The sequence below is a fragment of the Ciconia boyciana genome, chromosome 1 (assembly GCF_034638445.1).
Source record: "Ciconia boyciana chromosome 1, ASM3463844v1, whole genome shotgun sequence".
Classification (NCBI taxonomy): domain Eukaryota; kingdom Metazoa; phylum Chordata; class Aves; order Ciconiiformes; family Ciconiidae; genus Ciconia; species Ciconia boyciana.
In genome coordinates, this window is record NC_132934.1 from 196,830,977 (window position 1) to 196,952,948 (window position 121,972).

General features: G+C 43.7%; 1 protein-coding gene across 1 annotated transcript; it reads left to right on the forward strand.

The window, feature by feature from the left end:
* The first annotated feature begins 7,822 nt into the window (after positions 1–7,822).
* Positions 7,823–120,772, forward strand: FLT1 (fms related receptor tyrosine kinase 1). The gene is made up of 30 exons (XM_072857314.1): positions 7,823–9,203; positions 23,812–23,908; positions 24,205–24,425; positions 34,351–34,475; positions 40,457–40,619; positions 40,707–40,843; positions 42,369–42,543; positions 44,486–44,603; positions 46,587–46,756; positions 47,158–47,317; positions 62,664–62,778; positions 71,697–71,805; positions 78,199–78,489; positions 83,596–83,742; positions 85,681–85,812; positions 91,708–91,814; positions 94,984–95,122; positions 101,742–101,846; positions 105,034–105,147; positions 105,909–105,997; positions 107,799–107,958; positions 108,377–108,474; positions 109,016–109,138; positions 110,272–110,383; positions 112,035–112,134; positions 113,518–113,623; positions 113,717–113,847; positions 114,265–114,349; positions 115,214–115,305; positions 120,568–120,772. Exons 1-30 carry the CDS (start codon positions 7,823–7,825, stop codon positions 120,770–120,772), a joined length of 5,307 nt encoding a protein of 1,768 aa, XP_072713415.1.
* Positions 120,773–121,972: the final 1,200 nt, after the last annotated feature.

A 121,972-nucleotide genomic window follows, 5' to 3' on the forward strand; every position in this document is an offset into this window, starting at 1 on the left:
TCTGCCCTTTGACAGCTCATGCTCCCTGTAAAGTCCAACTCCATGAAATAACTTTTAACCAGTTTCTTCTAATGACATTAGGTCTTGCACAATGCTTGTCCCAGAAAGGCCACGGACTTGTTAATAAAACATTAAAATGCTTTTCTAATCCAGCTCTCCCCAGGAGGTGCTCAACCCTTGTATCACACGGTTAAAAAAGGCGTAGTTAGTCCTGTATAGACATAGACCTTTGGGGCAAGTTTTACCTCAACAAAGTCTGTGTGTGTATAAAGTATAATACACATTCCACAATTGTTCTTCAAATGATGTTATGTTCTCCGTTGCCTTGTGGCATTCAGGCAAACGTAGGTTTGGATTCAGTGACTGCCGCCCAGTCCTGGCTTCTCCATCTTCCCTCTGTCTGCCCATTACTGGGACTGAGGAGAAGTCAGTGCAAACTCTGAGGATCTCAAGAGGAGCCCTGTCACCAAAATCTTCTGGTCTCCTCTTCTTGTCTTTCCCCTTTTGCCAACAACCTAAACCTCAGCTTCAGGAGATGAGTTGGTAGCTTTGCGAGGTAAGGGGACACATAAACTGTATCAGCAGCTCCTGGTACTTGTGAGATTAGTTTATGCACAGATCTGCAGGATCTGTGCTCGATCCTGTCTGCTGGACCTGGTGACAAGGGAGCGTTCCCACATGGGGTTTCAAAGCGCCAGCTGGGCAGCTCTGAGTCAGCAGGCAACCCTTTTCTACCCCCACGTTGTGCTGATCTGCCAGTTATGGCTTTCCTTCACCAAAGGAAGCAAAGATACTAATTTCGTAGTGTGGAAATGACACTGTTGCATCACTAAGGTAATAACTCCCCGCATCACTACAAGTATCTCGTGGAAGTGGAAATGAAACAGTCTTTTAACTATTCCTGTCAGCCAGTTTCATTTTTTTACTAGCTTGGGTTTTTTAAACACTTTTTTATGCTTTACTTTTTACTTATTTTCAAGGAAATGTGTTGTGGAAAAGAGCTATCTTAAAACTGTTGTCTTGAAAATCTCAGTCATGCCTGGAGACCAAAAGAAGAGCCAATTCTAGTGCATTTCAGAGGAAGCTCTTTTACTGCCCCCAGGCCAGCGCAGCTCTCCTTAGTCTTCCTCTGTAAAACATCATCCTTGCTACTTGCAGATGGAGCTGGAGATAGTTCTGACATGGTTCTGGGCAAACATTGCAGCTGCAGATAGCTCTGATGAGGTTCTGGGCAAACATTGCAGTGGGCCGTCTTTCTTTCCACCTGTCTGGTGGACTTGCATTGCTACTGATTTAGCCCAGTTGGACCTCCCTGGGCCCAGAGCTCCAAACTTGCACCCTGAATCCTCTCTCCTGAAAACGCTCTGCTTGCAGTCATGTAAGTGAACCAGGACGTGGGGCTGGGAGTACACCAACCCTACTATTTGGGGCACATGTGGTGTAACCATACGCATTACTCCAGTGCTGCAGGACCTTGACAGTGCTATACATATTCCACACTTCCCAGTACAGGTCCCAAGATACTCCTGTGAACATAATTTCTGTGGTCAGATAACTGTTTGCTTTTGTTCACATTTTGTATCTGATTTGTTCCAAAATAATCAGGACATAGGCATTCGTGCACATCACTGAGTCACCAGCTTCTCTGTGAGCAGCAGCTGCGCGGGCTCACGGCGTGGAGGCCTGGTTTGTATTATGGTGAGGGAAACAGTAAGCCTCTAGGGGCTAGTGTTTGGGGTGGTAAGAGGAAAAGAGCTTTTCACTGTAAGGCTGGTTTTCTTTTCATGGCTCAATATTTTCTTGGGTAGTTTTCCCTTTTTTACATGTTTTGATTTGGTTTTGTGGTTCTTTTGCTGACCTTCTGGTTGTCTTTCCCACTGAAATGCAGTGACCTTGGCCCGATTCCACAGGGAGGAGAAGCAATCAATCCTTTCATGTGGTCTTGTCTCTTTCTAAACACTTACCCTCGCACATTCATGTACTGATGGCTCCAGGAAAGGTGCATATATATCCTCCCGGGTAAAGGGAAGAAGCGATGGCTGAGGACTGGATTTCAGATGCCTGGGAGATGAAGCTGAGAGCACTACGTCACCACCACACCAACCCAGCTATGCCGAAAGTAGGTCATTCCCATATTGATGCAGGTGTGCATGCGTGCGAGTGGGATCCAGCCCGCACACGTGTGCATATAGTGGAAATGCTTACTAGCATTCTTCTGTTGCACTTGTGTTTTTCAGGGACAAAAAATTCTTGTTCCACTCTTTTTTTTCCCATTTAGTGAAATATTGCGGAATACACATATAAAATCAATTGTGTAGCATTTTGAAAGAAAATGTGTATTGTAATAGAGTTTGCTTTTAGTAAGGGAGATGAAATCACTGGCGTTCTGCTGTGTGGACCTGACAGGAAGAGGAGATGTGGGCAGAGCCAAAATCATGTTGGATATGCCAGGGACCAGCGAGGGCTGGCTGCTTCCCGAGTGAGCCAAGCACAGTAAAAAGGCAGGTGGGAGCAGTTGCCGCACCAGCAAGGAGCCAGGATGAGGAGTGGCAAGTCTGGGTCAGGATCAGGTCCAGATACAGTCTCGTGATCCCCCAGCAAGGCTACAGTGATGAGGCAGGTCTGAGGGCAAGCCACGCCAGCAGGTGTGGGTCAGAGTCAAAATGGCAGAGGTACGGGACTGGGTGCGGGTGTGGCTGCTGTGACACAACCATGGTGTAGCACCAGCAGGGACCAGTGGTACGGCCTCAGTTGCAAAGTAGCTCCCAAAGGACAGGAGGGGCAGACCCTCACCTCTAGCTTTCTCCGTAACAGCTACTGCCAGCGAAGGCACTGACCATGTACTCCGCCAGCTAAGCTCCTCAACTCAGCCACCTCAACTCAGCAAATTACATGCTTCCGTTGCTTCTACTTTCTTGCTGTGGTTAGACAGTTGCCTGCTTTGCCTGCCCTCAAAAGTGGACCCAGCTTTGATGTGGGTGGGAAGTTTGCATGAAGAGGTGACACAATCACTGCTCTGAGCTGTCGTACCGTTCTGTGAAGGATGGGCAGCAGTGCTGTGAGGTTGTCCTGCAAGGACTAATTCTTTGCTGCAACTTTTGGCTGTCATTGCCACACACACTGACTGGGTACAGACCCAAGAGTCTATATGACATAAGGTAAAGCTCAGCCTTGCTGAGGGAAAGCACAACCACAGCTGTAGTTTATGTCTCTGCATACACTTACCTATGCATGTGCCTGGTGGGCAGGTATAAGTAGCTGCCCCAGTAAATACCGTAGTACAGAGAAGATGTCTCAGATTTTTCTTCTCACAGTCCTGGAGAATACTAAGGAACTTTACTTTGGTTTACCTGCAGCTTTCAATGTGGTGGGCAAATCCAAATAACAGCACCGGCTAAAGTTATAATAATGACGGTAAATGGGATTTACTTGATAATGTGTTTCTTAAATTCTGTTCCTGCTGTAGGGAGATGGGACCAGAGGATGTCAAAATAATAGTGACTGAAAACACCTCATTGAAAAGAGAGAGGAAAAGAGAGTCAGAGGAAGGCCTTGAGTAGAGTAGACCCAGTCCATCTAGCCTAGGATCTTGCTCCAGGTTACAGTCTCCCAAGTAGCTAGATCAGTATAAAAAGCTCTAATACTCTTCCAGTTGTCACACTTCACTGTGTCTCTCGTTGTGCAGGTGTGCTGTGAGCTGTATCACTGAAATGACCCAGGTTATAAGTGGCCCTCCATAGAAAGCAGGCAAGTTACATCCTGAATTATTTCACCAAATTGTTTTACACGGAGTCCCAGAAACAGTTGTGAGCCCCAGAAATGGTTGTGCTAGTGCAACTGCCAAGGGACAAGGGACTATGGGGATGGAGAGGCTCCCACTGGTGGACAGGGAGCATCGGATCCTTTCCCACTGGCTCTGAAGAAATTGTAATGTTTTCTAGCGATCAACTGAAATATTGCTTTGCTTAAATTTTCAGTCCTGGGAGCACCCAGTCCTCAAAAGAAGTCAGTTGGCAGATGCAGATTCCGCAGAAGACCTGCAGAGGGAGATCCAATCTGCTTTGCTTTGACATCTTTCCTTCTCTCCCAACAGCTGGAGCTTGGGACCATCTCAACGGCAGTGTAGTCTGTTCCTGTGAGGTGTCTACCTCTCTGCTGTGAGTGCAGGGTTCGACAGATAATCATGAAGTCCCTCAGCTGTAACTCCAGCCCATGCAGTCTTCTTCTACGGGCAGGCACCTGCTGTGCAGGTGCTGGTGGCAACCTTTTGTGTAGTGCTCTGAACATTGGAACCAGTGCCACAAGGAGCTATTTTGAGCACCAGTGTAAATACAAAATTGCTTCCATGACTGCAAAGAGTCAAGTCAGGTTGGGAGGGTATCAGCTGCTGGTGTGAGTGGGATTTTCCAGGCTCTTTATTTTTGCCAGATCCACGGGAACTGTCCAAGCGATTCCTCCCAGGAGACTTGGCTAAAACCTTAACTCAGGATGTTCCAAGTGCCCTGCTTCCAACGGGGAGTAGAATCCACAACCTCAGGATGTGTTCCAGCAACTTGACTAAGTCATATCCGGGTTGAGAGGAGTCTCCACCCTACCTAACTCTTGAAGCCAGACAGGCAAGTCATAAAGACTGGCAGAGAGCAGATAAGAGCGAGTGCGCTGGTTAAGTGTTCAGCTATGAAAGGTCCAATGTGCTCAGGGTGGTGTCTGTGTTTGCAGCATGGTATCTGCTGCTCAAGGTGGACCCAGGAACTGAATGCCCTGATTACTCGTCCTTTCAATCAAATTTCTGTTGTTCATTTTCTGTTGTTCCAATGAGTCTTGTTGGCCAGGGAGGGGTAAGGGATACATATTGGAGAGCTGGTGCTTTTGCGGCCTCACAACTTGATGATGTTAGTGTCAGATATATGGGTTGTTCAAGCAAAAGGCTTGGTAGAAGCCATCTTCCTCCAGAGCAGGGTAAAATTCAACAATACAAGGTACTACTGGGCTGCAAGTGAACACTAAGAACAGATGTTGTCTACTGTGAAGGCTGTTTCTCCTCTCTCTTTTGCAGCTTCTGTAGTGCTGGAGATTGAGCAAGATGATCAGCCTTGCAGCAAGAATGTTTGCCTGATATGTTTCAAAGAGGGCTTACTCTCAGCTGATAAATTTGGCTGATTTTCTTTCTAGTGTTTAGTAGTAGTCTTTTTAACAAATGCTAGAAAAAGGAAATTTCCCACATTTCAGAACTGAAGGGAACATAACAACAGTTATGTATCCTTTATTCCAGGGATAAAAATTGTCCTCACATATGCCACCCACAACTTAGCATCAGACCAAGGCCTAAGATTCTGGCCTGAAGAGATCATATTGCTTGCAGGATGGTTATTTGCCTCGGACAGGTCTATGACAAGCTCCTTAGTGTTTGTTTGGCCATAGCACCTAAATCACTCTTCAAAATAAGTTCTCACTCTACTAGGTGTTGCCAGTTAAAAGGTAGTACACAAAAATAAGATCAAATAGGTTCCACGCAGCCCTCTCCTTCGCACACGCACTGTCCCTCTGTCCAGATGCTTCAGCCTATGTGTTTAGAGATGCCTTTCATCCAGTTCCAGGCACAGGCTTCCCACTGTACCTTCATTCTGCTTTATGGGAATGTCTGCTGCCTCTTTCTTCCCCGTATCTCACTACTGGGGTCTTTTCAGTCTTCATGCAAGCACCACATCTCTTCTCTCCCTGGCTTTAGTGTATGAAGAGTGATGAGGGGTTACGAGCAGATCTTCAGGTTTGCCCTCCCTGGTTCTCAGCTCCTTGGGTGGATCAGGAGCTGATGACATCTGTTGGAGAAGGAAGGAGGTATGTCTTGCCAAAGTGCTGTGGTCTTTGGAGGGCCATGACTGAATGCAGCTGTGATGTAGGAGGTGTGAAGAGGGTGGGGAGGAACTGGTGTGGCCATGGCTGCTGAGCTTGTGATGGGGCCTGCATCATCTCAGACTCAGCACGTACTCAGCACTGGGTAGGTCAAAGGCAGGGACATATAGTTCCCTTAGCTCCTTCCACAGGGAGCCGCTGCTCCTAGGGGGTCTGAGCTGTCAGGATGCCCAGTGTCCTCATTCTGGCTGGTCTATCTTCACTAGCCAACTGTTTTCCCAGCTGCTGTCCTCTCTACTGGAGGAGGTGATTTCTTATGAGTCATTCCCTTCGGGAAAGAAACCTCTGGGTTCTTCACCGCATGGTGCGAGCAGATGAGGGGGAAGGTATCCGTAACTATTTTATTTTCAAGGTCTCAGCTGGGAGCAGGAAGATTGGAAAATGCAGGCTTAAATTCTTAGCTTAAGGTGTCCCTTATGAATAGGAGTCGGGCAGAAGCATGCAGGAAATATTCTCACAGACTTTAAACTTGAAAGTTAAACAGTTCTCAAGTTAAAAACAACACCAACTTCTCATCTTTTTTCTTGCACAGGATGATCTGGTGGGACACAGGAGATCTGAGTTCTATTTCTGGCTCTTCTCACCAGCTTCCTATGACCTTGGACTAGCCGCTTAACCTCTCTATGTGCCTCCATTTCCTTCTCTGTAAAATGGGGGTGACCACATTTACCTGCCCCGTGCAGACACTTTTGCGACTTATTTCATAGCATAAAAATATAGGAAGGGCCATACTGGGTAAAACCAAAGACATGGTTCACCCAGTAGCCTTTCTCTGGCTACACAGCAGAAAAGTGGAAACACAGGGCTTCAGTTTTGCTGTCACCGGCTCTCTTCTGGTCTTTCACAAAATAAAACACGTATGGAAAAACATGAGGTAAGTGCATAGGAAGGAGAAATGTATTTCTAGGATGGTCCTGCATGTCACAGGGTCAGTGAAGGCCAGCAGCAGCGCGGGCCGGGCAGGCTCCTGGAGCATCCTCAGCCAGTGCTGCCCCTTCCTGGCTTCCCTGCGCTGAGCGCTCAGTGCTGCTGGCCGGGGACCCGTGCTGGACCGGGTCAGACCCCGCACAGGGCAGGCTGTCCCGCCGCTTGCCCTCCCCAGGGAAGGCGGGGAGAGGAGCCCCGGGCCCCCAGGGCCCGGGCAGCGCTTTGGGGCGCTCCGAGCACCGTGCCCGGCAGCCGGGGAAAGGCTGTGCGGCACCGGCCTGACCTGGCCCCCGGCGACGGGATCGTCGGCAGCCACCGACGGGCGCTGCCGGGGTCTTCTTGCGGAGCGGGAGAGGGGCTCTGCGGGGCGGGGACCCCCAGCGCTCAGCGCCTGGTCCGGGACTCGTAATCCGGTGCGCGCCTTCCCCGGAGGAGCCCGGCGGCGTGCGGGCGGCGAGCCCCGCTCCCCGCCCCGGCAGCGCTGCGGACGCGGCGGCTGGAAACTCCCCAGCGCCGGGCTCCGGCCGGAGGGCACGGCCGGGCTCCGCGGGGGACCGGGGGCGGCCGGGGCCGGGAAACCCGCGGGGGAGCAACGCCGTGCCCGCCGGCGGGCGGGCGGGGGATGCGTCCCGGGGAGGGCGTGCTCCCGGCGGAGGATGTGGGCTGGGGGGGCGGAGGGGTGCGCGGTGAGGGGTGGAGAAGTTATAAATCAGCGGGGCTGGGGCTGGCTGGTAATTGATGTCCGCGGGAGGTGAAGCTGGCAGGGCGGCTGGCTGCGGACACTCCCTTTCCGCGGGCCGGGGCGGGCGGGGAGGGCTCGAGGGCTGCTGGATGCGCATCCTGCGCCGCGCTGCGCCGTTATCTCCGCCGCCGCGGGAGGAGCCCGGGACCCAGGAGAGCCCGTCGGAGCCCAGCCGGCGCCTCTGCCTCCGCCTCGCTGCCGCCGGCAGGGGAAGAGACCTGCGCTCCCGCGGGCAGGACCATGCCCCGCCAGCTGCTCTCAGGGACCGTGCTGCTGGGAGCCGCCCTCCTGCTCGCAGGTAAGGGTCCGCCGGGACCCGCTGCCCCCTCCAGCCCCCGCTCCGCGCCGGGCTCTCCGCGACGTGCCCCCAGCGACGTGCCTCCTCGGCGGCGCCTGCCGTGCCCCTGCCCGGCCCCGCCGCTCCCCGCTGGTCGGCTGGTGCCACCTGCCTCCCCTGCGCCCCTCTCCCCTGGGCAGGGCCGGGGGAAGCGATCCCCGCTTTTCAGAGAGTGGCGGAACGCCGCATTCCGAGCGGTCGTTAGCCTCCGGATCCCCGGCGGTGTGTCCCGGGAGCAGCGCGCCGGGGGTGCCGGCGGTGCGGAGCCGCGGTGCCTCCCCTCCTCCGGGCAAGGCAGCGGTGTCGGCGGGGAGGCGAGTCTTTCCCGGGCACGGGGGACAGCCGTTCCGGGAGATGTCCGAACCGGTGCATCACGGAAAGAAAGCGTGTCTTGGCCGCAGGGCAGGCTTCTTTCCTCCCCGCTTTGTTTCCAAGTGTCAGCCCCTCCCAGTTCTGCCCGTGGAGGAAAAGGTGCCCGTCTCCTTCGCAAAAATCCAGGTCCTGCTGCCTCCCGCCCGGGCAGGTCGGCGGAGCATCGGTCGGGGCTGCCCGCGGGGGGTGGCCGCGCGGGTACCCGGCGTGGGTCTCTCTGGAGAGCGGGATGGAGCTGCTCGCCGGCGCCTGCATCCCGCAATGTTGCGTGTGCCGGGATGAATCAGTGCAAAGATTTGCTTTTCTTAATCGAGTTCAGTTTTACTTTGAGAGAGGAGCCGTCCCCCGCTGGGCCGGAGCGCCGTGGTGGGGAGCGCGTCCCTGCGTCGCCTTGCTGGTCACCTGGGAGCAGGGGTGCGTGGGGGCCGGGCACGGGCCGCTCCCGCGGGGGCTCATCGACCTGTGGGGCTGCCCCGCGGGGCGGACCGGCGGCCCCGCAGCCCTTCCGCGCTCGGGCTCCCCGTGTCCCGCACGGGGCTCCCAGGTGCGCCCCGGAGCGCAGCCGCGGGCAACTTCCGCGCAGCACCGCCGGACCTGGCGCCGGCTGGGAGCGGGAGCAAACCCCGGGCGGGCAAGGAAAAAACCGAGCTCTCCCCGGGGCGGGCGCCGAGGCCAGTGGCCGAGCAGCGCGGCCGTTCTGCGGCTGGCGGTGCGGCCGCCCGGCCCGCCGCGCTCCCCCGCGCAAGTGGCCAAGGGCTCCGGCCGCTCCGCGCCGCCGAGCCCCGGGAGCAGCCCTGGCGCGGCGCTCCCCGGGCGCTGCCCGTGCTGCCGGCCGGCGGCAGCCGCCTCCCGAGGCTGCCCGGGAGGAGAGCTGGCGGTGCCGCTCCGACGAGACGTTTTCCTGCTCGGGAAGTGCTGATTCATCAACTTTGATACAGATACATAGGTATTCTTTTTTTTCCTTTCTTTTCCCCAGGAAAGCGCTAATTTCCCCACATTATTTGTCTCTGCCAAGGAGGATCTTATGCCCAGGATGAAGTAGGCACAGGCAGGGGACACCCACCCTGGGTACAGGAAATGTGGGTTCGAATCCTTGCCAGGCTTCCTTCACAGCTTGAGCTTGAACTTCGGCGTCCCGCTCCTGCATGGGCTCCTGCAGTGACCAGCTATGCTAGGGGACTGGCTTCCTCTTTCCTGTCGCAAAGGTTTTCCATTGTGCAAATCATGGCAAACCCACTGCCCAGGGAGAAGGTGGACTCTGTGAGCCAGGGACTGTAAGACACCGTGGCTCACCTTCCTGTTACAGGGACTGCCAGGGACATGTGGGCCCTAGACCAGTTCCAGTGGGAAAAACTTGGCTTGTTTAGGGGAAAACCTGGTGCTCTGGGTTCCGGGGACGTAAATCCTGGGGTTGGCTCAGGTGCGGTAGGCACTGGAAAGATGCTTCTTTGTAGTTCGGCTGAGTGCCTTTACAACTGTTTTGCTGGAAATTTTTATCCCCCTTAAATGTACAAGAGATTGTGCCCCAAATCAAAATTTAGACTTTTTCAAACTCTTTGATTTTGTTCCATTTTCTTTTTTTTGGAAAGAAAAATCATGCTTGCACAGCTTCGCTTGGACATCCCAGATAGGTAGATCATGCTTTTTCTGGGTCGGTGGTAAAACTCTCCATACTTGCATTTGCATGGAGAGTTTACAACTTCTTGGTGAAGTGGTGGGATGTTTTGCACCATGCATCTCTATGCTTTTCTTCCCATTTCACACTCCTTCACTACCTATTTACCTAAAACTCTTACTCAGGCTGTCCAGCACTTCCCGTTTCAAGTGTTCTTGATGAAACTTGATTCATCACTGCCATATGGTCCACTCTTGTAATTCAGTCTCTGTGGGTGTCTGCTGAGCTTCCATTTACTGATAGGTACTAGAGGAGATTCACAGAAACAGTCAGTGGTTCAGGGGTGTCTAGAGAGAGCTTCATAAGTAAGTGACAGAAAGAGGTCTTTGAGCTTATATATGTGTATTTAATAATTTCAGTTTCCCCAAAGCAACATGCAAGCTACAAGCTGTGAAAGTCCCCATTTGAAAAATAAGTTTAAGGAAATTATGTTTCTTTGACATGTGAGCGTCAGGCACTTCAGCTCTCTTGTATTTCTATGTACATGCATATTTTTACTATAATGGGAAAGAACAATACTTTTGTCTGTGTCTTGCATAGTACTTGCATATGTTTCCTTTATAGCTTGTATATATTTATTCCACAAATTGTATTGCATACATTATGCTAAAGACTGTACACATAATGGTCAACATGAAAATTTTGTTGCCATATTAAGTTCAATCTCTCAATCCTAGACTTTGTATGACAATAATTTTAATCGGTAGCGTTTGGGAACGTGAAGGACTGGGTTTAAACCCTGAAAAGATGAGATTCTGCAGCCTGGATCAAGGACTATGTGGCCACATTACCAGAAACATAAGTTGATAATTTGGCTGTATTTCCAGCTTTCCACACAGAAGCAATACCTCACAATTAGCAGCTAGAAGATAAATAAACTCTATTACAATCTTATCTGTGAACAGTGCTATACGAATCTCAGTTATTCCAGTTGGAACTAGATCATCAAAATCCCCAGCAAATGATGGACTTTTCAATTTCATGGTCAGCTGGAAAAAATGAAGGAAGAAATTCCAGGTCAAATCTAATCAGTGCTGAGGTTAATTTCTTGCAATAACTAACCTGACTTAAGTGCTATTCAGATGGAAGTTCATACGTTAAGGTTTCAGTTTGATTTGAGTACTCAGCTGAAACAGCTGAGCAGGCTCACAGCTACAGCGGTCTAATTTGGGATTAGCACCGGAGATCTTAATGGAGTCCAGAAAAACTGGGTTTCCCACTTCTTCTCAATCTTCATGGAAACTGAGCTCCCTTAAAAATTCCAGACTACATTCACATAAGGCAGAAGAGTTAGACCCTGCTGTATAACACAGGTTTTAAAAAAATGTATATATGGGGTTTAAGTGTCAAACTTCCCAGCATTGTGAAAGAAAATCACTTACATCACTTACTGATGTTTTACCAGACAGGTGTTTTACTCATATGCTCTACACAAAGCTAGATTTCATTCTCTTATAGCTGGTGTAAATCTGGAGTAATTCCTTTGGGCTAGGCTAGCATCTTCTAGCTTTACAGTTCATGCTGGAGGAAATCAGGACTTGGTCTGTGCCCTAGTAAAGATCTTCATATCCAGAAGCACTCGATACATTTAAAACCCTAAAAATTTGCCACTGGGGATATTTGAGGATTTTTTTGGTGGTGTTGGGTTTTTTAACATGTAAACAATAACAAACAAGTTGAGCCTATTTTTTGTCAGATGCTTCAAAGACTAAAACAAGTAGCTCTTCGCATTGTGTGGGTGTATAGGACAAAAGGAAATTGTCCAGATTTTCAGGACAGTTGCTGAGTCCTTACACTTTAATGTGGTTTGGAAACTTCAAGCACAATGTTTATCAACTTGCTCATTTTCATGTCCGACTGAGATTGGGAAAGGAAGAAGCTCAGCAGATGAGGGTTAAGGTTCGGCATTTCAGAAGTCTGTGTCCAATGAGGCTGTGGTGGGGCTTCATCAGCAAAATTGTTCCTTTGAATCCCCCAAAGTTAGGAGTTGGGACTTCCTGCTGCAGCCCCAGAGGGAATGGGAAGTGAGACTGCTGCAAGAGTAGCTTTGCCATGAAGTGTGGGATGCTCAACCACAGTCATCTCTGCTCTTGGAGGCAAGCCTCTCCTATTGGTGTGAGACCTTCAAGAAGCAAACTGCACCCTCCACAGACATGCTTTACCTTTAGATCTCACTTCCCCCCCGGCAGTCCCTTTTTTGCCTCTATCAATATTTGTAAGAATGTTGGAAAACATTTCTGTGTATATTTGAGCATGAATTCCACCCATGGACAGCACCAGGCTTTTCTCTCTTTGCCCCTGTGATGCATCCTTACTACACATGTTCCTGCAACTGAGAAACAGCCGTTCCCAAGCATTCCCAGCTGGGAATGGCCTGACTTCTTAATCCACCACGTGGGAACCGCTCATCCTAAAATTGGCCCAGCGATTGTCAGGCAGGTGCCCACACAGTTTTTTCCTATCAAGATGCAGAAGTTCAGTTTCATTCCCCCACGGTTGGAGGTCAGCACTGCATAAATCCTGGTGGTTAAAAGAAAAAGATCTGCTGCAAGCAGCAGTTTGAAAAGTGAAAATACAGGCATTAGTGCTCTCTCCAAAGCCAAGCGTGGCACAGTATCATGCCTTTTGTGACTGGCAGAATGAATTAATGCTGGAAGTAAGCAAAGCGATAACAGATTGAGAAATACAAGGGTGGGGGGAAAGGGATTTGAAACTATACATTTCAGAGGTACTTTTGTCTGAAAATTAAGTCTTGAGCCATTGAGATGTATGGAGAAACTTGGACTGGGAGTGTGGATGACTATTTCTTCTGTATTAAGTCATGTTTGGTATTTGGGGTTTTTTTTGTGGCACAGTGAGTGGAAATGTGCCAGCCTAAAGATGAAGAGGAGGATGATTTTGCTTGTGACACATCTGTATTATTCAAGACTATTATAGATGCTTGTGAAACAGTTAACTGATGTATTCATCATCTTTCCCAGACTTTTGTTTGGTTTGTGTTAACAGAGAAGCAAAAGGTTCACATTCAAAATCACATTCTGATTTTACTCTCTGTTGTTTTTCCTTCAAATCCCAGTTGATTTTCAGTACCAAAATCAATTTGTCCATATCCACAATGTTAAGTCACCCCTGTAATATATTTAGACAGAGCACAATCCAGTGTGATGGGATTGACACTGATTGCTCTTTGCATGAGTCCAATACTTTTCTAGACAGTGGGGCTACTCTTCCAACATTCACTGATACATGGCACTAAGCACTCCTAAATGCAATCCCTTTTAAGTCATATTCCCTCTTCTGGAGCTACGGCCTTGAAACAAGGTGCCCTTTGCCATTCCAGCAGCTGGAGGATGGGGAGGTGGTTAGAAGGAAGCTGTTTCTAGGACTTCAGTGGGTTGAAGATGCTGTGGCAATGTGATGACATTATTTCCGTGCCCTGCCTGGAAGCGGGGGCTGAGCGGGCAGGGCACGGTGGCCCTTGCAGAGCCAGGGACCCGTGAGCAGATGTCTCTGCTCCTTGCAAGTTCCCTTGGGAAGCCTGTGCTCTGGGAACAGGACCCCCTGCTTAGTGCGTGGGGAGTGGCGAGGGATGAGCGTGAGGGCGTTTCATGAGAGGAATTTCACGATTTCACATAGTTCACTTAAGCGTCCTTCCTGTGGGATTCTTCCCTGCCACGGAATGAAGGAATTCGCCCCTTTTGTTCCCATTGTCATTCCTCTGTGGAAAAACCTCTCATCAGGATCACCATGGACTAATGTTAACAGAAGTGTGAGAGTTGCCATCCTGGATCAGACAAGGGCTCTATTTAGCTCTGTGTCATGTCTCCAGCAGTGTCCAACATATGATCTTCAGGGGAGGTTCAAGGAACCTTGCAGGAAGCAGTTATCTGATAAAATTCTCCAGAGAGGAAATTTTTTTGTAGTATGATCTAAAATCCACTATTATTTACTAAGAAACCGTGGGATTGAGGGTCAAGGAAACTAAAATTAGTGTCTGCCAAAATTTAGGTGTTGTCTATGTTTATGGCAAATGGATATAACAGAGTGGGATTAAATTGCATTATATTGTATAATACAATACAAATATAATATAAATTTTCTTCTTCTGTTGTGCTTTTGGGGTGAAAACCTACCTTTCTTTGTTTCATCCAGTGCTATAATTAACGTTCATCCTAATCTATTTTATAAGTGTTAATGATTATAATTTCCCAATGTAAATTGAGCCATAGGCAAGCTTGCCAGAAGCTTTCCGCATGTGCACCTACCGTAGACTTTGTGGTTTAGATGTCATTTAACTGCAGAATGGGTTCAGCCTCTTGTGCCGTTGCAAAGGAGTCCTCTGTGCAGACTGTTCTGGTTCTCACCTCTCTAGTTTAAATTGTTATGTCGCATTAGTTATTTTCCCTTGTTTTGAACCCAGGGCTTTTTATAGGTTAAAGTAGGGTGGATGGAAAGTCAGTTCCCATCTTTGTCTTTGTTTTTTTTTCTTGGAGCGTTACAGGACAGTTCAGCCGTAATGATGGAGTATCGGAAATAATAACCGGCAGCCTTCAGCAAAGTGGAAATCCTGCAACTTTGCTTTACGTTTTCTTTTATTTCGTTCGTAATTTATTTCTGTGTGCACAGCTTAATGAATAGTACAGCCCCAAATGGATTTGATAAGCCTGTGTTGCTGGCTGAGCTGGTAGGTTACTGGCAGGTAGGCAGTTTGTCTGCTTAGACATCTATAAGAAACAGTCTTCCAATTCAATCCTATTATATTGCTTAATTTGTCCTGCCAGGGAATCTGTAACAAAACTTAAGCATCAAGTTGGTAATAAAGTTAATTTAGTCAAGAAAATTTACCCCCTTAGTCTATATAGGAATTTTAAATTATTTTTGAGTCTGTTTTTAATGTGCATGCTTTGTCTTTGATACTGTATCAATACTTTCCTACTACACTAGTTAATGGGATAAACTTTTCTCAAAAAATATCAGACTGATGATTATGTGCTGGGATCTGTCACGGTGGAATTAGAGCAGAGGCGCAGTGGTTGCTGACACGCGTCAGTAAGTGATAGAGTAGATCTGATGGCTCACAGATGTAATATAGGTAGGGCTACCTACACTCCTGTAAGCACCAGCAGCTTAATCTTGTGCAGAGGTGTGAAACCATACTCCTGGGTGAATGCCAGTGGCCGACCACATGGCATCACTTTTGGATGGGCAGATGATGCAGTCACAGCCACCTCTCATCTGCAATGGCCTGAGCAGGGTCTCCCCAGAGGGCCCAGCACAGGCACGTCGAGGTGGAGGGGTATGTATGTGAGCCACACGGACCTATGCCAAATACGGCTGTGAAGTATCGCTACAGCCTAGCTCTGCTCTGTTCTCTGAGAACAGCCTCAGCAGACCTGTTTTTTTAAGCTGGGCATTCACGCTGTTGGAGAGAAGACCAGACTAAGGTGAACACAACTGTGATATTGCTCTTGCTTTTCTCAGTGCACACCATATATTTGTGCATTTTGCCCACTTGGTGTGGTTTACCAAAGTGATGATCCCATGAGGGTTCATAATGGAGGTGTTAGACTGTACATTTGGATTGCCATTTTCAATTCCATATGCTCAATGGGGAATAAAAAGTTTGTGATTATGGCTGATTTTAATTCTTCTCTGTAATTGCTTTCTCCTTATATAGCTAATGCAATGAGCACCTTTGCCAGGCTAGATGTTGGCAAAGGTGCTCATGTCAGATGCTAAGTTTCTAGACTTATTAAAATTGGATGAATAAAAGACGAAACTAAGATTTTTTTTTTTTCTCCCAGGTTCTCCAAATGTTAAATTTTGACATTTATTTTAAATGGCATTATGTAAAGCGCCTGTGCCCATGCTCAAAATCACCTGGTGACTTTAGGGCATACAGGACAGAGTGTTCTGACAAGTTGGTGAAGCTAGTGCCTTCAAGCAGGTATTGCCTGGGCACAGTGCACTAAACAGCATGGCCTTGGCTGTCTTTGCAGATTTCCAGCTGCCCAGGTATGATGGGAAATGGTAATACTTTCAATTGGTAGTACCTGGAGCCAGATGTATTTCAAATAACCAACTGTGATTTCAGCTTGTTAAATTTCTAGATCTGAATTTTTAAATGAACAACACCCCCCACTCTTTAATAAAATGGTTTTACCACAGGCTTCTGCAAGCACAGCCTTACTTAGCTAGGGCAAATACTGGTAAAATATTTGGTAATTATTGGGGAAATACATATTTGTTTACATTTACAGCTATTGACCATATTGGCATGATAATGTGTACTGCTCGGAAGTGTTAATGAAGTGCTATCAGAATTGTACTCGCTCTGTTTTTAGCTACAGGGTGTTTTGCCTTGCCTCTACAGCATCTAATCTCGTATCAGTGTGTATACACGTCTAGGGACAGCAAAAGCATACAGATAGTAAATAAACTCTTATCACTTGCTCTGAGATCCAGAACTGAGAGGGGAAGGACACACTTGCTCAAATAGTAGACATACACATCTTTCTGTGCCTGTGAAGACCTTTCGTGGGTGGTAGCGTATCCATTTGCCCTGCTGACTGATTTTTAATTCCAGGGCATGGAGTCAGGGTCAAGGCATTTTAGTCTGTCCAAGACTCTTCTGATCTACTGTGATAAACCTTATACTGTTCAGACTCTATTACAATCCTGTATCATACAGTAGCCCAGCTTTCTCATCCATTAACCTATCCATTTTCTTGTCTGACTGTTATGTCCTAATGGTACTTTAAATTCTTAAGTTATAGTTGAGATTAATTAGATTTAAGCATTTAATCCAGAAATCTACTGGGCATGTGTTGCAGAACATGAGACTGGGTAATCAGAATGTCCCTTCTGGACCCAGAAGGGACAAATCAATGAATGGATTATTTTTATGCATCAATGTGTACTTTGTAAGTAAATAGCTTCCAACAGTTTTCTTGATCTTGAAAGCAAACAAGAACACATTTCAGTCACAACAGAGGCATGTGTGAGTGATAGATCTGTTGAGGAGTGGACAGCTTGAACCTTGTCTTCTGCCCTGAGTGTGTTTCTGTTTGCCGGCTATGTACCAGCACACACAGTGCCTCTCTTTGCACAAGAGCAAACAGGAAACAGGGACAAAGCTACCTTAGAGTCCAAGAACCTATGTCTGTTAACCCTTGCAACTCCCCATGGCCTTTAGTTGCCCTGCAAAGTTCTGCTTTGGCAGAAATAGTGGTTACATTTTGCTGCTTCAGATCGTGAGCTTGCTCATCTGGACAATTGTCAATGTCAGCTTGGGACATAGGCATACCTCCATGCTACCTCACAGATAAGCTGTCTTAGTTTCTCTTCTGCAGATGTTAGGTGGGATGTTTGGATTTCCTTCAGAGAAGTGGTATGAAATTAGGTGTATGAAGGACTGTGATGTTTCCTTTAGGATGGGGACCTAGATGGCATCTGAAAGACCTGGAGATACTGCTTTGAACCTCAAGGTAGCTCATGGTTTGGCACTGTAGGTCTTCCCTGGAGCCTGTTTCTAAATACAGACAATGGAGATGGTGCTTTTACCTCTGGGTGCAGGAACCAGACTGCGCTGGCTGCTTTGCCTGTGCCTGAGCACTAGAAACCAAGGCAACATAGATGAAATAGGGGCTATTGCTGCCGAGGAGGGGGAAGAGTAGCTTCTTCCAGTAGCGGTTCTTCCCAGCCACCAGCAGTCACAGAAGTCGAAAACTTCATTATCCAGAGTGGTCCCTCTAGCCCTGTGGCAGGACCAGGCCAGACTTTTGCCCTTCAGGGAGGAAAAAAAATAATTTTTTTTTCCAATCGCTACTCAAATTTTGAGACAATTCTGCCTAGAAGTTTTCTTGTCTTATAAATGCAAGTATTGATGCTGATGAGAATTTGTGTTGATTAAACTAGGAGGACCTATTGGTCAACATTTCTCCTTATGGTCAGATGTAAATAACTTTAAATGGCTCTCAAGAGTTGACCACAAGTTCCTTTTTCTCTCTTTTTAAAACAGAGTGATTTGGAGTAATGATGTAATGGGAATTATTATGGGTAGGTGCAACTGTTTGGCCAAAAAAAAAGTTGTATTTACTCACAGAGTGGCCTGAAGTACCTTTAGAAGAGTTGGTAACACAATAGCTTGCCAAGGAGAGCTCTGAAATAAAGAAAACTACCAATAACACAGATTTCCTTATGAAATGAAGTAAAGCTGTATGCCCCATATGAGGTTAGCTGGTGGCCATGTTCTGGTTAAGATGCTGCAGATCAGAGTCAGCTCATTTTCACTGGAGATGCACCGAAGGTCAACCTACTGGGTATTACCATGCTCCTAAGCATTTCGGCTGGATTCTGCAATTGCTTATTAGTTGCACACGTGTGGGTATTCCCATTCCCTTCAATGGGATGACTCATGAGGAAGTGCTCATAAGCAAGAGTAAAGTCCTGGGCTGCATTTGAACTGAATGACCCGTGTTTTAAGGAGCACAGAGAGGCGAAGACACTAATACCGAATAGAAGTCATATGCGCTCTCTTTCCAGTTCAGGAGTGTCCTCCACAAAATACATCTTTGCTGAATGTGTTTGAATCAGGAGGAAATGATATTTGATGGTAAAAACCACAAAGAGTTGTTTATGTTTAACAAGCTTTAAAACATGTGCAAATCCAACAATGACTGAAACAATTACTTCGTGATGGATAACTTTATTGCCCACAGATGGCACTTTAAACCCAGAAGGTCAGATTCTTTGTATACACTGAAGTTGCAAAGATAAACTGATAGTTCTTCTTAACCTCTCGTGCAGGTGAAAAAAGATTAGTCAAATGTTCAGGATAACTGGAGTGGTTGGAAGACAGTCACACAGCCTCAAATTATAAAGAACATGTTAAAAGTAAAAGGCCACCAAATCTGTTAACTTCAAGGAAATGTCTAATAACTTCTAATATAATAATTTTTTTTAACTAAGCCATAAAGCTAGCTTTTGGGTTTACTTTCTTTGGTCAGAGGTAGCAGAAATTCAGTGTATAAAAGGAAATTTGAAAGTAAAAGCTGGAAAAATCAGAATGGGGATAATAATCCAGAACGTGGTCCCAATTTTAAGCTCAGCAGATCTATCCTTTTAAGAGAAACTGAGGTTTAGCTAAAATCAGTGGAAGGTTGATCATGTGTGCATGGTTACTCAGATGTCTATAGAACTGAACTCACATGTCATATTGGAAAAATATATGCATGTTCATTTATTTTATCTTTTTTTTAATTACTTGTAATCAGTGTCTAGTCCTGTGAGGAGCAGGGAGTTGGACTTGATGATCCTTATGGGTCCCTTCCAACTTGAGATATTCTATGATTCTATGAAATTTTTGTTTACTTCATTCAGGAAGAGCATTGCCTTTTTTGCAAGGCAGAAAATAATTGAAGAAAGTTTATTCTTCTCTTCCTTTGCAAATTACAGATTATACCCTCTGCTTTCTTAAAAAAGTTATTTCTCCTTCCCTTATTTTAGACAGAATGGCTAACTTTTGCAATCTAAATTAATGTTTGCTCATTAATTAAGCAACCCTGTTGACTGACTTTCACATGTATCTAATAAGCCTTCCGAAACAAATAGAATATGCCCCAAAAAATCACCCCTTTCCCTATGGGAGGAGATTCCTCAGTTATCAGGATTAATTAGTTCTCTTGTTGTCACATGAAAAGAAGTTGCACCCCCCAATGTAGGTCAGTGTGAGGGTAGGCTGCTGATGGTCGCTTAGTGACAGGCACAATGATAAGTGAACATGTCCTGTTGAGCCATGACCCTTCAGAAAAGACAGTGTCAAGTAAAATGCCCAGAGAAGGTACATAGAAGACATAATCCGCTTCTAAATATTGACAGTAGGAATTTCCCTGCTATTCTCCTTCCTTTTTCTTTTCTGGTAAACATGTCAAACTCTATTGCGTTTGTACTCTGCATCAGTTTTGAAGCATTTAAAAACGTAAGGAAGCTAATGACCCATGAATAGATAGGATGTCAAATAAAGCTATTTTTCTTCAAGATTTAGCATCTTGCTGGTAAAAGCATTGTCTCGCATACTTGCAAAAGCAACAATATTGGCTAGAAATAGGATGTTTTACTTCATCTTTTTGTGAGTGGAAAACTAAATGAATGAATATATAACAAATCTGATATATCATGCCAAATACATTGATTTTAGGTCTTGAATGTTAATATGATTAACTACTGGAGTTAAATGTCTAAAATGTACTTGAAATCAATTATGAAACTCTGCCTTATGTCAATGGGAGCAAAGTTAGACAAACACTAAGCACTCCTTAAGATCCCGCCCACAATATTTACAAATACTGCGGTGTCTTTTAGATACACATAATATGTGTAAAAGGGCAAAAGCTTGAGTATGCATCCAGCACATCTGGGTTTCTTTTTTGCATGCAGGATAAGGTGAAAAGATCTGTTTTGTTTTGGTTTTTTTATTTGATTTTAATAACTCTGAGACAGATCTTCTGACATACAGGCTTCCAGGCTGTCTTGTTTTGTACACTTGATTTAAGACAGATCTTGAGATTTTCATGTGGATGTCTTCCCTTATATCCCCATAGAGTTGCCAAGAGAAAAGTTTGTAACATTTATAATGTTTTCTTCTCCTTCAACTTCAGCAGACTTTGAAAACAACAGCAGCCCACATTCCCAGGGCTGGTCTCCTGGTGCCGGCGTGGGTCAAGCACGGGCATGGTGCTGCATGGCTGGCTTTGCTCCTGGGCAGGGTGCTGGTGCTGAGCAAAGCCAAGCACTCAGCACCACAGTCATGACCAGGCACTGCAGACTTGCTCTCCTGCCTCGCTCTCAGCAGCTGTCACTCACATGGATTTTCCACCTTTCCATCAGTTTTACACTGGAAGCAATCTACATGTTGCTCTCTAGCAACTGGGTTGAGTGTTGCAACTCTAGCACCTAGGCTTTGATCCTGATGGGTTCCTCTGGCAGACCATTACTGATGGTTTTTTCATACATACTGAGCTGTTTGCAAACAGCATTGCGTGCTTTCAGCTTTTCTAGAGCCCGAAAAAAGGAGCAGCTCAGGGAAGCTTGAGGCCAGGTTCCCCACTGAAGTAAGGAACAAGATTCATAAAGCTGGATATAAACGCTGCCTTCTTGGGAGAGCATCTGAGCCTCCAGTTCTGGGATGACAAGAGGAATACGAATGAAATATAGGAACATGGTGGTTTCATGAAACTGTCAGATTGTTTAGTTGGAGAACATTGACAAACTCTCAACCAAAGTGCCTGCATTGCTCTTCACAGAAGCTGCCTGAACTCTTGTAATGTCTTATCTCAAATTCTCAGTGTTTAGCTTCAGGGACATTATTTCAGAACTGCAAATGAGTAGACTCATAGATGGTAAGCATTTATGGGAGACTATCCCATAAAAGCACAGTGCGCTATTTGGCAGACCCAGCATTTCAGAGTTGAGATCCTTAAATGGTAGGTGAGAAAAATGTATGTTTGCAAGGTATCACATAACAAATTGCTTCTTCAAAGATTTGCTGCATCTTTTCTCCCCTCTTAACATTTCTAGTTAGAAGTATGATTGTCTAGACAAATTGCAGAGGAAGTCTGTATTTGTACAGTATCACCGTTCAAATTCCTGGTAATATTTATGGTGCAGTTCAGAGGACCTTTTTATTCTGAAAACTTGTTATGCCCTTGCTTGAAGCCTGTTTAAGTGAGCTATAATTTGGTTTCTGTCTATGTTTAAGTGTACCCTTTAAATCTTCTTTTGAAATAGGGATGGATGTTAGTATATACAGGAAAACTACTGGAGCCACAGCTTAAATAAGATATACAGGGCTAAAAAGAAAAATGCAGATCAATGTAACTTAGATGTCAAAGATTAGTTAAAAGTTAGTTAACCCCTACACTGTACATTTCCTATATTTTTAAGGAAGAGAAACAGGTCTCTGAAGACCTCTAGCAAACAGTTTTGAAGACCTCTAGCAAACAGTTTTGAAGACCTAATCTGCTATTTGCTGCTTTTCATGGATTGCGCTAGGTAGTCCCAGAAGGTGATTTAGGTGTCTTGTCTCCACTTATGTTATAAGAAATTAGTAGGAGGTACTTACTGACAAATGGAGCACAGCTGGCTTCTCAAAAAAGACCCCAAACCCAGCAGATGAGAGCAGTGCCTCTTTACCTTTTGTACAAAATCCCTGTACTTTTAGCATCTCTCTCCAGAAGTGGAGACTTGGCTTCTAGGCCTTGCTCAGACTGGAGGAGTTCAAGTCCACATCTCAGAACAAAGTTTTGCCATTCAGCCTCTAATCTGAGGCTGCATCTGCTGCTGGGTGAAAACTGCTGAATTTTTGGAGGGTTTATACAGCTGAAATTTAGTCGCTAATCTCAGCCAGAGTTGATTACAAAAAGTTCCTTCTATAGTCAATGAAAGAGGGAGGCCTTTCCAGTGGATGATCCGTAGCAGCCAAATAAGATTCACGTATTTCTCCTATGTTTGGTGCATACAGCTGTTCGTATTTGGCTGTGGCAGGGACCTCTTGGAAGGGCTTAAAATAGCTAAACTAAAACTGTACTTGACTGCATTGTAGTGGAAAATCCACATTACCCTTGTTTACGTGATGCTGCTTCTCTAGTACTTTGACAAACAAATACTTTCTCTTTAGAGTAACGTGATCTGGGGTACTCTCTGCTCTTCTCTCACAACATTGAAATCCTCATAAATTGAACTCGGGTCCAGATTTAGACTTAAACTGTTTTTCAACTTTAACTGTTTCAAAATATTTGCTTGTTATGTTCCTAGCTTCTGGAACACTTTGCTGTCAGTGCGAGGGCAATGGGATGGATCAAGGACTGTTTCTTCTCCAAGGCATGCATTTCTGTCTGCTTGCCATGAAAGCTTTTGTGGCCATAGGCTGTTATGGGGTAAAGATAAAACATTATGCCTTTCCAGCACTTGCTGGCTTGATGAGAGGGAAGGTCCAGTGTTCCTCTAGTCTTCTGACCACGGGGCTTTTTCATGGACTTCCTAAAAATTGCCTTCACATGCTTGTGAGAAGCCTGCCTGGATGTTTTCGAGTGTCCTAAGCCACCTCATGTTATACTGACACCGAGGGTTTCACCCACACCAGAATGGTCTGGCCATAACTGGGACCATGCTGGCATGCTTGCTTTCTCAATAAGCAGCAAATCTGGTCTGGAGAGTGCCTTGATCTTGTTCTCAAAATTTATTGTAGAGCTGTCCAGTTACCTTTTGACACCACTTCACTGGTAGGAAGCCTGCAGTGAGGGACCGTAGGGAACAGTGCTGTGACCTTCAGTCAGGAAGGGAAGATCCTTAATCCCCTATCACTCCTTCCAGAGCAGTTCCAGCTTTGCAGCAAGTTGTTGAGTCAGAGTTCGGTATCTTAGAGGTCATTATGTGGCTCTTGCCATGGAAGTGGCCGACTTCCCATTGAAGGGGCTGCCATGGTGGTGTTTCCTAAGGAAATGCAGCCAGCAGTGCTTGAGGGCACGCTTCCTTGGTTAGAAGTGTAGCCGCAAGGTCCTGAACTTTCTTCATGGTATGCTCAGTGAACAATCTGAGAGCAAAGTCATTGACCAAAACTTGCATAGCTTTCATTTCTACTTTCTTTCCTGTGTAATTCTCATGGAAGGTTGTGTGAGTCCTGAGTCAGGACAGCAGCATTATGCCCAGAGCAAAAGAGTATGTGTGGTAAGGCGGACATCCCCTTTTCTTTGCTTTCCCCTTCCAGTATAACATCATAAGTGTGAGTGGACTGGGAACAGGATGATTTGTCATTGTTAATGGTTTTTTTTTTCTTTGTTTTTCTAGGATCCAGTTCAGGATCAAAATTAAAAGTTCCTGAGCTGAGCATAAATGGCATACAGCACGTTGTTCAAGCAGGCCAGACTTTAAACCTCACCTGCAGGTAACCAGCTGAGTTGGATTCTGATAATTTGGCTGGGAGTTCATACACCTGACACTTTCTTTTTTTGTCACTGAAATTAGAAAAAAATGAAACCTTATGTTGTGGGGAAAGGTGGGGAGTGGACTTCAATGGCAATTGTTTAATAGTTCTTTGTTGTTTCTGTTGTTGTTTTTGGAAAACAAGATAAAAGAGAACCCCAGAAATAGCCTGATATAATAAAAAAGAAAGCTTGGGAACTGGAGCGATATAATTGCAGCCCAACATAATTGTTTCTGCTTCCTTATCTGTATTTGCAGGGGGGAAATGGTTCATTCATGGTCTTTGCCTGAAACTCTAAGTAAGGATAGCAAAAGGCTGAAAGTAATTAAATATGCCTGTGGAAGGAATGGGAAGCAGTCCTGCAGCAGTCTGACCTTGAGCAGAACTCAAGCAAGTGACACTGGAAACTATAGCTGCAAATACCCAACAAGTCCAGCAAAAAAGAGGAAGGAATCTACAGTCTATGTATTTATTAACGGTAAGACTATGTTTTTTAACACTTCTTGATACTTTCACTTCAATACAGCAAAATGGATAAATAAGGCAGTTCAGCTGTGGTTAAATAACAGGGTTTTGAATGAAATTTTAAGCCTTGCAAAATGTAATGATAATTACATAGATACCAATATAATGATAATTACATATATACCAATTAATGTATAAAATCTGCTTTCTCAGAACTTGAAAATACAAATGCTAGTGTTTTATCTGTTAGGAAAAAAAATGAAGAAAGAAAAAGACCCAATCCAACCAGTCTGCTAGAGTAAATAGAACTCCACATGGAAGTAGACTAGAAGTGAATCTGTGAAATGGGTATCAGAGAAATCATATCTTACAGAATCGGATGATGACTGATGAAAACCATGTGTCTGGTACAACATCCACTTTAACCTGTCTGTGTAAGATTATAGATTTCTAGGCAGCTGAAGGATGCCAAAGCTGTCTGTCCAGATCACTGAATTATCTCATGCTGTAGAAATTTACTATTTGCGTGTTAAGTCACATTCAAAAATATACTCTGTAGTCCACATTACACAGATTGTAAAAAATCTAGAATAAATGGAATCAAACTAAACACAGCATTGTGTTCAGCAAACAAGTATTGTGTAATGTATGGGAAATACTGGAATTAGGTCAGTTAGGCTATAACAGAAATTGCTTTCTGATCCTGTTTTCTTCTAGGATATTAATCAGACACTTCTCAGAACAGTTGAATTCAATAGACACAATAATACAAGAAGAAATTGTAAACACTTTAGGGATTTAATTTTATATTTTAGTTTTTCTTGATTTTTACAGAATAAAATTAATAGATTGCTGTAAGATATCAGGATTCACAGATTTTGAAAGCCCATATTACAGAGAATGTGCAACTGGAAGTTTTCCAACTTATGTGTCTGCTGCTTCTAATGAGTTCACATCAGAGTGAATTAGCCTTTGTTTTCATTTTGTGAGACAGAGAGAGGGACTGGTGCTGTGAAAAAGCAGAATGAAGTGGACCTCTCACTACAGTGATAGAAAATAAGATAGCTCCCCCCATTATTGTGTGTTACTTTATTGAGTATTATTGAATAATTCATGCTGTTCATCCTGCTTTCCTTCATCTGAAATATACCGCAGAGTGTTTTTCTCACCCAGCTATTTTAATATAATTCACTGGATATCCAACTACAGATGCATCCATGGAAGCATAACCAAAGTAGGTTATTCATTTAGTGATCAACATTTCCTGCTGCCTAGGAAAACTTAAAATTTTCTTGGATTACTTTTGCAAGTTTCCCATCATGGGACCTTCTCGAACCTCCCACCTTGGATGTCATCTCTACCTGAGATCTACCCACAATCATCTCCATTCACCACATGAGAAGAGCAAGGATGGTTGTGACTCTGAGTGAGAACCTCTCTGCTAAACCCACTTTATAAGAGATTCCTTTATGTTCTCTTGGTCTCTTTCCTGTTCAAAGTGTTAATTTTTCTGGATCCTGAATTTTTACAAATGGAAGGCACAACCAGTCTTTCTAACTCTTCACTGCTTCCCGAGTTGCATGTAGCTTGCTTGCATCTGAAAGAGATCGTCAGTTAGATGAATGTGAGCCAAGGTTATCTACGTCATTCACATGGTGATGGAAGAGAAACATATCATTGGAGAAACAGTTTTTGTATAGTCCTGTGCCGCCCACCCCCCCAAGGAAGACTGCTTGAGTGTCTTGGTTTTGTTGATTTTTCAAGGACATTCAGTCATTAAACATTGATGTCGCTCTTGAAGATAGGATTAGATTACATTTCTCCTCCTAACTTACTTGCCAAAATACTAAAATGTTTAAGGGACAAACCTGTGTCAAGCTTAGACCTCTTTAGCATCTTAATTTTTTTTAATTTAACAATCCTTTTTACTGAAAACCAATTTCTTACACTTAAGTGTTGATTGTGTGCTAGTAAGCACATATGAGAGTGTCGTGGTTTAACCCCAGCCAGCAACTAAGCCCCACACAGCCGCTCGCTCCCTCCCCTCTGGTGGGATGGGGGAGAGAATCGGAAGGGTAAAAGTGAGAAAACTCGTGGGTTGAGATAAAGACAGTTTAATAGGTAAAGCAAAAGCCGCACACACAAGCAAAGCAAAACAAGGAATTAATTCACTCTTTCCCATGGGCAGGCAGGTGTTCAGCCATCTCCAGGAAAGCAGGGCTCCATCACGTGTAACGGTTACTTGGGAAGACAAACGCCATCACTCCAAATGTACCCCCCTTCCTTCTTCTTCCCCAGCTTTCTGTGCTGGCATGATGCCATATGGTATGGGATAGCCCTTTGGTCAGTTGGGGTCAGCTGTCCCAGCTGTGTCCCCTCCCAGCTTCTTGTGCACCCCCAGCCTCCTCACTGGTGGGGTGGGGTGAGAAGCAGAAAAGGCCTTGACTCTGTGTAAGCACCGCTCAGCAACAGCTAAAACATCCCTGTGTTATCAACACTGTTTCCAGCACAAATCCAAACCATAGCCCCACACTAGCTACTATGAATAAAGTTAACTGTATCCCAGCCAAAACCAGCACAGAGAGTTAGGGCAAACTACAGATAACGATGGAGGCTGCAAGGTAACTGTTCATGTAATGCCTGTCGAAAGTGTCACTCTGCCCTAAGGTGGGGAAAGGTATATTAGTCCTCCAAAAATTTACAGTTGCAGGAAGAATTGTTGAGTAGGTTGAAAAGAAACAAGATACCAGGTGCCAAAACCCACCCTTTCTGATCAGTGTAGCGTTAGCATTTGGAAAGAAAATACTTAAGGAATGTCTTAATATAAGTCGTTGTTTCTGTGAACATGCATGAAATTCAATTATTTGGCTCAGATGGGGGTGAGATGGGGGTAATGAAACCTTCTATGAAGACTACCTTTCTTGAGTTTAGTTTTATTTTAAATTAATTTGTGGGCGCTTAGGAAATAAACATTTGTAAAATTTGGGTTCCTCCTAGTTTTGTATTGTTTCCTGTGGCAGGACGTTGTGTCAGTCCATTTCCCATATTAGCTCCATGTGGATCTCCGAGGTGCCTGTTTCCCATGTCTTAGCATGCTGCAGATGAGAACAAATAGTTGCTATTTACAAACACAGAATCCGAATCAGGAAAGTTGATATTGTTTGTACAGGAAGTCATCGCTTATTGTTTAAAAAATGTTATTCATTTCCGTAATTAGAGTGATACTGAATATGAACTGGATTTAAAAAAAAAAAACAATAAAGCCAGTAAGTCCTTTGGTTCAGTAATGAGTGTATGCTATGGCAGAAGATGAGCTTCTATAGACAAAACCAAGATGCAAGACGATGAGTAGGAGACTGCAAGTCCCGCATGCCCCAGTGAAGCATTTCTGAAGCCCTGTGTTTGGGTGATCAAGAACAGGCAGGCTGGTGACATTTCTTTCAGGAGCTAGTCCTGACACCACCCTTCTTTCAGCTGGAGAGGTCACTACTGAGTTGCACAAGGGAGTGAGTGCGCAGTGTGTGCCACCGCAGCTCTTGACCACACACAGCTCAGGAATTGAGACGTCAAGCGAGGGAAATGAATTCTCTTAAGAGCCTTGGACTTTGCTCTGAGAAAACTGATGGCCTGACTTCCACCACGAGCCACGGGAAAAATCTGAAATGAAGCAAAGTCTCTTTGCCAGTTTCTCCACTGTCTCGGACCAAAAGCTGCTCTGATCTTTGTTTTGTTATGCAACTGCAGCCTGGTAGTAAAATGGAAAGACTTGTAATGAACGATCACTGCATACATTGGAGTGAGGCACGGGGAATTTTCTGCTTGAAAAGAGATAATTATGGAATAAAGATGTTTAAGAAACACCAGGTTATCAGCAGGCTGTTTTGAAACCTATGTAGATTTCCCTGAGGACAGTGCTAAAGGCTTTTATTTCAGCCTGCCTTTGTTCTAGTATCTCCAAGACACTCTTTTCCAGTTGCTGGAGCTCACTCACTTTCTTCAAAAATGTGCAGTTCTCTTCATTCTCTACTCTCATCATCTCTCACCTTTGATCGATTGTTCCCATGGTATGACAGAGGAAAAGCACGCGAGTTCAATTATATTGATATATCAAGGTTAGATTTTTATAAGAATTTAAACAAACTTGATTCAAGTTAAAGTGCTGCTACTTCCTGTCATGAAGGTACCTTTCAGCTATTGATATACAAAAGTAATGTCTTAATTCTACTGCAACAGAGAATTTTTCTCCAAGTGAAGTTGTACATGGCTTCAGGGTATTAGCCCATTTCTTAGTCAAAGTTCTCCCTCTCCTTGTCTCTCCTTGCACTCCTTCTGTGCATGTCTTCTGCCCGCAATCTTTTCCTTGCAAAGCGAGACATGTACTGGTACTTCAATCAAGCACCATTCAAAATATTCTGTTTCAAAATCAGACCTCTAGGCTAAGTCAGTTGTCTGTTCTCTTTCTGTACTTAACAGAGAGAAAAAAGGACCTTCTGGTAAGTATTTCTCATCACTGACTTTACAAGGAATGTGGAGAACAAGCTTAGAATAGGTGTCTTGCTTTGAGGTTATTTAAGTCAGGTGAGATGAATCAGAACTGGGTAATTAAAGGTACAAGTCCTGAGAGTACTTGTACTCACCAATGCCTGGAATGTCAAACATATCCACCAGTTTTGGATATTTGGCTTGAGGTGTGTCTCAGGTTGGAAAGTCCAGAATGAAGAGCTTTAGCATTAGTGAATGGTTCAAAATGTAAGCCTTCAAAGTGCCAAAACATCTGGGGTTTTGAATGCATTTTCAAACTCTGGAGTTGTATTCTGCAAGTGCTGAGTGTATGGCATCTCCTTGGGAGGTCCACTTGTTGACAGATAACTGGATCCAGCCCCAGAACTGACGTGGATTTAACATTTAGCTTGAATGGATTGACTCCTGTAACCCTAAAGGTATTACGTTGCAGAACAAGGCGGGCATCAAAAGAGGTCCCCAAAAGGGTCTCTCAAGATCAGAAGTGTCAAAGTCAAAATAATTCAACAGGTGAAAAAAGCAGTAAGACAAAACACCCTGAAAGCTAACAAAAAGGGAGATTTTTGTCATCTTTTTCCTTTTTCTTCTTCTTATTCAGAAATAATGTACTGACAGAAGAGCCTGCTGAGGTCTGGGAAACTCTTCCTCCCCTGTGTCTTTTTTGTGTCTTTGCTTTTGGCACAGTTTTAACGTATGAGCAGTACGGTTTTGGCTTATGTCAGAGTCAATAATATGATAGCACTTCTGTTATGAAAAGGAAACTAGTTGAAATTAAACTATGTTCCAGCTGTAGCAAGTATGTAGACACATTTTTAGTGTCTAATGAGGTTCCTGTTACAAAACAGAGCCCTCTTGCTGACGTCAATTACCTATAATTGCTGTGCTTTTGTCATTGTGTGTACATGGACTTCACATTATAGTACACTGTGTTGAGCGGAGCATGTGTGGATGCCTTGGCAGCATCAAAGGCTGTGCACTAAGCCCTCTGAGGTCCTTCTTCCTCACCAAGGCTTATAGCTCCTACTGAAACAGAAATACATGTCCAAGATGAACCATCGTGAGGGAGGGATACATCTGAAAAAGTATTGCTAATGTCCATTAGCCTTTCTAGAGATCGCTTTCTGAACGTAGTAATTGCTCTAGGGTGGATTTCCTGGCTAATGTGGGTAAGAATATTTTTTCCTTAAGACTTTTAAGCATGTTTTATGTGTGTTATGGACCTACGTCGATGATAGCATAGTATAACTAGCCCCAAAGGAAAACAAACAAACCCTGCCTAAAAATCACTGTACAATTATGCTAGCAATGCTTTGTGTTTGAATGTGCTCCAGATATAAAGTATTCCCCTCCTTTTTGTTTTTTCTTTGTCTTGGACTTCTGTGATTATTAATTTATATCTCAAGTCTTCCTTCAAGGTTTAGAAATCATTTGAAGAGTACTATTTTAGAGGCTAAAAAGAGACAAGAGTGGAAAAGCCCTTCTTGCAGATAAGTGTTGTGTTTCCAGACACACAAACGGGATGTTTTTTTCTTAAAGAACATAGACACCTACATGTGAGCAGGTTGAATAGGTGCCTGTTCTAGGGCATGATTAATCTCGTCATAAAACAGATGTCTAAAACAAGTCAGATGAGCCCCATGGCAGAATTCCCCCTTTCTCCCCAGTGACAACACTAACAGTTTGGCCACCTAGCTCAGTGAGAAATGTCTATATTTTAGACATGTAAGTGAGATGAGAGCCACTCTTGGTGTGCAAGGTTCTCCTCGAATTACTGCTGAACAGCCCTACTAATTTAGCTGGGATAAATAAAGTTAGTTAGGGTGAATCCCTACAATGCAAAGGGGAATTTGGCAATTGGCCCATTAACTTTAATGAAGTTTGCATATCTGTACTTTAGTAAAGACTTTGGTCCTCTTCACGTGCATGAGGGAAAAGGGTGTTATGTGAATGTAAGGAAACTGTTTTGGCTCTTTCAGCCTGAAAAATATCTTAATGATGAGCCAAGTGTAAGTAGGTATTTTGGAAGAACTTCTGAGGACAAACTTTCAGAGATTTCAAGAAGCTCAGACCTTCCTGCAGAGACTTTTCTTCTTGCAAATGTATGTGTAAGTACTCTGACTTACATAGCTCAGATTATTAAAAACAAAACAAACCCAAGAACAGTAGCTGAAGCTTGTGGAAATAAAGAACCTCTCCATCTTTTCTGAACTTGGCATTTCAGTGTTGGCTAATTTAGTTGTTTGTGCAAATCCCATAAATAGCCTAGACAGGTTACTGATACCAGACATAATATTGCTTGTGCTAAGTCTCTTATCAAGTTTGTATCTGGCTGCAAACCAGCTTAATAAAAAGCTGCTATTTATGTTCTTTAACAATATAACAAGTGACCTTCATGGATTTTGTGATTTCATGAATGCTCTTTGTGGTTTCATGTTGATTGTAACTGAGAGATATTGTAAGGAACACAGTCAAACCAGCACACAGTCATTAATTCCAGGCACAATTTAAAAATACATTAAACTGACTTAAAGTAACGTTTAGTATATGCAAATAATTCTGGCTGTCCATCTTTCATTTTGCTACCATTGCAGGCAGCTCTGAAACAAAAAACCCAACAAACCCAAGCAAAAATTCAAAAAACAAGGTCAACCCTCTTAGATCTTCCATTCCAAATGCCGATGGAGCTGAATGTGTAACTTGGACGTGGTCTTCAAGATAGGTCAATCCATGATGTTCCTTTTATGTCTAGAGCTTTCTGAACATAAAAGTGAGTGAAGCTGGCCCAGAAGACCGCTGGTGGGAGGTTAGGTCATCCCAGACGTGCTGTCAGCCAGCTGTTCAGGGAAGGATGGCATTTACCTCCTCTCAGGAAGGAACAGGGAGGAAATGTAGCAGGAGCCACTGGCAATAGCTAGGGCTATGATGGGAGGGAAAGAGGAAAAAAGAAGCAAGGAGTGCTATTATTTGGGGGACAGAAGGATTCCATGTTGTTGGCACACTCTGCCAACGTGGCATAACCTGCCCTGGTGCTGCTGTGAGTTCGGCTTTGCCTGATTCAAGCTGGTAGAGCCTGCACCAGATTTTGGTCTTGAGGCACCAAGAGGATCGCCTTATGGCCATTAAGACAGAAGGAGAATAAAATCAAAGGGAATCAGGAAAAGCCTCCACACTCATTATGAAAACAAAACCGTGCTAGGAAACATGATGCGTATTTCTTTTAATCAAAAGCAGGAAGACATTTGGAGCACTTGGGGCCATCGATTGCCCTTTGGCCCATGGCGGAAGTCCCCAGTGATGTCAATGGGAGGTCTGCACGCGAATAGCGGGGGCACAGAGACGCCTTGGCGTACCACTGCAGGGAGTGTACCAAGAAAGGCTGTGACTGAGCTTTAAAGCCTACTGAGAGCAGCTAGGGCATTCAGTTGACTTTTATAGAGCACTTCATTGACTTCTCCAGGCGCGAATGTGCATTTCTATTGCAGAAGAAGAAAAAAAAGCCGAGTGTGGTGTTTTGTGCTTGTTTCCTATCCCTGCCTTTGGATGGGCAGGAATCCTGCAAGGTCTGAGCTGCACAGCCCCCACTGCCTCGATATTGGCATCAGTCAGTGGTGACACTGTGTCTGCAGACAGCACCGGTAGTCCCCAGAACATCTCTTCCTCACGCTTGTAATGATCTGGAGATTATGATACAGGAAACTACTTTGCAAAGCTTGCTGGTTTTGGGCAGGAGCTCTTAATTTTGTGACAAAGATGAACGAGTCTTTGGGGAGTAGTAAATCCGTTTGTCTGGTGATGTTAAGGGGCAGGTGACCTCTTCTGTGGTTGCAGCCCCTGAAAAACAAAAAGGGTTCTTTTCACCATGCTACAAACAGGTTCATTCTTGGTCTTTCCTTGAATCGTATTGCAGAGGAAACGTCAGCCTAACAAGTCCTTAGGGTATTTTTTATTACATATGCATCCTCTATTACTCATAAGTTCCTTTTGCGATCTCAGTGGACATTTAACACCTATTATTAAATAAAGCATTGTGGCAGTCTTTCAGAAAGTTTGGGTAACAGTTTCATTAAACCTCTTCAGGAAAACTTCTTCCATATCCTAGGGTACATTTGAGATACTCTACTTTAGGATTGTCCCCAGTATAAATTCAAGTAGAATTTGCTTCTCTTGCTGTTTGATGTCTCAAACAAAAATATTATTGCATATAATAAGAAAATAATATCTTAAGGACAGAACAGTTTTATGACACTAGGAAGTGCAGATCATACTTTTGAAAGAGAAGCAAAAGCAATGCATTTGAAGAACTACTTGAGTGAACATAGGTCAATATGCAGAAGTCTGGGACCGGAACACTTTAGTAAAGTATTGCAATTTAAGGTTTTATAAACAGTCAGTTCTTGCTAGCTTTACTCATTTATTTTCCAAGAAAGATTTCTATTGCTTTTTTAAGATTTTTGACTAAGTGAAAATAATAGGATTTGCCTGAAAAAACATTGGAGCTGTAGATAAGCACGGAATTAAGATCTGAATGTTCCACTTTTAAGAGTTAAAAGCCAAACCTTATGTGAATTTTTAGGTAGTCTATCTGCACTGGGAGTCAAACCGAACCTTCAGATCTGAACACCTGCAAAGAAGATTTGGAGCCAGAGCCTGTGGCTTGAACCCCTCTTTGTTAAGTGGTCCAAACAATAGCAGCAGCAATGTTCCCTGTTCCCAGCGCAAGCTATTTATGACAATGCCCTTTGTTAAAGGGATTGTTCAAGGGACGGTAAATTACTCTGCCAAGCTTTAGTTATTGAGTTGAACGGAATGAATGTTTTCCTGGCATTTTCATTTACCTTGTCGCTTACAAAAGAGACATATAGGAATTGTGATGGTGGGAAGGAGGAGAATAATTAACTCTTGCTAGTCCGTATTCTCAGAGTTGAAAATATGGCTGGATAATCACAGTAGATTCTTTGTCCTGGTGAAGTCAATGTGAGGTTTTCCCATCAATTTCCTTGCAGAGAGCAGGAACATGTCCTGTGTAGGGGTTTCCTGATAAGTGAATTTCAGCTCACTTCCCATATAATTACTTCTCCTGGTGATAATAAAATAGAAATGCCCTGAATAAGAAACACATATCTCAGCAGTAGAGATGATGCTGTAATGGGAAAAACGTACTTTAACTGTCCTGGATTTTAAAAGAGATACCAAAGTACTGCTATTGATATTGAGTGATAAACGTATTTTCAAATATTTAATAATATTTTGCTGAACTTGTTTAGATAAAAGTAAAGAGAATATTTATTTGAGGACTTTGTCTAGCTTTCATTATGGACAAGGCTAGTCTGTTCTTTCAAGGCTGTATGCTCCATTACAATTTCCATAAGCTGTCTTAAGATTTCAGGTATTAACCTTTTCTTTTTCTTCTCTTGCAGATACAGGCAATCCATTTGTAGAGATGCATAGTGATATACCTAAAATAATACATATGACTGTGGGAAGAGAAATGATCATTCCATGCAGAGTCACAGCACCAAACATTGCTGTTACTTTAAAAAAGGTACCTCAATCCAAGCATGCTCTGAAAGTCTTATTGGGGATTATGCTTTTTTGTTTGTTTGTTTACAACTATTGTAAAGCTTCTGAAATATTTCAACAAATTAGTATTTCTTAAACAAGGTTTCTGGGTGTCAGTGTGTTTAGAAATATTTAAACCCTGGAGGCTTCATCTTGTATCTCACAGAAGAGATTCATCAAATCTCTTACATTGGATGGGAGTTTTCTGAAGAAACTTAAACTTTTCATACCATTTTAATACATTTTCACTGACAAAGGTTTCTTAAGCCCAGGAAGGAATTTCTTGTTAGGAGAAGAGATTTCCTCCTACCTCTTCCCCTGCCCTTCCTCCCCTTTCCTCTTCTGTCCTGTGGAATGGCCAGTAAGTGCGGTCCCTGGAGACTTGCTGGGGCTGTATGAGGATCTCTGCAAGCTTTTGCCCTACCTCACTTTCACCAGCGACTTTGCTGCTTCTTTTTCCATATGAGTGCACTGATCAGACAGGAGATGGCTCCTCTTTGTAGGGAAGCTTGTGCAGAGTTTGAGATGGTAGGGGCAGTTTCAGAAAATCTAGACATTTTTCACGTTTTGGGGAAACTGTTTCTTTCCTAGGTTCCTTGAGAGTTGCATGGACAGCTAACGGACCTATATGTATGTAGTAAAGTACCTGGTATCAAGAAAATAAATAGAAAAATAAATTTTCGTTTTATATAATAATAATTATATAATAATTTTTCATTTATTAATTCCTAATAATTTTCATAGAAAAACATTGTTTGGTAATTGCCAAACAATACCACTGTAAGATGCTTATCTAGATCAATACAAGTCTTTGATTCCTCTTTGACTATAGAGTTTTACAACAGCCACAGATTTGATCCTGTGTTTTAACTTGACCTAGAGGTTTACAAATTCTATCCAGTGCTGCTTTGCTAATATTGATACTGATTTTGCCTCTTGGTTTCCACCTGTTAAATCACATAAAAGAAAGCAAAATGCAGAGAAAAGAAAGTAATCTGACCTAGGATGTTACCGTGTGTGTGTGTACACACGCAAACATGGTTCTCCTGCAAGAAGTGCGCCAGGGGTGGATGATGCACACGATTCTGTGGCTATAGAATCAAAAGTAGATGAGGCTTGGCTTTCCATAGGGTGGATTTTGTAAAGTGGGAACTTACTTGAGCACGGTATTGTCACATCTGAAATCTTAGCATATTAAATTCCTAACTGAGAAAATTCCTGTCAGGTTTCTCTCTTATTAAACAATATAAAAATACTTTTTCTTCTCCTTATTTGGAGAAGATTGAGACATATCTGCTCTCTTTTTTTCATATCAACTTGCCTTTAGCTTGGCGTTGTGGTGTAAGATGCATCTTTACACCATCAAAACCAGATGCAATATTCTGGGAAAGAGAAAGAGGAGGTGGAGCCAAGTCTTGAAAGAAAGGATTGGTTGCTTACATGTTTTGCATTCCAGGAAAAATAAATGTGTTCCCTAATTCACCCCAGAATTTCCTGAAGTATGTAAACTACAATGCATTACATCATATCTTACTTTATTTATAATCTGTGACACCCGTGTATGAAGATTCCAGCAAGTTTTTGCTCACATAGCAATTAAGAGGTGTGTTAAATGCATTTCACAGCTGCAGGCAAACTACTGGAGAGCTGGCAAAAGCTATTCTGTGTTTTCCATTTAGCAATAAAGGAAGAAGTCAGTGTCCCCATAATGCAGTCCTGTGGAGCTGGAAAGAAAATCCCAGCTTTAGAGTAATTAGATTCTGCATTCTATATTGCCAGGAAGTCAAAATATGGAACATTTTTTTGTAATCTCTCTCTTCTGAAAGGACTTGTCGGGACAGTTGTGTGAGCACTGCCTCCAGCATTTTGTTCCTGTGCAGTGCTACTTCTTAGTTTTAGTGGACCGATGCAAGGAACGTTTATTGTCCATCTTCAACACTACAAATTATTTTTTTACTAAAGCTGCATCTTCACCTTAGTCAACCCTTTTGAGATACTGTATTGCTCCATCTTCTAGGCTGCACATCTGTACAAATTGTATGCTATAGCATGGCAATCATATACAACATAGGAGTAGTCTTAAAAATCAAGAAGCCAATAAAACAGGGGTTGGGAAATGGGGATGGAGCTTTTCATTCCTATTTCAAATCCAGCCTTCAGGTCCTGTTATAACCTATATCTGCAACAGCTAATGGCCCTTTCTGTTCTTCATCATATGAAGACCTGTGAAATCAATTGATAGTTTTGATCTAATGCTTAATAGACAGATATCCAGAGCCTCTGAAACCATCATCCCTATCAATATGATTCTGGCAGCCTCATTCAAGATCCCTAAAATAAGATAAACCTTATTGCAACTAAGATATGCATTTCTCTTGCCTCTTCAGTTGCTCTCATCTTGCTAAACAGAGAAAACATCACCTTTTGGTACAATGGTTTGATCCCTCTGTTTACTCTCCTTTTGGATTCTCTGTCATAAAGTCAACAATGACATTCACAGGAATAGAGGTAAATAAGCTTCAGTATAAGGAACAAAAAGAGGAAAAAAACCCAAGGATGTTGAGAGTCACACACCTGGACAGTCTGAATTCTTAATAATGTCACCTCATCCTTCCCAAATTGATGGAAGGGGAAACATGAAAGAAAAGACAAGCATTCAAAACTCTAATGTACATTTTTACTATACTTTCAGCTGGCTCTTTCCAATACAATCTGCCTTTGGAGACGTGGGGAACCACAGCTTGACTATACACTCTTGACCATATGTATATACCCAAAACCTTGTGGCAGTACTATGTTAATGCCACTAGGTACCAAAAAGGTTCAGCGGTTGGTGCTGAGCAAAGAAGGAGGCACAGCCTGTACCAAAAGAAACTGAAGTCTAGTTTGAAACAAAGTACAAAGAAGGTAAAAGGCCAAGACTGCACTGGGAGCCACAGTGATGTGGTTCATGCAGATAAGTATGTAGACAGTAAATTCCATGTTTACTGCAGCTGTCGCAACAAATTGATTCTTTGAATGCCTCTGACTATCTGCTGGTACCCATCTGTAAGTTATTATTTTAGCTGGATTTATCCTCTGCTGCTTCAGTGGAAATCTCCCTGTTCTAGCACTGTGTTTCTTCATAGGTTTTCTACTTCTCTCTGTGATGACCAAATGGCCAATTTTTTTGACAAGGCCCTGAACTACATTGTCCCTGCTCTGCATGGGGGATGGACCAGGTGACCTCTAGAGGTCCCTTCCAACCTAAATTATTGTGTGATTCTGGGATCCTCTGTCCTGTACCATCCATGCAGTGATCATCATGGTGATGATGCCACGTGTCTAGGTGGTGGCCTGGAAGCTGGTTTAGGGCAGAGCAAAGCAACTGTGCTTCTCTGAGAGTGGGAAACAGGTCATCTGAACCAGGGGGGTTGGCAGAGGAGAACAGCATGGAGGAGAGCTGGGTAAGAAATGGAAGCAAGTAAGGAGAGAGGGTAGAGCTGTGAAGGGCCGTGAGGGAGAGCAACCAGCCACTGCCCTTGGTCTCTTCTGAGACAAAATCCTGGTATTTCCACTTTCTGAAAGGGACTTATGGCAGTATCTTGTTTCCCCAACTTAGCCAGAGACCAGCTGTGTCACAGTGGTCTTTTGGTAGTCATAGACTTCAGTCTTCTAAAGTATTCCATACAGTAAATTAAAAATGTCAATTTATGATTTCATGTGTGAGTGTGTGCAACTTTTTAGTCTCAAAGCTGCAAAAAACTACACAAAAAGGTGTAGCTTTAGCTGTTTTTGAGGGGTGTCAGATGACTAAACTGTGCAGGCAAAGATTTGCCTCCAGGGCAGGTGTGCCTGTTGGATATATAGACAACCAACAACATTCAGTGTTGCAAAACAGGATCATATTTATGAGCACTTTATTTCCAAGACCCGGACACTTCCTGGGTGTTTTAGTTACTTTCACATTCCTGGAGTAAGGCTAATACAAATTCAGTAAGCCATCAATTAACTAATTAATGTGAAGTGAATGCATTCCCTGGGAAATGTCAGTCTAGGGAGGCTCTGAAGCTCTGACTTGACTCTCTCTTCATGGTATATATGAAAACCTATAGAGGAATACGCTCAGAAATAGTTTGGTTTCCACCAAAGCAGCAAGAGGATAAATCCAGCTGAAGTCCTTGAAAGCATAACTCTGAACTAGTTAAACCAAAGCTTGAATATTTGTTTTATTTAGAACAGGAATGGCAACAGAGCTCTTGAAGTCCGAGATATTGTTGAATGGTAGCCAGCAGGCTACAATGTAATGGGCTTCACTTGTGTGTGTGTGTAATACACACTTCCCCCCTGATTTGCATGCTTATTAGAGCATCTTATCAGCTGTTGTAAAGATAAGGAAGTCTACCACAGCATTTTGTGCTCTGTAATTATTGTTCATTTGATTCACTGTGTGTTTCTGTTGGAGGAAATGGCATGAGATGAGTGGAGGTGATCTCAAGGGCAGCTTTCAGCATGCGCTGAGCAGGCAGCATCGAGGGTGCCATGTTTTGGAGAGACGCTCTACCATGCAGTAAGGCGCTGGGCAGCCACGCTTCCCCCAGCCTCTGGCAGCCACCCGTGCTGGCTTTGGCCATAGGAAGGAGAGGGCTGGCCAACACACAAGTCCTCTGCTCAAATAAAGGGGAAGAAAGAGATGAAGGGGACTTAGTGAGACTGAGTGCACAGTGAGAGGTGATGGGCTGCAAGATGCTTAGCTGACCCAGAGGTCTTTGCTTAGGGCACTAATTCACTCAAACTCTGCTATGTGCCATCTCTAAAAATATGTTATTTTTACCATAAAAGCAGGCTTTATAACAGTAGAGTCACATCCAGGCTTTGTATTCATGGCTAATCTCTGTGTTATCCAAACGGTGGTATTTATTCCATTGATAAGGCATAACAACAAAAGCATGATGTGAAAACAAGGGGTCTTGTCTGAGCTTTAATGCCTATGTAATGCTTTGCTTTTTCATGGTTTTCTTGATACCTTATTAAAATGGGGCTTAAAACTCAAAGGATCCTAATGTAAAATATAATTTGTACTGCTGACAAAGTGAATATTTGTTGTAACGTGATAATATTTTAGTCTGTATTAGATTTCAGGTCTTAAATTTAAAAACATCTGACAGATTGACACTATTTACTTGTTGGGTCCTCAACTTCTGAGGGACTTAAAAGTGCCAAATTTTTAAAATGTGCTGAAAACTTTTTCTGTGGAAATGTGATGTATTTAGTGTTTCAAGGAGTCCTTTGAAAATCTCTAGTCAATATGACTTTTCTCATTAAGTATGATCAGTAGTTCTCAATAAAAGTGTCCAAGGAAGCTTTGTGAATTTAAAATTTGCACTCCGTGTTGTACGTAATGACTTAGAGACGTGTATTCTGTGACCTGTCAGCTTTGGAACAAGCATTCATACCCATAATGTGTTTTTTTTAAACAGTCCAGTCCTTTAGACAACACAAACGTGAGAAGCATCAGATTGAATCCTGGCAGGAATTTCTTAAAGCCATGAAATTACAGCAAATTAAGTCCATTTGTCACCTCCATTGAAAAATGTGTATTTGTGTCTCAGTGGTAAAACCAGGATACTTAATTGCAAAGGTTCGCCAAGACGAGCACTTTAGCTGCCAACAGGGAGCCAACAGAATAGCAGCCAAAGAGCTGAGGCTAATGATAGTGTCAATCTATTGTGTCATAAATTACATCCTGTTATAAATAATGAAATCTTGGAAACAAATAAAACATTCACATTCTTCACCCAGATTTTTCCTCTATTTTGTGATGAAAACGTGACTTGAAAAGTCTGCATAATTAAATGTCATCCTTTCTACTTTGACTGGCATTTTTTTAGGGTATTTTTTTCCCATTCCTTTTTATTAGGCTGCTTTGATTAGAGAGTGGCATGAGGATGAGTTGTTTTTATGACGCATGTTTGACATTTCCAGATTCCACGAGAAACCCTAATTCCCGATGGCAGGACAATAATCTGGGACAGCATGAAAGGCTTCAGTATACCGAAGGCAACCTACAAATTCATAGGGCTCCTGAGCTGTGAGACAACCGTCGGTGGACACAAGTATAGCACAAAGTACCTAACGCACCGAGAGAGTAAGTCGCGTTCTCCACTCCCCGTCTTTCAGAAAGCACTCTGCCCTGGTGACATTATTCACTTTTCTTTCTCTTCATCACGTGCAGCCAACACAATTTTTGATGTTCAGTTAAGCACCCCGCGTCTTGTCAAGTTGCTGAAAGGAGACAGCCTGGCAATTAACTGCACTGTCACCGCAGCCTGGAACACCAGAGTGCAGATGACGTGGACTTATCCTGGAGAGGTGAGTGCTGTGGTTGACATGAAGAATCCATGGGTTTCCCATAGATGACGCTGCATCTAGCATCCTGGGAGGAATTTTGCCTTGAAATGCTTGCCATGGTTCGCATTCCATCAGTTTGACCCTTGCTGACATGTCTTTAAAAGTTTCTTTTTTGCTTTCTGGTGCTTAATGGAATAAGTAAACATGTTTACACAATGTACTCTGGTTATATTGCATAATTGCGAGCAAATGCTAGAGTTGTTCCATCCCTGGGAGCTTCTTTTCAAGCTGGAGAAATGGTAGAAATTTATCACCCAGTCCCAGGCAGGGACTCTCTCTTGTGACAAAAAAGTTTTCAGCAAGACTGTCTTTCTCAGCACATTCATTTCAAAGACTGGCAGACAGTCAGGCACCTGACTGAAGCACATTTAGAAAAAATATTTTGATTTAGCTAGCTGAAATCTAATTTGTTAAGTGTCACATGAACAATCCTCTTGTTTTGACAACTACAGGAATGATCTTGAATGTGCTTCTCCTCCCCCCATATTGGGAGCATCCTCATAAATATTTGTCACTTACAGAATAACTGCCAGGGAGTCCGTGTAAAGCTGATACGAAATTCGACATTAGTTTAAGGTTTACAACTCCCATTCCTTTCATGTCAGTTTGATTTATGCTGGTGATTCAAGTTGAGATCATTTATTATGTCACTCATTGTGCCTAATCACAAGCTGAAATTATGATTACATTATATAGGGAAGATTAATGCAATCATTTCTTGCATGCTGTAGCCATTTTCCCTGGCATTTTTTCACCTCAGAAATAAACAACTTAGCAACAAGAAATGCTCCAAATATATTATATTGCTCATTGCTGTCTTCCCAAGCCCTAGACAGGCACTGCACTTGTGAAATTCTGCTTTGTTTTTATTTGCATGGTGACTGAAGGGTACTCAGTGTTTATAAGACACCAGCGATATCCTGGGTTAAATAAACTTTGAGGCCAAAGGCTGAGGGGGAGTTGCAGGAAATAACTCCTCAGGCTCACATTATCTTCAGTTCCACCCTGTTATTCCCTTGCCAAATCTAGTCCCTTTTCCACCTATAGCGTTTCCAGAATTCTCCCCTTCTTCTGCTAATGCCCTCTTCTTCTCTATGTCTGCTGCCTATGGACACTGAATCCAGGCACTAAGCTATATACCAGTGACTCCAGGGATTTTTATGAGCAATGCTGGACAATGGAGCAATGAGGGGCTGGGCATGTTGGTACGGCAGGCCATACAGAAGGGATGATCTTCATCTGGAAAGAACTAGTTTGGATGCTATTACAACTTTGGTGAAGATAGGAATGAATTGCCATATAATGTTACTTCTGATTTTTATTGTTGACTCTCTGGAAATGTTAGGCATCTTTTGCATGTCTGTGCTGTACAGAGGGATCTGGATTTTTTTATTAAAGTATGGTGGCAGTACAGTAAAATAAAAATCTTAGTAATCATGAAAATTGGTTTGATTAACCTCTTTCTTGTTCATTTTTGCTTTTATAGGCAAGGAAAAGAGGTTCTGTAACACAGCGCATTGACCGGAAGAACACAGAAGCCAATATTTTTTACAGTATCCTCGTTGTTGACAAAGTGCGTGATATTGATAAAGGCCAGTATACCTGCCACGTGAAGAGTGGACCATCAAACAAAGCTGTTAACACAACAGTCATTGTTTACGGTAAGAAATGTTGCAGATTTGTAGAATAGTGAATGCTCATGTACCAAGTTCAGTCATATGATAGCTTGACACAAGGTGGAAGTGAATTCATAGCACATTCATCATTGGTAGAAAAAGGAGGGAGACCAGAGAGAATATGTCCCTTTTCTTCCATGACTGTTTTGTATTGTTGGCAGTAGACATGTTAATGTTCAGTTTGATCACTCTTGTCTGCTAAGTACTGTGATGACCCTCTCTTCAGTCAGTTCTGGCAGAAGCAACCAGTTAAACTGTAGTTTGGGGAAAGAAAAAAAAAAGTACAAGCTGAATTTAAACAGAATCCCACTTCCTCTTCTACAGTACTTGTTTATTGTTTCCTATGAAAAATGAAGAAGAAATAAATACAGTAGCTCTACATGGAGCAGGTAGCTGCTAGACCATTCAAAAAACTGAAACAAGCACAAGATACTGCAACTCATTAATGTGGTTTTACAGTCAGAGCCTTAAACGGGTTCCCTGTCTGCCTGGGCTTCCTGTGAGATATGGAAATTCCTTGTTATTTCAAGCTTATGTGAATTAGGAATTTTGTGCATTGGGACTTTATAAGAAGCTACCTTCTTTGTGGCAGCCTGTTACAATCAGGACTATCCAGGATCTTTGGAGCATCATTGGTATTAATGACCAAGTGGTTGGTGAGTGTTGTCTACAACAGATGAGTCATGGTCAGAATATTGATTTTTTTTCTGTGTTTTCAGTGGTCTATCTTTTCTCTGTCATCTGGAAGTATGGACTAAGCACCAGATCATGGTATTCTTAGAGAGTATTTCAGTCCATTTTCTCTGTTTAAACCTTGGACTAAGTCACTAGGAACATAAGATGAATCATGATATCAACTTCTTATATTCTTGAACAGATAAGTCTGAAGCTATCAGAAACTGAGTTTTAGATTAAAATTAAAGTCAGAGAAGCTGGAATTGTTGAAGCTAGCCTGTAAAATCTTATTCATATAAGCAGCTCCATCTATGGGATACCCATATTAGAAAGAGCCTGTGTGAATAAGGGTTTGCAGAATCAGGGTTGTATCCTTAAGTATAACCTGACTTGTGTAATTAAGCTACTGATTTGTCTTTTCCATGTTATTTTCAATGTACATGGCAAGTGTGATTAAATATTGCACTTGTTTAACAGATATCCAACATCCTTATGCAGTCCATAATGTGAGTTAATATTGCACCATAGTACTATCAAAAGGACACTCAAACAATTTTCCATGTTTTGAAAGTTTTATTTTGCTTAGGGGCATTTTGGGGAAAAAAAGAAGATTTTTCAATATATTGTACAAATATTCTGTTTTATTGCCTGTGGTTAAACCCATCAACTTGCCAGAGAGTTTGAAATATGGGGCAGTACAACTGGAAAAGAATGAATTCCAGCAGGTTGAGAATGTTCCAATGAAGTGATAAGATTTGTTTGTTTGATGAAACAGCTGTTTACCAATGATACAGAAAGTTTCTGCCTTTTCCTTTGCTGTTTCTCTGAAGTCCTGTCTAGCAGAATATTTTCTTTGGGAACATTCATTAATTCTTGGCCTTTAGGGGTGAAGTGGTCATCTGCTCATCCAGTTCAGCTTCCCATGTACCACAAACCACCTTATCTCTCTTGTGTAGAAACCAGTGCCTTTTTTTCTGACTGAAGCACAACATGAATTTTGGCTAAAGCGTATCTTGTCCAGGCAGGTTCATGGCCTGGGAACTGTATCTCAGTTTCTTGTATAGTTGTGGTATTCTTCTCTATATTTTTTACATCTTTAGGAGGTTAGGTTTTATTCTTGCTGTTGCCATGTGGGAACACCGAAATTATTAAAGATAATTTTTATTTGGATTCCTGTTCTCTTTAGTAGAGAAGCTGTTTTTGCAAGCTGAAAAATCAGTAATATAGGTGCACTCTTTTTCTTTTCTTTAAGATAAAATGTTCATTAATTTGAAACGCCGAAGAAAAACTGCGCTGGAGGCTGTAGCTGGAAGAAAATCCTATCGTTTGTCAATGAAAGTGAAGGCATTTCCCTCTCCAGAGGTTATATGGTAGGACAACAGTTACTTCCACATATGCACACTGGACGTCTTTTTAGATGAAAAATAATATCTTGGTAAAATATTCAGATAAGTCCCCTTGAAATGGCAACAAACTTCAGACAATGCAGTTGTGGAGTTTTTTGGGAAGTTTCAGGGTCTTCCTGGGTTTTAACAATTTATAAGAACATTATCTCCATTTTGTAAGTGCAAAAAAGGAGGTCTGGAAAGTTTAAAGCTCAGATCCTTAAATATGTTAGATATGTCTGTTATTGAAATCAATGGACACCCTACAGCTAAGTATCTCTACCTTGACTGAAGTGTTGCATCCAACTTCACTCAGACCTAGATATGAGACTGAACTTGCTTTTCAGACAGTAGGAGAAAGAAAAGGCGGCTTTCATTAAAAATAACTGACCGAGTTGAGTCATACAGGCATGCACTATTAGAAAAGCAATGGAAGTTAAGTTTATTATATAGTGATCTGCAGGTTGAAGATCTACTTTAGTGACTGGAGCTTTCACTTTGGCTCACGTATACTGTGCTAAGAAATCTTTTGAACAGTTTTTTGTATTAACCCAAACCACTTTCATATAAAACAATGTTATCTATTCATGATCTCAAGGGGGTTTTGTTTAAATCATTTTAAATACCAGCGCTCTGGCTCAATTCATTGCACTTTAACAAAGGGTCTATGACAAGACTGATTAAGAAAACAAACCATACATACATGAACAGTGAGCGTTCATGTTACTCACAGCCAGAAATTACTTTTGCTCCAAACATTTTGTTTTGTTTTACAAAACCCTTACATTTATAGCTCCACATGGAAAGTTAAGGGGCGAAAGTGAAGCTGATGCTAGCCATTTATACAGTATTTTCTGTTTCTTTAATGGTTGCGCTTGTTGACTACACATATAGATCCAAAACTTCTGAAATACAAAAAAAAATTCATTTAAACAAGAATTTTTATTGATTTTTTTACTTATCACTGTGAGGTTGGTCAAACACTGGAACAAGTAGTCCCGAGAGGCCGTGGAGTCTCCATTCTTGGAGATATTAAAAACCAGACTGAGAATGGTCTTGGGCGACCTGCTGACCTTGCTTTGACCAGGGGGTTGGACTAGGCAATCTTCAGAGGCCCTTTCAGCCTCAACTATTTTGTGGTTCTGTAAAATACAGGTACAGTGAAATGCCTAAATCCATAGTCCTTAGATCCAATTTTTAGTGCTCCTCCAATAAGTGTTAGAGTTTTCTGTAAATACTTACTAAAACCTGTGAATCATTTTAATCAAGTCCATCATTATCGTGAAACTCTGTTGCACACTTCTACTAATGTTGTCAGCCTTCATACAACAACCTACCAAAATGTGCTTTATGCTGTATTTTAGACTTTGAAGAAAAATGTTCTGCTTCTTCAGGAATCTGTGTGTGAGCAACAGTTAGTACTTTCTATGTTGATTTTCTGTTATCTTTAAAAACACTCACTTGATAGCAGGATATCTGATTCTTAAGTGTTTATCTAATCTACTTACTCTTCCTCTTCCTAAAATCACAGCTGTGCTTAGGCTACTGTAATACTTTGTCCCAGGATGTATTCTGAGGTCATAAAGAAATGGTCAGTGCTGGATGATGCAAACTTTATTTGTGTGAATGACTGTTAGCCGAAATGGTTGTCTTCTAGACTAAATGGCGGCACAAGCATGGAAAACTGGGATCTTCAGAGACAGATTTGCAATTTTCAGCAACTCTCAAATACTATAGAGCCCTGTTAGATCCTTATCAATTTTAATATATAGAATGGTATTCTCCAAAATGCTTTATAAATATCAGCAATCTTATTTGTAAGGGAAGGATAAGCCTCTGGCAAACAGAATCTGAGACTGTAAATTCAATCCTTGCCCAAAGATTGAGAAATGTTGTGAAATGAAATAATGCAGGCAGTTTAAGCAACCTTATTTTTCAAAATTTTGATTTCTGGAATTCTTTAAACAGGTTAAAAGATGGGCTACCTGCTGCTGAAAAGTGTGCCCGGTACATGGTTAAAGACTATTCGTTAATCATCAAGGATGTTGCTGAGGAAGATGCTGGAAACTACACTATAATATTGAGCATACGGCAGTGGAACTTGTCTAAGAATCTTACAGTCACTCTTACAGTAAATGGTAAGTTTACAGCATGTTCCCACGCTTCTCCTGAACGTGTAAATGCTGAATTTTCATTGAGCTAGATTTTCATTGATTCAGGTCATTGTGGGTTTTCTTACTGACTTTGATGGACCCGAATCCAAACCCCATATGCAGAGTGACAGACCCATCTTGGAATCAGAACGTGGACACTGGTTTTCATTAGAAGCATTTCTGTCTTCCACGGTCACATACTTGTTTCTGATGACTTAAATGTGTTACTACCTGCTCATCTGACTTGACTTAGGCCGGCTGTTTTTCTTTGTTCTCCTGGGGATTTTTCTTATTACTCACCCTGCAGGAATGTAGTATTTTCACGATCATGCAATACCTTGGAAATGAGCTGGTTTTAATTGCTTTCCAATTTTTACTCTTTACAGTGAAACCCCAGATATATGAAAATGCCGTGTCATCATTCCCTGATCCCAATCTGTATTTACTGAGCAGCAAACAAGTGCTGACATGCACCGTGTATGGTATTCCTCAGCCTAAAATTACGTGGATGTGGTATCCCTGTAGACAAAACCATTCTAAACCAAGGTAGGACAGCTTCCTTACTTCTATTTAGCATGTCTTCCCTTGCTATTACAATTAAATATTTACTTTTTTACAAGAATAAAGCTTGCCATTACCAATGCTTAGTTTATAGGGTTTGTATACTTTTAATCAATGTATTTTTTAGTAAACATGTAGGCACAATGCAATTTTTTCTGCATCATTATTTGAAAATGGAGGGCAGAGTTGTTATTTTGTATTGCTACTTAGGTTTATTTACAGTCCACTACTATTCATGCATGCAATGTCCAGAGGCGGTAATTACTTTTTAATTTTTATGAGGGAAGCCTTGCAGACAATGTCTTGCAAAGTTAACACGCTTTCTCATGGAGGAGATTTCCATGCTTTCCTCCATGCCTTCCTCCATGCACAGTGATTCCCCTGTGTGGCTTCTTTTTAAATTCAACAGAAATAATCTTAAAGACTTTTTCCGTTATGAAGGTCAAATCTCTGTTATGATACATTGACTCATGGATTCAGTTCGGCAAGCCAAACGTGCCCAGCGTACTCCAGATGATATTTCAACAGGGTAAAATATAAATGGCACCATACAAGCTTACTTGATGCTGATGTGGTGCTTAACTAATCCTCTTTTATATTTAAGCTTTCTTTTGAACTCTGTTTCTTACAATTACAAGTTTGTGTGTTGACTCATTTATCCAAAGCTCTTCCCGAATCATGAAATCTGACACAATCTTAATGATTAATGCTCAACCTCCACAATGGCATTAGCATTAAGCTACTGTTGGAGGGTTCAAACATGCAAGGTATTTGGATCACAGCACAAGGAAGATATTTAAAAACCTAACAAAAGTTTGGGAACCAACAGTTTCTCAGTTGCAGTAGAAGTTAATCATTTTACATGGGATTTAACTTCTTTAACGCTTTCATAGGATTGAGTTTTAGCGCCAGTCCAGCCAAACATTTAAGCACGTGCTTAACTGCAGGGATACAAGACATCTCATTCAATTAAATAGGACAAACATATTATTTCAAATTAAGGGTGCTTGTAAGTGCTTTGTGATCAGTGAGAGAGTGGTCAGCACTTCCTAGAAGCACACATAGTTTTTCCAATTATGCCTTGCTTTGGGATTATGCAAATTGGTGGCTTTCTGTGCCCCTCTCACCAAGAGGTGGCACTAGCAATCTCTCCTTTTGCTGGAATAGGTATAACCCGAAATTCTCCATTTCGAGGACAGGTGAGGGCTGCTTTCCTCTATCTGTTATGTTACCTTTGAAGGACAAGTTGCAAAATTCTGAGTATTAATTTATTTTTGCTTATAGGCGCAAGGTGTAAGAGAAAAGAAATCACAACATCTTTTAAGTAGAGAAACCCTGTGAAAGGCGTGTATGAAAATTTTCAGTCGTTTAGTTTCTTCCAAGTGTTTATACATCTATGCACGCTCTGGATTGAAGTCACGGTGTGGCACTGATAAAACAGTTGGTGGTTCTTTGGGAATTGGGGTGGTGTTTGTCCATTGTCAAGTATTTCCTTCTGTTAACAAGCACAGATCTGCACTACAGCACAGGAGAGTGTGTCATCAGAAATAGAAATTAATATCCGCAAGCAGGTGTTTAATAATGTGCTAAACTGTAGACTCAATTAAATGCTAATTAGAAGTGTGTTTGAGCAGGTGATCAAAGGAGAAATGTAACAATTTGAATCAGCTATTGGCTCTGTTACAAGGTTGTTTCCAGACTTGCTTCCAAATTGCCTTCATAATTGTTCTGTGACAATTCTCTTTAACCCCCTCCCCTTCCTTCTCCTTTAAGTGCTCATTGAAGAAGTAGTCTGGAGAGCACCATTTTTAATGCTTTGCCTAAGAGGAGTGGAATGACTCCCTCTGAATAATATGGTGACACTTAACTATCACAGAAAGGCAGAAATACCTGAATAATTACATTTTGTCTCCTGCTCCAGGAAGGGAGCAGAGTGGACTACCTCAGCAGCTGGCACGCCTTGCTCAGACTGATGTCTGTGCCAATTCAGGTGTTCTCCCTGAAGAACTGGAGAACCCTTTAATCCCACTTATTTCACTATACTTTACTCTTTGTGTGAGGGGAGGTTTGCCTAAACAACAGATTTAAGTTGTGTGTGCCTTGTGCAGCAGATAAAATGTATCTTATTCTGCCATTACAGCATTTCTTTGGATTTACCTGCCCAATGTTAGGTTTCCAAGGGTAAAATATTACTCTGTTTGTGCTCAAGTGGTGCCTGTTTCTGTGCACAGATGTACCTTGTACCTTAAGTTGATAAAGCCCCACAGGTTACCATTATTCAGTGTGTGGCAGTAAGGATTCTCATCAAGTTTGAGTCCTATGCCACGGGACAGAGCGCGCACTCTGAGTAAAAAGATGCTGTTGCTTCAAAGACCTTGCAGTGCACAGATCTGTTTGCTTCAAGATTTGTATATGTGCTTAACTTTACAACACTTGAGTACTATCACTGCAAGCTGAGGAATTACGTGTAGTGCATAAATCAGATGATTTGATTTTTGAAGGACTGTTGCCTATGGGCTCCTTAATAGAAACCATTAGGTTATCTGGCTGCTTCTTTCAATTTCTGTTTCAGACAGTATTTCTGTTTCAAAAATCTAAAAATACCTCAGGGGATTCCATTGCTTTTAAATAAAATGAAGATATATTTTAATGCTTTGTGATTAATACAATCAATTTGCATAACTCTCCTCTCTACATCATTCAGGCCAGTAACAGGAGGCCAGCCAAATTAAACAGTTTCCATAGTTTACTGGTAGCAAATTTAAAAAAAAAAACAAAACCAAAACAAAACCAAAACCAACAAACTGTAGAATTGCCTAACAAATTTGACTTTTTGGAATGTAGAGAGATCAAAGTCATCAAAATTCCTTGTTCTTTATTTTCTGTTAAAACTACTTTGCTTAAACTAACTCTGTTGCTATTAAATAACCTTTTGTTAGCTAGCTAGCTAACTAGATGGATAGGTGGAAAGATTCTCTTCTATGTTTCCTTGCTGGGGTCAACATTGGAAGAGTCAAGAAAAACTGTATGGGGCAAAAAGTAATGTTTTGGGTTTTTTTTAAGGCTTATGCGGAGCTAGTAAATTCAGAGATGGCAGGCAAAAGACAGTAGAAGACGCAATGAGAGTTAAAATAAAATGCAATTTAAAAAATTAAGATCAGTCTTTCTTAAATGACCGAGAAACTTCTTTTCCAGTGCTATCTTACTCCAGCTTACTCTGCTGCTCTGTAGCAGACACATACATTCCCAGGCTGGGCAGCCCCCAGTTGCTCCGTGGATATAGCAGAAGACAGCTTGTGAGACACTTGTCCCACAGTGTCCATCAGCCTCCTTGGCCTCTTTCCTACCACCCTGGAGTTGTTTTTTCTGGCCTCCTTTTTGCTTAGGTTGGGTTGTCAGCAGAGAGGCAGCCAGCGGCAGGGCTTGCCGAGGGTCTCCGGAGCCAGCCAGGCTGGGCTCCACCTAAAGCTCATCAGCTCTGAGGCTGCAGAACGAGAGTCTGCACACTGGGAACGTGCTTGATGTTAATGGTTCTTGACCTGAATCTCTCCAGCAGATTTGTGTTTATCTTAAACTGGTCTGGCAGAGATTGCCAAGAAAGGCGTGTGGGATACTGATATTGCTCAGTGGAAGCACTGGTTTCCTCGGTTGTGCAGTGTCATTTGGGGGCAGTTTCTCTCTCTGGACATTTCCATGTGGGCAGTTCAAGAGAGATTTTCATTGTGCTCTGCCCAAGGTTTGACCGATCAGCCCTTGAGAAACTGCAAACAGATGTAACACTGAAATTTTACCTTGGCTGTTCCAACTGTCCCACCACCTTGCTGCCTCCCTCTCTCCTTGAGCTATCAGTTTTGTTTAGCCTCAAACCAAATATCAGATTATTATTTTACAATCCTGCTGTCACATCAGTCTGCATTTTTTTGGCTTTTGTTTTTTAATCTGTGTGTGTGCATGAGGGAGAGAGAAACATAACAGTATTGTGGAGATGCCTCCAAAAACAAAGTCATTGGAAAAACTGGTACCTGATTCTCTGCCCCCTTGACTATAGTGTCAGGATATGAACTCTTCTTGGTGGTAAAACCACCCGAAAGGTGGGATTGGGAATGAAGGGGCTGAATACCTGAAGTTGAGGACAGAAATGGGCAGCAGGGACCAGGGGCTGTGCAGCAATGCCTAAGCAGGTACTGCTGCCAAAGAGCCAATCTCGGGAAAGCACGATGTTTGTAACGCTCCGATGTGGGTCCATGCTCCTCAGTGGAATCACTACTGGTTTAGGACAGCGCGATGCGAAGGGAATATTACCTCCCTTCGAGGCTTGTCTGCAGTGTGAAGGTAGGGTCACGTGAATGATTTTCTATAGGAATAGCTCTCCAGCACTACACAGGGAGGAAGAGGATCATGTCGTGGATCTCAGCGAGGCCACAACTGTAGGTTTTCCTTGAAACTTCTGCAGAAATGTAGAAAGCCTGAAACTACCATAATGAAAGTGCATGGCCAGACTCCCACCAGCTTCAGTGAAAGAGGAGGCAGGCCATGTGTGCATAGCAGTCTAATTGCATTTCTGCATTGTTTATGTCAGTGTATTAATAAGGGATTGAAAGGCAGAATCATTAGGATGTGCTCGGATAGATTATCAGGGGAAACCAGATTTGGAACATCAGTGAGGTATGTAAAATGAACAAGTAAAGAACAAATGTTAATTGTACTTAATTAGAAATGTACTGAACCACCCAAATTTAATTGTTGGATGTCTGCAAACATTGATGCCCATTAGTTTGTCCACAGCGACTGTTTTTGTTCCCCATGCCACCTTCTATTTTCGGGAAGGGGAAGTCTGAGTCCTTAGAGCTGGTAAAAGTAGGTCAGATGCCATTAATAAACAGGTAGTTCAAAAATGCCTTTGTTTAGTTTGACATGTGGCCAGATCCTCAGCTCTAAATTCACACTGTCTGAGGATATGGCTGGTGGCCGTTGTGCCTTCCACTCTATTACAAGAAAATCCTCTTACAGTGGTCTACTAATGTAAAGGTACTTAAAATGGGTACATGAAAAAATATGCTAGCTATTCCCTTATTTTGCTATGGTTGGGGAAGTAGATTAGCATAGGTAAAAATCAGACCCTATGTTCTTCACATGTCTTTCAAAGAATGCAGTGGAACGGACATGAATGTACATTGCAGCAGGGTGGACTTGCAGAGAATTTGAAGCCAAAAGCAAGAGAAAAGTGAAATAGCATCTGATCTGCTTCAGCCTCAACAAGCAATGTGCTGAAGCATCCCATTCTGCACTTCTACTGTGAGCTAAAAGTCAATCCTCTGACAACAGCTAGTAGGACTGTATGCTACTGTCCTCAGTCAGTATTTTGGAATTTTTAAAATATTTTTTAAATATTTTACTTACAAAATGCCATATGAATCAGACCTGGCATATATATGTGGATAAATAAGCTTGACAAATGCATGCTGGGTACAGTTTGCCCCAGTCTGTCCTCAGGGTAACACAGTGAATGCACTGATGAGTTTATTCTGCAAGCTGTAAATGGTTTCACTATGGGTCTTAGCTGAACTAACTTAGCTTAAGTTTTCAAATTTCAGTATTGCTAGTTTTCAAATAACTTCAATTTAAAGTTTTCCAAGTCTATTTCCAAAATGTTTTAAACCAAAATGCATTATGTTGCCCAACTAATTTTTTTAATTGGTCATTGATCAAACCTAAAACATAAAGACTACAGTAACAGCCAGGTGGTCAGGAGTGCTCTGCTTAGTATCATACTTTTAACCCTCGCTCTCCTATCTTTTTTTCACTTGCTGTTCCTTGTTTTTTTTCCAAGTTTCTTTTTTCCTCTTGTTGCCTTCACAGGGTGGTCTCTTGGCTTTACTAGGGATGGTCTGACACCCAGTCTTAAGGGGAAGAACATAAGGATCATGCAGGCGGTTGGACGTTATTGCTTGATCTTTTACTCACTGTGGCCCAGCGCATAGAAACTAAAGCGTGGGGCAGGCTGTACGTGGGGACTGCACGTCGTGAGCGAGGCCCCGCACGCTGGCAGCGTCCGAGCCAGTGGGACGTCCCAGCCCATAGCCAGAAACCTGCTCCTGCGCTAGCAGGGGCTCTTGGCCAGAGGAAGGCACCAGGTCAAAGCCTGTGTGTGCTTGTGAGTGATTATGAATGGAGTACTATTACTGGGTCGAGTACACCTTTTACAAAAATATACAAACTTTAGTTAGTATCCTTTTTCCTTTTATGTGTACGCCTTTCAAAAAGCCTTTGCAGAAGCTTTGAACAGACATGGCATATGAGGTAAGATCATGCTCATAAAAAAATATTCGGTTAAAAAATAGAAAACAGAGGTTAAGAGGGAACAGCCAGTTCTTGCAGCATAGGGAGGCGACCAGTGAAGTTTTTCAGGAGCCAGTGCTGGGGTCTGTACTTGTCAACATGTTCAGAAATAACCTGGAAAAGGTGGTAAGGAGGTGACAGAGTTTGCTGATGATACTAAGTTATTCAGATTTGTAAGGATGAGGGCTGATGGCGAAGAAATGCAGAACGGTATGAATCTGGGTATTTGAGTGATGAAGTGGCAGATGAAATTCACTGAAGATAAGTATGCATGATGTACATAGGAAAAAACAATCTGACTTTCACATGTAAAATGTAAGTGTAAAAAGGCTGTACATGTAAAAAGGCTGTTGGCTGATCATTACTACCACAAAGAGAGATCTGAGCGTTGTGATACACAGGTTTGTGAAAGCGATCACAATCATGAGCAGCTCAAAAAGCAAATCAAGTGTTAGGAATTACTGGGAAAGAAAAAAAGAACAAAATAGAGAACACCATGATAACTGCACATAAATCCATAAATTACCAACATCTTTTATACTATGAGCATTTCTGATCCTTTCATCTCAAAGGATGCAGCCAAACTGGGAGGCACACCAGGAGGGGCAACAAAAAGGATCAAAGGAATTTCAGAGAATGAGAGGAATGTGTGAGGGACGAGTGAGGAGGGAGGTCAAGGCTCTGCAGTCCGAAAAAAAGGTGACTTGGGGGGCTACACAATAGACACCTACAGACTTGTGAAGGACACAGATGTCTGAGGATCAGTTGTGTATGTCTTTTCCAGTTCAGGAAGTAGGGGCCATTAAATGAAGCCTGGAGGAGTGCAATTCAGAACAGGAAAAGGAGATGGCTCTTCATGCAGTGGGTAGCAGATCTGTGAAACTACTTGCCAGAGGATTTTGGGGGTTTGAAAAGTTTGCACAAAGTCTTAGAAGAGAAATCCAGTGAAGCGTAGAAATGGTCTCCATCGTGGGAAGCTCTTGAGCTGATGATAATTAGTGACTGGGGGAGTATTAGGAGGAAGTATCTGAAGTAAGCCCTGCTCTTACTCATCCCCAACCATCTGCTTATGGTCATTGTTGAGACAGGATATGGGGTAGATGGATCCTTGGTCTTATATCCATGTCTGTCAGTATTTTCTCTTCCTGTTTTCCCTCTAATCAACTCCCCTCTCTCCTTAAAAATGTTTCCCTCCATTCTTTCTCATCCTTTCCTTGTTTTCTGCCTGCACTTCCAGTCCCTCGCTCCAGTCAGCCCACAGTTGCTCTCAGACCCCTACTTGCAGTGAAGCTGAAAACAAACCGTCTTGAAAAACACAATCTCAGTGCAGCAATAGCTCTTTCATCTCCTCCGCTGACCACTGGAAAATGGAAAGGGTGTTAGTTGTGCTTCCAGCTTGTCAGCAAGACAGGGAATATTAAGGACTGCATAAAGAGATTAGTGAAGAATTAGTCTTTTCTAGAGCTGAGAGTATTCAGTCAGGACAGCAAAGAAAAGGAAGGGAATTTCAGCATTATGAGAAGGAAGGTGTTGGGAATACCTGGATCTTGGAAGGGTATAGATGTGAGGTTATGTCTAGAAGTCAAGTGAGCTGTTAGGAGTGACTTGTGTATGGAAAATAACTTATGCCGGAAGGATCTGAACAGTATCTTGGACTTTACATATAGGGAGCTTATTTGGAAATAGAAGAAACAGAGAGTAGGAATGGACATTGCATGTAGAGGTTTCATGGTCTTTCTCTTTAGGTTTCTGACTGCTCAGCCAAATCAGAAAACACCTCTTCCTTTCAGTACAACACAGACTATTAAAATAAAACTTCTTCCCAACAAGAAGTTCTAGGTGCTTGTAGAAACCTCATGCTTTGACTGATAAGTTTGTAGTTCCAGCCAACATTCAGCTCCTCTGCGGAGAACATGGTTGGCACTCTCAGAGAGAGAAAGTGGAGGCTGAGTCACAGTGACTGCATGGGAGATGAGAGTGATTACAGTCTGGAAAAGGAGGGAAAGGAGGCGGACAAGAAGGAAGGAAGGAAGGATTGGCTGAAATGTGATGGTATTCTGTATCCATGAAGAATGTTAAGCAGTGTGAAGCAGGAAACAGAGGGTCAAGAAGCAAAAGATATTTATCTGATAACCAACTCAAGGTGAGAAAATTTCAGGTCAACTCAGGATGTGCAAAAAACTGAAAAATTACTTTCAAATGCTGTTATGTTCCCTGATGGCCAGGGGTCTTAAGTACTGGCAAAGAAGTTGGAAGCAAAATATGTTTTTTGGTGAACCTCAGCCTCAGGCATTTGCATTTTTTGTTGTGAATAGCTGGTGTTGCACGGTGCTCAGGTGTGCAGATGTAGAAGTGACTTTTTTTTTTTTTTTTTTCCTGTGGAAAGGTGAGCATGGGCTGATGAAGGGTTGAAAGGTGGGATAGGTAAGACTGCTGTTGATCTTGTTGCTTTGTTTGAGATAGTTCAGATCAATCAGCTTTCTGTCATAGCATACTGGGGTAGTTCAGGGCAAGCCATAATGTTTGGAAAGGATGACTGTGAAAGGGAAACACTATCCATTTATCTGGTTGCCTGTAGATAATAGCAGGAAAGGCAGTGCACAGCTGTCAAACACTTTCTTTTTCCGTAGAGCCATGGTGATGTGCAACAAGACCATGAATGCCATATACCCTACTGTTTTCAAAGATGCTCACCGGGAGCATTGAGGCATTCAGGACGTTGGGGATCTCCCCTAGAGAATGTGCTTTCCCTCTAAGTATCCCCCTCAATGGGGACACAGAGCATCCTACAAAACAGAAAAGTACTCAATCGGCACTCTGGCAACTGAGCAGTGCACCAGGGCCCCAACCCAGCCTAATGCATTGAGGCCACAGAAATCCTGCAGCCACCCTGCAGCTCAGCAGTGAATAACTTTTCAGCACAGCTATTGGTGTCCAGTGTACTAGGTCGCAAATCCACTCCCACTCTGGAGACCAACGGTGAGAAGTGGTGATGGAGAGTTGCTGTTTTCTGGGAGTCGTGAGCGTGTCTGAAGTGAGATGGGCTGGTGATATTCCATCTGTTCTTGATGGGCAAGCGTTGGTGACGCTGCAGTAGGTAGCAGTAGGGACCAGTGACAGTGAGAGCAGAGAGGCGAGGGGCTGAAGAATGAGACATGCAGAGGAGGAACCTGCACCACTCTCACCAGGCCTTCTTGTTTGACATTCCTTGCTAAGCTCCTAAATAAATATAAATAAACAAACTACACTATATGATGTAAGCTGTATCCAACTCCTACTATTTGTAGAAGATTTCCTCCTAGCCCCACTAACCCATGTACTCTGTGTGTGTGTGTATTGGGGAAGGTGCTTGGGATGAACTCCCAGCTGGCTTCAGCTTTGCCACTGAATGTGGTGGGGCCGGCATTCCGACCTCTAACTGATTATTTTTGTCCTAGAGCGGGAACCACAGCTTGGACCACAGCTCCTTAATGGACAAGTGCATTATAGTGTTAAGCCAAAGCTTGCACACATTCTCCCCCTCCACCCCTGTTAAGCACATTTCACAACGTGTACATGCTCCCTGCTACTATTTTTCCTCTCTGTTTCCTGCCTCAAATTGACTCAATATTCCCCAGGACACGTGGCTACGCCAGCCTCGCACTACCAATTGCACAGCACTGGATGCCAAGGTGCAGAGCAGGCGAGGCCCATGTCATTCAGATTTTTTTTATAACTTCCAAGTGGAAAACAGTTCCTATATAGTCTTTACAATTCCAGGAATTTCCAGAGTTCCTGTCTTAAAGTTAGCGTCGTCACCACCACCTCTTGAAAGACGTGAGTCAGCCCAACTTGAATTTGTAATAACTTTGCCCCTGTGCCGCTAGGAATTGATTGCTGTCTTAAAAAAAGGATAGATGCTGAGAAAAATATTGTGCCTGCCATTAATCACTCTCAAAAATGGTCACCATCAACGACAGGATGGCACTCTCTTGCTCCTAGTGCTGGTGCAATTGCCAAATACTACTTAAGTGAACAAGAGTGTGATTGAGGCTGCCAGTGGCTTTGCCAAGAGGAATGCTTGTAGAATTGAATGGGATGTTACAGGAGCAAAAGATTGTGATGGCCTCTGGCATCACACAGGAGGGCTTGGGAGGGAGGGGCTGAGAAGATGAGAAGACAGAAGATGAGTATTTTTCCAACTGATATGGGGATCAAGGCTCTTCTGCTGGTATTTGTCACTGTACTACTTGAACTGCAAATTGCAGAACTGTCTCCAGGATGTGGAAGAAGATGTGTCTGGACATAAGCTGTGTCTAGGGCTTTCATTTAGGACTGTCTATCATACAGACAGTCCAATCTGTCCTGTGAATAAGTAGACAAATCCTTTACCTCAGCTCCTACGCTCAGCTATAAATCACTGGGGTGACAACAAAACCACTTCTGTTCTGAGACCTGGAGTTTATAGGCAGGACTTTAGCTTGGAGCTGGTTTGTAGTTTGATTTCAGTGAAATACATCAAGATGACACGAAGTACACTCTTACCCTGGAAACTTTTCCCTGTCAATAGTTATAAATATACCACGCTATTGTGCTTGGCATGCTGTATGCTAGTAGAGGTGAGGGCTCTGAAACTCATTAGGAAAGGGAGCAGGCTGTGGAGCAGAGTGAGGACAGTGTGAAGCTAAGGGTGATAACCATGGCCTTGTCCAGAATAGGCCATGGGAGTTTTCTTATCTCACTTTGGCAGGAGGTGCTGCTAGCTTCCTGTGCGAAATCAGGAGCATATGCTGCTTTCCTCTTGTTGTTTGGCTTCCTCCGCTACACAAGACGGTTCCCAGCACTGTGATTATCTTTGCATCTTCAAACATGGCACACTCTGCTTCCTCAAGGGCTTGATGTATTCTTGAGAAGCAGGCTGGCTCCCCTCCCCCAGACCACTTCTCTAGGGCCCCCACCGGTGCCAGCTCTGCACACCACAGACCTTTTATAAAGCTGAACTTACTTCTGGTTGCATAAACCTTCCCCCAGCCCTTCCAAAGAAGCGTGAATTCCCAAAGCTAAGGGTGCGAGCAGGTCTGCTGGCGGAGCTCGCCCGCGCTGCAGGCAGCCGGGCAGGCAGTGCGTGCTGCCGGCTTCCCCCAGCACCAGCAGAGCTGCTCTCACCCCTCCTTCCCCCCATGCTGGGCTTCTGTCGAAACCTGCAGGAGCATTAACAGCTTCTGTTTGTACAAAGGAATAGCCTATTTCTCAGGCTCTCGACACAAAGGATGAAGCGTGCCTGTGTGTGCAGGTGTGTGTGTGCATGCACACAGGCAACGCGCATGCGAGCACGCACGCAGGCACATGGAAAAAACTACTTAGGGGATGAGAAACCTGATTGCTCTGCTTCTCCCAGTGCTCAACTAAGACAGCAGAGTCTGATTGCCTTGCTCTGAGATTGCATAAAGTTTATGAATATACATTTGTACACACATCCCCTTAGCATTTATTCTAGAGGATCTCTACACGTGCATAGTTGCACCCACAAAGTAGGAACGTGAAAGGATCTGCGGGGAAACAGGTGTAAGAAGTGCTTAGAAATGTGCTGGCAGATACTAGCTTGTTTATCAATTTCTGTGCACACCGTGTGCTTTTTCATTAACCTGGCGGTAACCCTGCTGTAAGCTTTCCTGAAGATGCAAAGCAATGAGGCTCATCCCGCAACAAAACATTTCAGGAATTCATGCGCTCCGGAGATGTCTGGATTAAGATTCAGATATCCAAAATTCAGTGGGATTTCCCTGCAAACACAGGCAGTTCTTGCTACAAACAGGACACCCTTGCTATTTTACTGGGTGGATAGTTTGAAGTAACTTGTAATTTCTTTACAAAGCATCAAAATATGTAGCTGATGTTATCTGAGGACACACGCAACGAAACATCAGTTGAATTAACGGGAAGATGATTGTGTATTTTGGTCCCAGCCAGTGTAAATTTTTATATTTTCATTGTTTTCTCTTTCTTTCCAAGCATCTGTACTTATCACGAACATTTGGTTTGATGACTACATCTAAGTTCAGCAGAGCCTTTTCTCTTTCTGTTACAAAATGCCTGCTGTTAGGAGCTGAAGTCAGGTTAGGAGGCAGGGCTCTTAATTACTCCCACTTGTCCCTTCCCCAGCTCTACCTGACGCTGCTGGCTTAAGCAGTGGCTTCACGGGGCACCACTGGCAGCAGCAAGAGGAAGGATGACCGGGTACTAACCAGAGTAACCAGCTCAGGAGGCTGGAGGTGGCTCGTGTTCTCTGTCCCTAAGCTGTGTTAGTGTATTTGAGGTGAAAGTGAGAGCATTTGGCAGCTGAGGAGGGAAAGCATCTGGTTCTGCATCCAAAGGGATGAGTCTGAGTCTTGTCCTAGACTTTGCCTGGCAGCCGCGCTGCAACTGTTTTGTAAACGTTTGCTGATCCAGCAGACCGTGGAGCCAAAGCGGCATGTACGACAGGGCTCACATCTCCCGCTGTGTACCGTGGTCTGTTGGATAATGTATTCTCAGCTTGATTGTGACTCCTTTTTTATTAAAACCGTGGACAACAGCTATGAAGTGTATTCGATTTTCTACTATAATCGCGTTAACGTTGTAATCGACAGTTTGGAGATAGTATGATATGTGAAGTCAGTAGAGTTCACATATGTGCCTCCAGGGCTAACATTTCATCTAGTGATTTACATGTGTTTTTCTTGTTATTGTGATGTTATTGTAATTATGATGGTGGTTTGTATTATGGTATTAATGAGTATTCAGCACCCCATTGTGCTAAGCATTAACAAAGACGTAACACTGTCCTCATCCCTGAGACATTGCAACCTAAATATATTTTATTTAAAAAGACTTTAAGTCTTTTTCAAGGAATTATGAGGAAGAGTATAATAATAACTAAACATGGAGGCTCCAGAGCTGCAAGAAAGGAGATTGGAGATGGCTTTCACAGCAGCACAAGCAGTTTCTGAATGTGCATTGTACCTTCTTTCTGTCCTTTACCAAAATATGTGTCTCTGTAAGGTCTTTTATAGTAAGGAGCACAAATTTTCAGCACTGTAACAAAGAAACATAAATTAATTCTGTGAGGAAAGATACTGGTTTCCATCTGTTTAAAAGGATGAAAATTTAAAAAATTATTTTTTAGTATGGATGAAATGAGATTTTGGGGTCTCGGTCTTCCTATACAGAGATTGCCCAAATACCCAGTCACGAGGATGTGCCTTTGATACTGCCTGTTTGTGTGCCTACAGTACTGGCATCATGAAATAAGTTCTGATATCTGCTATGGCATGGAAATGTTATCAGCTTAGCAACATGATCATGTCTTCTGTATTCTAGTCTTCTTACAGAACCAGACTTCTTAAAGCATTAAATGTGCAAAGTAAATGGCATCTACCTTTCTGAACAATTTTAACCATTTTTTCCCATCTGAATTCATCAACTCTCTTAATGCATCTGTCTTTCATCCACCCTGGCCTCAACAATTATGTATTAGAAGTGGGCTTTTAAACTAGAGTCTGGAAGAAATGTTTGTGTAGATAGGGCTTTCCTGCCATGCTATTGCTCTGTGTCCTCTCTCCATGCATGAATGACCATGGCCTGCTCCTGTTTTTTGGCTTTTTCAGCTCACTGAGCCTCTCAATGCATGTTAAGAAATCTGGGCAGACGATATATCTGTGCTAATTATTACAGCCCAAGTTAGTTTACATATCATCATTTCTTTAAGCTGTAATATCTGCTAAGACACTGGCCAGTTTGACGCAAAGCTGCACAATTAAAAACAAGCATGTAAAGTTAGTGTACCATTGATATTATAAACAACACAAAGTTTAAGCAAGTTGCACACTTAGCTGAAGGGAAATGAACCTCATTCTTTGGTCAGGATTGCATCACATGCCATTATCCAGTCGCTGGGCTTTAAAGGTCATTTCTCCAAACAACTGATATACATGTCAGAACTATTTGATTACAGATACTACAGTCGTTATCTTTCAAATCCATGGAAGATCAAAGGAACATATCGTATTTGAAAGAGCTTGACCCTGCCGAAGGGTTAAGCTCTGCTGTTGAAGCTGGAATTGAACAAGCAACCAGTAAATTTTGGATGAAAAGCAAAACTAGATATCCTCAAAGAAGAATAGGGACAGACAGCATTTAAGAAGCATTCCAATGTGTTTATTTCCATGTGTACCAAATTAGGCTTTGGGAAACAAATTAGTTCTACCATGACCACACCTGAATGTTCTGATTAGAAGCCAATTTGTTGTGTAAGGCAAAAACATTTTTTCTCTGAGATTTCCATTCATTAACATGACTTTGATTTTTTCAGATTAAATGAACATTTAAATCCCTTTGGCAATTAGGTATAGTTTTGTTTAACTTCGTTTTGTGAATTTGCAGGATTATGGTTATTTTTACCGTATGTCTTGTACTCATGGAATCCCAGTATTGATATTTTGCCATTTTGTAAACTGAACTGAAGAAAACACTCAGAAATGAGAACTTGCATCATTTTTCATGGTAACAAAAAGAACCTACAATAGTGAAACGGCATCCAATACATTAGGGAATGGATCTTGAAACAAATATAACTTGTCTTGAATTTAATGCTGAAAATAATATGAACTCATGTTTGAAGCCAAGCCTGAACCATGACAGCGGCTGAAAACAGGAGCATTGGAAATGGGATATTGGTCTTGCACAGCCCTATAATTAGGCTCAGATTGTAAATTCTGACCTCCCAGTCCACAGTGGGTTAAATGTTAACACTGACTCCAGAGAGCTAATATTCAAGGAGGGGCTGTGGAAGTGGATTCAATCATCAGGCTCCAAACCTCAAGATTTTATGAAAAGTAACTACACTTGCCTGGTCATCACAGCACCTGCAGTTTCCCTGACTGATCACTGTTTCCAGAAGAATAGTTTTGTCTTATGTGTTGAATGTTTCAGTCTATCACTAAATCAATAAAACTTCAATTTTTGTTGTCTTCAGGCATGGCTTTTGCTCTTCTACTGAAGGATCTTTCATCCTGAAAGCTGGCAGCAACATAGGAAACAGGATCCAGAGCATCACTGAGCGAACGGCTGTAATAGAGGGCAAAAATAAGGTATGATTCCTAGGAGCAGATAACCCTTCTGTGTGACAAAGTGTGTTGAAAAGGCACTGTAAGATGCTTTCAAGGCAACAGTGAAGAAGCCAGTATTTTTCTATTGTTCAGATTTGAAGAGCTGCATACATGCAAATAACTTCCACACTTGGTATTTATCTGCTGAGGTGTAGAGATGTACTTATTTCTGCATGCAGTCATATTACGGTAAGTGACATGCCAGGAGAATGTATCAGTGGGATTCACCCACTTTCTTAGAGCTGCTTTCTTAGAGCTGGTCTGTAGTATCTTGGGGCACCTCAGGAGCACAGGGGCAGGGTTCCAGGCCATCTTTGCTTCATTTTGTGACATTGCACGATTTCCTGTTGTTTTTTCCTATGATAATTAAACAATTTACTCTCATTAGAGAGTTTATTCACAGATGTGGTCCTAGATTATTAGGTGACCACGTTTTTTCTTGCAATAAAAAATTTAAAGGGCCAAATGAATCCAGGTTACAGAAGCAAAGTTTGAGAGAGATCTCAGTCAGAGACAGTATGGTGGGATTCATCCCAGCTACATTAACGGTCTAAATGTTGTGTCTCGTCCAAGTCAAGCATCCCATTATGGATCATGGGGAGATGCAGGCACTTCTGAAGGACAAGTAGGCCTGTTGTCTGTTGGTGTCTAATGCGGGAGAAAAAGCCAATGAGATTAGCTTGCCAAGGGGCATGGAGGATTCTCCATTGGTTAAAACCTTCAAATAAAGATGTTTATCTAAAGGATGCCTTAGATCAACTGCACTTCCCTGGGTTAGCCATGGGACTAATTTGGTGTGCTTGGGTAGCCTGCACTATGGAGGAGCTCAGGCAAAGATGCACAATGCCATGCCACTGTCACAGCATCTGGTTTCACAGACTAGTTTGGTTTGTGGCAGTAATGGCTGAAGAGATTATCAATTTTAAAACCTACCTTATTCTAGGCCTGTCATTTCTAAGGACACTGAAATACTTTTTGTAATTCTAAGGACACCAGGGATATAGGTCTCCTTTCCTTGATGGCTGCCTTCAGTCTTCTGCATGTAAAAATGGATATAAACTGTAATTACTCTCATGTTAGGGCCCTTTCACGGACAGCAGAATAAATAGGGCTTTGCGTGCAGCCAAGAATCAGGCCAGGGACTGCATTTTCTCCTGCTGTTGTATTATGTAGAAAGTACCACAGGTGTTTGTGGCACCGTTCCAGCGCATGGGAAAGGGCTGGATCCCAGTGAGGCATTTGCTCTATTTAGCTGGCCACCTCTACGTGCTTAAAGATCAAGGCAAAGATGGGAGCAAACAGCTTCCTAGGGGAGACTATCATAGGAAAGCACATGAAAAATGAGACACAAGGAGGGATTTGAAGGAGGAAAGGAAAATCATTTCAGGCAGAGGAACACAGAGTCTATTCCAAAGGGGGAATGATGAACGATGAACAAAAGATGATGAGAACCAGTTATTTTCCAGAAGGAATCTAGCCATGCTATAGTTGAAGTCTTACCTGCTCACAGGGTACAGAAGGAGCTGTCTAATGACCAGACCTCATTCTCCTTGTGTGCCATGCATTTTGGAGACAGCGGAAGAGGAGTGGCTGAAATGTCAAAGCAACTTCCAGTCAACAGCAAATAAATTCCTCCCTGGAGGAAGATGCTAATAATGGGTCCTTGCAGCAGAATTGCAGGTTTTGTTTGAAGTCTTTGGCAAGCAGCCCTTTTTTAAAAATGTGCCCAGAAATGAACCAAGGCATGGTCTCTGCATGTGTTACATGGAAAGTTTTGCAGTGAAATTTAGTGGTCCTCCTTGGTATTCCTTGTCTTCATGCTGTTTAGTTAATCTAAGAAAGGTCTATCTTGCATTGCTTTATTTCTCCTGGTCCCTATGGGGAAGAGGAGGTTAGTGAAAAAATCTCTTTGCTCCACTTTTTCACAGCATTTCTAAGTTTTCTTAATTTCTGCTGCTCTTTGATAGCTTTTCAAGCCCAGCTGGATTGCTATTGTAAGTAGAAAATGCTCTCTAAGCCTCGGTTCCTGGCCAAGTTGTGACTTGCATGATTTGTGCACAGACAGCTGCTCTAGAGCATCCAGGATTTTTTTTTTCCGTGGGAGTCTGTAGCTTTTCACTCTTTGCAGTCCAAGAGACATTCTCGGTCTCCCAGAGCAAACTCAAAGGGACACAGTTCAGACAAAACCCTTCCTCATCTGCTGGGATATTGTAAGACTGTTAATGGCACTGAGCTCCCTGAATGCAGCACGTCATCACAAGTGTCTGGCTCTGAGGGACTGCTACTGTGAGCAGTTCTGCTACTGCAAACAGCTATGAAGAGCTCTCTGAGGCACTTCCACATCAATGGATTCCTGCTGTCTAAACAGAGTGTCTACCCCACTTCCACATCCAAGCATAGCATGCATGGTAAAAACAATCTCAAAGCTCAATGGAAACAACAAAGACATAGGAGACAAAGCAGTAGGAAATGGATGAAGAAACTCAAAAAGTTGCACATTTGGGTTAGCATGAAAGGAGAAATGGGGGTGACCACAGGATGAGATTATTATAATCAAGGGAAGAGATGAACAAGGAATGGTCAAAAGGTTTCTTTTAGCAACCAAGGTAGCTGTTTTCACCTTGCTTAAAGACATTGTGCCAGTTCCACCCGTTTCCTGTATGTGCAACATCTGAGTCCCTCCAGTCTGGCTTTTCGCTGTGGTAGGTTGATTGTTTGTTTGTTTGTCTGTGGTTATCGAGGTAGCCACAAGTATGTTTTTAAAGTTAGAAAAACCTCAAACCCTGTGTCTGTATGGTTAAAGTAATGCAGGAAGCCTGTGCTACATTATTCTGCTGGTGACAGAGAAACCGTGACAACAACAGTGCTTTAGTAACATTTCCGTTGAAGCCTCTCTAAAAGGACGTTGAGAAACTCGAGTGCTATAATGGAAGAACTTTGTAACGTAAGTCATAATGCTTAATCATAAGACAACCCTGGAAGTGATTTGATTCCCCCACCCAAAGTTTTAATTCTCATTTTGTTGGACATTTCAATGACTTCCTACAAAGTTGGGCTATTCTTAGGCTTATCGTGTAAACAGGTCACAGACACTCTCCTGTCATTCAGCTGCTAAAAAACATCACTTCTCAGTGTTCCCAGCTAAAGCTAACTGCTATGTATAACTCAGGGCTAATGCTGATTATTATCATTCTTAGCATGATCAGTGTTCATTAAAATGTCAATCTGTGAATGATCTGCAATAATGAGGTACAAAGAGCTGGTGTATTCATTGGTATCAGTGCATACATATTGGGTATATGTTCTCTACTGTGTGTGCAGGCACACACTGGTTTATCAACAGCTTTGAAAGAAGGAGTTGGTACTCCTTGTACAGGGATACAACAACCAGGGAGCTGCAGGGAAGGTGAACAAAGATCCTGGGATGGAGAATGCACAGAAGAGCGCTAAGAAGGCGAGTTCAGATGAGAGAGAGTAGAAACTGTTGGCCAAGAAGAAAGGATGATAAAACCAAGGGAAGGAGACAGTAGACAGGACGACAGTTGAGTACAGGGAAAAGTTGGAGGGAGTGGGACAAAACCCCCTTGTTTTTTGAAATAACCTACTAGAGCCACATTCTTGAGAACCTGAAATGGAACAGAAGGTCCCTGACTGCCCCATCCCTCTGCTGCTAGCAAACGTTGGGGTCCCACTGACAATAACAGGTACCATGAAGGCTGGGTCTGTGTCACAGTGCATGCCTCCAGGAACTGTGTATAAAGAATAGTAATGCATGAAGTTGAGGTTTATCATTCATATGTGTATATATGTGTGTATATATATATGTGTGTGTGTGTGTGTATATATGTATGGCCTTGTTTTCCACTGCATAAATACCTTACTGACACAAGTTTTTAGTGGTCCCATCCCTTGTGAGTGACAAAGCTGCTTGACTTCAGGGAAAATGGAAAGTAATAACCCTGTAACAGGATTCTGCAAGACCAAACCTAGGCTCTCCCTTGTCCATCTCTGGTTTGGCTGGCAATGGTGGGTCAACCTGACATGTGCTGATTGTGAGTAGTATTAAAAACTGTGACCATCCAACATAAAGGTGGAGTGCTAGATAGTCAGAAGAGTCAATCCTTTTTGGGCATGACTGGTAAGGTGTGACCATGCAAAATAGGATGGGCCCATCTCTCCTGCATCTTCTATGCCAAGCCCTAAACTTCTAGCTCTCTTCCATGTCCTCTCGTTACTGATGAGACGAGGAGGCATGTGTTGTGTCTGTTCTGTCCCCTGCCAGTCTGCTGGGCCAGCACATCTGTGCTGATTGGCCATCTGGAGCCCAAAGCAGAAGAGAAAGCTGTTTAGCTCACTACAACAACACTCATTTTAATTTTTCTCCTCTACCCAATGGCTGGTTTTCATGAAATGCATAAGATCTTATGAGCTTTGAGTTGTCTTTCAATTTTGGTTGAAATTGGGCAAAGAGTTAAAAAATTACTGAGGATGTGGGGGAGGAGAGGATACTGGCAGACAGATGGACAGGCTGGCAGACAGATGGACAGACAGACAGTGTGATCTTCCTAGGAAGCCAGGCTAAAGGTAGCAGTGGGAGCATAGCTTGCCTCTCTTTCAACACATTGCCACTTCCCTTGGGGCCTTCCTGAGCGCTACTAGAATCACTGTCAACACTTTTAAACAGACAGATTGCTGGGAGGTGCCAGCTGAGCCGAGCCCTTGGTGAGACTGAAACTAGCAGAACTTGGCACCTGCCTCTGCCAAGCTGCAGGTCCCTCCAGCTCCTGAAATCGATCCCCTCCCTCGGTGAGCGCGGGGGGCGTGAATCGAGCGCTGCCTCAGTCTACCTATGGCCCTGGGACGGAGGGCAGGGGGTGCCTGTGGTATAGCTGTCTGTAGCGTCGTCTTGCAAGTCACCTGGGTGCGTTGAGTCTCAGGGCCTGTTCAAGCTGGACAACATATGATGTAGAGAGAAACTGCAGCTCTGCTTGCTAACAGCAGTGACTTGCCTGTCTGCCCCAGGGGGAAGGGGGTGCCCTCCTGCATGTGTTCATGTCATGCTATTGGAGATATCTTGGTGTTTCTTCTGTGGCGGTCCTGAAGGTGAAGCATGTTGCCCAGATGTTTTGCACTGATGCTCCTCGCCAACGCGCGAGGCATGCAGATCATATGTCTTTGGCATAAGCAGAACAATCCAATGGTGTGCTGCCAATATTTCAACATGGGTCTTCCTAAATAATATTCCTTTAGCCAAAGATAAATCCAAGGGGGTGAGGAGAGCGTATTTTCATTTCTTTCCCATTTTTTTAACAAATACATTTTCTTAAAAGCATAACTAGGAGGGAATCAACAGTACTTGGCAAACCTGCACTAACCTGCTCAATGCTGAAAGTACAGTATTTTGTTTTTTAAATGTATGGGCTGTTTAGAGAAGTTAGCACAGCAGTCTCTGGATGGAGCATGTTTATGCCTGTGTCTGCAGAGGCCACCTGGGAGTCCGGAAAGAGTCAAGTTACCAAGCATTTTCTGAAACCTCCTCTTGCTTCTCTGCCATCAGCTGAAGCAGTGGGAATCCTCTATCTATCTATCTATCTATCTATCTATCTATCTGTCTATCTGTCTATCTATCTATCTATCTAAGCTACTTTGAGACAAGAGAAATTCAAGCAGACCCTCCGGGGGAAGGACTGTCCCATCCTGACTCCAAGCACAACTATCATGCCAGTTGCTTTGCACTTTCTTTTCCCCCCAGTCTTTTCCTCATCAGTTTCCACCATGAACAAATCTGTAAATTCCTCTTCTATCTCTCAGGATTTCTGCTTTATGCCTCTTTTTTTTGCCAGCAGAAGCAGCAGCAGTATGGGATTTACTTCCCTAGCCCCTGGCTTTGAGATGAGCCTGTAGCATAGTGCTTCAGCTGAGATGATGGGTGCAGAAAAGAGGAATAAAGGATCAAAGCTTTGGTGGTAAAGTGGGTTTGTGGACAGATGATGCTCAAGATGCCAAGCATGCCAGGAAGGATGTCTGATCATGGCAAATGGATTCAGACCTTCTGTATATAACGTGGTTGCAAATCCAGGGCCTGAAATTCTCTGTTGTGAAGCCAGGCAATACAAGGCTGAGAGAACTTTTTCTCTTGCTCCTTTTGCAGCAATAGCTGTATAGAGGAACCATGTAGCACAGACTGATCTCAAACAGCCGTAATTGCTCAATAAACAACAACATGCCAGGCTTAGTTTTGTACACACTGCTTCTCTGGTTGGTTTTGGTTGGCATCCACAATGCAGAACACAGACTGCACCACTGGAGGGCTCACCAACTGTTTAAAGAGATGTTATCTTATGCTTATGACTAATTTATAAGTTAAAAGATTTATGCAGAGACATGTTGTCTCTAAAACATTCTGTTCTGTTCCAAAATCAGTCTTGCTTTTTCCTAGGCACTATGGCTTTCTCTGCCTTACCCTCCAGAAGACGTTGGTTGCGTGGAAGTTGCCTGTTGGGAGTGATTCTTGGCCCATGCTAGAGGAGTATTTGGGACAGTGCAAGTTGGTCAAAACCAAAACAATGCTGAGGAAAAGCATTCAGTTTAAATTACTGAATTTCAGTGCTGAGGAATGTTCTCTAGGGTCATTTAATATGCAAGAAAAGGCATAATCTATAACCACTCCAGTCAGTACCTGCAGTCATACTGCTTAAGTGTAACTATGTGCAGTCCTCAGTGTAATAAAAGTAATAATCACATCATAGTGGGCTGGAGCAGTAAAACTCAGATAGAGTGCACAATTTTTCATTAAGAACTAATATTTGGTAATGTCAGGACAAAATACAGCTTGATAGCACAAAAAAGATTTCCAAACCATTGGAGTAATTGTGGGGGGAATAACTGACATGTATTTTTCAGGCTCAGAAATGCTCTGGTTCTGGGTGTAGTAGGATAAAGACAGGTGTCCTGGAGTCTTCATTCTCCTTCACTGTGCATTTTAGGTCACTGTTCCTACCTGGGCAAGGTTGCTATGAGGTATTACCAACTGATGCAAAAAAGGCTGATTTTGTGGTGGAAAGTCTGGGATGGCAGAAGCAGTTTTTCACCACCCACGTTAGCCCTCTGGCAGATGTTATGGGACTTACTTCCTTCTATTCTGAGTTAATGTTGATAAAATGGCCGCAGGAATCCTGCTGCTGGGCCCTGTGTCCACACTTCATGAAATTATGTTTAAAAACTGGAAGAAATTCAAAGAGAATGACAAAATATAGGCAGGGCTGGACCCATGCTTTATAATTAGGAATTTGTAGAGGCCAGCGTACTGAATTTAGCAAAACAGGATGATTTTTTTAAGGGCCGTAATTGTCTATCTGGTATTACTGAGCCTCTTTCATCTCACAGAAGAGCCAAAAAGGTAGGTTAGAAAAATTCTAGCTAGAAATGAGATGTACTTTGTTAGCAGACAGGTAGCTGACCATTGAGACAGCTTAACAGGGTAGCGGTGCTGTTAGCATCACTTGTAGTCTTGAATTTGCCATAGGGCAGTTTTCTAAAACAAACAAGCCAAAATCAAACAATTTGACTCCACTGTGTTTGTTTGAGCAGTGGGATAAGTAATAGACTCTTTCTACTAAAGAATGGTTTGGGAAAACAGACGATCTGTATTATTTAGGGGTTCAACAAGGAGTTTGGGGATAGCCATGAAGTCTCTGAGTAGGAGACATAGAAGCAGTGCAAATGCTCAGCCAGTGTTTATGTAGAAATGTAGATAACTGGTCCTTATTTATTACTGACTCACCCTCTTGTGCTTGTCTCTGGACTCCAGCAATCAGGCAGACTTAAAAGAATGTATTAATTGCACAAAAATTATTTTGAAGGTTTTTAGGAAAGCCAAATAATTCCAAACAACAGGATTCCGTGGTCATACAATTTCCTCTTGTCACTGTCTCAGCTCTGCCTGTAACTCCAGCCAATGCATGTTTTACAGAAGAATTAAAATGGAGACACAAAGACAGAAAATTAAGCTACTAAGTTGTATCTGAGAGCACGTCCCACTGCTGAGCTCCATGTGCATGCCCCATGTCTCAGCTCCATATCATAATGACACCTCAGTTGTTTCTGCATAACTTTCTTCTTTCACTTAGTGCCCAAGCCATTAGACCATGGCTTTCCATCACCATGAAGGTATAAGTCTTATTGTTACAATGGTTTTTATTTTTCTGAAGACACATCAGGTGTTGTTGGTCCCTAGCCTTCCAAGGTCTCATCTTGCAAGTCATATCACTTTGTGAAAATATTTAGTGTGCTGAACCTCTTAATATGGTCATAGAATACAACGTAAAGAAACCAAACATATTATTATTTAATAATAGAAATATGAAGCCCAAGAAAAGGAAATATTCCAAAAGAGGATGAGTAAACATCTCTTTTGCCCCTGTCCTTTCTCACCTGACACTTACTTGAGAAAATGAAAGAGAAATCAAATGCACTTAGTGCCAAAAGGAGCTAATTTTTTCCCAGCATTATCCAAGTGCCTGAGTCATTCCTCACCTATTCCCTTTGCAGTCTGGATGCCCTGCAGGCTGCTCATCTCCTCGGGTGAACCACATTGTGTCATGCTTCATGTTTTGTATCTTATCATTACATCAGCAGCAAGAGATAAATCAACCTGAAAGACACGTTCAAAGATTTTTTGTTATGATGGCTCTGATAATATAATATTTCTGTTATTCTTCCACCCTTTCCAAAACTGTATATTAGTGACATCTCCTTTAAATAGCCCCAGTGGTGCCCATCACTGAATGAATGGAGAGACTGAATCATGAGACCATCAACAGTGCCTTAGGAGAAAGAGAAGGGAAGCTTTAACCAAGTTCCTGATCCAATGAGAGCTAAACCTCTTCTTTCTTTCGCAGACCACTAGCACTCTTGTTGTAGCTGAATCCAAATCTTCTGGAATCTACAGCTGTGTGGCATCCAATAAAGTGGGAAAAGCCAAAAGAAACGTCAGCTTTATTGTAACAGGTAAGACCTAGTCCCCACTAGAGCCAAATGTGTCTCCTTGTCCCGGGATTATAACTGTTAGGCTGTTGTGGCTTTTTCATAGACCACAGTTTGAGAATTATTTTAATGTGTGCACCTGTAAACTCATACCATGCTTTTGGGTGATCCTGGAAGGGTTTTTCACAGCAGCTGGATTTCTAAGAAGGACACCAAATTTGGTGAATGACTCATCCCTCCATCGAGTATCCCACCATGACACAAATTGCTTACAAATACAGCAACCTGTAATTCCCCCTTTTAAATCACCTAGCTTCTGCAGTCATTCCATACGTGAAATTTTACTGTATTTTCATAGACCAGTAAGCCAGTTTTGTGTGTGACACGGACGGTGTCTACAGCCTCATCCTGCTGCCAACCAGAAGATCTCATAACATAGTGCCCAGAGCAGTGCCAGCATCTGCGGGCAGCATGGTGCCAGAGGAGGGGTGCCTGGGGTACCCGGCAGCCCCTCACAGCTCTCAGGGACTGTGGCCACTTGTAGGTAGAAAAGTGGCAGGGTGTAAACTAAAGAGTTCTGTTCCCTCTTCTGAGAAAGACAACCTTGGATGTCGTTTGGGCCATGGCACTGAGAAGACTCATTGTGTTAGCTGCACGTATGAGTATGTTTCCATTTATTTTTCCATTTCTAGGTGTATGCAAGTGTTTGCAGGTTCAGAAACAAACTATTACATATTTGATTTCAGGAATTACTAAAAAAAACCACAATGAGTTTTTGAGAATAACTACTGCATGATTTAGCAGCATAATGTATGCAGATGCCATAAGAAAGGATTTGTTTTCTGGTGAAAGATGTTATTTTGGTCTTGTTAACAAAGTGGTAGTTCATAGAGCACTTTTAGGCTGATGACAACTTTCAGTGTAGGTCATTAAAGATATTGCAATTCATTCCAAAATATGAGAAAAGACAAAAAGGTTAAAATACTCTGATACTTTAATCCCAAAATCATAATCTTGAAGCTGAAAGGGAAAAAGAATTTTAATGTATTCCATTTAATTTTTGTTGTTTCTCTTATCTGTTTTTGTTGTCAGTCTCTCACTTATCATTCTGATGAGTGATTTTAGTGAAACTCATTCTGTTACTATACTGAGAGATATCCAAAGAAAGTAGACACACGCTCACTAGATTTGGTTAAAAAAAAAAGAAAGAAAACTTCTTTCAAAAATGTCCCCCATGCTGATTTTGTGGACCAAAATTTATGTTTTTTAAATATTGTGACTAGCTGCAGTAATACACTTCCACATTTAGAAAGTGACAATTATCTATAAATATAGAAAACTGGTAACAAGCATGAGAAGTAGTTATTGAAATATAAACAGATAAACGACACATAGGCAGGTTGTTTGTTAAAATACAGAAACAAGAAGAACATCTCCATGTTCTATTAATGGATGTGACAAGAACATTTACCACCTTGAAGATGACTGCTGTCCCCGCTCTCAAATGACAGTTTTGCTTTCATCCCTATCCTTACATTGTGTCTGTTTGGACAGAAAGCTAAACAATGATGCATAGTTCTCCATAAATTAACGTGCCAATGGAGCAGCATTCTCATCTTTATGTGGAGACTTCACATGTAACTTTGAGCAGTCACTGGAAGTCACTCACTGAGGCTGTTGCTCTTTTAATGTGCAAGATGCTGAATTTGGCCTTCTCTAGCTCTTACTCCTCAGTCTTCAAAATGTCACATGGAAGATCCTGAAACCAAATGAAGCTGAAGTTTGATGGGCCCCATTTGCTGTACCCAAATCTCCCTTTCAAAGTTTTGATGGCGGTTTCAAGTATTTTAGTGCTGTGACATGAAGGAGTTAGTTTTCCTACTTAGATCTTGCATTCTTAGGTCTTGACCAGGGACAGAAGGAAATCCTTCTCCTTGATACCAAAGCTTGTATGAGAACATGCAGAATATTACGACTTTCCTTTGAAGACTCTTGTATTGGCTGGTGTTCAGAAGGAGGAGTGGCTGCTTTATTATGGCTTGGAAATTCTTAGTATCTTGACTGGTGGCAAACTTTCTATATAGGGTGGTGAAGTTGAAATGCATTAGTCCTTTGAGTTCCTGGAGCTGAGCACTTCAACTGTGTGACATGGAAAGTCCGGATCATCCACTGACGCTCAGTGGCGCTGATTGAAGGCAGTTCGTTTAAACAACACTGCTGTTTTGTCCTTACAAAAATCAAGTTAGGCTCATTCTTCTGGTTTGTGCACATAGCGCATCAGTTGGGCTCGTGCGGTGTAATCATAATTTTCCTCCATCAGGCTGAGACCAAACTGCTGTGGATGGGTAACAGCCTGTGTTTCACGTCAATGAAACAAGTGTGTCCAGCATTTGCTGAAAAACACATTGAAGGAATAAATAAATGACAGCCCTAAATGTTGATGGATGTGAACAGGACACTGCAAAGTATTTCCTTCTGATGAGTCCAAACCAAATACTTCAGGTCTTGTGTGACAGCTTGGGGCTAGTTTATCTTATATTGTTGGGTCTGCTGGTGCCCTATGAAGCTAGCCTGAACCACACAAAAGTAAGCGTAAGAGAAGCGTCTAAGCAGAAGAAGGTGATCCCTTGTAGGAAGGGGAGCTGCTGCCCTCTGTAAAAGGGACAAGCTGGAAAGGACTCCAAAGAGCATATGGATACAAAGCCTGTCCTGAACAGGAAGAATCCCTTTCCTTGGAGGCATTCTGCTTCAGGCCTTGTCCTGGGGATTAGAAAACACACGTGGTTCAGTGAAGCAGCTGTGGTGGTGTGAGGAGGCTCTTTTCTATAGGCAGAAACTGTTGGGAAGGTGGTGGGAAGGCAGAGCTTGTCCCAGCAACCCTAGTTTGGCAGTGGCATGTTCCACCCCTTCAGGGAAAAGTAGATCTGAGGAAATAAGTGCAAGAAGGTGTAGCAGAGAGGACCCAGTAAGAACAAGCCCTTTCTTAAGTTATTGTAAATCTCGTTATTTCTGGGCTTGAAATGCAACTTGCGTATGTGTTTCTGGGAGGTTTGAGAGTGGTATAATTTATAGCCTGTGCCTGAGAGTGTAGGACATGAAAGTCCATGGGCTGTGCCACAGCTTTCCTTTCCTATGGCCTCTGTCAAATGGACATTTTTGGGGTGTTGTCACACGGACTTATTTCTAAAAGCAAATCGTTGTTCAGGGCACAAAAGTAACTGTGAGCCTTATATAAAAGTGATGTGGAAAGGTGATTTCTGAAAGCTCTCCTTCTCGCTGATACGGAAACAGTCTCTGTAACAACACCTTTATGTCAAATTTAACTGTGGTAGCCCCCTTCCCTCCAGCCTGCCCCTTTCCCTATATTTTGGGCTGTTTTGCTGGCACACAGCAGGCCCATGGGTGTGTTTGCAATTACAGAGGGTGAAACAGGAACAGCTCTGCCTTATCTCCCTGGTTTCCCAATGTCACTAAGCGCATTTTATTTTGAGATTCCTGATGGTGCTTGGCAAAGATAAACAAAATCTTCCATCAGGAAACCTGGGAGCTATTTCCACAGGAAGCTTCAAATCACTAAAGTAAATAAAACCCTTTTACATTATTCCCAGCCATGTTATTTAGCTAGCCTGAGTCTGTAACAATTGCTGAGAGGTGTCATACATTAGTGGACTCGTAGCCTTTAAACAAATGATTCGCTTGGAATCCTGTGCATTTTGCTTTTGTCCCTAGATTTATTCAGAAAATAGTCTTTCTTTACAGAAGACACATCTAGGAAGAGCTCCAGACCTGACAACATGGAAGTAGTTGCAACTATATTATTCTCCTGGCACGCTATCCTTTTATGTTAAAAATAGTTCATTAGCCTCAGTCCCAGGGGATCTTTAGTTTCATCTTAAGAGTTTTGCTTGGCTCTTCCTAGCTTTTGCTGAGTACTGGCATCTGCAAAAGCCAAAAATTAGCAGTATTTCAGACCCATACCTTGGCTTTCCCAACACATATCAGAACAATTTGAGATTACAGTGAGTAGGACGTAGGAATGTCTTTGATCAAAATACTTAGCCACAATCAAAACTTTGGCCCCTTGATTGGTTTTAAGTGTGTCTGAATTCAATGCTTTTTACCAAAATCAAGCATAGGATTCACTTTATCTAACTTAAGCCTTAAAGTTGGGTATCTGAGCCTAAGCTGGTCATGTAGGAGCATTTCATAATTAAGTGTGAGGGATCAGGATCTCTGGAATTTGACTCATCTTAAGGCAATGGATTGCATTGCCCTCTGGAGGTGCCTGTGTCACTCCATGGGCTGTAAACTTTTTTCCATACACAAAACAACTATATTCAAGTCGATGTCTACGTTTTGATGGTTTAGGCTAAGTATTCTGTACCCCCTGTATGGAAAGGTTTCATCTTAGTAGCACTCCCAGTCGACATGTTCTTAACTGAGACCAGAATCTGGCACCACGCACCCTTACATATCAAAAAGGATGCTGATGATAGTCACTCATAGATGAGTTCACTAAATTTGAAGTCTTTCTTATAGTTTTGTTTGCTGGAGAGAGGAAAAAAGGGGATCCCAATGAAATGTAAGAGGAACAAGACAACACACAGGCTTTAAAATCCAATATAATATGTTAGTGTCACTGCCTCCATTAGGTTGATCTTTGGACTACACACCTGAACTACAGCTGGTGACAGGCACACAGTTTGCTCTCACTGCAAGGGCACAATGAGTTCAACCAGCAGAAATCAGGCCTCTCCCTGGAAGGCATCTACATTCAGAGGCAATTTCAATCCAGGACTTGCAGGAGCTCATTTACCCTGTGTTTAACACTCAGGGCTAAGTGTGGAAAAGAGGATATTAAAGGGAGCAGCTGATGCCAGACTTTCAACAGGCAGAACTTTGTTTGAAAGGCAGAGGTGAGCAGGTCATGTTCATGGTCCTCCTGGGGAGGCAAAGCAGCTCAGTTTGCATTGTGGGGATTTAGGGAGAAGCTTTCTGATGGATTGGTCAATCAGTGACAGAGGTTACTGAAAGAAGATGTGGGATATTATTCACTGGAGATCTACTCTTTATGTGTCCCTGCTGCTGTGACATGAAACCTGAAGCAACATTGGTAAGCATGGAACTGAATGAAAGTCAGTGTTGAGCTTTTCATGCTCTAAGAGACAAGAAAAGAAGGCATAATTCTTCCTTATGAAAGACGAAACCATTCTTATGATTTTGAGTCAAGTTCACAGCCAAGTGCCGTAGCAATCAGCAGTGAAAGAACAATTGAAAATGGCCAAAGTCAATGTCACTTGACTGAGAAGAAGGAAATGACTTTATCAGAATATTGGCTACAAATAAACGAAGAGAGGTTGCATTCTAGGAGTAAAACTTGGAAGTGCTTTCTCTCAGGAACTTGCTTCTACTTTCACTGAGGTCAGTGGCGTGACTCTCCTTCGCTGGAGGGATGAGCCCCAGGTGGAGGCGGCTGGAGGCAGTCGGCACCGCCGCAGGTCTGCGCCGCTCCCCAGGTGGAGGAAGCTGCAGTAACATTACAATGGACTGCAGACATGACTTTTTCAAGTATGACTTTTTACATTGTCGGCGAAATTATTCCTGCCTGAACTATCTGCTTTGAAAAATCCTTGTGAAAACTTAAGTCGTATTTACACTTAGTAGATGGTTGGTGTGATGGTCCTTGATTTCTCTCAGGTGAAAATATTACTCATCTATGTTTAATGCCAAGCAGTCTGAATAGAGTGATCTTCATCCTAGTGCTGCCCGCACACAGCTGGCCACCCAGGCCAGCGGGTACTGTTTCTACTTTGCTCTTGGGTGGCTGACATGCTTTAAATGCATGGAGGGTAAATACCTCTGTTCCAGGGGAAATCTCAGGCGTGTAATCACAGATTCAGTAATTTCTCAGGATTTGAAGCATTTTTAAGAAGTAGACATCATTTGTCTGAATACTCATGAATAGCAAGAAAACAATATAACCAAGCATGATGAGCTGCAGTATTTTTCTGCTGTCCTCTTGAGATTCATTTTCGCTCACACAGTTCACAAGCTGGAGCTGAGATCAGAATTTTCCTCCTTTTTCATAGTCTCGCTGTGCTGTCTTTAAATAATTCTGCTTTTGGTACCTTGCCCCAGCCTGTCTTAACTTGGCATAACATTTATACAAACTCATTACTTCCAAGAGCGACTTCAGTTTACACCAACTGATGTCTGAGCCCAAGTGTCTCATAGCTCCAAGACAAATTGTAAGAATAGCTGGAGCCTAGCATATGAAAGGAAAGATTAGAGGCTTCAGCAGGAAGACAACGACATTGATTAGTTCAAAGGCTTCCTGATAAAGGGGAAAATATATGCCGTGTTAATTTTGGCTCATTCATTTCATATAAACTAAAAAGTGTTCTTGATTTTTGACAGATGTACCGAGTGGATTCCATATTAGTTTGGAAAAAATGCCCGTTGAAGGAGAGAATTTGATATTGTCCTGTTCGGCCAACAAGTTCCTGTACAAAGACATTGCCTGGATTTTACCGAGGACAGTCAACAATCAAACGAAAGCAAAAAGGTCTCTCAACAAGGAGTACTCCATCACCCTCACTCTGACCATCAAGAACGTTTCCCTGGCACACTCGGGCACCTATGCCTGCCGAGCAAGGAACACATACACGGGGAAAGAAGTGCTTCAAAAGAAAGACGTTACAATCAGAGGTGAGCACTGCAACAAAAAGGCTGTTTACTCTCGGATCCTCAAATATAAAAGCACAAGGAATGATTGTACAACACAAAGCAATGTAAAACATTAAAGGACTCATTAAACAGTAACAGGTGTCTCATATCATCTTGATTTTTTATTACTGTTGCTACCTTTCAGGCCCTGAGGTGGTGCACATTCCCCCATGGGTTGGACGTAGGAGGAATAGCAAACAAAATCGTAATGCGTGAGCTTCCAGTTGAGTTCAGACGGGTGTTTTCTGCTTTGACAAGGCACATGGAAGCTGGGGTTTGGAAGATCCCCTGTGCTACATTTTGCATGTTGTTATTTTTTCTCTTGCTGTCTCCTACTGAGCGATAAGGAAAACTTTGGATCAATCTTTTCTTCCACTTTGATATCGGCCTCGTCAAAAGTGTCAAAGCTGAATAAACTGATTAACTTTAAAAACTGCTGTTTTCAGTCAACAATGGACATTTAATAAGTTAACTTTAATGTGCGGAATGAGCACAATTCAGTTTGAGATTGACTGGACTATATATTTTTTATTTTAATCTGATCTTGATGGACTTATAAATATTACCTGCTGAGCAAGTTCTAATGCTTATTTATTTGAAATTATTTTCTACACTAAAGTACATTAATCTTAAAAAGTATCTTCTAAAGGAAGTATGCAGGGAAGAAATAAAAATGTTGATATAATGCACAGACCTATCATATCATTTATAATAATGATGATTTTAAAACTGACAGACGTGAACCATGTTTCTCCAAATAAATCCAGGTAGACTTCCAGTTGCTGTGTTGGTCAATTTTTAAAGTCAGTTCTGCACTAATGTAAAGAGCTACTGATAAAAGTGTGAGTATTGCTCCTGGCCTGAAGATACAGGAATTTGTAATGTTGTAATTATTTTATTAAATGAGAAATATTACACTAACATGACTGACAAGGTTGCAGCCAGCACAGTGAGTTGTTTAATATGTGTTTAAAAATACAAATTCAAAATTGAATCCATTAAAAATATTCATTGCTTTTGGGATGTAAATGACAGTTGGATTTATTATGGGGATTAAGAACCAGCCAAACTGCTGAAGGAGAATTAAGGGCAACCTAAAACTTCCTTGTGAGCGTTTCCCCTTTTTTTTTTCCTTCATCGTGATTTTGCTATGAGATGTTTCTGTGTATTATAAATTCTGTATAAGGAAGAAGTTACTATTTTTAATAGATCTGATAACTTTATTTTTTTACAATACATAGCTTTTATTATTTTTGGTTACATTTATGATTGATCATTTATATAGCATTTACATAAGCCATAACAAAACAGACCGTAGTGACCAAAATAGCTACAGCAAAGGAACAAAGTGGCTGTGCTTTTAAAATAGAGGGTGACAACATGACAGTTTCTTGCGCTTGGGAACTCACCAGACTATTTCCTCCTTTAGGTATCGAGACTGTGTCCCACGGCTAAACTTGTCTTTCACGTGGGAATTGCTTTTGTCAAGTGTGAAAGGGTAAACAATAGCATTTCCCCATAATGCCAGTTTCATGGAGCCTAAAATGCTTAGAAAACAATTGATAACCTGGAAGTTGTCACAGTAAAGAAAAGAATAATCATTTATATCTTGAAATGTCACCTATAGCCTGCTTGTATACAGTAGCTCTTTTGTTCATTATTAGTGTGATGGCTTCCAGAAACAATGTGTTCTTGCAAAGGGACCTGGGTCTCTTTTTTTCTAAAATATGCCTAAAAAGCAAGCGAAATCATTGGTGACTGCTTAAAAACGAGGCAAGTGTGCTCTTTAGCATTTGCAAGTCTTCAAAAGAATTACAATACAGAATCCCCTTTTTTAGGAGGCTGTTTTGTGAGAAGACATTTGATGGCAAGGTGGGCGGTGATGACAGGACGTTATGAATTTTCCATGGCCTTGGGAGCTGGAGCGTGATGACTTGTAGCAGCCAGTTGCCAGGCAATATGAGTCTGGGTCAAAAAAAAAGAGATGTGGCAATTAGACTGTTCCTCTGTGAAATTGTTGTGGATTGCGATGAATGTGTATCACTGCTGGGTGGACGTCCTGCCAGCCTGGTCTCGACCAGTGCTCGGAGGGCCATGCTGTGCAAGGATGTCGTAACATCCCAATGTGGCTGCCCGTGTTGGGAGGCACAGAGAAACCTCACTGGAAACGTTTGAGGAAAGCTGTTCTTGGTGGCCGGATAAAAACTACTGATGTCACTTTTGATGTCCTCAGATGACTGGAGAATCTCATCGGTTTGGGGAGTTTGTCTGCCTTCTGTTGTGTAATATATTATTTAGGGAGAAAGGTGTGAATTATTATATTTCTTGGGTTTTTTAAGTGTTAAAATTAAAGCTTGTATTTATATTTTTGTACTGATTAATAAAAATAAGTGAACAGACAACATAATCATAACAAAGGGCAAAAATGGACGGAATGCAAAAGTATACCCCCAAATGAACAAACTGTAATGTTTTCCCCCCATTTGCCATTGTTTGCTTTTGGAAATGCAAATTTTCCCTCCTTACTGCCCCGGGTCAGCTGTGTGCTCTGACGCCAGCATCCCCTTCCCCCCTCTGTCACCCCCGTCTCTCCCCTGGGCCAAACTCTGCCTGCAATGAAGTGCCTCAGGGCACTGAGAGCAGAGTTTGGCCCGGCAGGGCAGCGTTTGCGGGCAGGCACGAGGGCTGGGGACGAGACCGGGGGGCTGCCCTGGGCACCGAGCCCTGCACTGTGCACGCTGGCGGCCAGGGCAGCCCCTTGGCTTCGGGGTGAGCGGAGCGGGGTGTTGGAAACTCCCCCCTTGGCTTCACTGTAAAAATGAACGGGAGAAAACAGGTGGTTTGCAAAAAAGAATAATCCTTAGGTTGACCAAGTCCTTGAAAAACCAGCTGATTGCAGCAGAGAAATTACTGAAAGTACGTGAATGGTGACTGGATCTAAGTTTTAAGCAAAAAAGTTTTTCTTAATATGAAACCCCATCTTTAGTGTATGGCTATAAACAAATTAAAATTAATCACAAATAACTCACAGAACGTGTGATTTGCCTTTGTTGTGTCATCTTGTCCGCCTTCATTTTGGATGTCTGGGCTGGGGTGTCCATCAGGGACTGCTGATAAATGTGGAATGGGGAGCTCTTCTCAGCGTGCATGCATGGACGTGTGTCAGACAGTGCCTGTTCATAGACAGTGTAGTGAAAAATGAGAACTGTGCAAAAATCAGGGCGAGGTATCAAGGAGAAGAGGGCAGTCTTCTTGGCTGCAAGGCAAATATTGTTGACCATGTCATTGTGTAGGTATTTGATTAAGAATTTACTTTACAGCCTCTCTCATGAGCATTACTGTTTGGGAAGAGAGAACAAATTGTCTCCTACACTGTAAACAAAAAATAGCATTGCCTGCGGAAATTACAGACTTGCAGCTCAGAAAAGCCCAAACTGGGCTTTGCAGGGTCGTGACTATGCTGGAATTAATTTCAAGGGGTAAGAGCATAGCAAAGATAGCCTACTTTAAAAGTGCTTTTAGTACTTCAGGGTTCCTGCACACTGCATAAGCTGGTGGTACATAGGTGCTTAATTTTTGTGGAGAGTTTTATTTACAGCTGGTAACAGAATGTCTGTGAAGATAGAAAAGTCTGATAATCAGTTTTTCTGAAAGGATAGAGAATAATCTTCCAAACACAGAATGTCAGGAATTCAGCTGATATTATACTTGAACTTGGTGTACTGGTATCTATTGCAGTCTAAAAGAAAATATTTGCAAAGAGCTGGTTTCTGCTTTGTTTTGTTTTGTTTTATTTCATATTTTGTAATGTGTGTCTTACCATGCTAGTAACTGCTGATCCTGACAGTGTCCTTGAAGGGAAAGATTGCAAATAATTGGTTCTTGCAAGACTGGGGAATTTGAGGGAATCTGCAGAGCATTTACATCTGTGAGATTGCTCAGGAGCTCCCCAGCTTCTCCATCACTGCTTTAAAGGAACCAAAATACCAAAAAGGATCATGTGAGAGTTGCAAATGTGACAGAAATATGTTGCCACGTAATGTGCATAAACATTGTACATCTTTGTCAGAACAGCCTTTGGCTCTGAACGAAATGGGGGAAGGAGTGGCAAAGGGTTGAAAGGAAGATGAGAAAGATTTGTTGTCTTGCTTCTTTCAGGGATGACTTTAACATGATGTTTACAGAGTGTTTTTGAAATGCCCTTCTGGGAGGCCCTTGAGCAGAAGCAGAACAGATGAGATGCGCTTCCAATACTCATTGTCACTGACTGTCATGGAAATGTGTTTTATTACATTGCATTCGTATGAATGTCAGTAGATAAAAGTAAAACAGGAGCGGTGTTGCTATGCTGTGTGGCCTGCTAGCACTCAGCTTCGGCCCCTGCCATCAGGGTTTCCAGCGTCTGTGGCTGCTGGAGGATATGGGTGCATTTCTCACCAGCGCAGTTTTGGCAGGCAGGCTGTGGTGTGGTTTGGCCAGGCCTTGTTGTGTTCAGCCAAATATGTGAAACGCAAAAGTGGAAGAATTTATGAAGACTTTGGGACATATAACACAATGCTTTTGTGCTTATGATTTCTGGTTTTAGGTGACGTGAGTTTACTGAATATGATTTGTAACTGTACTCTTTAAAGTAAGTAAATGATAAAAGACATTCACGGGCGTCGTGGTGTACCGAGCTGCATGGTGCTATCAGTGACGCAGAGATACTCTGCTACAAGGGTGTCCTGCTAATTGTTAAAAACTTTGGTGTCACAGTTTGTTTCTCCTGATGATGCAAAACTCTGAGCTTTCATAGAAACTCATTGCTGTCAATAAACAAATGTGGTTGGTAATGGAACTGAGGAAATCTTTTAAACAATGTCATCACTGGGTCTTCATTGGTCGTCATAACCTGCTATCACTGGGTAACGGGAGTACTCTGTACACACCAGACGCTCTTAAGCAAACTAGAACGGTACATAAAATTTGTTAACAATGAACTTGGTAGAACAGCCGTAGCTGTTTAAATCAGTAAAATGCTGGTAGGGAAGATAATTAAACCCCCAGAGTTACAGAAATGTAAAACGGAGGTGTTGTTTTGTCTTGTAGCTCAAGAGGCACCAGCCCTGCTGCGGCACCTTACAGATCAGACAGTGAACACCAGTAACTCGGCCATGCTGGAGTGCCAGGTTCGTGGTATCCCCGAGCCCCACATATCCTGGTTTAAAAACCATGAGGAAATACAGCAAGAACCAGGTGAGAGCTCTGTGTACTCACTTACCTTTTACATCCTTTTTATTTACCCATCTGCCTTAGGTAGCCATTTGCAGAGTCATTGGCATCGGTACCCAGATGTAAGGAAGGAGTATTGCCTGGGTGTTACAGGCAGGCAGGCAGCAGCACGGGTGCTCCGGGTTATTCTGTCTCACTCCAAAACCTCAGCCAGGCTGGAGGTGTAGGCACAACGGGCCTCTGTGGAGTCAGTGGAAAAAATATAGCTCTTAATTTGCATCTTAGAAGAGTCATCTCCAGAGAAACATATTTCTCTCCATTTACTATAGAGGGAGCTTAAGGATCAGGTGTCTTGGCCAGTGTATAGCTAGGCAGGAGAAAACCAAGCTTGAGTGATGTGCATAGGAGTACCAGTGGGAGTCTGTGGTCAGGCATGCCAAGTCTGTTCTAGGTTCACAGCCTAGCCACCAGACTAATTCCGTGTGTGGGATCTCCAAAACTGAAATGCCTCTGCCAGCAGCCAGGGAATCCAGGTCTCACACAGCAGAAAGAAACAGCTTCCCAGGGGGCATGCTGCAGCTACAGGAAAACTTTGGGAGATATTTACTGCTGTGTCCGGAATGTGGCTTCGAAGATCAGCTAAGGCTACATGTCCAGCTCTGATGGCACCACAGTCATGGAGGAGTTCCTTGGAGATTTCAGGTGGAGATGAATGATGAGGGAAAAGGCAAAACCTTTCTCATGGGAATTCATCCACATTTGGATCAGAAGCACACAATGAGCTAGTGTTACAGGCTCAGGAAAAATGTTCAAGGAGGTTTGGTCTGCAGGAACTTGAATCTTCAGTGTAGTCTTCAATAATAACATTTTAGAATGTTTGTGTTTAAGGTTCTGTCCTGCATTATTGGAAATTACTATAGCATGAATAAAGGCAACTGGGAAAATCTCTGAGCATTTCTCCAAGTGAGTTATAAGCTTGTGCAGACTTGCAGCACAGACACTAAACTTAATCTAGAGCCACATTCCATGAAGCTTTACAGTGACCACATTGTTATAATGTGCATTATTAACACTATCTTCTAAAATGAGTGTTATGTGTCTAACTTGTGTGTAATGCAGCACATAAAGTTAGGAGCCAGGAAGATGTCTCTAGAGGGTAGGTCAGAGCACTTTAGTTAGGTGCCTGAAATAGATGGTGGGAATATATTTTGACAGGCAGTAGTTCTGATGGAGCCAAACGCACAAGTGTGTACTTGACTGCACATTTCCTGGCTATACAGTGCCTTAAAGGCAGTTCTGAGGCCAAAGCTGCTGTCTGCCTCTTCCTTGCTTGCTGGAGCATTGCCCAGGCTGGCTTCTGGGTTGACCCACCTGGAATAAACAAGGTGTTGAAAACTTCTGGTAACTCTTATGTTGTAGGGTACACCTCATGGGACCTCTCTTTGCACTAGCTGGGGTCCGTCCAAAAAGGGGCCCATCATTCCGTGCTACATGGGCAAGTGAGATTTGGAGCAAGTCTGCTGCCCATAAGACCAGTGTGGACGCATGGAGCTCGGTCTTGGAAGTGCTCCAAGCTCGAGCTGCTTCTGGTGCAGACCTACGCCTGTAAGTGCAGGGCTAAGTAACCAGACCACCCATTTTCCAAAACTTGGAGACATGCTGAAGAGCTCACTTGGACGAAAGTCTAGGCACAGTGCTAATCAATATACACGATACCAAGTGCTCCCAACATCATTCCCTTAGGCTGAGGTTTTTCACTCACACAAATGCTTTGTAAACACTGATTTCCAAAAGATTCCCAAAACATCCAAGTACATTTGGCTTTCCTGCAGATAACATTGTGCTCTGCAGTCTGTGGCTCAGATTTCTTTTGAGAAGAACTTGAAGCAGATATTATTACACAAGGGCCTGTTTTTGTTTATATCCTGGCTCTCTCTCATTGCAAAATATTTCATTTCACAGGAATAATTTTAGGGCCCGGAAGCCGAATGCTGTTTATTGAAAGAGTAAAAGAGGAGGATGAAGGACTTTACCAGTGTATAGCCACCAACTTAAAAGGGTCCGTGGAGAGTGCAGCATATGTGACGGTACAAGGTAAAGCATGACATTAAATGGGAAGAGCAAGCTTGCCAGGGTGATGTTCTTACTCAGGCTGGAAAGGCAGGGGTATGACTTGGGGCTCAGGCAGTGATCTCTGAAGGCAGCAATTTGAAGGAAGTCCTAGCAAGGGAAGCATACCAGGTTGGAAAGGAAGCCTAGCAGGAAATGCTAACTCAGAGCGTGTTTACACTGACCTAAAAAGAAGAATTGCTTCAACCCAACAAAGATCGGGTCAGGGTAGAAGAGAAATGTAAATTTAGTATCATCAAAACAAACAAAAAACAGAATAAGAAACACTCTCCTACCCACTCATTTTCCCATTTCAGGTTAATTCCAGAGAAATTAGAGGCCTGTGATATTTTCATTTGTTTATTTTCAGTGTAAAGTGAACTGCCAAATTGGACAAGAAGATTTTAGCGTAGCGATAGCTACACATGCATTTTTCAAAGGCACTTGTCGTAAGAAGTAGGTATGATCTAGTTATTTCTGTAACCATTACTTGAGTTATTTTGTTATTCATTTAAATGTCCAGCCTTGTTCTGCCAAGCTTGACTCAGGCCTGTGGCAGTGACTTCTATCAAGTAATTTTACATTGCATAAAAATAAAGTTTATCCAGTGACTTTTCAGTTTCATTGAATACTCTTTTCGTCCATATATTATATGAGAAGTAGGTTGACATTCTCCATATGTCAGTGCCATGTATAAATTGAATTTGACATAACCTATCTTATTGATCTCATGTGTTAAGTAAATAGTCCTAAATGCATTTAGTTTCTCTTTATAGAAGACAATTTGACTACCACCAGGTCTCTCAGTCAGGGACTATGTCTTTGTGGATGTTCTCATACAATTGCTAAATGTATCTGAATACTGATGAGTATTTGGATACTACCCTACAGCAGAAGACAATTACAGCTAGCAAATTGGTATTGATTTTCTGCCATGAGTGTGTTAGCAGTCTCAGTTAATGGTGATCGTTAATGATACAATGATGTTTTTGATTTAAAAGGTCAGGGATAAGTATATGTACATGTGGGCTGGCCTAACTGGTGTAATCAAGGAGTTGAAAACACCTACCTCCTTATGAATAATGCTAAGGTTTTTATGGCCGCTATTACAGCTAAAAGAACAACTTGTGCCTAAGTGCTTGCTGTCCCGTGCATCCTACTAATTAATAGTCCTGGACAATGTAATTCATTATTGTATTGATTTTTAACATCATTGTAGCTTGGCTGTTTATTACAACCACAAGCATTCTGTCAGATGGCTTCTAGGAAGTCGTATCTCCTAGTCCATGATCCAGAGGTGAGGAAAGACAGCAGCCAGGAAGGCTTCTTCTGTGGTTACATGTCCTGGGGGACCACTGGCAATGTTCTTGTGTGACTCCGATGGGAGTTCTTAGATAAGCAGGAGATGAAGTCTACCATATTAAAATCTATAGCTTTGAGACTGGATGAGAAAAAGAGAGAGAGCTCGTCTTATCTGCTGTGATCAAGGAAAATGCCTTTCCACCCTCTCTCTTCCTACTGCCTGAAGGGACATCACTGGAGGTTTTCTTACTCATTCCTACACCGAACTGGAGTGTCTGTCCCTCTCCCAGGGAACGGCAGCCTCTCACCCCATCCCTGAGCCTGGAGGAACGAGATCAGGGCTTAAACGTGGGGCTCTCTCTAGGCTTTGCCATTTGCTTGCCTTTCTGAGAAATACAGACCCTGCAACTGCTGCTGCGAGTACCAAAGCCTTCCCTCTGACCTGGCGGCTCTCGGAGCGTGGGGCTGCAGATCAAAGGGAGCAGAGCAATGCCTCGTGCCGATGGCCATGTTTAGCAGATTGGAAGAGTAGCTTGTGAATGAGTCAGGAAGGAAACTGTCTGCTCTCTTTATTTCCTCTGAAAAAACATTCTTATACTCACAGATAAAACAATGTGTTATTTTTGTATCTGAGATGGATGAATGGATGGTGGACTGCAAGGGTTGTCTTTAAATAATCGCAACCCGTGTTTGGTTTGGAAGCCATGCTTGCCGGGCTGTCTGAGGAGGAGAGGGGCCGCATTTGTGGACACGTCAGAGCAAGCTGTCCGCTTGCTCTTGGCTGAGGAACTGAAGAGGCAGCGAATCTGCAAGGACTGAACAGGAACAGCAAATGCCTGCCAGAGCACCCAGCGGGCAGAGGGGACTGTGTCCCTAAAAACCTGGGGACACAAGCTGCTGGGCACGGGGGGAACACAGGCTGTCTTGGGCAGCTCTCCTTTGGGGGGTCACCCGGCCACACGGTGTCTGCCCTGCTCACAGAGTGGACAACTTGCCATGAAAGCCTTGCCCTGCCGCTCCTCCTGGGGACCCCCACACCCCCTCTCAGCGGGAGCCAGCGATCCAGCTAGTTGCAGAGGTGCTGCACCATTTGAAGGGGAAGTGTTGACGAAGGAAGGAGCATCTTTTACAGCTCACGCTCACTGAAATACGGATGTATAACAAGCAAATGAACACAGCAACGTGCCCTGTCTTAAAGCTGGTGCTTGATAACTTAATGTGATCCCTGCTGATGAAAAAGAAAGCATCAGATTTATTAAGCATTCACGGAGCTATTCCGACACTATGAAAATGGTGTTTGTTTTTTAAATAACTGTCTGTTTTTCTATCTACCTACCTTTCTGACTTTGTATCTCAAAAAGTTGTTGTGCCTTTTGGGTCACTTGGACTCTGAAGTCATCAGGAATGTTTCCATGAAGTTTAAATGGAATTCCCTGGGCTACTGAATGAGGTTCAGCCTGGGTTATATGGGTGACTGTAACAGAAAAGGTGAACATCAGGGGACACTTAGACTCCTGTTGCCTCAGCGAACCACCAAAGGGGGTTGGGAGGGAGTCCTGGAGGTCTCTAGTTCAACCTCAGCTCAAACCAGGATCATCACCAACACTACATCCAGTCAGTGATGGCTTTGGACAGGTCATGATGACCTCCAAGGATGGAAATCCCTCAGCATCTCTAAGCACCCATCACAGTGCTGCAGTGCCATGATCATGGGATCACACGGATTAAACAGGGTAGACCACATTGGTGTAGGGGTGTGGGACATTTTGGGTGCAGCAGAGTGGTGCTGGTGTCCCAGGCATTGCTTTTTCCCTGGTTGACACCTGACACAGAGCTGCAGGGACAGGAAGGGGGCTGCTGTTTGCTGCAGCGAGTCAGCCGAGGCAGAGCTGCACGTGGGGAAAGTCTGTGTCTAATGAGGTAGCTGGTGGGTAAAGGTCTGGGGGGGCGTCTAAGGGGGAGCCAGAAAACTTGGGCTACCAGGCAGAGAGAAGGATTTGGTCCTGCTTACAGCCCCTCCAAACTCTGCTAATCCTAAGCCCTGTTTTGAGTGTTCCTGCCTGTTCTGCCTCAAATCAAACCTTTTCCTACCCAGCTGAGAGGCACTCAGCCAGCTCTGGCTGCAAGGCTTTTAGCAGGACTAGGAGTCTGACATTTGATAACCCAGCCCAACCCCAGCCTGGAGAAATACTTTCCAGTTGCTTAAATTCTCTCGGACATTTCAAAGACAGCAGGTTCACATCTCTTTGCTAACTCCTGGGCAGTATACGGTAGTGGTTAGGGAGTTGCTGCCTTCCACCCCAGGACTGGCTGTACCGTGCCTCACAGGTTTTCTGAGTCCTGCCATTTGGAGCAGTGGCAACAAATGAACCTTCAGCCCCTCCAGGTCTTGCTGAATAAATGCCAGAAACTATTACTCGCCATCTGCATGGGTGCTGCTCAGAAGCAAGAGGAGAGTATCCATATGTAAAAGGAAAGCCTGATACCAGAGGATAGGCAAGCTGCATTAGGCTGTATCATTATGCCATCACTATGTCCCATATCTAAATCAAGCTGTACTGGTGTTGGCTGGGATAGCGCTAATTTTCTTTATAGTAGCTACTATGGGGCTGGAGTTAAACCACGACACAAGCCTTTAAAAAAAAACTTGTGAAAAATTAACACTCCTGGTATTTTTGAGAAATAGATACTTTATATCTCCATTTGTAGTTGCAGTTGTATTTTTCTTCAATGAACTTTATTCTCAAAGCTCCAGAATGGACTTGCCAGAGGAATCTTAGCTATAGGGCACGAACGCAAATCTGATTATCACCTTTAGAGAGGGAAGATATTATGCTAGTTAAGCCACAGCTACAGGAAGCAATTCAACCTCTAAACAAAGCCCTGTAGCCTTGCCTAAAACCAGGCAACACATCCCTCTGGATTACCTGGTAAACCCACCAGTGAGACATCAATCATCCCTTTTTCTTGTGTCAGGAGTAACACTGAGCTGCCCGGGGTCTGAAACTGCTGCAAGTGCAGTTGACAAAACCACTGTGAAATCACGTTCAGAATTACTCCTCCTTGTCCTCTCATTTTCTCTCTCCGGAGGGTGTATCAGAATAAGAGGCAGAGCATGAGGGGTTTTTTGCATTTGCTACCAATCAGATGGAAAACATATTGTGGGAAGTGTGATATTTTGACACAACCACAGGATTTGCAAAACAGACTGCTCTGAAACCATTTTACAAGTCCTTAAGTAGCAGTCTGAAGTGAATTTTATTTTGGCTTTTTTTTAAGATCTGTCAGTGGGCTCTCATACTCTCCAGATTTCTGATGTTCATGTTTTCTTGCTGCTCCATTTTCAGTTGTTTTTGTTTTTTGCTTTCTGTGCTTAACCTGCTCCCTGGTTTGGAGAGCTCTCCCAGCTCCCTGCCAGCTTGGTTCTGCAAGGTGCTGCTGAGGACCGAGAGAGCCACGTGTCCCCTCGGGGAACCTGGCCCATGCTGCTGGTGTGACCGGCAGGAGACCTGAGGGCACAGAGCCTCCTAGGGGACCAGCAGGTTGGAGGGAGTGCTGGGTCCTACACCTGGGGTTTCCGGCCACACTGCTTGGTGGGCATCAGGATCAAGACCCTCATGCCATGCTTTGCACAAGCTGAGCTCACAGGTGCCAGACTGGGTCCATCCAGACCATGCGAAGGAGAGCTCATGGACTGCTGCCAGCTGCACCGTGAGCCTCCAAAGGAGACCCCAGCTCCCACACCCCAGAGAGGTTTTTGGTGAGGGCTGGTGGGTTTCCAGCATGGCTGGGATGGAGGTGCAGGCTGCAGGGCTCAGCCATCAGCACGGAAGAGCTCGCCGAGCGGGGGCAGAGCAGGTGCAGTGCCCGAGGAAAGGCATCAAATGTCCTGGACAGCAAAACCCAAGCAGCAGCACTGCAGCATGCCCCGGATCACACCTGGATTCACCAGTGTCTACATCAGCACAAGCCCTCCCTGAAGCTTCTCCTGCACGTTATCAGCAGCTCTCACACTGTGGCATTGCCACCAGGAAAGGGCCAGCAGAGCTGTCCCCTCCGCGCAGCCCCGTCCTCTCCCGAGGCTGTGGGGACTGAGCGTTTCTGAGACCTCTGCTCCTCTCTTGGATGAGGGCTTGGCCAGATGGGTTTTGCTGCTGTAGAGGGCGGGGGGGTGGGGGGGTGGGTGTGTGAAACTGCATGGGCAGGCCCACACACATTCTCACACAGAGAAAATTTGGCTAAAAATACCCTGCAGCTGAATTTCCACCTCAAAAGGAAATTATTATCTGACTGGCCATCCTCAACTTGGTTTACTTCACCTCCTGCACCCCAAAGAAGACCTGACTTTTTACTGAAAAACTTATGGATGGATCAAATTCAATTTTGCTGTGTTCAATACAATGGCTTTGCTGGGGAAACCATTTTTTTCCAGGCTCTGCGAGCCAGTCCAAACAGAGATTAATACCCCATTGAAAAGAAGCTGGTCCTTCCTGGTATTTTATTTTAATGGCAAAGAAACATAAAGTGCCCTTGCTTTGCAGGTCATTTTCTAAAATGTTTGCCGCTTGATTTTCCCAGGCACATCAGAGAGGTCAAACCTGGAGCTAATAACCCTGACCTGTACCTGCGTGGCTGCGACCCTCTTTTGGCTCCTGTTGACCCTCTTCATTCGCAAGCTGAAGAGGGTAAGAATGGATGGGGAGCTCCCAGCGGCATCTGCCTCTCCTCACCAGCCTTTTGCTCATGTTAGAAAATCCTTCCCAGGCCAGTGGGATTGCTGAGCCTACCAAAAAAAAAAAAAAATCTCATTCATTTACTGCTCACTTTTGTCCCCTGTGGAATCACCAGGCTGCCGATGGGTGCCCAGGGAACCGTGACTTGCAAGGCTGAGTATGAGTAAGCCCAGAAGCAAAGCCTCGGTGGGGGGTAAGGCTCTGAGACTCACAAGCATTTGAGTGCCTGACTCCCACCAAAGACATCCCCATTCCCTTAAAAGCTGTGGGAGTTTGGCATCTTAATGTCTTTGAAGATCTGAGTGAGTGGGAATGACAGATCTTCACAGAGCGTGCTGGGGTCTGGTTTGCACACAGTGTCTGGTATAATTACATCACTTGAAAAGTGATATTTTACTGAAGTATTTTTGGTGATGCAGCCTCTAGAGCAGATGATCCTGTATCAGCATGATAATGTTAACTGGCCCTGCAGCTGACCCTCCTTCTTGTTCAAGGCTGACTGTGACTGTTTAAAGCCCCTTTTTGTTGACAGCACCACGTCTGCCTTGCGTGGTGTGTGCAGGTTAAATCACAGCAGCTCTCATAAACAGAAAATGCAATTCTTCGGTACTGCAGAAAGATCTCAGAGCAACTTGCAGGAGCAGATGGATTTGAGGGAAGGGAAGTATTCACACAACGGGGTGCACTGCAGGACGTGAGATGAGGAATGACTGCATGTCCCGCTCTCCCCCACTCCCACACCACGGTGGTGCTGAGCCCCGGCTGCTCTCCTTCGCCCAGCTGGAGAGGTACCACAGCGTGGTGCCACGGGGACCAGCTCACAGCCACCACGGCTGAGCATGTTCCCGCTGGCCGAGCTCCGTGACGACTGCTAAAGGTTCACTGCAGCCCGCCAGACCATTTTATCTCAACCTGCATTAAGGCCTGCTTGTATTTTAGGTTTTACACTGAGAACTTCTATTGACCGATGGGAATGCAGGACCAGACGTCCAAACCAGGGTGGTATAGCAGCAGTCATTCTGCCTGCCTTCCTACTGTTGCAAACTTCCATAAGAAGAAATGCATGGGAGTTTTAGGGGAGAGAGAAAAGTTGAGGTCTGCTGAAGCTGTGGAGAAACTTTGTAGCCATAGAGAAATTACAAAGCAAGTGGGACCAGTTCTGACTGCTCACCAGTAATGACAAAGCAATTCATAACATGACTGCAAACCTTTGGGAAAATCTAAGTTTTAAAAGTAGCAAAGGGTTGCAGATTTTTTTTTTTATTTATTATGATACCAAAACTTGACATTTGCTTGTTAGATTGTTAAAAGGTAATAAAAATAATCATCGTTGCTGTAGAACAAGGGACTTTAACTAGGTGACATGTGAAGGCTTCTTTCCAGATGAGGCTTTCCAGCTAGTGTTGGTCTATGTTTATGGTCTTCTCCATGTTTCTGTTACAAACCCTTATGCTCAAGAATTTATGTCTGGAATTAGCTCTAAATTGAATTTCATATACAAATTTCTTTGCCACAACAGGAAAAAATACTTTCATGCTCTCTGAGAGCGTTTTCTTAAAGCCTGTCTGTTACGTATACAGGGGCAAATGCTATACTTAACAATTCTTCATCATTCAAAATGTTGTTTCAAATCTCTAATTGTGCCAAAGATTTGGTATTCAGTGCATCTGAATAAAGAAACGTAGGAAGCTCTCTGTACCTTCCCACTCCCTGACTGCTCTTCCTGGGGTGGGTCCACTTAAAAGCTCTTCTAAAGTGACTGGTAGGAGTAGTCTGGTACGCACATCTCTGTCAAGAAATACTCTTTTTGGAGCACCACACATGCTTCTGTTTCTATCCATATCCCACTTATCCATGTTCTGTCCAGGGTCAGTGGATGGTTTGGAGCCAGGCTTTATGCCACCTGACTTTTCCCCAAGCATCACTGTAATCCTTTTTGGGAGTAACCTTCTGTGTACTTGGGGTTGTAAAAGGCAACTAAAACAGAGCTATTAGCTACTGTCATTTTAGTCTAGTTATGTTTGTAGCCAAAGCATACACAGCTAGTAATATCCTTCTCAAATAAATGCCTGGAAATGCAGATATTAGGGACTTATTTCCAAGCTGTAGGGGAGGAAAGTTCAAAGTCACAGGGGGCAGTTAAAGCAACAATGAAAGAATATGTAGATATATCTGTGTGTTTGTGTATGTGCCTGTGTTCTATTTCCATGAGTTTAGGAAAAGCAACATGAAGGAGCTCAGTTCAACAGCTTTTCCATAAATTCCAACTAATAACCAGGAAATTAGAGCAAACACTAGACCTTTTCTATAGAAATATAAGTACTCCTGTGTCAAGAAAAGTCCAGTGGATTAGAGTGGCAATCTAGGTGCTCTTTGAAGGAAAATATGTTTCAAATGGATGGACTGCAGAAAACTTTGAGATTAGGTTCATCTTTCCTTACATTTCTCATGTGAAGTGGGTAATCCATTTGCTCAGTAGAAACTGAACTTCTGGCAAATTCATTTGAAATTATGTGTTTGAGTCTGGGTGTCTATGAATTCCTCCACACTCAAATAATTTCAGTAAATTTGTCAGAAATTACACCAAAGAAATAAAAAAATTGTGAAAATTTGTAAACAGTTACTGAATTGTATAATGTCTAGTCTCCTGATGACTAGTCTCGCACAACTTCTCACCACATATGACCTATCTTTGCCAGGTATATGGAAAAATAAATACTGGCAGTTGAACTCCATCTGTTGCATATGGCCTCTTCTTGCTTTGCACAATCATGAAGGAAAGTTATTTTTATCAGCAATGTTTAGTCATTTGCCAAAAATATTTCTCTTGACTGTGCAGAGGGCCTGTATCATAACACCATATGTTAATACAGATCCACATGGATTTCATTGAAGAAACTGATATGTCACATATGAGGAAAGCTAGAGGACAGAGTTTCTTTTACATAAAAAGTCTTGCAATATTTAAAAAAGCCAAAGGGAGCTTAACCAAACCATCTGTTGGACTGTGAAACATGCAGCCCTGTGGACAGAATTAACTTGAAACCCTTGATCCAAACAGGAAGATGCTAACAGATGCCCTTATCCTCTTTTACATTTTGCCATATTCTTTGTTTTCTAGCCTTACTCCTCTGAAATGAAGACCAACCATTACCTGTCAATCATAATGGATCCTGATGAAGTCCCTTTAGATGAGCAATGTGAACGTCTGCCTTATGATGCCAGCAAGTGGGAGATTGCAAGGGAAAGGCTTAAACTAGGTAATATTGGCATACTTCATGTTGGCTTTGCAGTGATTGAATGAGGTGTACTTGTAGAGGTGAAGAGGAGTGCGTGTGTTTTAGACACGCAGCACAATGTACTGCCAGATTCGGTGTGAGCTATTTCATACTAAGTGCCCTGGTCCGTGACTGACTTATAGCATTTAGGATTGGCTGACTGTGTCTACCTGACTTTCCATATGTATATTTTGACTCCAGGTAGGAATACTAAAATACGGACTATAATGCTGCACTCTATTTTTTGCAGACTGATTTACTTAAAACACGACATAAAAACAGGGCAACTGAAGTCTTCCCAGTCAGACCGCTGACTTGGATGCTTCTCTCTCTAGACTCAGGAGCCTAACCTTTGTCATTTACTGTAATTTTCTTCCCTTGTAACCTGGTTATGTGCTCATCTGGCAAAAAACCTATGCAGAAATGCGTCCTCACACTCCACCCTGTACCTCTCCCTGTTTCTCCCTTTCCTCTTCTCTCCAGCACACTCTCCCTGTTTTCCTTCTGTGCTGCAGATATATAAACATTCTTGTCGGTGCACCGTAAGGTGCAAGAATGTGACACATGAGTCCACACATAAATAAATAAATATTTACGAGAACTTTGAACCTGCAGCTAGCTCGCCTACAGATGCCCCAGTGAAAGGCATGGGTTTGGGAGCATTCCTTACTTGCTTAGCCTAGTGTGGGGCTCATGAGGAGGGCAGGAGGGTAGAGACCAGATTTTGAAGTTGAGGAATCGCTCCGGAAACCACACAGATTTTAGCAAGAGGGTCAGCATTAAAATATCAGTGATAAGCTCAGCCTGTTGTTATAGTGCTGTTTGTTCTTTCTGGCATGCATTAGGTTTGTCCTACAGCAAGGGCTAGAAAATCCCTGCATTTTAGCTAGGAGCTGTAACAGATTCCTTTTGTCCTCCAGGGATCAGGGACAGAGGGTGATTAAAACATGCATACAATTAGGATCACGCTTAATTTGCCTGCTAGAAGTCACAAGGCGACCAGATGTGCATAAGCACAGCTGAAATATATTGCTAGCAATTTATAATTGTCTTACACAATTCTGGGAATGCTGAAACATAACTTTATGCTGGAGTGTCTTCAATCTTCAAATAGTTTTCTTACAATGATGGACCGAGATCTTGATGTGCAGACAATGTGATCGCCGGTTTATGCGATCCTTTATTTGTGTGTAAATCCCACAGAAAAAATCAAGCAGAAATGAATGTAAACACCAAGGAAAACCCCACATCTTGCAGGGTTGGTGTTTGGAGTCTGGAAGAGAGGAATGATGACCAGAGAATGAGTTAAAAGTGGAAGAGCTGGTGTAAACAAATAAAGAATGCTGACAATGAATGAGAACCAGATTCAGAGAAGTTGGGTATGTGCAGTATGCTAGATTAGCTCAGTGCAAGTCCTGCTTACATGGCAGTTGGCTCAGTCTTTGAGTAACCTTGGCAGTCTCTGAGGATTAGTGTCTCACAAACAAAAAATGTGCTTCTATGGTTTTTTAAAAATATTTTTACTTAGAAATGCATCCCCTTCCAGCATCAGATATGTCTGATTTTCTCTTTCCACCTACTTATCCTCCAGGATACATATTTATTGTAACTTTTGCAAATAAGTCTCTCCTTTCAGCCCACATCTCCTTTGCTATGTGTTCCTCCAACATGCATACATACAGCCCACGGCTGTGATGCAATGCTTATGCAACAGGGCTCCCCCTTCACCTGTAAGAGCTACAGATGTTGCAGGAAATTTCACACAGGCACCACTGAAGTCAGGATAATTAACATTCAGTATAGATTGGTCTGACTGAGAGCAAAATGTCATCTTTTCATTAGGCAGAAAAATGCTGGCGCTATAAATCACTGTCAGTGTGGTCGGCGATAACGTTGCCGTCCAGCATAAGTGTTGAGCTATCATGCATTTCTCACCTTACTCTTGGGCTTGACCTTCCTAATCTATGAGAGATCACACACTGCTGATGCTGTGGTGCAGGACCCCAAGGGAGTGTTGCCACATGGCTCCAGTGCTATGTCAAACACGCTGGTGGTAGATGGCTTCCTGAGCCCCACTCCCTCCTGTGCACTGCAAGCCACAGCGCTGGCACAGAGCAGAGCACTTTCCATTCTCCTACACGTACAGAGCTGTTGTACCTAACATAATGGAAAATATGAAGCTGCATGTGGGGAAAACCCATATGACTCAAACTGCAGCAAAGGACCTGAGAAACAAACACACCTTTGAGCCTCTGCCTTCCCACATACATGGAGAGCGGTGTCTGCAAGTGCATTTTGCTGATTCCCCAGTCCAGCAACTCACGTGCTTGAAGGACCCTGCGAAAATGGAACTGAAATGGAAACCTCCTGATCCAAAACTCCTTGACTGAGGGGTATGTTCACTTTAACGGTATCTGAATTGCCCCAGGAAACCAAAGTCAAGTGCAGAAAATTTAAGTAGGGCATTTTGTTTCCTTGGTCTGGATGTAGATGCTGCAACATTTCATACCTGAGCCAGAATGGAGCCCCCATAATCCAGGGGGAAATGGTTAGTGACCTGCTGCACCACTTAGACATTCACAAGTCTATGGGGCCTGATGAGATCCACCTGAGAGTACTGAAGGAACTGGCAGAAGTGCTCACCAAGCCACTTTCCATCATTTACCAGCAGTCCTGGCTAACTGGGGAGGTCCCAGTTGACTGGAGATTAGCTAATGTGACGCCCATCTACAAGAAGGGCCGGAAGGAGGACCCGGGGAACTACAGGCCTGTCAGCCTGACCTCGGTACCGGGGAAGCTGATGGAGCAGATCATCCTGAGTGCCATCACACGGCACGTACAGGACAACCAAGGGATCAGGCCCAGCCAGCATGGGTTCAGGAAAGGCAGGTCCTGCTTGACCAACCTGATCTCCTTCTATGACAAGGTGACCCGCCTAGTGGATGAGGGAAAGGCTGTGGATGTTGTCTATCTAGACTTCAGTAAAGCCTTTGACACTCTTTCCCACAGCATTCTCCTGGAGAAACTGGCTGCTCATGGCTTGGACGGGTGTACTCTTCGCTGGGTAAAGAACTGGCTGGATGGCCGGGCCCAAAGAGTGGTGGTGAATGGGGTTAAGTCCAGTTGGCAGCCGGTCACAAGCGGTGTTCCCCAGGGCTCTGTGCTGGGGCCAGTTCTGTTTAATATCTTTATCAATGATCTGGACGAGGGGATCAAGTGCACCCTCAGTAAGTTTGCAGAGGACACCAAGTTGTGCGGGAGTGTTGATCTGCTTGAGGGGAGGAAGGGTCTACAGAGGGACCTGGACAGGCTGGATCGATGGGCCAAGGCCAACTGTATGAGGTTCAACAAGGCCAAGTGCTGGGTCCTGCACTTGGGCCACAACAACCCCATGCAACGCTACAGGCTTGGGGAAGAGTGGCTGGAAAGCTGCCCAGCAGAGAAGGACCTGGGGGTGTTGTTTGACAGCCGGCTGAGTATGAGCCAGCAGTGTGCCCAGATGGCCAAGAAGGCCAATAGCATCCTGGCTTGTATGAGAAATAGTGTGGCCAGCAGGACTAGGGAAGCGATCGTCCCCCTGTACTCAGCACTGGTGAGGCCGCACCTCGAATCCTGTGTTCAGTGTTGGGCCCCTCACTACAAGAGAGACCTTGAGGTGCTGGAGCGTGTCCAGAGAAGGGCAACGAAGCTGGTGAAGGGTCTGGAGCACAAGTCTTGTGAGGAGCGGCTGAGGGAGCTGGGGTTGTTTAGTCTGGAGAAAAGGAGGCTGAGGGGAGACCTTATCACTCTCTACAACTACCTGAAAGGAGGTTGTAGCGAGGTGGGGGTCAGTCTCTTCTCCCAGGTAACAAGTGATAGGACAAGAGGAAATGGCCTCAAGTTGCGCTAGGGGAGGTTTAGATTGGATATTAGGAAATTTTACTTCACTGAAAGGGTTATCAAGCATCAGAAAAGGCTGCCCAGGGAAATGGTTGAGTCACCATCCCTGGAGGTATTTAAAAGACATGTGGATGAGGTGCTTAGGGACATGGTGTAGTGGTGGTCTTGGTAGTGTTAGGTTTACGGTTGGACTTGATGATCTTAAAGATCTTTTCCAACCTATACAATTCTGTGATTCTGTGATTCTGTTATCCCAAACATGGCCAGTGTAGCTGCTTGAGAGCTGTGACAAGTTGACTGCTCAGGTGGTTGGGCATCTTAATATTCCTCTGTTTAATTCCTCCATTTAATAATTTTGTAATTACTTCATGTGTCAACATAAGGGGCTTTTGCAAGACCAATCTGTTAGAGTCATAGACACAATCTATGTACTAAACTGCAGAGTTCGATCTATGAACTGAAAAGTTAGAGCAGCCCTATTCTGCGCTAACATTTAGCACGGTACAAACAATAGCGGAGCAACAAAGACTAATACATCAAGTGTTGTTACAGTTTCCCATTAAATCACAGTTGTTTAGAGAAGGAAGTGTTGTTTCCAGTACTCATTCTCCTTTATGAAAGGTTAGCAGCTTTATGGAGCTTTATGAGCTAACTGGTATGTTTTCCAAGTGGTGACTAAGTAGGTTATCTCGATGTGGGAAGTGAGTTAACAGTGATGGAAGCAGATTCAAGCTATGGATTAAACAAAGGTACGATGGGTTTTATAGGACCTCAAATTGCAACTTCATCTTGTAGAAACCATGACCAGTCAATACATTAAGGACTAAGAACATCAGTTCACCAAGAAAACTGAGACCTTAGTCTTAATGTTCCTTCCCTTATACACCTGCTATATACAGTAACTGAAAAAGGTGACTGTAGATTTTCAAAGATATACACTGATTCATTTGTATTTGTGTGTCAAACTCTAAGCCCTTCACATACCAAGGCTCAATCTGTTGATGCTTTTCAGCCATCCAGATTAAGTTATTCATGGGTTTTATTTGCTGTAAAAAATGCAACACTTCTGCACATATAGGGGGGAAATAAATTTCTAGGTCTTTTTTTTTTTTTGTCTTAGCGTATTCCACTTCATGTTTCCATTGCTTTGATAACATATGCTGTTTGCTTCTACTGACGGACATACTGAGAATTACAGTTGAGAGATGTGATGCACATATAAAAGGTAGTGTCTATGTAATTTAATTCAGAATTGACAGCAGCTCTTTTCTTCTGCCTGTGAGTGTCTGGGTGGGATTCACTCACTTACCTTTAGACATCAACAAGGCAGACATCCAAGTGAGAGCTAGTCAAACAGACGCCCGTCATAGAAAAAGGAAATTGTTCTATGGAGATGGCTATGTCACAAGTGCATATCTGAGAAATAAATATATGGCACATGTTATCCTTCGCTTTTGTATGAAAAGCTGGCCTTTATTTTCTGCTCTTCTCCTCTACACCGCAAAGCCTGCCGCTATACTCTTGTTAGCCACGTAGGTGCCGGGGTTCTGCTGAAGGTGAAGCACAAATTCAATCTGAAAATAGTTATTTGGAAATAAAATTTATTGCTAGCTGATACGCTGACAAGATCTCTCTGATCAAAACTCTGCCAGCCACTTGAGAAGGGCAGAGGTGGCTAGGCCTGTCCACATGAGCACGTTGTCAAAGAATTGGTCAATACTCCCTGCTTCAAACAGTAATAAATCATGAAGGAGGCTGTGAAGATCACAAGATTGGCATAAAATGTCATGAACTCTAGAAAAGTTGTAACAGTACCCTTGGAGACTTACCTGGCTCTGAACATGAAGGACGAGGACACTCAGCTTCTACTGCTGGGGAATTTTATTGATGCCCACTGATTTCTCTCAAGGACCTCTGGGTGCCTCTCCTGGGGTCTGCTCAGTAGCAGCATGATGATTATATCACAGCACAAATGTCTGCCCTTGGACACCTAGAAGCATCGTACCCACCATGAGCAAACCCATCATTTGTCACTCCAAGTCCCCTCTCACTGAATCCCCCCAGACCTCATTTTGCAAATGTAAAGGTCTCATTTGCACAGATTTGCAGCTTCTCGCCACTCCATGATCTCGACTGTGGAGGGCTTGCTAGGGAAGAGCATCAGGGGGTTGTGCATGTACTCCAGGAGCTGCAATGCAAAGTTGCTGCTGCCTCCCTGGAATGAAGATAATTTTAAAGCACATTGTTTGAGAAGGAAGAATTTAATTTGTAAAAATTACCAAAGTCTGTATCAAGCTGCATCTCAGCGTGTGTGCGAGTTTAGGCGAAGGCCCTATGTTGTTGTGGATGTAAGTAGCAGCGTCACAGCCTGCTGCATGGTGCAGTGTGCTCAGGGGAAAGAGAAGCAAATATTTCTGCTGCCAGAGCTAGACTGAAAAATTTGGGTCAGAAGCCAGTGTACCTCCACTGAATGGTTGCATTCATTTAGCATCATTTTCAATCATATCACTTATTCCCTCTAATGACTCTGTCTTCTGGTTTGTCTGCTTACTCTTAAAACAAACAAACAAACAAACAAACAAACCTAAAACACCTATATGTTGGGAATATACATGTGGGACTCATTGTAAAGCACATTTTTCAATTCTTTATCTATGAAGCCATTTGCTGACAACATTTCTTTTTTACCAGAATGTATCTCTCCAATTTCTTTTCTGTACAGGAAAGTCTCTTGGACATGGAGCTTTTGGAAAGGTGGTACAAGCATCTGCTTTTGGAATTAAGAAATCACCAACATGCAGAATAGTTGCTGTGAAAATGCTGAAAGGTATCTTGCTGCAAAGCTGGGATGGAACAAATGATGCTTTATATAGTGTCCCACTTCTAATATGATTCTGTAGAAAGCAAGTGTGTATGATGTTACCCCCCACCAATAACTCTCTGAAGCCTCCAAAATGTGTACACCAAGTTTCAGATCCACCACAAGCAAAATGGCAGAACTATAAAATAAAAATTGCATTCACAGTAAAAATGGCAATAAATTGTCACATGATACAGGAGAAAGTTTCAGATGCAGTGAGAATCTGATTGCCTTTTTTTTTTTCTTAAATCTGGTTCCACGACTTCAAATGCCAGAAAAAATGAAAGAGTCACTTTTGTAGGATCAGAATGGGCAATTGGATTTCCTGTGTACCCTATGTTGTACCATTCTGCTAGACTGACCCTGTACTGAACACCGTAAATGAAATTTAGCTGAAGCTTAAGGCATCCACCTTGATGTGAAGACACTTGGATGGAAGCTTTCATATTTTCTTTGGTCATTAGTTTCAATGATTAATCATCTCGTTAAAAACAGGTGCTTTATGTCTAATTCGCATCTGTCTGACTTTTGCTTCTCATTCTAACCTTCTCCATTAGATTATATAATGATTTTTCTTCATGAAGGCCTTTCTATTAAGCTAAACAGATCAAGCTGTTTAAATCTTGGAGTTGTTGTACAGGTGTGTCCTCTCTGAACTGTCTGCAGGCTCATCACATGGTGCTTAGGACGTTGACATCCAAGGTTGTGCAATGGATTTGCCAGCGCTCTTCATACAGCAGTGCTCTTCCCAAAGTGAAATGGTCTCCCAGCTGCTCACTGCCACTTCTCTCATTGGAGCAGAAAGGACAAAGACCCTCATCAATTTGAAGAGGGCACGTGGGAAGTTGGCAGGCAGGATGATAGATGATATTCAGCAGCAGTCTGCAGCAGCCGTGGCTGAGTTCCCTAGCCCAGAGTCCTGGTGGCATCCCTTCCTATGTACTTAGCTTTCCCTTGTTCATATATCTAAGGATCATATCAGGCTTTTTTGGTTTTTTGGTTTTTTTGGTTTTTTTGCATTGCCCTGAGAGCTTATGCTGCATTGCTTATCCGTCTTAATCCTTGAATCCTTTTCAGTGTCATTCTTTGCCAGGACACATCCCCTGTTCTGCCAGTAAGGCTTGGATCCCTGATGTTCTCAGTTGGCTCTGTTCAGGCATAGTTTGAATACATCCCTCTTACCCAGTGGCTCCTAGCTTCACAGCTGCATACTTGCTTATCAGTTATCAGGAGATCTGTACATGTTACTTCCAGCCCTTGGAGGGGCATGTGCGAGTCCCTGCAACGCTTAACCTGAAATAGCTTCTATTTCTTGCCAGCAATGACCTGGCAGCTGTACTCTGTGTAGGGTGTGCCCTCTTGATATTGTCCTCAATAGGCTTGTTCTGCAATATAATATCAAATGCTTTAGTGGGGGTGGTACGTGCTACTGTGACATCTAGCATCATCCCCAAGGAAGGAATTTGCAGCTGAGAGGGTTACAAACCTTTCTCCTCTCTTTTGTTGCAGAAGCACAGAAATACCCTGTTAGCCAACACCAAATGAACAGCTACCCTGCAGCAAGCACATCTGGAAAATGGGAGGAAACTAAAGCTCTAGTCCCTGTCCAGACCTTCTGCAGCAGTGGGCCAATAGCCATCTGCGTCACTGTTTTCAGTGGATGGCCTGTCACCTGGGTCACCGCCTGACCCCTGGTTAACTGAGCTGTTTTGCTAACAAGCAGACATATGTGCTGGCAGAGTGGTCTGCCAGATTCAACATTTCTTTATGTACAGCAGCAGGCTTCTTGTGCCAGCCAGCACCATCGATGCAGCAGGGGCTGGTTGCTCCTGGAATAGATGGGAGCAGACAGCAGCGACAAGAAGTCTTCATGGTGGGATTCATGTGTGTGTGAGCAGGGTAGATGCTTGTATCTGAGTTAGTCACTCAGATTCCCTTTATTGTCAGTGGTGAGAAACAACAGTTCATCCCATCCTAAGGCAGAACCTTGCATATGGTGAGCTGAGCTCTTCTTTAGGTCTGCTGACTATGAAGAGAGCCTACGGTGACTAGATCCTCAGTAGGCATCTTCACTATGGGCACCTAAAGTTAGGGGAGTTCTGCCCCATTCCTTGTGTCCTCACTAGATTATCCAGGAACTTTGCAGTCATTCATGGGCTTTGTCCTTGCACAATTCCCATGACGTGGAGGGGAAGTGTCACCGCCTATACAGATGAATAGTGGGTCACCGGGTAGATGACAAGTTTTCTGTGGGGCAACCAAGAAAATCTGTTTCCATTCAGATGTTGAAACCAAGCCCTTTAAGACCTAGCTCTAGGTTCTTTCCACTGGACTATTCTTACTCTTGGTGTCACTAAACTGAAAAAGTCCTTTTGGGTCTACACAAAGCAATATGTTTTTTCTTGTTTTCTTACCAAAACAAAATTCTGCATAAAAAAATTTGCTCACAGGGAATTAAAAGTTTCACTCAACACTAAAGAGAATCTTTTGGGGTTAGTTGTGGGATTTCTTATATCATTACTATTACTATTATTATTAGTATTGACCATAACCAATGAGGGTGAGATGCAGTCACCTAAATTTAACCACTTCAGATTTACTTCCCTGGTCTACCTTAACACTCCAGGCTTCCTCTGTAATGAACAGAACCAAACAATCATCACCGAAGGGTGGTTCTTCTCTTCCCTACCCAGATGGTTAAGGCTGATGGCTGCATCAGCCTCTGGAAATGCTTTGCTCTTGCCACTGACTCCTCAAGATGTTGATTAGTTCAGGCTAGTACATAACCCTTAGATGGCTGAAGTCAGGTCAGCTGAAACCTACTTTAGATAGAGTTAATTATAGTCTTGAAATCCCTTTTTATTTGTTCTTTCATTTTTTGGCTGAAACAACAAAACTATTCATGTGAAAAAAATTTCTCTCAGTTCTAAATATAACAGAGTCTACTGGGAGGAAGTTGAGTGCCTAACTCTTTTTATGGGTTTTATTGCGAGTAAGAGGATACTGAGCAGGGAGGAATAGACAAGGAACATCAGCACATGAAGTACATCCAGTAATGAAGGTTATTTCAATGGAAAGTAACGAGAATTGGTAAAGCTCAGCAGGAGCAGTTCTTTGTCATTTCTTTGTCATTGACTTTATTTTGCATTTACAGAAGGGGCCACAGCAAGTGAGTACAAGGCGCTGATGACTGAGCTGAAAATCCTGATCCACATTGGTCATCATCTCAATATTGTGAATTTGTTGGGAGCTTGCACAAAAAATGGAGGTAAAAAAATCTGCACTGCACTGAAAATGGGTTTGGATCACCTCCCAATAACAGTCAGTTGGCCATGTTGTTTTTCATCCAGAGGTCAAGTTATTAACTTGAAATATTTAAGCTTGTCCTGTGGTTAGTGAAAAAAAGAGGAAGAGAAAAAGAGATTTTTAGTCATTTAATGAAGTGATTAAACATTTTCTCTACTTAAACCATCTTTTAGTATTAACATGAGAAGTGTGAATTTCGGACCATGCCACTTGTCCTTTTTCTCACACACTTCACTGCACAAGCTCAAGTTAAATCTGATGTGGAAAGGTTGGGAACAAGGGATATTGGCTGTTGGCCCTTAACAATAAATCACAAGGCAACCATTGTAAAATCCTTCACAATATTCCACTAAGAAAATCAAAGGGCCAGCATGAGTGATCGTTTGTTTTAGATATGTCACCTATTTTAGTTCAACAAGCGTGTGTGGGCTGCGGGACTCCAGTCTGAACGCAGACTGCCCGAAGAGGAAACAGAGGGTTCCTCAGGGGCCAGGTTCATGACCCAGCTTTCAAAAATTAGGCCCTTCCCTAATTTCCAGAACCAGTGTTGTTTTGCTAACATGTCCAGTGTCCTTCAGGCAGCCTTCTACTTCATTAGGACGTATTGTTAGTTATTCTGGACCCAAGTTATAGCTACAGGCATGAAAGATTATTCTTCTTCTCAGAACTGATGACCCCTTGTATTGCTTTATGCTGCTCAAAATGCACTTCCCTTTTGCCCAGGGCCTCTGATGGTGATTGTTGAATACTGCAAGTATGGGAATTTATCAAACTACCTGAAGAGCAAGAGGAATTTTTTCTGCCCCAACAAGGTGAGGAGGCTCTGGTAGGGTTCATCTTACCTAACGTAAGTGTCAGTAATATAGATGTCAGCCTCTGAGCTAGTCTCCTTAGACTCTCTTCTACCAGAGGAGAGAAACTGCTTTTGGGTGCAGTTCACCTGACCTGTTTTAATGTTTGGTGTGGGATGTGCTGTGCTCATTCTTCTCCCCTGACTGTGCAAGGAGACTGCTGTGAGTAATTAGGATGGAGCCATCCACAGCAAGAGGAAGTGAATCCTATCCAAAGTGTCCCCACATGCTCTCGCCCCGCTGCTGACAAACCCATTCCTGCTGAGCTTGGGGTCACTTCAGAGGCTGGTGTCAGTGAAACCGAAGGAAGTGGTTTTGCCCACTGATTTCAGTACCGCTGGGAAAACAACCGAGATAATGCCATTTAAAGCTCATGTTCCAAGACACCCTAATGTTCAGAGATTTGCAAGTAATCTTCTTACTGTGTGAGGAGAAGGGCTATCAAGAGGAAAAGAGATTAGAGTCTTGTCCTTACATCCCATAGCCCTCTGAATCAAATCCACAGCATGTTTCTTATTACAAACCTGAACTCAAATGTGCCAACTATATCCCTGCTTGTGCTCTTTCAGCAAAATCCCCCAAAGGATTAAGGGCTCTGAAGTGGGATTTAGGAGCCTGGACCCAGAACAGTAGTCCTCAAAACCCCTGCTCAGCTGTGCCAAAAGCTCAGGGTTTTTTCGTGAGGGCTCTGCGGGAGGGCACGCTCGAGAGGACCTCCCCCTCCAAAGGGCTTTGGCTGAGTCTCTGTTCCCAAGGCCATCCCAAGTCCATATTGGACTCTGCATGAAACACAGCAGCCGCCTCCTCCAACGTGCGGGTGTTGCTGTAGGAGGCTCAGCAGGGAGCATGGCCGTGCGGGGTCCACCCTGGGGGGAGCCGCTCACATCCCTCCGGTGAGGAGCCTGCCTGGACTCGGTGCTCCGGCACCCCTGGGAAGAGTGCCCCGGAGGGAGGGAGCCCAGCTCTGCACCAGCGTGTGCAGGAGAGAGACATGGTCACAGGACAAGAGGAAAGAGGAGAAGGGGCAAGAGCATGGCCAGGTGGCTAGGCTGCTCTCCGGGTAGCAGTGGGGAAGCATTTTCCAGTGTTGCGTGTGTCCCATTGAACCGTCATTGACCATAACATGAAAGCATTGGATAAAGGCATTTGGGAAGAGAGGCAGCCGCTTCTAAAAGCAGCTGTATTTCAAACACAAAGTACCCTTGCTCCTCGTTGGAAGGGCTTACAGCCCCATGCCAAGCACTGTGCAGGGACATAGAGGCAGGTGCCTTAAGCAGCCTGGGATGAAAAGCTGACGCTTTATTTTGAGAGGGCTGGGACACCTGCACTGTGGGCGCATCCTTCTCAACTCATCCCGCCATGCTCTTTCTCTGGCTACCGGAGAGAAACAGGCCCTTTCAGATGTTTCACTTCAGGCTGAGATGAGCCACAGCCCAGCGGACGTGTCCATCTATGGACCCTGCAAATCCTCACCGCATCAGAGGTAGCCCACCACCGGGGTTGCCCCAAAATCGTGTGCTGGTGCTCCCAAGTCACCATGTTTCTGCCCTCGGGGGATGGCAACCTTGGTGGAGCGCAGCCCTGCCACCAACCCCCGCCTGCCGCAGTGGCACTGGACACCCGCGCCCATGGGAGACGTGACCGCACGTGCCACGGACCAGCATTTTCTCCCGGCGGAAAGGCGACAGAAGTCTGACTCGGTTCCTCTCCCACCCCCTCCGTCGCTCTGATGTAGCACCTCTTCTCCTCTGTTTGTTTGAAGGACTCCCCTCTGCAAGGAGAGCCAATGAAAGAGAAAAAGGATATTGAGCCAGTGGAAGGCAAAACACAAAGGCTGGCCAGTGTCACCAGCAGCGAGAGCTTCGCGAGCTCTGGGTTCCAGGAAGATAAAAGTCTGAGTGATGTGGAGGAGGACGAGGAGGGTAGGTATTAATTCCTTCCTGTCCCTACACAGTCTGTGATATTTTTACAACATACTGTGCATCCCTGAAATTTTTTTCCTCATTTATCACCCTAATAAACATCCGTGGGAGACGCTCACAGGGTCATGTCCAGAGGGTAGAAGATTTAAAAAAAGATTATTTCCAGGGTTACTAAATCTGACAGGAAAATGTGTGATTGTTTCTTCTGACTGCTCCTTATCTTTGGGGAAAACACAGGAGAGTCCAAAGCGCGGGGTATAAAGCAAGCACTATTTTTGTTTCCAGTGACAGTGGGTTGACCTTCAAATACTACTCTATGAAGACTGAATTTATGGGAGTAATAGGGACAGTAAGAGAGGGGGAAAATAACTGCCTTGTGAGCGATCTTTGTAACAAACTGCGTTTTCCACCTTTGCAGATGCTGATGAGCTCTACAAGCTGCCCCTCACTATGGAGGACCTGATCTCTTACAGCTTTCAGGTGGCCAGAGGCATGGAGTTCCTCTCCTCCAGAAAGGTGAGTTTTGTGCTGGAGATTTTTCCCTGCAGAAGGATGGGATTCAGAGGTGAAATCACGTCTACGTTTTAGTGACACCTTCCTTGGGAGAGCTCCCAAAGGAAGAGCCATTTTCCTCTTGGCGTTATAAATATAACGGTATGTTTATCCAAGTCTCCATAGTCCATAAACACAGGATCATGGCTGAAGGCAGTGGGTCAAGCTCATTCATTCAGGGAAGATCTTTTGGGTGTGGTGGGTTTTTTTCTTCATTTCAACATATATTAGGTAGGGAGCTCCAAATGAATCAGCGCTTTCCCTGCAAATGTCAAGGGGCTTAAAAATTTATCACTTTCTAGACTTAGGAATACTTTTTTTTTTTTAAAGGATTGCCACTGTTTACTGTAACTTCATGTAAACTACAGTCAACTTCCCTAAAAAAAATATTAAATTGATCTCAATAATAATAATAATAATTTTTAAAAGGATATGGGAGACAGTCAGGAAATTTGTGGGCAGGATTAAGGAAATGCAGTTTGATTGTGAAACTGTTTTATTACAGTGCATTCATCGTGACCTGGCAGCCAGAAACATCCTTTTATCTGAGAACAATGTCGTGAAGATCTGTGATTTTGGCCTCGCAAGAGATATTTATAAGAATCCTGATTATGTGAGAAAAGGAGATGTAAGTCAAGATACTGTTTACTTACCCAAATGTTTATAACATATCATTTCAAACTGTCCACCAAAATGTTCTGTAGACATTCACATTTCCTGAACTTAAAAGAGCTTGAAAGTTATCACGGTTTTTATGTGAAGATGAGCTGTCCAGATGCGTTGTAGATCTGGAACGCATTTCTATCCTCAAGCATAAGGCTTGGACATGCTAACTGTTTCACAGCTCTGCCCTGTTAATACTTTAGATATTTTTTAGACATGTTTCTTGGCTGGCTCAGCATAACCCCCTGACTCAGTAAGCTTCCTTCAAGGAAACCAGTCCCTCCGAAACAAGGTGTGTGTCCCCAGGGCACCCACACCAGGCCAAGCACCGCTCGTCATGCCTCACACAGCTGAGCTGGACTCGCTGCCTCCAGACCTACTCCCTTTTTCTTTGCTTCTGCTGCAAATAGCAGGCAGTAAGCCCCCTGCCAGGCCTGCCATGAAGGCTGGGTCAGAAAACTGTGCCTGCACCCACTGATGCCATGGGAATTTGGTGTGGGCATTGGGGTCACACAGAGAGTCTCCTTCTGGAGGTCTCACCCACGTGCCAGCCATTCCCTCATCCATAAATAGCTTTCAAGGCTTACAGCACTGCATATTAGCTGGGAAACGTTGTTCACATAACTTGGGTACTGCTCAGGAGACCCTAACAGGCTGTGCTGAGGAGACTTCAAGGGTTGCTGATATACTCCTGCAATTCAGGCTCTGAATATTGCCCCGAGAACATCTCAAACACCATCACAGAATGATTTGCTCTTGGACGTAGGGTTTTCTCCGCTGTCTCTAGGATGCTGGCAAGAGACGTCTGCTCTTGCATACCCCCACATCCCCGTAAAGAAAAGGCCTGGTCACTCTGGTCACAGGTTTCCAATGTCTGGTGGTTTGTGCCACACATATTTTAAAAATAGCCTTTTACTCTGACAATTTGTTAAGAAAGTGTCTGAATGAGTGTGGGTTTATCTTGACTGCCTGTAAGGAAATCCCACTGGTTCCTGTTTGAATGGTAATTATTTACATAACAATATATAGTTGATTCATCTATGATTAAATTCTTTTAGGCTTTGAAAATAATAGTCAGGTTTGTCCCTTTTACTCCAGGCTCGACTTCCTCTCAAGTGGATGGCTCCAGAATCCATATTTGATAAAATCTACAATACAAAAAGTGACGTGTGGTCCTACGGGGTCTTGCTGTGGGAGATATTTTCCTTGGGTATGTTAACTCTGCACACTGGGAGCTGGACTCAGCGACGGGGGCTTCAGCCTGGGGAAAAACATCCGTTACCTTCAACAAGTCTTTGCCAGGTCTTTAATAAGGAAAGACCTAAATCAAGCAGAGGTGGGGTGTGGGGGTAGAAGGGAGAACTGTGTGTATCATGCCCCTGTGAACTGGAAATTTTGGTGCTTGTAAGGGCACTGAAAGCTGACTTGCCAGGCTGAAAGCCTTAATGGATAGCACAGCTGAGAACTTTACCACCTATTTCTGCTATGGGCAAAACCTAAGCTTCCCTCTTTTCCCTGTAGAAACCCTCGGTAGAGATGCAGGGCAGCACGGCCGGAGCAGTTGCGGTGCTTTGTCTGACTGGTAGCATAAACCAGGAAAATCAGGCAAATTTTTAAGTGTTTTTATTAAATGTGGAACTCTGTGGGATAACACAGAGCTGTGGGCCTGGGTCGGCAGCTGCCAGGGACCCAGGCATTGCCTCCTGTGCCACGGATAGCATTCAAGACACCAAGTGCCATGAGCTGGGTACTCCCTCAAAAGCTTCTTACTTCTTTTGTGGGAGCAAGGGAGCTGAACACACACAGAGGTCTTTGCACATCTCAGACTGTGTCACCCCTATTTCCAGTCTGATACCAGGCGGTCGCCCCAGCCCGGGAGGGACCCAGCACCCCCCCTCACCCGGGCAGCTGGACGCAGCAGGCAAGCAAGCATCCACACAGATGCTGCAGGATGAACTAGAGCATGCAATCCGAAATTAAAACCCAGTGAAGCTTTTCCCCCCCCCCTTTCTTTCACGTGGAAAAGGCAGGATACAAGATGTACACTGAGCGGGAACAACAATGACCGTCAGAATAGAAGAATCTTAATTGGGTTCAACATAGAGGCTGACAAAAGAGGCGAACAGCAGAGGAAACAATACTATACAATTCTCAGGACAATCAATCATTTATTAGTTTAAATACATGTTGTTGGTGAGCCTGCCAACTCTTGTGATTTTATGGTCAGCCTCATAATACCTGCTGTTTTTTTCTTAAAGCCCCAGCTCCTTGAACCTGACAACCGTCTGACTCTCAGAGAGGCAGTTTGGTTTTTTCTTTCGTTTTCCTTTTTCCTGATGTTTTCTTATCTACAGAAAAAAAGGCCAACAGCACTATCAGGCTGCACCTTAAAACCACAGAAACTGAGAAATAATGCAAATGTGCTGTGATCTGATTTAAAGCTATGATTTTATTATTCTCAAGGTGGTTTTGAACATTTGGGGTTTGTTAATACTCTGCTTACTAGAATTTGGGGTGGCCCAAACCACAGAGAGATCAGACTTGGCTGTTCTTGAGGGATTCTTTTCAAGTCAAATTCATGTGTATTTTTTGCATCCCGGCCAGGTAAGCACCACCAATAGTGCTGGGTTGATCCTGCCCCCCCGCAAGGGCCGGGGCTTGGAGCACTGTCAGCAGCAGTTCCCTGCCCGTGGCAGCTGGCAGGAGCCAGACCCCGCAGGGGGGGCTGTCCCCGGGCTCCCAGCTCTGCAAGCAGATGCTGCACACCCCGAGTGTTTGGGGGGGAATAGTAGGGCCAAGGCTAGGTCACAGGTACCCAGCTCAGGGGATGTGTGACCCTGTTCTCCCAATGTCACCCCCAGGTGCCTCTCCTTACCCCGGAGTCCAAATAGACGAGGATTTCTGCAGCAGACTAAAGGAAGGCACAAGAATGCGAGCCCCAGAGCAAGCGACCGAGGAGATGTAAGATGCCTTTCTCTGCTTGCGTTGTGTACCGCTGCCCTCCTTGGCTGCCTTGCAGATGATGTACAAGTCTCCACGAAAAATACCCCATGCCAACATAAGGAAAAACAACCCGATGCTGCCTCGTATCTTCTTGCTGTCATCAGCATCTTCTTGCATCCCCCCACCCCCCCTTTGGCCCCCTGCCCCTCCCGTGGGGTAGGAGAGGGTGAGGAGGGACGTGGACACGAGCCCAGGGCATCACCAGGGCTGGGCTCCGAGGGGAGCTGAGCAAGCAGCCCAGAGGTGGAAGGTCATTCATTCCTCTCCAGGTTTAATATTTACCGACGTGCACACAGATAAGTGCTGGAGGCATGTGACATTATTAACGTCCTCTTGACTTAGGAAGCAACAGCGGAGGCTTCCTCGCAAACACTCGGGTGACAAGGGTCCACCCTTTCCCGGAGATGGTGTCTGATGGCAGAGGAAGGTGACAGGGACCCACAGCCTCCCAGCCAGTGTTGCCTGAGGGGTTTGTTTGAGCCCTTCCACCATGACATTGGTTGTTGCTCCCCAGTCCGCTGCCTTCAGGTGCAGCTTCCAGCTGCTGCAGCATGGCCAACACCTTTTTGGAGGCCTGGGGTGGTCCAAATGAGTCCCTGAGTCTGCAGCCCCTCTGCCCTGGGAGCAGGACGGAGTGCCCTGCCCGGGAGGCACCTGCAGCGTGCCAAACGCACACCGTGGCACAAATCATTCAGGAGCATGAACATATCCAGGGTATTTTACCTCTGGAGGCAAAATCAAGTACGTGTAGGTGTCTTCGGTGCCTTTTTGAGTGCTACGTCATGACTCTAAATAGCAACACTTACCAAAAAATAGTTCTGGAAGAAGAAAAAGGATGCGAGCCAGCCATGCCTATCTGGGAGTATTACCCATTGGCTAATTTGATTATCCTAGTGACAGTAGATAAGAGCTTTTTTTTTTCCTCTTCCACATATTTTATTGCAGGAAGGAAAGCTTGACTCAACCAATACAAGGAAGTGACACATTCATATAAGTCATCTTAGGGTGCCTTAACTTAAACATTGCCAGTTAATAGATGTTTAATACAAAGGTTTAATGCTTAATTAGGAATAAAAAAAGAAAGTATGACTAGTTGGCTAAATTATTCTTTTGATGTGGTCTTCCCAGTATCTTGTGGGAAGAAGGTTTTTTTCTTTTTCTGTGGAAAGTTTATTCTTTTACTTTTTGTAAGAGGCCTCAGTGGTGCTGGAGAGCATCTTTGTAAAATCAGGCAGGCTCAGGAGCTAACTCTGTTGATGACAAGCTGTCGGAGACTATGCTGCCTTGGATCAAAGTGAGCTGTAACCCCACCATGTTCTCATTTTGCTTTTGTCCTCACAGCTACCAAATCATGCTGGACTGCTGGCAAAGCAATCCCAACAACAGACCAAGGTTCTCCGAGCTGGTGAAAAAGCTGGGCGACCTGCTGCAAGCAAATGTCCAGCAGGTACTAATGTCACGACGGCATGCTGCGACTGAGGCAGGGGTGACCAGCCACACAGTCCCAGGAATAATGCTTTGATTTCTTGTGTGCATTTAGGAAGGCAAAGACTACATACCCCTCAATACTATATTTACAACGGAAAGTGGATTTCTCCCTGCATCCGATCCTTTGTGCAATGAAAATTTTTCTGTTACAAGCTCAAGCTGTGGAAGCACTGAAAACGTCAGGTGAGAGGAGCAAGATTAAGACTGAGATTGTTTGTTGCGTATTGTAGCTTGCTGCATAGCCTTGTTTAGACCTGGGTGGAAGAAAACACCCAGAGACACCCCACATGGCCTGAGTGTCCCACCAGCCACCAAGCCACCACCGCCAGGATCCCACTGGGCTGGGACAGCCCGTTGGGGTGTCTCTGCCCAGGGGGACCATCAGGTCACGGGGCTCGGGCACTGTAAGAGGGGCAGCTGTGTGCGTCCCAGGGCTGAGGAATGAGGTTTGGGTGGGGTTGGGTTAACAAGTCCCTTTTTGTGTAAACTACCTCAATGACAGTTAGGCAACTGCTTAAAGAAAGAGAGAAATATTCAGCGCTTCCTGCTTATCCACTTCACGCTCTCATCAAAAATCATCCTGCTTTTCTTGTTGAACAGATACATAAACACTTTCAAAATAAAACCACCCCAGCGCATAAAGACATTTGAAGAGCTTCCCATCAAGGAAACGCTTGTATTTAATGTAAGTGACTATTGGGTCAAATGATACGCCATTTACTTCTTTTTATTTGTGTGACAGATTTATACAGAGAGACTTAAGAAGGGGCTTTACTGCTTTGTCAGCTCTACTGATACGAGGTGCAAGATTAGTTGTGCTTGCAGCATGGTATTATCCCATGTCCTACAAATTGGGGACAGTAGATCCTTGCTGACCATGCCATGGGCTGCAAACACTCCTTCCCTGATAAGAAATGGCCGGTGCGAAAAGCACTGCAAGGTATGGCTGCCAGTGTCCCATCTGAGTCCCGCTGGTGGGGGAAAGCCACTTAAAATCCCATGGATTTGTGTTTTCCATCTGAATAGTAGTGCACAAATGAGAATCGTGGGTCACATTTCCATCAGAGGTTCCTGGTACGAACAAGTCCTGTTATCTGGCAGACAAGCTGGGGAAATGTCTACTAACGGGGCACACATACTGTCCTGGTGGGGGTGGGCATGGGTGAGAGGCTGGGGGAAGCTTTTAGTGGCCCAGTTGTATGCATTAAGCGGTGGGAGGCGGGAAAGGCACAGTGGTGCTCTCAAGGCTGAACTAGCGGCTGTCCAGAACCTCACCTTGCACGTAGGCACCTTTCTTTTAACACTCTCTATCTGCGTTAATGGCACGTGTTTGCTGCACCCCAAAGCAAGGACAGTTCGGAAAGGCACCATTGAATAGCTGGGCATTGCGGCACCTCAACCAGCAAGGAGCCGCTGTCTCCTAGAGCTCTCTGAGTATAAATGACCAAACCGATGATGAAAATCTGACTGAAGAGGAATTGAGCCCATTGTAAAAGTACCTTTCTACAGTTAACACCTAATAGGGTTGTGTCTTTCTTTTTTCTTCAAGGATTACCAAGCAGACAGTGGGATGGTGCTGGCTCCAGAAGAACTGAAACGCTTCACATGGACAGGCAGCAAGCAGAAACGGACACTCTTTGGGTCTGTATTTTATGTTCCCTTCTTCTCCTTCACATTTTAGAGGGCAAAGGAGGGTTCAAGGTCCTTGTGCTAAATCAGGCCTAGTGAAAGTAGCTGAGGTGTCCCCAGTCCCTGTCAACACTCTTGCTGAGGTGTGTCCTGCTCAGCTGAGTCAGTAGTCAATCAGCTCCCACACCTAACCCTCCATACGCCTTCAAGGAAACAAATAACCCTCAACCCCTTTGATGCACATTGCCAATATGATTAGCGCTCTGCTGATCAGCCTGATCCTCAGCTTAATGCCAGGCAGGACAAGTGAGTGCCAGAGAGCACTGAACCAAGGTAGAGGCAGGTAATTATAGGAAACGAGCCCTTGGCGGGGGGAGGAACGTGTGGCTATGAAAGATTTGCAGTTGTTTCTGTAAGTCCCCAAGGGCACCCCAGCTGGGACAAGGCTCCCTGTGCTTGTTTTTGCCCTTCTTTTCCATGACTCAGCTAAGCACGGCCCATTTAACACCCATGGGCTCAGGATGCTAAAGTGGCAACTTTACAATAGATGGATGTGAGGGCCTCACTTCTCTTCCTGCCTTTAAGCACTTTAATATATTGGCCACCTTCCTCCACCTAATTCCTGACAGCTGCCCAAGCAGGGAGCTAGGGCTGCTCTAAGAAATGCGTTGCACTGACATGAACTCTGTAAATGGGAAATGTTTATTTTCTCAATGCCGGTGGTGTCTCAGTTCCCAGCCAGTGTGAAGCTGGCAGTGTCTGCGGCTGGCTTCGGCTCACTCTCACTGCCCTCCGCCAGCCTGGGGACTGCCCAGACCCAACCCATCGTTCATCTTACACGGGCAGGAGGTCAAGGCCATCCCACCATCCTGCCTGTGCCGAGCTTGTCAGCGACTTGCAGCTGGGCAGGCTGGGAGGTGTAGTATTGTCTCGACGAACAATTGGAGCTGGCTGAAACGTGCAGTCAAGGCAGAAAGGACTTGCTTCAAGAAAAACTCCAGTGACTAAGAGGGCGTTGGTTGAATGCACAGAAATACGTGTACGAGAGCGTGCACGCTCACACAGCCAAAAGAGGTGGCATGCAGGGTAAACGTGCTGCTGGCAGGAGTCTGCAATGGAGCACTGCGCATGCGGGGCAAAGCCGCGGTGATTCAAGCCACTCCAAACAAGTGCTGGAAAACCATTTCTCCTGCCTTGACTGCTCACATTTCAGAAAAGAGGCTTGTGAGCAACTTTATGGTACTTTGATTTTACTGAGACAGTTTTCCATACCCTCTTTTGAGGAGCCAGGTATTACAGAGCTTGGAATGTGTGTGGATATTAGAGGGCTCCAAAGGATGCAATGTTTCCTAGAAGTGGTTTAACCCATTTTTTCTTTGTGTAAATGTGACATTTCTGAAGGCTGCTGTCAGCCGCAGAGACAGCATGGCAACCTCCCCAAATGAAATGTATGAAATGCCTTTTTCTTTGCATGGCACAGAATACATGGAGTGTGCCTCAAGCATCCCTCTGGAACTGCTTTAAGGAGCATTTTCAGCTGCAGAAGGAAAAGGAATGCTTGGATGGGAAAAAAAATCGAACTGAACAGTGGCTGCTAGAACATAAATCCTCAGGGAAACAGAGCAGTTGGCTGAGAACACAGAAGGTCATCTGGCCTGCAAGCTAAGCAAGTGGTACTCTAGCGTTATGCCAAAAAGCACTCATGTATGTGAGTGCATGCAGTGACCCTTTAGTCTGCACACATTCTTGAAAGTGGTAGCTTCTCAGCTAAGCATCCTTTACTTAGGCTAAATTGGAGCAGTAAATAAATACCCCGGAAAGCTGTACTGAACGCTGGACAAGGTGGAGCCTGGAGGATTTTGACACATGTAAGCTGATCTAACCAAATGCATAGACTTGCTTCTTCCCTTGCATCTCAAGGATCCTGCTGTGTGGTCCTGCCCCCTCTCTTGTGCTGACATTTCTGCTTGGCTTGCCGTGCAGAGAGCTGGTTCAGGTCGCTGGATTATCAGAAGAACGGCCCTAGAATAGTTTCTGAGCAAGCAGTAGCAGCTCACCATCAGGGCAGCTGGTGCTAGCGCCAGGCTGAGGAAGGGGTCAGCCCCCTCTTAGCAGCAGCTTACAGTTAGATCACCTTCACTGTAACGTCTAACCGCTCCCAGAGCACTTGCCATCGCGCTGTAAGCCTCAACACTGCAGTTTAGGACACAGATGCAGCCAAATGCACTCGCACCAGCGGGTGGGTCCTGAGCTGAGGCTGAGGGCGTTGCGGGGCCGTGCCCTTGCTGCTCCCCGCTCGCCGGCAGGCTGGGGCAGGCTGGCCTGCCTTTCCCTGGGCTCCCATGTTTCCCTGCTGCCCAGGGCAGAACAAATGGGCTCAGCGTGTTTTTTTCTCAGTTCAAAGCATCCGAAATCGCATGCGAGCCAGCCAGGTGGGGTGATACTTTCAGACCAGCACAAGGGTGTGCATGTGCCCTGGAGCATGGCATTAGAGGATTCAGACTTGGCGGAGACGTGACAGTGCTGAAGGACTGCGTAGGGTGGAAAGAGCCAAACCCGGTGCATCCTACCTGTCCCCAGAAGTGCACCCAGGGTTTGTTTCAGAGGAAACTGATCAGTTGACTCCAGGAGAGAGACAGTGCATGCACTGGTGCTTACTCAGCATGACCAGCCCGAGAGCCAGGCCCGGCAGAGAGCAGAGCGGGGAGCCAGCTTACCTGAGAGTGCAGGGGTACCCCCCTGACCCAGGCGAGTCCCCTCCCCTCGGGCTTCCACTGCAGTGGAGGGAAAGGCACCAACATGCAAAGCTCACCCTTGGTTTCACTATAGGAAACAAGCATCAGCCCAAGCCCTGGTGAGCCCCTCTGGCCCAGGTGGTGGCCAGGAGCACAACAGAAATGGTTGTTACATGTCTTGGACTTGCTGTTGCCATTGAGATGCAAGTAAGTGATGCTGTGAACAGCATAAAGAGAGCATAAACCTTTCCTAACATAAGGCCTCAGGTAACAAGATCCAAATAGAAAGGTTTGGGGGCAGAGAAATAAAACCTTCTGAGCTCTGTTCCTTTGCAAGTGGAAAGGATCCCAGCTACAACTCTTTCCTAGCTTTTCAGTATTGGTGAAAAAGCCCAACGCAAGTAAGCCAAAATCCTCAGGCTGGAGCAACCCCTTGAGTCAAAGCAAATTGCTAAGCCAGAAAAACAGTGAGAACTCCACCACTTGTGAGCTGGAACAAGCATCTCAAGAGCCACAGCCAGCCTGTAACCTCACTCTGTTCTTGAATCTGTCAGGAAAGCAGCAGGTGTTTCCTTCAACAAATTATCCCAATTAAAAACCAACTAGACAGAGTTTCTAATTTACATTCCTAGAGTGGAAAGGAGATAGTCCACAGCTAGAGAAGCCTTTACTGACTGTAAGCTCAGTCTCAAAATGAAGCCTGACTATGGATGCCAAAACCCCGTGGGCTCCCTCAAAGCTCTCTGTGGGAGTGCATGCCCAGGTACATCAGTGCACTCAAGGTAAAATTAATAGATGCAGCTCTACTGGTATAAAGGTTTATTAATTAAAGTAGAAGCCAAGTCTAGCTCACAAGAAAATTCTCAGGATGCAAAAGCCTGATAATGAATGAAAGGACCAAAGCATGATGATTTTAAGGCTTATAACTTTGTATGCACACTCCACCTTTGCTAGCCCACTGCTCCCTAAGACTCACAATTACAATGTAAATTACAGAAGCGTTTCTCTTTAAACCCATCAGAAAAAGTCCATTGAGTCTGGACTAACCTTGTCACATAGTTATGGAATTTATGCCAAGGCAATTACTTCTCCGTCTGCCAACAGATGCAATATGAAAATGTGGGATGCATCTGCAATGCTCATCATGAGGGCTCCTCCTCATGAACTCCATCCATCTACAAACAAATGTAATGGGGTGGTCTTCTTGGGAGGACCCTCCAATTTCCTACAGCAGGACAGAAGACAGAGACCACACTGCTTAAAAAGCACACAGGCTTGTGAGTTAAAGATTCAAGAAACTGTGACATCTAAGAGAAACTGTTACTTCTCCATTTCCTAATGAGGAAAGGCCCTGTGCTACCAGTTCTGTACTTTACTTAAAGATCTAACAGTGCAAATTACAATGAAAAGCAAAACCCTGGGCTCCAAAAGCCTCAACAGATGTTCCAACTGTCTTCTCTGGAATTCAAGACTAGGGCTGCCAGCAATCCTGACCTTATAAACGGAGAGGGGTGGAGTGTCCCTGAACTTATAAAAATACAGGGGAGGGAATCTAATTTTAGGCATTGCGGTCCAGCATATGTTTACATTAAGATTTCACATGTAATCAATGGTGGAAAATGCTCTGGCTTGTCCTTTGTCTACAGATAAATCTTTGGTATCCAAGTTCAATGGTGTGAAAATTCTCTTTGCTTTAACTTTCTTCATTATTGAAAGGGGCCTTTTAAGCACGGCACTCTCTGAATACGGGTGAGAAGGTGCTGCAAGGCAAACAGAGTCTTTAAGAGTGGCTGAGCTGAGAAGACATTAAACCCCTCTTGTAAAGGACATCTTATAAAAGGCAGCCTACAGGATAACTGGTCCTTTGCGGGACAGGAAAACTCTAATTCAAACCAGCAGTTCACGTCTGCTGCCAAGAGAAGCCTAAGAGAGGAGATACCCAGACCTTGTGCCCTTCCTCACAAACATCAGCCATTTATGTCAAAAATTCATCCCAGCATTAGGCTTTGGGAACACCTACGCTAGTAGCTTTCTGCTTTTGCCCCAAGGCTTGACACCTTTCATTACTTCACTCCTGCTGAAAAAACCCCAGTTCCTTTAGGAAGAACATTTAAGTGTGGGGACCCTATGGGGATGCACAGCCCAGCAGCAGCACAGATGCCAGACACTCCACACTACTTTGCCCTGCAATGAAGTTTCACTCCCTAGCACCTGCCAAAAATGAGCAATTAGAGCTTAGCCTGAGAAATCAAGTACTCCCCATAAGCACCAAGACTCTAATACTTACAATGAACACAAGCACCTTAACAGTGATGTTCAGTCACAGCATCTCTGTTCAGAAGGGGACTCGAGGGGAACACAGGAGGGCTCCTTCAGTTCTCTGTTCCACTCTCCCATTGAGCAATCCCATCTGCATCAATGCTGTTCCCATCATCTGAGAATAAACAAAGCTGCTTCTTGTGATGTGGCTTTGCTCAAGTCATTAAAACAAATGCCCATACATGTGAAATGCGCTAACAGTGATGCTGCTCTGTTACAGCCTGAAAGGTGCCAGCAGGAGCAAGGAGTCGGTGCTTTCTGGAACAACCAAGCCAAGAAGCTTCTGCAGTTTCAGCTGTGACCAGCTCAGTGACTCCAAGCGAAGATATATGTATGCTAACGCGGTGCTGGAGAAAATGAAAGCATGCCATTCTCCCCCTCCTGACTACAACTCTGTCGTCCTTTATTCTCAGCCACCCGTTTAAGTACTTCTAGGCCAAGATTTAAATATGCATTTAATCCAAAAAGGTTCTTCTGAAACACTGTCCGTTTAAAAACTTTGACCCAAATAATTGTAATTATCCAAAAATTTAAAAAGATATCATTGGCTTAATCTCAGTGATCTGCTTTTCTACAGACTGCAACAAGCACATACAAAATATAGCAAAATACTAATGCTTAGGCCTTGACTTTCCCAAATGCTGAACAGCAACAGCTGCCACTAAAATTGCCCAGTGCTTCTGAAAACCTGGATGGTCATCATTACAGAGAAAACCAGTTCACTGTTTGGTCCCTGGCAGCAGGATGGTATTTCGTGCTTTAGTCACCCAGCCTCTGCTCGGACTCGGGTGCAGCACCAGTGTCCTGGGCAGGAGAGGCAGCTTGGAGCCCTCGGGAGCCTGTGCCAGGCACTGGGAAATTTGCACTCTATTGCTGGGGCCCGTGTAGTGCTGGAAAATAAAGGATTCTTCAAGAAGAGAGAAACAAGAAACAGACCATGCTCTACAGTTTTTAGTGAAAACTCTACTTTGAGAAACTTGAGGAAAGGCTAATGCTCTGGGGAAGCTGAATTTGCTAGCTGGGGATGGGGCATTATACCGCTCTTACTGCTTCAGATGGCAAACGTGGTAAGGAGTCTTGCGAGGCAAGAATTTCAAATTTGTGTTGCAAAACACAATTGGCAAGGATAGAGAACTAAGATCTGAGCCAGGGCTGCAACAACAGGGAACACAGATCAATTCGGTTTAGACAAGCCTGCTGAAATCAAGTAAATATGCTTGAAGTTTTGCACTTTGTCAGTATGCCAACACACACACACACTGGAACCAAACCACAAGCTAGATATGTTAAAGCTAAGCTCTGTCCATGAAACCTCATGGACCTTCTAACACTGCACTGATATTTTATTTATGGGAATCTGTCTGAAAAGACAGGATGGCTACTAAACCACATCTACTTTAAATGAATTGATCACTAGAGAGTTTGAAGACATTAGTTCGAAATGATAAGACAATCTCCTTGGAAAGTTAGGGCAGTTTTTCTATGAAGATAATTGAATTTCCAGGTTAGTTACCAGTATATATGTACAGGAATAAAAATGTATCATTCATTTGCAACAGACTTTTGTATAGCATCTCAGAAAGGGCATGAATGTTCTTTGTTAGAGAAGCATAAGGATGCACCAC

Bases quoted from the DNA above. Each gene is read 5' to 3' on its own strand.
- FLT1 (XM_072857314.1), top strand. From the start codon at position 7,823: ATGCCCCGCCAGCTGCTCTCAGGGACCGTGCTGCTGGGAGCCGCCCTC. The intron at 23,909-24,204 runs GTAACCAGCTGA...CTGTATTTGCAG, and splicing joins ACTTTAAACCTCACCTGCAG to GGGGGAAATGGTTCATTCAT. The intron at 47,318-62,663 runs GTAGGACAGCTT...TGTTGTCTTCAG, and splicing joins CAAAACCATTCTAAACCAAG to GCATGGCTTTTGCTCTTCTA.